At 40.0% G+C, this 102,715-nt stretch overlaps 3 protein-coding genes and 1 long non-coding RNA gene across 26 annotated transcripts; 2 read left to right on the top strand and 2 right to left on the bottom strand.

Moving 5' to 3' along the window:
- Positions 1-9,379: 9,379 nt before the first annotated feature.
- Positions 9,380-30,964, top strand: SMU1 (SMU1 DNA replication regulator and spliceosomal factor). The gene is made up of 12 exons (XM_025432905.3): positions 9,380-9,544; positions 13,782-13,992; positions 15,951-16,103; positions 17,336-17,446; positions 19,641-19,769; positions 21,408-21,527; positions 23,040-23,156; positions 24,087-24,214; positions 24,695-24,821; positions 26,792-26,959; positions 29,244-29,396; positions 30,468-30,964. Exons 1-12 carry the CDS (start codon positions 9,519-9,521, stop codon positions 30,564-30,566), a joined length of 1,542 nt encoding a protein of 513 aa, XP_025288690.1. The 5' UTR covers positions 9,380-9,518; the 3' UTR covers positions 30,567-30,964.
- On the bottom strand, positions 13,208-29,247 carry LOC112650188 (uncharacterized). The gene is made up of 2 exons (XR_003130017.3): positions 28,550-29,247; positions 13,208-21,510 (listed from the first exon to the last, which is right to left on the bottom strand). It is a non-coding gene; the product is annotated as an uncharacterized LOC112650188 (long non-coding RNA).
- Positions 30,965-36,517: 5,553 nt separating the features above from the next.
- Positions 36,518-48,792, bottom strand: DNAJA1 (DnaJ heat shock protein family (Hsp40) member A1). 4 transcript variants are annotated; one of them, XM_025432907.3, is made up of 9 exons: positions 48,635-48,792; positions 47,355-47,496; positions 47,040-47,217; positions 45,091-45,195; positions 43,988-44,215; positions 41,888-42,002; positions 40,518-40,633; positions 40,167-40,267; positions 36,518-37,744 (listed from the first exon to the last, which is right to left on the bottom strand). In XM_025432907.3, the coding sequence occupies exons 2-9, from the start codon at positions 47,484-47,486 to the stop codon at positions 37,526-37,528; spliced, it is 1,194 nt and encodes a 397-aa protein (XP_025288692.1). In that variant the 5' UTR covers positions 47,487-47,496; positions 48,635-48,792; the 3' UTR covers positions 36,518-37,525. The 4 variants fall into 4 exon arrangements, with proteins under 4 accessions (XP_025288692.1, XP_025288693.1, XP_048947805.1 ...); XM_025432908.3 differs by lacking the exon at positions 48,635-48,792 and adding an exon at positions 48,450-48,597; XM_049091848.1 differs by lacking the exon at positions 48,635-48,792 and adding an exon at positions 48,172-48,267.
- Positions 48,793-48,956: 164 nt separating this feature from the next.
- APTX (aprataxin) lies at positions 48,957-102,349 on the top strand. Of its 20 annotated transcripts, none has more exons than XM_049091852.1 (12): positions 72,494-72,600; positions 72,733-72,807; positions 73,893-74,093; positions 74,841-74,928; positions 80,922-80,971; positions 81,063-81,199; positions 81,895-81,941; positions 82,183-82,485; positions 83,123-83,182; positions 83,982-84,208; positions 90,649-90,752; positions 91,511-102,349. In XM_049091852.1, the coding sequence occupies exons 6-12, from the start codon at positions 81,067-81,069 to the stop codon at positions 91,663-91,665; spliced, it is 1,029 nt and encodes a 342-aa protein (XP_048947809.1). In that variant the 5' UTR covers positions 72,494-72,600; positions 72,733-72,807; positions 73,893-74,093; positions 74,841-74,928; positions 80,922-80,971; positions 81,063-81,066; the 3' UTR covers positions 91,666-102,349. The 20 variants fall into 20 exon arrangements, with proteins under 20 accessions (XP_025288700.1, XP_035553003.1, XP_025288708.1 ...); XM_035697106.2 differs by having other exon boundaries at positions 72,496-72,600; positions 80,922-80,963; XM_025432915.3 differs by lacking the exons at positions 72,494-72,600; positions 72,733-72,807; positions 73,893-74,093; positions 74,841-74,928 and adding exons at positions 48,957-49,602; positions 51,175-51,292; positions 59,812-59,897 and having other exon boundaries at positions 80,922-80,963.
- The last annotated feature ends 366 nt before the right edge of the window (positions 102,350-102,715 follow it).

The raw sequence follows: 102,715 nt of genomic DNA, 5'->3' as shown, positions 1-102,715 counted from the left end.
ACTTAGGAGAGGCTTCAGGTTTCTGTCTTTTTTCTAAGAATGGGGGATGTGATACGTGGGTACCACATTGGCCAAAATCAACAGGAAAAACAATCCCCGGGGGGAAAACCCACTCCCTTAAGTCACAGTGGTGTGCTGTATGTATCTGTCAAAGTTTACGTGTCTGTTACATGATTATATGTGTCTCTGTATATATATTTCATATCTGTATGTGTGTGTCCCTGCATTCTGGGCTATGCGCCTATCTGTGTTGTATGCTGAGAGGGAGAAGAGGGGAAGATCTATATCATGCCCTGTACCTGTGAATTAGTGTAGCCTGCCTGTACTTTATACCTATATCTACATGTATGTCTGTATCATATTTCTGGGTATATCTGATATTTGTTGGTATGTATTCTAAGCCTATATGTTTGCATGTATTTAGCCCCCAAATTCCATGACTTCTTCCCCTCAAACATTTCTCGACTCCTTCACTTCAGCTACTCCTTCTTGTGGCCATTTCTTGAATCTTGTGATCAGTGAGAAGGGCTCTACCTCAGAAGTCTCAAGATCCAATGTTTCAGATTCTGCTCTACCTTCTTCTCCAGTTCTCTTATGCTTTGACCTTCACCCTATATGTTTTTTACATCATTACACTCCAGCCTTTCATGGCTCCCCTTCTTCTTCAGCCTTGGCTTCCAGATGCATCGCTTCCACTGCTCTCTCCTCAGACCCTCAGTATCCTAACCTCCCACTTTTATCTCACCTAGCTAATCCCTGGGAATGCAGTTGAGCCTTACTGGAAAAAAATCATATACAGTTGAGTGGGTGAGTTTACCTAAATAAAATTTATCACCTGTAACCACAGTTGGGGATTTCTCTACCTGATACAAATGGTCTTTCTTCTCCTATTTACAGCTATTTCTTTCTCCAGTTGCAGCCTTTGCCCCACTGCAAGTGCTTCAGTTGATCGGTGCACAAAGGCTTTGCCTCCTACCACCCCATAGGATTAAAAACAACAACAACAACAAAAAAACCCAAAAAGCAAAAAACCCCCAAACCCTGAGGTTAATGGGCGTAAACTTCCCCCATTTCCTGCCTGCTCCCCCCCACCAAACTTGTCTTCAGCTGCACCCACTCTCATCTCCTCTCTCTATATCTTGGTGTCCTTCTTACATCCAAGGCTAGATCCATCCAAAAGAACCCATCTCAGTTCTCTTTTGTCAGTACTCTTTTATTTACTTACTTCTTAAGTAGGCTTCACGCTCAGCATGGAGCCCAACATGGGGCTTGAACTCACAACCCTGAGACTGACACCTGAGCTGAGATCAAGACCTGAGCCGAGATCAAGAATTGGATGCTTAACTAACCCAGCCACCCAAGTGCTCCTGTTAGTATCTTTTAATCAAAAGTGACAGATTCCCAATCCAACCAGCTTAAGGAGACAAAAAGGGATCTTTTATCAGCTCACACAACTGGGATGCCTCAAGTGGTATTCATTTTAAAAATGGCTATATCCAGGAGCTCAGGTCATACCATCTGGATAATGTCATGACTCTGTGCCTCAGTTTCTTTCCTCATCTGTAAAATAGGATATTAACAGTCCTTATGGCATAGAATTTCGTGAGGAAAAAAAAGCCATCAGAAACCCAGAGAGCACTATTGGTGGCTATCATCTCTTTCTCTATGCAGAGGTTTCGTTTTCTTTTTTTTTTCTCTGCAGCCTTCCTTTATCACCCGTCTTGCAGGAGAAAGTAAGCACCTGCAGCTCCTCAGTGGATCAGGTTGGTTGGAACTAGAGTATTTAGATCCTAAATCTTAATACCCGGGAGGGAAAATCCTATCAGCTTACTTTGGGTTAGGGTGCACCACTGGGCCACTCAGGTGTAGTGAGGAGAGAGATACCTGGTAAAATGTGACTACAGCAGGTCCACCTCTGAGGGTTATTGGAGCACCTCAGAAAAAAAGGATTATGGGTTGGCAAGATATCCCAAAAGGTGTCCACTGCATTTGGAGAATGGGGAATCTTGGTCTGCTTTATGAGTAGGAATAATATGGGGAATGAAGCTAGAACCTTCCCTTTGATGTAAAGAAAAGCCAAGCATTCTGGGTGTATAAGTTTAGTCCTTATTCTATTCCCTGGAGTCCCTGGAGGTTGAAGGAAAGTAGTCTGAGTAAGGAGATCAGAGGTGATATTTACAAAAAAGGACAACAGTGGGAAGTCCCTGTGGGGAAGTACATGAAGCTGCTGGGGCTCGTCCTGGTCTGGCCCTGTTGATTCTATTTGCACAGATACTAGATCAAAGAGTGCTAAAAGAAGCCTCTGGAAACCACAAGTGCTAACAAGTCAAAGTGTGGGGAAATGGGCTCTCCAACCCTGGCCTCCCATCCAAGCCCCCAGGCTTGTGGGAAGAATCTTTTCTGTATAAATAAAGGAGGTGCTGGCCACACCCCCCATTATGGCATTGGGTCACAGAAGCTCACTTGGCCAGCAGTGACACAGACAGGGATTCCAAAGGTCAAGAGAAAGTGGAGGATTAGGGATCCCTGGGTGGCGCAGCGGTTTGGCACCTGCCTTTGGCCCAGGGCGCGATCCTGGAGACCCGGGATCGAATCCCACATCAGGCTCCCGGTGCATGGAGCCTGCTTCTCCCTCTGCCTATGTCTCTGCCTCTCTCTCTTTCTCTCTCTGTGACTATCATAAATAAATTAAAAAAAATAAAAATAAAATAAAAAAAAAAAGAAAGTGGAGGATTATGGGAAACCACAAATTCACGTGACCGGATACAATGAACAGGCACAGGAACAGGTACAAACCCATAAGTGAGAGCAGCATTGCATCAAAGAGGAGAGGAGTCCCTCCTTCCAAAACTAATCAGTTTTAGACTTCATTTTGACTTTCAGTATTTCTTTCTTTCTTTCTTTCTTTCTTTCTTTCTTTCTTTCTTTCTTTCTTCTTTCTTTCTTCTTTCTTTTCTTTCTTTCTTTCTTTCTTTCTTTCTTTCTTTCTTTCTTTCTTTCTTTCTTTTTCTTTCTTTCTTTTTTTCTTTTCTTTCTTTTCTTTTCTTTTCTTTCTTTCTTCTTTTTTCTTTCGAGAAAGAGAGCGAGGGCATGAATAGGGTGAGGGACAGAGGGAGAAGGAGAGACTCTCGAGCACATTCCTTGCTGAGCACAGAGCCCAATGCAGGACTTGATCTCATGACACTGAGATCACGACCTGAGCCAAAATCAAGAGTGGATGCTTAACTGACTGAGCCACCCAGGTGCCCTCAGTATTAATTTTCTTATGGTGTTAAGAAACATAAATAAAAGAAGGGCTTTTACTTCATAATATATCATAAAAATTAGAGTAAACTCTTATTCAGTGTTACTATGTGCCAAGCAATGTTCTAAGTATTTTTTATATATTAACTCATTTAATTTTCATAACCTTTGAGGTAGGTACTATCATTATCCTTATTTTACAGATCAAGAGACAAGGCAGAGAGAAGTAACTGGCCTAAAGTCACACAGCTGGTAAGTGGCAGAGCTGGGATTCCAACCTGGGTGACCTTGGCTGTTAACCACTTTCATCACTGCGGGTCTCACTCTAATGGTGTGCATTGCTTAGGTTCTTTGGAAGCAAGGAGCTTCCCACAAGCTACTTCAAGGAAAGGAGGAGTTATTCAAGGATATAAGAAAGGCTAAAAGAAAAAGAGAAGAGGGGCGCCTGGGTGGCTCAGTCAGTTAAGTGTCTGCTTTTGGCTCAGGTCAAATCCTGGGCCCGGGATGGAGCCCTGTGTCGGGCACCCTGCTCAGTGGGGAGCCTGCTCCTCCTTCCCCCTGCTTGTGTTTTCTCTCTCTCTCAAGTAAGTAAAATCTTTAAAAACAGGAGAAAGAGATGGAAGAGCTTGGAAATCTAAATGTAGGCACAATGGTGCAGGCCTTTAGGAGTCTGGAAATGGAGCTTCTCTAGGGCTCAGAAGTTACTCCAGCATACTCATCAGCAAGGTAGAGTTCAAGGTTCGCCACTCTAGAGTCCCTTTATTACTACCCACGCAACATACGTCACCTGTCTGCTCCAGGCTTACTGTATGTACTCCCTGGCTTTCCTTCCCTCAGCTAGATACCTTTTTGCTTCCTCAGCTAAAGCTGCCTTATACTTCTGTCTTACTCATCTCATGGCTCCCCCTTCCTTAGAACTTTCCAGCTGATCTCTCTACATTTTCAAGGTCATAATTCTTTTTTTAAAAAAAGATTTTATGTATATATTTATTTTTAAAGATTTTACTTATTTGAGAGAGAGAGAGAGAGAGAGAGAGAGAGAGCGCAGGGAGAGGGGCAGGCAGAGGGAGAGGGAGAAGCAGGTTCCCCATGGAGCAGGGAACCTGACTCGGGGCTAGATCCCAGGACCCTGAGATCATGAACGAGCTGACAGCAGCCACTTAACCAAGTGAGCCACCCAGGCGCCCCTCAAGGTCATAATTCTGAGACAGAGAGAAAAACTGACTGGCTCAACTAATCTTTTTGAGTCAGTTCAAATCATAGGATGCCAGTCAGCTTATGGTTTGTCTGCTTTTGGGTATGGTATCTACCTCTGGTTGTCTATGGTTGCCCTTTTAGATGGTGTTGTGGGTGAGGCTGTTTCCTTAGAAGGTGCCTCCATGATAGGCATGTGTAGCTCAAGTCCTATGGAAGCATCATGTCATCAGGCTAGAACTATTCTCTGTGTCCCAAGGCAGTCCTATTTCCTTGCCCTCCTGGGAAGGCATCTTCCTCCCTCTGTTTCTGTCTAGTCCTATAAGCCTTGACTTGGCTGGTCCACTGGGGACAGCACCTGCAGCCACTGAATTGGACACTGGTCAAAGAAGGAAGTGACAGGACAGACGTCAGCATAAGTGAGTTCTCACTCACGGTGAGATCTGGGTGGAGCCCTTTGGTTCCTCCTCTCCACTTTGTTGTCTGTGTGATGAAACTCTTCAGTGCCTCTTACCAGCCTCACAGACCAGACCACGCAGAGAGGGTTTGCTGTTTACCCCACTAGCCCCATCTCTTCCTCCTTGCTGGAAGATCTGTGATTGCATTTGGATGCTCAGGAAAGCAGTCTCTTTGTAGCCCCAGGGGGCACATGTGCATGTTCAGGCCAAACATGGTAATTCCATTCCCCTTGCCAGTAATGGCTTCAACTTGACAATGGACACATACATACTGCCACCTTGGCCACTGTATCAGCTGAAGGCGGAGGGACCTCTGGAAAAGATTTTTGTCCCTCATAAAAATTAATCCATGTGGAGAAACTGCTCTTTTGACTCTAGGGCCAGGGTCACAGTGCAATCTGTGAAAGGAACATCCTTGCTCTTTGGGAGTTACAGAAAAACACATTGTGTTCCAAGTTGGAACAGGTGGATTTCAGTCAAATGGGTATTAAAAAAAAAAAGAAAGTTCTTCATCAGGGATGATAGAGATTCCTGCTCTGGAGAAGGAGGTGGGAATTAAAGAGAAGGTTGAGTTAGAAGATCTAGTAAGTCATGAGCTGCTTCAAACAGGTAGAATTGTGTGATAATTTTTCTCTAGACTTTGCCTTAATATCATGTTAGATGAAACTGATCTAGTTTATTAGGAAGGGCCAAATTTTGCCCCATTTTGGCAAATATTGACTCTGCCTTCTACTTCGCTTGCTCAATGGTCTGAAGATCTCTCCTATACCTCGCCTCCTTAATAATGAGTTTGATAATCTGGAGATCCAGAAGCTTTTTTGTGGTCAGCCTGCCCTCTGCTGGATTAAGGAGATAGACTGTATAAGCATGGACTTCTGGGAAAGGCCTGCTTTCTGGAAAGGGGACATGATCAGTAGATTAGATTTCCCTTGGGGTCACTGTAGGCCATTTGTTCACAAGAAATCAGGTTTAGGAGGCTGTAACCTAGTCCCTGAGTGGAGGGTGGGAAGCTTCCTGATGAATACTACTGCCTGGTTTAGAGGTTAGAAGTTGTATTGTTGGGTTTCTTTGTCCATATGCAGATAAAGAGATGTAAGACACCTCATTTGTCTAGTGTGAAGAACAAAATTTGATAGAAATTGGTCTTTTAGTAACCACTAAAGTTTATCGTCTTGCTAATAAGGGATCAGCAAGATGACAAAAGCTTATGCTTTGGGAACGAAAAGGATATGGAAATTGATTGGTTATATAGTTGGGATACAGAAGACTTATATAAGCAGCTAGTTTAGTGGGAAAAAACCTTCCGAACTAGATAAGGATTGCAGTTTAGGACATGGTAACAAAAATGTTATATTTAAATCTGTTATTACAGAGGAAACATGAATGAGGAGAATGTGTGATGCCAGCGATACTGGCTGTTAATCAGAGATTAAAAATCCAACACATCTAAGAAGTAAAGGATGAGGCTGCTAACTGTGATAAAATTTCACTTCTCAGGAATGGTGTCTGTTTGTCATGGGTATATAAACCACAGACGTGGCCACAAATAAGTTCTGACTTAAAAAAGACCATTTGACAATATGGAATTTTTTTTTTTTTAAAGCAGTAAGTGGTGCAGATAAAAGATAGAATAGTTTATGTGTGCCTTCCCACATCTCATTGTCTCTTTTAGTTTAGAAGCAATTTTTATTTCTCTGAAATTAGAAGTATCATAGACTGAATTTTTCCATATAATTTTGGAGATAACTGATATTTGTGCCTTTTAAGTACTATAATTTCTTGAAATTCAAAAAAATTTTGTACATGCTTATGAAAAATCATTTTAATGATACAAAAAAGAAGAGAATAAAATATTAGTTCAAATCCTGTCACCTAGATGATGTTAGGTGAATATCACTTCAAAGAGCCTTGACATATATACAATTAGAGATTAGATAGATACATAGGTTGAACAGGCTCACAACACTTTTTCTGAAAATAGCTTAGATATGTTTTAGATTTTAGAATTTTTTATGTTTTAGAAATATAGTATAGTTTATATGCTTATAATATCTCCCAGCAGGATCTAGGCAGTACTCCATAATTAAATGTTAACATTTCTGCATATGAATATTCACACTAAGAGATGTTTTAAAAACTGCAAATAGCCTTACTTAAATTCAGGACAGACTGTGCTGCCAACTTACAAAATACCTTTAATTTTCACAGCTTTTTAGATTTCAGAATTTTAGGTAAGGAATTGTAGACCTGTGCTTTCATAAAATAGGATAATATAATACATGTTTTTTTTTTTTTTTTTTTAGAGAAAAAGCCCAACCAATTTAGTGTACCTGTAACTGACTGAATAAAAAGAAACTAAAATGAAACCAAAGAAATTGCCTCACTTTACATAAATGTCTTTTTCACAATAAGTATTATTTTCTTTTTTCTTTTTAGTATTTTCTAAAATATCTTTCTTATGTTAAAGAGAGTAAGAAAAATAAGAGATTGGAAATAGTATGTTGGAATTTTTAAAAAAGATTTTATTTATTTATTTGACAGAGAGAGACAGAGCACAAGCATGGGGAATGGCAGAAGGAAAGGGAGAAGGAGGCTCCCCACTGAGCAGGGAGCCCTACATGGGGCTTACTCCCAGGACCCTAGGTTCATGAAACCAGCCGAAGGCAGACACTTAACCAACTGAGCCACCCAGGTGCCCCTATGTTGGAATTTTTTGTGATGGAGATTTTCCCTATATGTTCTCAAGTACTATTAGGCTCAAGGCCCTTCAAATATTTGGTAATTCCCTTTGTTATCCTGAAATGCTTATACAATATAATCTATTCATAGAAGTAATGAAAAAAATAAATATAATGCCTAATATATACAAAAACATTGTTGTAAAATATGTTAATTATGTATTTCAGTATTTAAATCCTTGGGCCTAAAGATTCAATAGGAGTCACAAGAAGAGAAGCCATTCCATTTAAAATGAGAGCAGAGGGATCCCTGGGTGGCACAGCGGTTTAGCGCCGGTCTTTGGCCCAGGGCGCGATCCTGGAGACCGGGGATCGAATCCCACGTCGGGCTCCCTGCATGGAGCCTGCTTCTCCCTCTGCTTGTGTCTCTGCCTCTCTCTCTCTCTCTGTGTGACTATCATAAATAAATAAAAAAAAAAATTAAAAAAAAATAAAATGAGAGCAGAGGTGTAGTGGACACTAGAATAAAATGTGTGGTTAAAATAATTATAGAGAAGACTTATTTGTACAAGTGAGAGAGGGAAGTAGCCTTAATTGAAGCAAAAATAACATGATAAGTAGTAGGTGAAGAAAATGAGTATGCTATTGTTGAAAATGGGCAGACTCTTCAAGGAAGACATTGTAATAATCTCCTAAGTTGTGTCATGGGATGGGATATCGAAAGAATCTCAGAAATCACACACCTATCTAGCTATCTCACCCCGGGCTGGAGCAAACATTAGCATTCTAAGACTTTTGTGATCTTGGAGGCCATGTCCTTGAAGAGTTGATGGCAAAGAGAAAGATTTGAAAAAGAGAAGTGATATTTAAGAGGCAAGAGAGTTGGGGATCCCTGGGTGGCGCAGCGGTTTGGCGCCTGCCTTTGGCCCAGGGTGCGATCCTGGAGACCCGGGATCGAGTCCTGTGTCGGGCCCCTGGCGTGGGGCCCGCTTGTGTCTCTGCCTCTCTCTTTCTATCATGAATAGATGAATAAATTAAAACAAAAAAAGAGGCGAGAGAGAAACTGTGCAGACCTTTTGGAGACAGTATCAGATAAGATTGTGAAAGCCAGGAAATTCCAAATAAATCATTTCAATATGTAATTTTCGCAACATAGATTTCTTACCATTTTGCTGCAAATATTTTAAGAATTCGTACATAATGGCAATACTTTAAAAACTAGCCTTTACGAAATTCATTGACATCCCTACCTTTCATTTGTCCCTATTAACTTCGTAATGTATGAAGTCTATAAAAAGCAGTCTCAAACCTCCCTTTGAACATTTCCATTTGGTTTGTTTTTCTAATAACCTTACCTTTGCAGTGAAACTCTTCTCAACTAAATACTTAGCTGGAAATGCTAGAAGCTACTTTAGCTCTTTTCCGGGAAGTGGGTCTGCAAATCCCATCTACGTCTCAAACTTTTCGTAATTAGACCGATTAAACTGTCTCGGCTGCAGAGTCTTATTATTCTCTTAAATCTTTCTATTTCTTCTCAATTGACTCTTCCTGCAAATGTCGGCTAGGGTTCCAGTGGTTTCGAATGTATTAATCTCGCAGTCAGGTATGGTAAATCCAACCCTATCTTTAAACCTAGCAATTAATTGAATTAAATGAAGGCAACATTTCCAAACCAGCGCTCCTAAGCAGTTTAGCCACGGGGAGGACCGGGAAGAAGGCTGTCCCCGGAGCGGGCGGGGCAGGCGCGCAGACTCAGATCGCGAACGGCCGCTCGAGGCTCCGCCCCTCACGCACTCCACGCCCCTCGGTCGTACACGCCGTCTCCGGAGCGCACGTCGGACGTCGAGCGGAAGTGACGTAAGGCGGCCGCCGGAGGTGTAGTCGGTGCGCTGCGCGGCTGGGCCTCGGAGTGGACTGGTTGGTACCCCCGTGAGAAGATATCGCTATGTCCATCGAAATCGAGTCCTCGGAGTGAGTGCTGCGGCGCGGAAGTTCGCACAGCGCGGGGGGCGGGGAGGTGAAGGGTGTGGGGTGGAAGAGGCTCGGGGGAGGCGTCGGAGAGCCTCGGGAGTGGAGGGGCATTCCCTTGCCCTCAAAGAAACATCTTGGATCTGGCTACCTCGGAGGCGGGTCCTCTAGAAAGTAGCGGGCGAGAAGCCCAAAACCCCATGGGAGACTGCACGGGGCTAGAGGGAAGGATAGGGCTTGAAGAGTTGAGTTCTAGCCATCGCCGACTCCTGGCGTGTTCTGTGACGGGTCAAGTTGCCCATCCATTCTGGACTCCAGCCTAATTAATTACCTGCGCAGGAGAGCTTGGGTTCTAAGCTGCCTTCTCTCCCAGCTCTCACTTAAACAGTGTGGCTCGTTTCCTCGGTGCTTAGCCCCTTTGCTTTCCTTTGCCCAGCACTTACCCAGTATTGTCACTGCCTTTCTGCCCACCCTACTGGCCGGTGTAGGCGCCCAGGAGCTCCTTTTGTTTATGGTCCCAGTGCTTAGCACTCCGTAGAGGCTCAGTTACTGCCTTTGGAATGAATGAACAATTAGCTGTTTTATCACGCTCTATCTGGCGCTGAATTTTGATTGGGCAGTGAGTTCTCTGTAGCTACAAAGGAGAAACAATTTAAAGATTGGGCCAGAAGAGTGATCGACTTGGAGGGGAGGCCGACTAATGAGTGACTGAAGAAGGTCCTTAGTGAACCCTTTCAGTACTCCACCCTCTACCTTGCCCTTGCCAACATTTAATAATTGAACCAGGAGACATAACATTTATGTCCTGAATGTAAAAAAGGGAGAGGACTTGTCCTGGAGACCTGCCACAAGGGAAAGAGAGGTTTATTCATCCAACAAATATTGAAGTCTACTATGACCCGGAGGATGTAATGAACAAAACAGAAATCCTTGCTTTTATAGGCCAATGTGGATTGGAGAGGGCTGACAACAGACAAAAACAGTAAGTAGAAGATGAGACTTAACAGTTGGTAGTAAGTGTTGAGAAAAATAAAGCAAAGGAGTAATAGTGCTGTCAACTAAGACAGAGTCAGGGCAGGAGTTGGAAAGGATTCCATGCTTTGGGGTCTAATAGCAGACACCAACCAGTCTCCCATCCTTGGGCTGTTGCATGGGTTGTTTGTTTAAGACTTTATTTTTAAGGGGCACCTGGGTGATTCAGTGGTTAAGTGTCTGCCTTCAGCTCAGGTTGTCATCCCAGTGTCCTGGGATTGAGTCCCTCATCAGGCTCCCCATAGGGAGCCTACTTCTCCCTCTGCCTGTGTCTCCGCCTCTCTGTGTGTGTGTGTCTCATGAATAAATAAAATCTTTAAAGAAAAAGATTTTATTTTTTTATTTTTAATTTTTTAAAAGATTTTATTTATTTATTCATGAGAGACACACACAGAGAGAGGCGGAGACACAGGCAGAGGGAGAAGCAGGCTCCATGCAAGGAGCCTGATGTGGGACTGGAGCCCGATGTGGGACTCCATCCCAGGACTCCAGGATCACGCCCTGGGCTGAAGGCAGGTGCTAAATTACTGAGCCACCCAGGGATCCCCAAAAGATTTTATTTTTAAGCAATTGCTACACGCAATTTGGTGCTTGAACCCACAACCCTGAGATCAAGAGCTACACACTATACTGACTGAACCAGCCAGGCGCCCCTGCAATGTTTTTATTATCAATAGTATCTACTGTTTACGGAGTATTTTCTCTGCTAGTCATGCCATAAACAGTATAGTCATCCTTTTCTTCAACCCTACAGAGTAGGTATTTTTCTTAACAGATGTGGAAACAGGCACAGAGATGTTAATGGACTTGCCCAAGGTCACAGTAAGTGCAACTCTGATTCAAATCCCAGCCAATCTCCAAAGCTTTTAGGTCTTTATGTATTACAGTTGACCCCTAAGGATCATGGGTTTGGTCTCCCTATCTGAGGATTTTTTTTATAGTGTACTGTAAGTGTATGTTCTCTTCCTTATGATTTTCTTTCTTCTAGCTTACTTTATTGTTAGGATGCAATATATAGTACACATAACATACAGAATATATGTTAATTGACTGTTTATGTTATCAGTAAGGCTTCTAGTCAACAGCAGGCTTTTAACATTTAAGCTTTAGGGGAATCAAAAGTTAAACGCAGATTTTTGACTGTAGGGGGAGGTCAGTGCCCCTAACCTACGTTGTTCAAGAGTCAACTGTATATTGTGTTTGAAGAAAGTAAATTTGATTTGAGGTGTGTCAAATGTGAGACCTTTACAGGGACAGTGTCTTTTTGGAGAGTGCAAATAGAAGTATGCTAAGAAAGACAGTAATTACTAGAATAGCAGGGATCTAAGGCTGAGTATCTTTTAAAGGGACCATGAGAGAAAAGACTGCATGCAAGTAGCAGTAAAGTTTCCTTCTGCAGGAGTTTTTAAGAAGAGAGTGTTTGCTTTCCTGTCTGGGATGTGCTCAAGAGCCATGTTGTCAGTTCGAGCCTTCAATTCTCCATTTATCTCTGTTACTTGGTCAAATCTTCATCTGTAAGATGGACATTATAGTAATACCTAGCTCATAGCATTGTTTTCAGGAATAAATGAATCAATATGCCTAAATACTTAAGACAGTACCCAATATAGTAAATGCATAATAAATAATAAACTTTGTTTATTGTTTTATGTTTATTATTTCTCCCTGATAGAGGGAATTTTTTTTTTTTTTTTTCCTGATAGAGGGAATTGACTAAATTCCAATCTGCCCTTCCAACCAGGGCAGCCTGACCCTCTATACTCCTGCTGTTCGTAGCAATACAGTATGAGGGGCACCTGGGTGGCTCAATGGGTTAAGCGTTTAACTGTTGATTTCGGCTCAGGTCATGATCTCAGGGTTGTGAGATCAAGCCCCACGTTAGGCTCTGCACTGAGTGTGAGCCTACTTAAGATTTTCTCTTTCCCTCTCCTCTGCCCCTCCCCCCAAAAAGAAAAAAAAGAAATACAGTGTGAGCCACATACGTACTTTTTTTTTTTTTTAATATTTTTTTTCAATTTTTATTTATTTATGATAGTCACAGAGAGAGAGAGAGAGGCAGAGACACAGGCAGAGGGAGAAGCAGGCTCCATGCACCGGGAGCCCGACGTGGGATTCGATCCCGGGTCTCCAGGATCGCGCTCTGGGCCAAAGGCAGGCGCCAAACCGCTGCGCCACCCAGGGATCCCATACGTACTTTTAAAGAAGGAAAACAGTGTATTATAGCATTGTACAGTGAAGTTTTATAGTCTATATGAACAGATTTTTCACTAGATTCCTTATTAAGCCCAAGATCAAGAAGTTTTAACTATAAATAACTATATTTAACTATAAATCACTTAAAAGTTTTCTGTTACATGTTGAAAGTAGTTGCTTCTTTTCTCCATATTTGGAAATCATCTGGCTTCTCTCTTCCTTGGGAAAGTGAATCCACAATGTTTTTATTTCACTTGTCCTGAAAATCTGGTAATAAAGGCAGTGGGCCGGTGTTGCTTTGTTTTGGTTTTATACATGGTATAGTTCTACTTATTCAACAAATCCCTATTAAGAAAATCTCAATTCATATTTTTTGATTGTCATTTAAAAAAAATAGACCAAATCATCCTATAAGCATTTCAAGTATATTGTGTCAATAACTGTAGTAGGTTTAAATATTTCACACAAGTGAACAACAATGGGAGTACCTGAATGGCTCAAGTCGGTTAAGCTCAAGTCATGATCTCAGGGTCGAGCCCTGCATCAATTCTCCCTTCCCTCTCCCTCTGCCCCTTCCCACACATTCATGCTTGCTCTCCATCTAAAATAAACCAATCTTTTAAAAAGTGTTCAGCAATATAATCATACAAATTGAAAAAGAAACTTGGCATAATAAAAAGATCTTGGGACTTGGAAGTAGGAGAGTCACCTTGATACCAGCTCCCTTTCTAGATGACTGTAACACACTGGGCAAATTATATCCCCTTTTTGAACTCCAGTTCTTGAATTTTGAGATGGAAGTAGGACTGGATGATCCTCAAAAGTCTCTTGTAACTTGAGATTCTGTGATTTCTGGAAAGTTTACTTAACGTGATAAAGAAATGGAAAGCAAATAGTGAAAGGAGGATGGCCGAATAAAATATGAATAAGAATAAGCTGTGGTGGGCGGCTTTATTTTGTGGACTTTTTGGTGAGTGAGGATTCCTGAGCTAGATGACTTGCTTTCTTTTTTCAGTGTGATCCGTCTCATCATGCAGTATCTGAAGGAGAACAGTTTACATCGGGCATTAGCCACCTTACAGGAAGAGACTACTGTGTCTCTGAATACCGTGGACAGCATTGAGAGTTTTGTAGCTGACATTAATAGTGGCCATTGGGATACTGTTTTACAGGCTATACAGTCTCTGAAATTGCCAGATAAAACCCTCATCGATCTCTATGAACAGGTAAGAGTGGAGGTGATGCTGGTTTATTGGTTTATTGTGGGCCACCTCACTGGGAAGCATCAGTGAACATTCCTTGAATGCTCTGGGGGATTGTAATAGCCCTGAAAACTTATACTGTCAAGGCTTGAGTGCTACTTTTATCTTTTTTTCCTCTTTTTTTTTTTTGAAAAGCCAAGATTTTCCCAAGTTAAAATTATTTTTTAAGTGATCATTAAACAAACTGTTCTGGGACGCCTAGGTGGCTCAGTGGTCGAGCGTCTGCCTTTGGCTCAGGATCTGATCCTGGGCTCCTGGGATGGAATCCCACATCAGGCTCCCAGTAGGCAGCCTGCTTCTCCCTCTGTCTATGTCTCTGCCTCTCTCTCTGTCTCTCTCATGAATAAATAAATAAAATCTCTAAACAAAAACAAAACAAATTGTTCTGAAACCAGTTAGTGTATTACAATTCAGTTCCAGCACTAACCACCCAGAGTTAGTGTGGACCTTGCAAGCTAAAGGCTCAGTCCTCCACAAGGTAGCCTTTACTTCAGATGCAGGCTGCCCTTTTTGCAGGTCTCAGGCCACACATACTTCTGACCAAGTGGCTGCATATCTGAGGTTGCCCATGACCCTTTCAGAATGTATAATTCACTGGAATGAAACACAGAATTCAGCAAAGTGCTATATTTGTGATTACAGTGTTATTATCAAGAATACAAATCAGAACTAGTCAAATGAAGGGACATATAAAGGTGAAGTTTAGGAGGGTCCTGAGTCCAGAGCTTCTAATGCTCTGATTCCCTATGGAATCAGAGCATCTCTCTCACCTGGCTTATTAATGTGTTTACCAACCAGGAAGCTCCATTGGGGTTTTTATTGGGGTTTCTTTCAGTCTCCCGCTCTACCACTCCTTGGAGGTTAGGGTGGCTCAAAACCTCAACCTTCTAATAGGATTGGTCTTTCTGGCAACCAGCCTTTTCCATGAGCTGTCTTCATAGCACAAACTCAGATGTGATGCAAGGCTCATTAATAATGAATATATTCCTATCATTAGGGAAATTCCAAGGTTTTTAGAAGCTCCTTGCCAGGAAACCAGGACAGAAATCATACAAATTCGTTATTATACACTTGTATGATAACAGAATGGGCTTGCTAGAAATAGGAATATAGTGTTGTTTGAAATAAAAATAGGATAGTTGGTCTGTTTATTTACAATCCACATGAGTTCAGTAATTCCCCAAAGAAAATTTTGGGGGGAATCCCTGGGTGGCGCAGCGGTTTGGCGCCTGCCTTTGGCCCAGGGCGCGATCCTGGAGACCCGGGATCGAATCCCACGTCGGGCTCCCGGTGCATGGAGCCTGCTTCTCCCTCTGCCTGTGTCTCTGCCTCCCTCCCTCTCTCTCTCTCTCTCTCTCTCACTGTGTGCCTATCATAAATAAATAAAAAAAATTAAAAAAAAAAAAAAAGAAAATTTTGTTAACTGGAGAAAGGTTTCTCTGGAGCCCATGGAAATATTCTCATCTTTAATTTTCTTGGGTTTTGTATTCTAAACAGGGAGCCTGAGGTGAGAGGAGATGGGTAGATAAAAATGAAGAACAGAAGTTGAAAGATTGAATTTACCAGGGCACTGGGGTGGCTCAGTCGGTTAAGTGTCTGACTTTAGCTCAGGTCATAATCTCAGTGTCATGAGATCAAATTCTGCATCAGGTTCTGCTGCTCAGCAGGGAGTCTGCTTCTCCCTCTTCCTCTCCCTTCCCCGCCACTTGCTCTCTTTCTCTTTCAAATAAGATCTTAAAAAAAAAAATTGAAGTTACCATTTATAATTGCTTTATTTGTCCACCTGAAAATGCTAGGGAAAAGAGGAAGGAGCATTTCCTAATATTGGAAATCATGTTTGGAGGCCATTTCTGAATCAGAAATTGTACTGAAAGAGTACTAAGAGAATGCATTGAAACAGACATTTTCTTTCAATTATCCAGGTTGTTCTAGAATTGATAGAGTTGCGTGAATTGGGGGCCGCCAGGTCACTCCTGAGACAGACTGACCCCATGATCATGTTAAAACAAACACAGCCAGAACGGTATATTCATTTGGAGAACCTCTTGGCCAGGTCTTATTTTGATCCTCGTGAGGTATGACAAGAAACTTGTTAACTTTAAAAACATGCAATAATGTAATCTGCTTTTTACCATTTTATTGGATACTGTTTGTGACTTTGCTTTAATTTTTGAGAATGTTACTTTACTGTTTATGTATGTTGATTGAAATTTACATATGCAGGGATGCCTGGGTGGCTCAAGGGTTGAGGTTTGCCTTCAGCTCAGGGCGTGGTCCTGGATCCTGGAGTTCCAGGATGGAGTCCCACGTTGGGTTCCCTGCATGGAGCCTGCTTCTCCCCCCATGTCTCTGGCTCTCTATCTCTCTGTGTCTCTCATGAATTAAAAAAAAAAAAAATAATAATAAAAAAACTTAAAAAAAAAAGAAATTTATATATGCTAAAGAGAATAATCTTGTTCAGTATTCTTGAGTTTTTGAAGGTCTTCCTTTCCTTGCACACCACATTTTAGAGGGTTGTATGTTGATTACTAAAGAAACAAAAAAATTTACTCTGATGTAATTTCCATTTTAGCCCAAGTACTTATTTGACCCTGAAGTGCTCATATATCCTGACTACTCATATATTTAGTGTGCATTTGTGTCCCTTGGCCCTGCAAGTGCAGTTTTCTCCCAACTTTCTTAGTTCTTATAAAGCTCCTGCTTTTGTCTCAGCTTACTGGTAGAGTGTGGTGACTTAATAATCTTTTCTTCTTTCCAAATCTTATTATATGTATAGTTTCATTATTTCTCACCCAGCCCTTTATTAGTCTAAATAGGAGGGAAAATAATTTAATAGGTCCTAGGTAATGATGGAAAGTTAAGGTAAACTCACAGAAACCGTGAGGCTAAAGGAAAGAAATTTAGATTACCATGACAGGATTCAAGTTAGAGGTGGTGAAGAACTTCTGGGCTGGGAGTCATTGGGCCCAAATAAATTACCAAAGAATTACTAAAAGAATCATTATTTCTGCAGATTTTTCAAAAAACTAGAGAAACAACTCTGGCTTTGATGTGGTTTACTTGGACCCTTTCAGAAATAACAGTATGGATTGGCTGACCTCAGTTCTTTCCCAGCTCTTTGAAATGCAAGTGGGGAGAGTTGGGAAGTTGTTTTAATGGATTAATATGACTAATCCCTTTTTTAGCCAGGTATTTCTTTTTATGTTTTTAAAAAATGTTTCTGCTTGATGATTATTGTTGTATTTAAATAGGCACACTCATACCCTGTAGCTGTTTCTTAGAAATGATGCTATTCCTTCTTTTTCAGGCATACCCAGATGGAAGTAGCAAAGAGAAGAGAAGAGCAGCTATTGCCCAGGCCTTAGCTGGGGAAGTCAGTGTGGTGCCTCCATCTCGTCTCATGGCATTGCTGGGGCAGGTAATTAAAGTCTGTGGAACTGAAATTACCCTGCACTCCTGGTACTGTTTCCTGTATATAAACTATGTACAGGCTAAATAAATCAGACATCTTTAGAGTTGGGAATACCTGTAGAGCTGCTTGTACCAACACCTGTGGCATGCCGCCCTCATCTTTCCTGGGAGAAGCAGTATAGATTAGTGGTTAGTAACATAAGCTCTAGAATTAGTTAGAATTATGATCACCATAGAATATATTATTCCATCTGGGATGGCTTGAGGGTATTGTTGATCATTTTGCCAGGACACTGTCACGGCAAATTGGAAGAAATGTTTACTGTTTTTAGAAGCCAAGATCTCTCACTTACCAACTGATGTGGTCTTTGGCACATTACCTAACTTTGCTGGACTTCTTAATTTTTTATTTTTTTAAAGATTTTATTTATTTATTCATGAGAGACACAGAGAGGCAGAGACATAGAGGGAGAAGCAGGCTTCCCATGGGGAGCCTGTTGTGGGACTTATCTCAGGACCCTGGGATCATGACCTGAGCCAAAGGTAGATGCTCAACCACTCAGCCACCCAAGTGCCCTGAACTTTTTTTTTTTTTTTAAGTTATTTCCACACCCAGTGTGGGGCTCAGACTCCTGACCTTGAAATCAAAAGTCACATGCTCCACTGACTCAGTCAGCCATGTGCTTCCCTAACTTTTCTGATCCCATTTACTCATAGTGATATAGTTGGGATTGAATGAGAAAACACATTTAAAGCATTTCCTGAATTGTCTGGCGCTTTTTTTTTTCAGTTAAAAAAATTTTTTTTTTTTTTGGCCTGGCACCTTGTAAATCCTAAGTAAATGATAGCTGCTGATGGTGTGTGTGTGTGTGTGTGTGTGTGTGTGTTTTAAATAGTACTAGTAGTATTACTAGCATTGTTAACTGAAAACTAGAGTAATAGATTTTTATAAATAGCACAGGGTACAAATGATTAATAGAGATATAAATAGCCTCTTTGCAGTAAATCTGGGGCACTTACTTTAGAATGAGGGGAAAAGCTCAGATCAGATTCACCTCATTTTATACAGCATAATTTCAGATGGATTGAAAGTTACGTCAGAAAGTAGACAAACCAGAAATAATGTATCAAACCTTTTGATAAGGAAGGACTTCCTGTAATTAGGGAGTAAGCACCAAAGGAAAGATCAACAAATTTAATCACTTAAAAGTTTAACTAAAGAAACCTATTAAGCTATAATCAAAAATAGGCAGATTGGAAAAGCATTCTTTTTGGCAATCATAAATAACAAATACCTGATCACATTAAAAGCTCACAGATTGATAGGAAAAATAAGAAAAATACAATAGATAGATAAGTGCGCAGAGAACATAAATAAAGAGTAAACAGAAGAGGAAATAAATTGGGAATCGGACTAAGATTTGGCAAATGATCTAGCCTAGGACCATCAGTCTCCAAAATCCATGATTTTTCCATTCCCCAAATGTAGTCATAAAGAGTGTTGAATTTGAAACCTTTTGAGAAAACCGTTTGGCAATATATATCAAGAACCTTAACCATTCTTAATTCTTTTTTGGATTCAATAATCCTTCTAGGGATCTATTCTAAGTGAGTATTACCCTCTAAATAGAAAAAGCCTTATGTTCAGAAGTATTTGTTGTGGCATAATTTAGCCATGTGGAAAATTGGTCACAGTGTGACTGTCCATTAATATATTAATTAAACTGTTAAATATTTACCAGGTAGGGTATATTTTACAGTCAGTGAAATGATAGTTATGTTATTGCATGATTTGATGATAGGTGAAAATAGAATATAAAATTTTATATAGAGGATAGTTATAGGTATGTTAATTAATAAACATGCTAGAAGGTATACATAAAATGGTAACTAACAGTGGCTGTATTTGGCTGTTGGAACTATGGGAGATTTTTGTTTTCCACATTTTGTTTATAATAAAAGTCAAACCTATAAAAAAAATAGATATGGAAACATGGACCTGTTGGCTCTCAGAGTTCCCTTCCACCCTGAGATCAGATCAGCCTGTGTTCCTGAGATACAGAGAGTCGCACAGAGTATGTTGTTTTTGGATGGTCAAAGATGTTTGGATGTTAACCTGATCCTTTTGGGCTTGGCTTTGAGCAGTTAGGTCCAGATCTTAAAAGCACCAAGTAGATCACTGGACATTTCTTTTCTCATAGGCACTGAAGTGGCAGCAGCACCAGGGGTTGCTTCCTCCTGGCATGACCATAGATTTGTTCCGAGGCAAAGCAGCTGTCAAAGATGTGGAAGAAGAAAAGTTTCCTACACAACTGAGCAGGCATATTAAGGTAGGATCCTTAGATGCTCAGCCATTTGGTAATCATTTGTCAAGGACTCTATGTGCTTGCTCAACCACGCCATGTGCCAGGATGGGAGAACTCATTCTCCAGCTCTGACAACATTCAGGGTTGCCGCTGGGGTCCTCTTGGGGTCTGGCAGTGGCACACTTCAGATGCTTATCCAAGTGAACATAAATTTGGCAGCTGGCCCATCATGTGTCCTTGTACTTCTCCCAGAAGGCCCTCCTTTAGAAGAATGGTTAGCTCTTTGGTTAAGCCTGGAGCTAAGTATGAACTTTCTGTGTATTTGTCCTGTTCAACATAGGTGTTTTTTGCCTGCTACATGTCCAGCAAAGTACCAGGCTTGTGTGGTGTTTGAGAAAAATAATTTTATCATTTCATGGCTGGTTCTTGTTTGTTCGTTTATTTCTTTTTAAATTGTTTTAATCTGAGACTTTTTTAGGAAAAAGCACAATCAAGTAATTGCTTTAGTTCCCAGAATTACAAACATATTTGCTACTTCAGCATCTTCTTTATATTAGTTTCTCTCTGGGTTTGTGCTCTTACTGAATATATGGATTTTGAAATATTTCATATTCTTCAAATCTTGGACTTTGGCTTAGAGCTTTGAATTTATCTTTTCTGGATTATATGTTTTGATTCACATGTAAAGATATTTCTGAGTGGCACTATTGTTTACCTAACTGAAGCCTTGAGACAAATAGAAATGCATTATAATTAGGCTGCCAGGCTAAGATTTTTTTCTTTTTTTTCTTTTAAGATTTTTATTTATTTATTTGAGAGAGGGAGAGTGCAAGAGAGCAGAAGATGGAGGAAGTAGGAACAGAGAGGGAGCAGTGGACCCCCCCTTCACCCCCCCAAGCAGGGAGCCTGACTCAGGGCTCAACCCCAGGACCACAGAGATCATGACCTGAGCTGAAAGCAGACACTTGACTGACTGAGCCACCCAGGCGCCCCAAGATTTTGTTTTATAAACACTTCCTTTTCTGGCATTTAAAGTGAAATTCATAGTACAGCTTTTCTCCGTTCTCATTTGTCTAACGTTCTGTGGTTTTCATCTGTTATTGGGAACATCACTGCTGGTAAATGCTCAGGATACCTCTCCTAGGCAAATATTCTGTCGCCTTGAATTAGTTCCAGAGTTAGTCAGCCACACATTATCACTTGATTAAATAAAGGTCATGAAAAGAAACAGAATGGAAAATTTGTTTACAAAATAGTATAGGAAAACATACATTTATTTTGAAAAAATGAATTTTTTTCCTCTAGATGTAAAACATATTGAGTGTGAAAGTCATACTAATAGTGGCTGCCTCAAGTAAAAACTTATTATTTTATAGGATTATTTGTTCCAAGTCCTGTGCTAAAGTAGTTCTTTCACATTACTTTGGGAATACCAACTTCACATTAAAAACCCTAGTTTCAACTGAGAGCCCAGACCTAAAACTGGTCAGAGAAAATATATCCATTGTCTCTGTTTCTAGATACAGAAATACTTCTCAATATTCTGTAATAAAGGCTTGCTGTGACCTTTACTAGGGCAGGATTTCTCAAAAGGTTAAAATGGAAATTGATTTAAGGTCAGTAGATAAAAATGCATCTGTTTCATTGTTTCATTTGAAACAGTTTGGTCAGAAATCACATGTGGAGTGTGCTCGATTTTCTCCAGATGGTCAGTATTTGGTCACTGGGTCTGTTGATGGATTCATTGAAGTCTGGAACTTTACAACTGGAAAAATCAGAAAGGTAAAGTATTTAAAATATATCAACTTTTCTAGTAGAGTTATCTATTTTTTGTTTTTAAATATAAAAACAAAATATAAATTTACAATATAAATTTATTTTTTAAATGAGTAATATATACATCTGATAGAACAGTTTTTTGAAAGAGAATATTTATTTGAGAGCGTGAGGGAGAGCTCGAACATGAGAAAGGGAAGGGGCAGAGGGAGACAGAGAGAGAGAAGCAGTCTTCCCACTGAACGCAGAGCCAGGGGCAGGGCTCCATCCCAGGACCTGAGATCTTGACTTGAGCTGAAGTCAGATACTTACCTGACTGAGCCACCCAAGTGCCTCATCTGATACAACATTTTGTAAAATAGAAAAGTTACTCATTAAAAGAGTCTTGCCTCCCCTACTCTTGTCCCTCAGTTGGTTAATTCTGTTCCTTGGTCCCACCAGGGTTATCAGTTGCTTATGTAACCTTCTGGAATTTCTAGGCATATATAAGCAATTACTTACTATTTCTAATCTAATGTAATTGTGATACTAATTGTGTGTTTCTCTCATTATAAATGAAATTGATTATCTTTTTATATGTGAAAAGCCACCAATAATTCCTGTTTTGTGAAGTCTTCATATCCTTTACCTATTTTTCTTTTGGATTCGTATTTTTAGGAACAGTTTGAGGAAATCAGTATTTGTATATGTATTGCAAATATTTTTCAATTTTGATTGTTGTCTTTTGACTTTGCTCATCATTTTGTTTTATAGAGTTAAATTTTTTTGTATAATTACCTTTATCCATCTTTTTCTTCAACTTCTATTGCTTTCATGTTTCATTTTATGTTTACTTTTTGATTCATTGGAATTTGTTTAGAAGGATGAAGTTGGTGTAGATTCAACTTAATTTTTTTCCTAAATAGGTATTTATTGACTATCCACTGATTTAAAATACAGTCTTTGTCATAGAAATACTAACTTCTACTCCATGGGTAGTGAATTCATGAGTGGTTTTCATTTTCTACTACATATATTTCCTTATAGTTTGCTTTTTTTTTTTTTTAAACCATGACCCTTAGGAAAAAATAAAGGTACTCTGTTTTGAACAATAAGGAATGATAAAAGAAACATCACAATTAAGTAGATTAGTCAATACATAGTTTTAGGAAAAAGGAGGTAACAATTTGGAAAAAGACATTGGTTTTTCACATCATATCCCTAAAATAAATTCAGATACATAAAAAACTTACAATGTGAAGTTGTAGGGGAATTTTGCATAGAAAAAAGATCAGGAACCAAAAGATTAGAGTGTTAGATCAGAATTGTTTACAATATTAATAATCATTAATACAATAATACTATAATTATTCTCAGCACTATCAGTTCATTAGGAACACATGTTCATGTCACTAGTATTTGCCTTCGATATTTAGAGTAGGCACAGTCCATTATTCTGCTTGTAGTGAGTTTGTAGAGATCTGGTGTAACTGGGAGTTTTGTGTTATTTTGGTAACTGCCTATCTTTGTTTCCTTTAGGATCTTAAATACCAGGCCCAGGATAACTTTATGATGATGGATGATGCTGTTCTCTGCATGTGTTTTAGCAGAGATACAGAAATGTTAGCAACTGGGGCTCAAGATGGAAAAATCAAGGTATTTATTAGTGGCAAAAACTTTTATATGTAGACATTTTGAGACTTCTGCAGTGGGGTAGTGTTCTACATGTGATAGCTTAATAACAGCTATTCTTTGTTGAACATCCACTTTATGCTAATTTACTGTTTCTTGTTTAATTCTAATAACTCTGCCTAGGGAGGTCCAATAATCAGTTTAAGGTCACACAGTTGTAAGTGATAGATTGGGACTTCAACTCAGATCTGCTCATCATGCCCTTTCTGTTTTCTACCCTGGCTCACCTTCTTTTTTTTTTTTTTTAATTTATTTTTTATTGGTGTTCAATTTACTAACATACAGAATAACCCCCAGTGCCCGTCACCCATTCACTCCCACCCCCCTGCCCTTCTCCCCTTCTACCACCCCTAGTTCGTTTCCCAGAGTTAGCAGTCTTTACGTTCTGTCTCCCTTTCTGATATTTCCCACACATTTCTTCTCCCTTCCCTTCTATTCCCTTTCACTATTATTTATATTCCCCAAATGAATGAGAACATATAATGTTTGTCCTTCTCCGACTGACTTACTTCACTCAGCGTAATACCCTCCAGTGGCTCACCTTCTCTGATGTGTTTTACTTTGAGTTTTTTTAGGGAATGGAAGAGTCTGCAGTTGATTACCTGTGGTTTGTATTTAATTGCTGGTAAAACACCCTGCGCTAGATAAAATATAGAAATGGTCTCTGCTAAGTGAACTTCGAGTCTAAATTTTTGTTTTAATAATTTATAAGGAAAGAGGTTTTAAGTTTCAGAGGGTTCCGTTATTGCACTACGTGAAGCAGCCATAGCCAGCTGTTAGCATGCATTTTTAATACTGTTTTAGTGCATCATTGAGCACTGCATCTTGCTTGGTTGGTCCTGCAGGCTACAGTGGGACACTATTTACAAGTTTTTATTATTTTTTTTAATAAAGGTATGGAAGATTCAGAGTGGACAATGTTTAAGGAGATTTGAAAGGGCTCACAGTAAAGGTGTCACCTGTCTAAGCTTTTCTAAGGATAGCAGTCAGATCCTTAGTGCCTCTTTTGACCAGACAATTAGGTAAGTAAGAGTCCCCAAACTCCCTCACTTGGGTTTGCTGTGATGAAGCACTCGAGGGAGATACTAATGATTCCTTATGCTTTAACCAAGATGGTGTTATATGGAGAGTATGTGGAGACCTCATTATTTTGTTCATTTGAGTCCACCCAGAAGAGAGACTAGAAAGGGATTATAGCAGTGCCTCATGTTTCTCAAAGTGCGATATTTTTGGACCGGCCTGCATTAAAAGCACCATGGAGGACACATTACAATATAGCCAAGCCTAGAAGTCTGTCTCTGAGCAGAAGCCTATGGGCCAAGCTTTTGGTTTGGTTTTGTTTGACTTAATGAAAATTATACTGCGTATGTAATTGCATAGTCCTCTTTCTTCACCTGATATTATAATTTGAACTTCTGTAATTCATTGAAAGTATATTCAACATTTGGTCCCAGTTGTAGTCTATAGAATATTAACTGTTCGTTTTCTTTTGTTTGTGATAGAATTCACGGGTTAAAATCTGGGAAAACACTGAAGGAATTTCGTGGCCATTCCTCCTTTGTTAATGAAGCAACTTTTACACAAGATGGACATTATATTATTAGTGCATCCTCTGATGGCACTGTAAAGGTTAAGTATTTGATACTGGTTTATTTTGGGGTTTCTATTTTTTGTCCTTTGAAGAATTTTCAGTGGTGATAATGGTGATGATTGTGGTGGAGTAAACTTCTTTATTAGCTGTTTTAGCTGTAAATGAGGGGAGTCTGAGACATAATAATAACTCTCTGGTGAATCCTTATTGAAAGGTGTTGGATTTCACACTTACATAATCAGAACAGACTTTATCACCTGTAGGAAAAGAGGAAGGGTGTAGAGGCCTATACTTGTCTTCCCCTCATTTATAGTGGTTAAATTCTGTCTTGATATAGATATGTTTCACCCACAATAGTCAAGTTTACAAAGGGCTTAGTGGCCAGATAAATAGATCTCTTTTTTGTTGTATAGTCTCACCCCACCCTTGACCCCCCACATTTAGGGGCCTTTTGAACAGCATTTAGAGAGGGGTAGGAGAGGTGTAGAGTAGAACTAAGCCCTCTCTCAGATACTCACTGTTCTCAGCTATCGGGGAGAGTATCAGATCTTTAGCATCTTAAGAGATTTAGTTATTTTAATAGCAGGCCTCATTTCCTAGAAGAGATGAGAAATCCAAATAGAAAATGGCTGGAGATCTTTGAGATCTCCATTTATATTCTGGACCTGCTTTTAAATTGCCTTATGTAAGTGTGTAGTTGTGGCAGAAGCCGTAAGCATTTTAACACAAATGCCTAAAAGACTACCGTCTGATATTGCTTGTTCTCACTTGGGAATTGAACCAGGAACCTGAGGTAGGAGAGTCTTTCTCAGGATGGATGGGGAGATCCACAGTGCTCTTAGTACTTTAGTCATGGGATTTGCCCTTTGTGCTTTGTATATGTGTCTTACAACCTGTAAAATGCCAATAGGAGGTGGCTTGTCTGTCTTGCTTAGTTTTGTGGTTTTTCCTTTAGTTCTTCTTCAGCAAGTCAGGTATAACGTCTCATAGACTTTTTGGACGGAAAATGCTGGGTGCCTTAGAACTCTTCATCACTGAAAAGTTCATTTTTCTACTAGGCAGTTGGGCTTTAGAGAGGAGATTTGGGCAGATGAGAACAGTATTTATTAGGAAATAAATACTGGGGCATTAGTGAGGCAGTTATTTCCTCCTGTTACAGATATTCAACATCCATTTCGTAAGAAGCTCGGTTGAAAGCACAAAGGAAACAACAGTCTATGCCTTTGAGGCTTTTGTGTGTGTGTGTGTGTGTGTGTGTGTGTGTGTGTAGTATATTTATTTATATATATATATATATAAAGTGAATGGTGTCCAGACAGTGTCATCCATGCAAGATTTGGTCCATTCCTTCTTTAAGCACATCTCTGATTTCAGTTAATTGTGAAGTCTGATTTAACCCTATCAGTTCATAACAGCCCAGAAGGGCAAGGTGAAAAGCATTAGGGAGATTTTGGGCTGGGAGAGGTAATACATGTGGCCAAGAGTGACTTCATAGATCCCTTTGTATGTATCGACACTGTGGCTTCTGTACAGTGGTTCAAGCTGTACATTGGAATCATTTGTGGAGCTTTTTAAAAATGGACATGCCTATGCCCCCTCTCAGAGCTATCAAATCAGAATCTCAGGATAGAGTCCCAAGCATATAATTCTAAAAAAGCCTATATATTATTTTGATGTCCAGATAAGGGTGGCTTTCTGGTTGACCGTAGCAGTGTTGATACATAGCAAATTTTAAAGATACATAGCTCATTAGGAAAATTTTGAAAGAGATCATAGATTTTAAAAGGTTTTATTATATAGCTTTGTGACTTGTTGATACTAATTAATCAGCAACCATGCTGAGTGCTTACTTTGTATATGCAAAGCTAGGTATTTGATACGACTAATGAAGCTTTTTTTCTGAGTCAGTGTTATTCATTTTTAGTTATCAAATGTTCATTTTTTAAACCCAAAACTTTGAAATTCTTATACCCCAAAAATGTTTATGCCTTAAATTTTTGTGTCATAGATCTGGAATATGAAGACCACAGAATGTTCAAATACCTTTAAATCCCTGGGCAGCACTGCAGGGACAGATATCACTGTCAACAGTGTGATCCTGCTTCCTAAAAACCCAGAGCACTTTGTGGTGTGCAACAGATCAAATACCGTGGTCATCATGAACATGCAGGGGCAGGTGAGTGCTCAGAAAGTGCGTTTGCACAGATCTTGCAGGCCATTCCTAAATTATGTCTTTGTTCTGGCCCTTCCCGTAACCAAATATGGATTCATCACTCCAAAAACCTTATGTAGTTGACCCTTGAACAATATAGGGGTTAAGGGCATTGATGCCCTGCACAGTAATCTGCATATTACTTTTGACTCCTCCTAAAACTTAACAGCCTACTGTTGACAAACAGCCTACTGTTGACTAGAAGCCTTACTGATAACATAAACAATTAACATGTATTTTGTATGTGTATTATATACTGTATTTTTTTTAAGATTTTATTTATTTATTCATGAGAGACACAGAGGGGGCAGAGACATACGCAGAGGGAGAAACAGGCTCCCTGTGGGGAGCCTGATGCAGGACTTGATCCCAAGACCCTGAGATCATGCCCTGAGCCAAAGGCAGATGCTTAACCGCTGAGCCATCCAGGCATCCCTATATATTGTATTCTTACAATAAAGTAAGCTTAGAGAAAAGGTAAATAAGAAAAACATAAGGGGGGCACCTGGGTAGCTCAGTCGGTTAAGTGTCTGCCTTTAGCTCAGGTCATGATCCTGGGATCAAGTCAAAGATTTATTTGTCAGAGAGAAAGCATGAGCAGGGGGAGGGGCAGAGGGGGAGAGAGAAGCAGGCTCCCCACTGAGCAGGGAGCCTGATGCAGGACCCTGGGATCAAGACCTGAGCCAAAGGCAGATGCTTAATCAACTGAGACACCCAAGCATCCCCATACTGTTTCTAAAAATCTGTGGGTTGCTGGATCAGTCAGAAGAGCATGTGACTTTCTTGGGGTTGTGAGTTTGAGTCCCATGCTGGGTGTAGAGATTATTTAAAAAAAAGTATTAAATTAAAAAATCTGTGTGTAAGTGGACATGTGCAGTTCAGACCTGTGTTGTAGGTAACAAACCCTGAGTTAAGGGAGCTATGGTATGTGGATTACTAACTTAGGACATCTCCTAGTTACCACACCATCTAAGAGGAGAACTCTCATAGAAGGGCAACAGTGTCTTCGTGATGTATATTTGTAGTCAGGATGCCTGCATGGTTCCCAAGAAACCTCACTTTTGTAGCACCAGGGACATTAGGAGTGTCAAGGGAATGTGTTGCGGTGCTACTAAAATGTTGGCTTGAGCCCTTGGGGATCCTGCTGAGCATGGAGAAGTGCCAGGACCTTGTGTCTGGAACCATCTCCATTCCGTTAGTCCTTATCACTGATAAATTTGTAGTTTAGAACCAATGGTCGAGGGGCACCTAGCTGGCTTGGCTAGAAGAGCAATGTGATTCTTGATCTCAGGGTGTAGAGATTAAATAGACAGACTGACTGAACTAAGTAAACTGACGGACAAAAAGAGCCCACGGTTGAGCTGGCTGCTCTATTCTGTCCACTGGGCCCCTGCACAACAGCTGTAGTTGCCTACTTCATAGTTTTCTGCTGGTACAGGATGAAGAGTCCCTGTGTGCACACCCTTTCCCTGATAACATCTTATAGAACCATTGTACAGTTATCAAGAACCAGGAAATTGACATTGATACAATACTATTAATTCAAATACTAACCTTATGTGGATTTCACTAATCTTTACAACATTTTGAGGCAACAAGTTCTATGAAATTTTCTCCGACGTATAAATTTTTGTAACTGCTACCACAATCAGGATACAGAACTGTTTCACTATCCCCAAGGGAGCTCCCTCATGCTACACCTTTATAGGCAAACCTTCTCCCCAACCCTAGCAACCTTTGATCTGCTTTCCATTATTTTGTCATTTTGAGAATGGTGTAAAAATGGAATCATATGGTATGTAACTTTTTGAGATTGGTTTCTCTCAGCTTGATTTATGATGATGTGGTGTGTAAAATAGAACAAGTAAGGTCTTGGAGACAGTTCCATCTTGCATGAGGAAAGCATCATTCTGTTAGAGGAAACAGTGGAGTATTAGCCCACAAAGCATTGAGAACCGGTAGTATATCGATTTAGAATTTGGGTGGTAATGAATTTGCTTCAGGGTAAAATGATTTGAGTAAAAAAGGATTGGTAAGTTGGGATATATGATTAAGTTTAGATAGCTTATCCATTGAATATTTCACAGGCAAGAGGATTTCAGTAGTGAGTGTAATTGGTGATCTAATTCTAAATGTCAATAAACCAAAATGCAAAATAACAATGTAAAGATGTTAAGACTGCTGCTTTAGAATCGGTCTAATCCAGATGTTTTTTTTTTTTTGCCTCGGGTATTATGGTACGATCTAGATTGTCAGAAGCTTCAGCTCTGGTAAGAGAGAAGGTGGTGATTTCGTTTGCTGTGCCCTATCTCCCCGTGGTGAATGGATCTACTGCGTAGGGGAGGACTTTGTGCTCTACTGTTTTAGCACAGTCACTGGCAAACTGGAGAGAACCTTGACAGTGAGTATTACAGATTTGAGGCCATCTAAAGAAATTTCATTCATACTTGTGTCTTTCTGAACGCTGAGGTAAACCGTCTCCAGACTGCTGTGTGAACCTTCATATAGAAAATATAAAATGATATCATCAAATAAAATAAAGGGCCCATAAATAATGGTATGGAATTACCTCCTCTCAGGAAAAGTGATCCTTCAGTGAGCAGCTCAGCCTTAAGTGACTAGGAGGGTATAGGTAAGGCAGAGAATAAGAAAGGGAACATGCCTGTCCAGCTAGTTAGATTAGCTATACCCCCCCAAAAAGCCACAAATACAGCTTATTTCTTGCTGTGCCACAATGTGATAGGAGATGGTCTTCCTCCATCTTCTAGTTGTGTCATTTGGAATATGTGGCCTCTAAGATTTCAGGAGGAGATAAACTAGCTGAGGGCTATACTAGATGTTTTTGAGACTCACATCTGGAAGTGGCTTATATTACTTTGTTCCTCATTCTTTTTTAGTTAGAATTCAGTCACATGTCTGACTGAATGCAAGGAGGGAAAGGGAAAACATAGTTTTCTGTGGCCCAGGAAGAAGTGAGAATGTAAACATATAAAAAATTGCATACATGCCCATGTTAGAAAATCATCTCTTGGTCTCAGCTGGTTCTTGAGGTAGTTTTGGTGCACCTGCCCTATCAGAACTCCATACAGATCTCAGAGGAGCCTAGCTGAGGGATCTAGAAAATACAAGTTCACTAAGCTGATGATATTCTTTAGTCTTATTAGCCTCTGTCTTGGCCTAGAATTTACAAAACTTACGAACTTTACAAAAATGATGGTAAACAGGATCAGCTGTAATGTGAAAGTGATTTGGGACAAAGCATTATTCACACATTGTAAAAAACAGTACAGAAAATGTGAACCAGCAGTGTGATAGCCTCACTTTTTATTTAGCCCTCTTCGAGGTTCCTTTAAAGTTTGATTTCTTTGGTGAGAAGTGGAAGCTTCATTCCTCCTTCCCACAGCTCTGGAGGCTTCTTCAGTGTGATTTATATAGATCTATATCCTCTAACCCAGTGCTTTACTTTTCCCAGGTTCACGAGAAGGATGTGATTGGTATTGCACATCACCCTCATCAAAACCTGATTGCTACCTACAGTGAAGATGGACTCCTAAAACTCTGGAAACCCTAATTTCCACTTTTCTTTTAAAACTTGCTTGAGAGCATGTACTTAAGTGAAGGCATATTCATGTATTGCTTTTTTTTTTTTTTTTTAAGCTACCTTTTTCTAAGCAACTGAGTTAGGCACAAGAATAATTTTGTGGAAATTCATGTTCAAGTAGCAGTTACCCTTTTTTATATATTTTTAAGGTATTCATTTATCTGTTTCTAATTGGGGCACTTAATGTAGTCTTCTACCTGAAGGGTGAAACACTGCTGTTTCTAGAAAAAAACTGTACTTTGATTTGAAATGGTGATTTAAAAAGTACCTCCTGCAGTAAAACCGGTGAATAAGTAGTAATTATCCCACATTCAGTAGCTCTCTGCTGTTCTGTTTTTTAGATATTAATAAACTTTACACCTTTTGGAGGCTTTGTTTTTAAATGTAAATAAGTGCTCTTCTAGTTAATGTATTTTACTTAGGATCAGGTGAAGAGGGTAGGGCATCCATTCCTGTCTAGAACGCTAGATTGAATGTAAAAAGGTCAGGGGTTGCATAGAATCTCATTTTACTGTCCTCACCATCCACTCACTCTTCTTAGCTGTGCCTTCCTTCCTGTGTGTTCTGGCTCCAGACACTATCCTCTCCATTTTCTGGGTTGAACTAGCGGCAGGATCCATCATGAGGATTCAGTTTTGGCATCTCAGAGTTTGGCATTGAAAATGTGCTACTGTTCTGAAGGAAATTTGAAAAGGACCTGGGATTTAGGGAAGTCTTTTTTTGCTCTATGCATCCTTACCAGTTAAAAAGGTAAAAGCCAACAAAATTCTTCAGTACTTTGCACATGGGTGTCTTTTGTTTCAACCGAAGACATATTCATTGATACATGTTGGTGATGTCGATGTTGAAGGTGCTGTGCAGGGATCATTTCAAGAAAAGTGAGACCTTTTGTGCCTCTTTTTAATTTTAGCATTTATTAGGTACAAACTAACGGGGAAAGTTTTTAAAAAGTTTGTTATAATTTACTTTGATTGAAATAATAGCCTGATCCTTTGCCTGGCACAATAATGTTCAGTATTGGTGGACTTAAGCCTTGGCAGCACTAAGAAACCACTCTTTCCCAATCATACTCCCAAACATTTTTTCCTTTTGCCATGAAACCCGCAACTTTCTTGGGGAGCCTGTGTGGCTCAGTTGAGCATCTGACTCTTGATTTCAGCGCAGGTCATGATCTCAAGGTCGTGGGTTTGAGCCCCATGTCAGGTTCTGTGTTGAACATGGATACGGATTTAGATTCCCTCTCCCTCTGCCCCCCCCCCTGCTCATGCAGACCCATGCCCCCCTCTCCCCTCCCCACCCTCTAAAATAAAACCTGCAGCTTTTTGAAAGAATGTCGTTTTCTGCCATTTGAGAGCTGAATATAGCCATGAATCCATAAATTCATATGAATGAATCTCCCATCCCAGTGAAACAGTTTTCACATAAAGGTGGAAAGAAGAAACGGCTCATTCTAAAATTCCTTAGGAAAGTTAAAGAAATTGCAACAGGTAGTTGAGCAGTACTGCTAAAATAAAGTAGGCCAAAATGGAGTCTCTTGTGCTAAGCCCCACATCAGCAAACCCCAGCTGCAGTTTCAGCCTGTCCCAGCACTGTAACCTGTAACCAGTGATGTTACCTAACTCAGCATTTAGGAGGTAGTCTGCCTGATAGGCCCCGACTGTCCCCCAAAGGAAGGTAACCTTGCCTGAAACAAACCACTCTGTTGGGAGAGTTCCTTCTCCCACTCCCTTTAAGTCTATAAAAGCCTTTCATTATGTGCAGCTCTTCAGAGCTCCTTTCTGTTAGATGGGATGTTGCTGGATTCACTAACCGTTGAATAAAGTGAATTTTTCAGTTGAATTTTAACAGTATTTCCTTTGTGCTCACAATGAACAAGAACCTAAGCAAATGTTCATTTATTCCTTTTAGGAATTTTTATCAAACATCTGTTTCTGTACCTAGTGCTAAGGATGGCTTAAAAATGTTACTGTCATAGAATAGCAAAGAAATTCAAGTTAAATGGAGTACTTAAGGGGCACCTGGGTGGCTCAGTAGGTTAAGCATCTGCCTTTGGCTCAGGTCATGATCTCAGGGCCCTACGATCGGATCAGACCCAAGTCAAGCTCCCTGCTTGGAGGAGAGTCTGCTGCTACCTCTCCGCTGCTTATGCGCTCTCAGATAAATCTTAAAAAACAAGAAAACAGTATTTAAGACTAGGATGAAAAAAATCTTGGGAGTTATTATTTTGGCCTTAATTAGCCCTTCTGAGTTAGGGAAGCCTTCCTGGAGGGTTGACCATAAAAAGACAGCTTGGTGGTCCACGTTAGCAGGAGCCTTTCCAGTCTCTGCAGTGTAGTCTAGCAACAAGGCATTGCTGGACAAATGGTAGTTGTCTTGGGAGACCAGGTGAAGAGGCCTGGATTGGGAGCCATCGAGTAGGTATTTTTTAATAATAATTGCTTGTGTAGCAAACACAGTTTAAAACAAATGAATCTTGTGCCTTTCCCAGGTAACCCCTTGTGCAATGGTCTACAACTTTTGTTACAAACCTTACGAGTATGTGCACTTACTCTACACCTAGCTCTTATGGGGGCGGGAGCCCGGGATTGAGGCCAAGGGGAGAGAAGAGCCAACCAGGCTCCTTGACTCCATGAACCAGCACCACAGTCCAGCAGCTGAGGGCCTCGGGCCCTCTAGGCAGACAGTGGGGTCTCTGTACCTTGCCCCAGGTCCGGTTTTGTGAAATTGAGCAGTGCTGGAACTGGCCTGCATCCTCGGTTAGGGAGCCCTTTACCTTCACCTTCACCTGCTGGAGCCAATAGTCAGGGGCTGGGCTGCTTTTCACTTTATGAAGAGATGGCAGAGATCACGTTATTGGCCTCTGACCAGTATAAGCAGGAGAGGTTAAGCAAAGGACAGCTGGATGCCAATAACCAATGGCATACAGTAGTCCCTCCTCATCTGTGGTTTCAGTTACAAGCAATCATGGGCTGGAAGCAGATGATCCTCCTCCTGACCTAGTATCAGAAAATCGACAGTAGCCTAACACCTTGTCACGAAGTTTCATCATTCACCTCACTGCGTCTCCTCATGTGGTCATTTTAGCTCACAACGGGGAGTACAGTGCAGCAAGATAGTTTGAGACCACATTCACAACTTTCACTACAGTATATTCTATTTTATTATTGCTGCTAATCTCTTACTATGCCAAGTTTACAAACTAAACGTTATCCTAGGTAGGCGTTTGTATAGCTACAAATGCATATAGGGCTCAGGACCGTCCTGTTTCAGGTATCCACTGGGGTGTCTTGGAATGTATTCCCTGCAAATAGCAGGAGAGGAGAGATGGACAGCTGTACTCTTCTGACAGCAAGTTGTCAGGTTCCTAGGGAGGTAACTGCAGCCACCTACAGATCTAACTGGTATTTCTTTCCACTTACAACTTAAAGTACATGGCAGTAAAATGAACTCGGAAAGGCTAAGGACATTTGTCTTATTCCCCAATCATCAAATTAGTGCCTGAGGGTATTTCAGGGAAACCTTTTTTCTTTCTAAAGCTTGAGTACAGTTCAAGGTCTTCACCAGTTGTTTTTCAACTTGTAGTACTAGAACTAAGAGCATTTACTGAGACCTTGCTTTCTATGTGAGCAGCCTCATTTACTTTTCAGAACTACTCTGAGGTACCACCTATTATGGTTTCCATACCTTGCTCATGGAGCATACACTGAAAACCAAGTGTAATTCCAAAGCTTTGGAATTTATTCTTTGAATCTAGCTGCTGTCAGCTTCTCTTTAGATTTGGGAAAAGGCGAAGAATTCACGGGTTATTTGTCCACATTCCAACTTCTTTACCTAAAGTAGCCACAGGCAGTGAGAGTAAAAGAGCAATGAATTATAAAAATTGGGATTCCATTTTTTGCTGTTACATTTCCCTTGGGCCAGAGCAGTAGTTCTAGGTTCTAGGTGTCACCTGGTAAACGAAAGACTAATTCTCAGGTTCTGTTCCTGACAACTGGAATCAGCAACTGTGGCAGTCAGTGGGGCTCAGCAACTTTGCTCAAATTTGAGAACCAGCAGACAACTTCTCCACCTACAAAGTAGGTGTTTTGATTGTTTCATAGATTAGAGATAAAATGATGAAGATCCAGGACTTCAGAAACCCTTCAAAGAACACCTTTATATTACACTAGCTGGTTAGCCCTTTCACTTGTATTTTTAGACCTTCTACACTTCACAGCAATTCTCTTGGCAGTGCTATTACTAGTAGTTAACCTCACTGTCCCCAGGTTGGTAGTGTTGAACCCTGGCTGTTCATAACCATTTTGATGTTCCAGCTACACACACCCAGCTCAATTACATCAAAATCCCTGGGGGTGGGGTGACCAGGTGACTCAAATGTTTTAAAACTTCCCAGGTAACTGTAAGTGTAGGCAACGCTGAAAACCAGTACCATATGCAGGGAAGATCTGATGCTAACTTCACACTCAATAAATCTACCACCGTGTTCCAGGAGCATCCTCGTGGGACATTCTTGTTCCAAGTATGAATGGATGAGGGAAGCATCAGAGAAAGCATTAGTGTTGGGACCAGGAACTACACTTGTGTTGATGCGTATGTATTTCCGTGGCAGACTTGGTCAGAGTTCTTGAGAGATGACCTTGGTCAAAATTCTCAGAGGTAGTCTTTAGACTACAAACTTACTGTTTCTGCCTATCAGACTGTTAACCATTTCCTTTTAGTGATTTCTACTTTTTGGATCTTTATGTAACATGTAAAATAAAACGTACTTCACCATTTTTAACTGTATAGCCCAGCAGCATTAAGTAACACTCAGGACCTTGTGCAACCATCACTGTACCTAAAACTTTCTCATCACCACAATTAAGCCCTAACTCTCCATTCCTCTCTTCCCCCTAGCCCCTGGTTAAGTGGTCTCTAGGAATTCGTCCAGCATATTTAAGTATGTATATATTTGTATGCATACGATAATTTGTCCTAATGTGTCTGTCACCTGTACATGCACCATCACATTTTGTCTATTAGTTGGACATGGCTTTCTTTGTTCCTTCTTTGGCTGTGAATGCTGCAAACAACATGGGCAGCAAGTATCTTATTAGCCAAGGAGGGAACTACCAGTTCTATAGTCATTGTTTGGCTTTCTGAGAAACTGCCTAACTTTCTGTATAGAAACACTCATTTTACATTCTCACTAATAAGGTAGAGTTCCAACCTCTCCACATTCTCACCTGTTTTCATTCTGGACTAGTAGGTGTGAAGTGGGATCTCACTGGTTTTGATTTATACTCTTGTGACCGATGTCAAAAACCTTTTTTTTTTTTTTAATGTTAAATATATTATACTACAGGTTTTTAATTTAAAACGTCTTGTCACAGACATTATTTTGAATTCCTTTTTTTTTTTTGCTTTGCTTTTGAATACTTTGTTTTGCCTTCCTGAGCATGTAGCACATACCCAAATGTGAGCTTAACTGTGTGGTACAAACAAAAGAAAGACAGTCTAAGAATAAAGGTTGTCAATTAGGAATGTCACAATGACGAACACTTAAGGTGTGGGAACCACTCTCTTCATAGAGTAAGTTTTAGTGTCTCCTTTTTAACTCAGGTGTGCTCTATGAGGGGAATTTATGACCTGGGCCCCTTAAAGTTGGAAATATTTAAGCTTTCTGATAACAGCAAAACCAGAATAAACAGGCAAAACTCTCACATTCTTACTCCAGTATTTGCTGAGTTTTAAAAACCCCTTTTGGCTCATTACCCTCACCCACTTTCACTCCCCACACTTGTTAACATTTAACTGTAGTTCAACAGCATTTTGTTACCCATTTAACTAGTTAAATGAGAAATCACCTATTCTACCTTAGTGAAAAACCAGTGCTTTTAATCTACGGGGGGGGAAAAAAAAGCCTGTAGTGACACATTGGAAATGCTTTGTAATCAGTATATTAAGGAGACATTCATACATTTCAATTGCTTAATTCTGATTCCAGATTTAAGCTTGTGAACATGACTTTTAAACATACAATTAAAGCTATTCATCATAATTTGCTATACTACCAACATGAAATTACAGTTACTTCGGAGCATAAGTTAAATGGTTTAAAGTAAGCCTGTCACATACCTAGAAGACACCTTCCTGTCTCATACATGCAAATTAACTTCTCCACATAAATGTCTCTTCACTCTAAGTTACCCTGGCTCCTGAAGTCACTACTCTGAAGTTTATCATGGTCCAAAGAGAAGGAAAAAAAGTGTAACCAGGACTGATATATATATATATATATATATATATAATATTAAAAAAAAAAGATGGCACAGAAGGGAATGCAATTCTACAAGTGCAAGCCCTCAAGCAGCAGCATATGATAAACCACTTCTTTAGAGAGGTATCCTTTCTATCACTGATACCACAGGCCAAATTACATAGCATGCCATCTTCAAATAACAGTTGAGGCAATAAAATGCAGAGGCATCACAATGAATCCTACTTAACGTAACTACAGACCAACACTTCTCTACAAATTAATAAATTCTTTGTCTGATTGCCAATTAAATACAAGTTTTAACTTCATAGCTTTAACAATTAAGGGTCATACACTGAAGTCAATACATACACCTAGCATTTCAGTCTGAACTGTTTCATATACATAGAGCTGCAATCAATTACAAGGTATGGCCTAACAAACGCTAGGGGAGATTTTTTTTAAAGTAGTTTTTACAGTATTAAACTTATCTTGCACACTGAAGTCATCATACATACAGGGCAAAGTCAGAGCTTTTATATTTGAGTTTATTCTTCATTTAACTTTTAAAACACTACTATAGTTGAATATTAAAACAAAAACAATAGCAAGTAGTGAGCTATGATTATAGTCCTTCACTCATCCACTACTGCATATAAAATGCCAGCAGCAGTGTTATTCACCGGCCCCATTAAGAAGTCTGACACTGAACACCACCCCTAGGATGATGTTCATCATCCTCATATGCTTCCCCATTGTAATGGCGCCGTCTCTCCTGATTGGGATCAAAGTCCACAAGTTCTACCTGGTCCATTTCATCAGTCTCTTCTACTTCCTTCCTCTCAGGTAGGAGTTTTTCCAGCAAAGAAAGTTTATCAGGAGAGAGAAAGCCATTCTCGGGGAAGTTTACCTGTAAAAAGAAATCTCTACTGTAAGTTCAGTTTGATATACTTCATCATTAGCTTCTTAGAGACGTTATCATTGACCCATTTTCTCCCCAGAAAAAAATGGAATGACTATCTGCCAATCCTAAGTTAGAACACGTGTTCTAAAAGGCACAGCATCTATCTAGCTGAACAGAATTTAAAGCATTAAAAAAATAATTATCGAAAAATTGCACTGTGATGATCACCGTTCTATTCAGCACATGAGAACCCATCCTGAAACACATACTAATTCCTTTTAACAGGTACTTTTTTAAAAGCCGTTTTTCCTCTGAAAAACATTGTTAAAATGTCTATGCTAACCCTAAAGCAATCTATACATTCAATGCACTCCCTATCAAAATACCATCAACTTATAATCCTAAAATTTGTGTGGAACCGGAGAAGATCCCAAATAACCAAAGGAACGCTGGGGGGAAAAAAAACAAAAACAACCCAAACTGGTGGCATCACAATCCCATATTTCAAGCTGTAATCATCAAGACAACATGGTACTGTCACAAAAACACACACACAGATGAATAGAACATAACAGAGAACCCAGAAGTGAACCCTCAATTCTATCGTCAATACTAATCTTCAAGCAAGAAAGATTATCCAACGAAGGTAAAAAGACGGTTTCTTCAACAAATGGTGTTAGGAAAATTGGGCAGCCACATGCAGAAGGATGAAACTAGACCATTTCCTCACACCATACACAAAAATAGACTCAAAATGGATGAAAGACCTAAATGTGAGATAGGAATCCATCAAAATCCTAGAGGAGAACACAGGCAGCAACCTCTGTGACCCTGGCCAAACAGCAACTTGTTACTAGACAGGTCTCCAAAGGCAAGGACAACAAAGGCAAAAATGAACTGTTGGGACTTCAGTAAGATAAAAAGCTTTTGCACAGCGAATGGAATAGTAGACACAACCAAAAGACAACAAAATGGGAGAAGATATTTGTAAATGACATCAGATAAAGAACTAGTATCCAAAACCTATAAAGACCTTACAGACTCAACATCCAATGAATAATCCAATCAAGAAATGGGCAGAGACATGAACATTTTTTCCAAAAGACATACAAATTGCCAACACATGAAAAAATGTTCCACGTATCACTCAGCATCACGGAAATACAAATCAAAGCTACAGTAAGATACCACTTCACACGAGTCAGAATGGCTAAAATTAACAAGTCAGGAAATGACAAGATGTTGGGGAGGATGCAGAGAAAGGGGAACCCCTTTACACTGTTGGTGGGAATGCAAGCTGGTGCAGCCACTCTGGAAAACAGTATGGAGGTTCCTCAAGAAGTTGAAAATAGAATTACCTTCTGACCCAGCAATTGCACTACCAGGGATCTACCCTAAAGATACAAACGTACTGATCTGAACGGGCACCTGCACCACAATGTTTATAGAAGACGACAGACAAATGGATAAATATAATGTGATGTGTATAAATACACACACAAATGGAATACTACTTTGCCATCAAAAAACCACAAAATCTTGCCATTTGCAACAATGGGGATGGAACTACAGAACAGTATGCTAAGTGAAATAACTCAATCAGAGAAAGACAGTCCTATGATCTCTCACCTGTGGAATTTAAGAAACAAAACAGGATCATAGGGGAAGAGAGGAAAAAATAAACCAACGAAACCAGAGAGGGAGACAAACCATGAAAGACTCTTAATCAAAAAAAAAAAAAAAAAAAAAAAAAAGACTCTTAATCATAGGAAACAGAGTTGCTGGAGGAACGGGAGTAATTGGGCGATGGACACTAGGGAGGGCACGTGATATAATGAGCACTGGGTATTACATAGGACTGATGAGTCACTGATCTCTACCTCTAAAACCAGTAATGCATATGTTGACTTCAATTAAAAAAAAAAAAAAAGGCTATTTTTCCTCAAAAAGGCAGTCCTTCTTTGCCCAAAAATGGTTTTTAAAACAAAACTCCCCATTTCTTTAAAACGATAAAAAAAATACGTATTTTTTTTTTTTTACATAAAGGATTTTGAACTATATGGTCACAAGTACAGTTATCAAAAATGTACACAGTTCACTTGGTATCTCCCAAAAATGTTTTTAATGAAAACTATTTATGGGTCAAAGGCAAATATAAGATCAAAACAAAAGGGCTGAAGGTTGCTTTACGAATTCACCCTATTAGCAAACCAAGCAGGGTAGTATTTTGCCAAAAAGCCACAGTAGTTATTTTAAGTGCTTCTGAACTTTAAGATCCCAATTATAGCCTTATATTAGCTCAATTTATTTCTTCCTGGACAAGAGACACTATCAATTTCATGTACTTTACCATTTGGAAATGTAATTGTCATATTTTAATAAGCTAATCATTCTCCAACATCCCCAGAGTACTTTATTTATAGCTTACCTTAAATTCGATGATTAGGCGACCCTTCTCATATGGTCTACGATAAATTGGCATGCCTTCATTTAGCACACACTTGATATCCCCATGCTTGACAATCTGACCTAAAAACATGGAAGTCAAATTTTTCCTTCAAGAGTCACATTTTATGAGGCTTTTATAAAGTACAGAGGAATGTGCTAGCTCACTGACAGGTAATAAATTTATGTGAAGCAATCCCATTACCATTTTAGGGGCTTCCAAAAAGACCCAATATTTTACAATTTCAGCTCAGCTTACAATACCGATAAATAACTGACCAAGTAAAATATCAGTTTTCTCAGTGCCTTTACCACACTCATCTAAGTATCATACCTGGATGAGAGGTGATGACGATGGTTCGGTTGTCAAGAGTAGATATTGGCTTTTGAAAGCCACACAGGGCTTCAACCAGCTGTATATCCATACACATGAAGAGATCTTCTCCTCGTCTATATCAATGTAAATATGACATACACTTAAATTTTTCAAATCACCAATTATTGGAAGTACCATATCATGATGGCAATTGTTTTCTTAACAAGCAAGGGTATAAATAAGGGTCTCTTTCACTAAGATGTCCTTTCTTTCCCTATTCTCGAAACAGCCAAGATCTAGAAACACCAAATACACGGACCCTGCCAGCTATTTCTTGGACAAGACTTTAGAATCCTTCCACACATTGTAGGCAGCTTCTACTATTTATCATCCCTGAACTGTCTCATCCCACTCCCTCTTTGTGCTTAAACTTTCTTTTCCAGGGGATCCCTGGGTGGCTCAGCGGTTTAGCGCCTGCCTTTGGCCCAGGGCGCAATCCTGGAGTCCCGGGATCGAGTCCCACATTGAGCTCCAGGCATGGAGCTTGCTTCTCCCTCCTCCTGTGTCTCTGCCCCTCTCTCTCTCTTATAATAAATCTTAAAAAAAAAAAAAAACAAAAAAAACAAAACAAAACAAAAACACCTTTCCAATTAGTATTAGTAAAACATCCAGGGTACTCTCCAAAAAAACCCTCTTGTTGCTTCACCTCAATTGACAGCATCAAAATCCTGACTTTCACAGCATTTCCCATTGAGACGCTTGTGGGAATGAATGTTCTTTTTCCACTAACAAAAAATCAGTTCCTTCAGATAACATTCCCAACAGATTTACTGGAATCCTACTCTTGTCCAATGCCTTAGTTAGTGGACATTATTTAACAAATTGTTAATCATTCTTGTGCTTCACTTTAAGTTCATTGTGAACAGTATTATTTCAGAGCTACAGAAGACTCATACTAATTTAGTTTTCTACAAAGACAGTGCTAGTCACTTGTTTACAGTTAAAAACAACCCAATGTATCACAAACTCAGGATTGAAAGAGGCAAAAGTTTTAGGTTATTTCAAGTTAACTGCTTAAACAAACACGGTTTTGGGATGTGTTCCCTAAGCCATTCATTTATATTCATACAAAACATCTGTAGTAAAAACATCCTTCAAATTCCAGATTGGGTAATGATTTCCTTAAGTTTAGACAAAACCCAAAATCTGATCCTTTTTGCTTTAGCTTATTGAAACAGTGCTTAACTTTTGAAAAAAGACATCATCATATATAACTCAACTCTCCTGCTGCTCTTCAGGCTGTTTCCAAGTAATGTCTTGAAAGTAATGAAAAGCTCATTTAAAAAATATGCAAGACTTCAGGTTGAGTAGTTGATAAAAGTTCTTACCGAGTAAAAACAGCATGGTCCTTCTGATCTAAAACAATGATAATATCTCCTGGTTCCAGTCCTGGTTCTTGGTCTCCCTCACCATGGAATGTTATCTTCTGGCCATCTTTCATGCCTAAAAACAAAAGATTTTATACTCTTGTTTAACATCCTACTAAAGTCCAAATCTCAATCTGTTAAATACTGGTGTCTATCTGTTTATGAATCTGGGGGGGGGGGGGGGAAGCCATGTCTTTGTTTATGCTAAACATACTGAAATGACTAAGACAGACTAGTAACGTGGGCAATTTTCTTAATGAATAAGGTGATCACAGTAGTGAACACAAACTCTAGATGCGAAAAGATGAGGCTCCAAATTTCAGAGCTATTTACTACTAGTTGGATTACCCTGGGGAAGCAAGTTGCATAACCTTCCAAAATACCAACTTTCCTAGAGATCTACCTCAACAGGGCTGTCTTGAAGATTAAATAATTTAAAAGGCCCACACTGCCACCAAAATAGCTGACTGGCAAACATTATAACCATAATTCTTATTTTAATTTCATTACTTACTTATGTCCTTATCTCCTGAACCAATGATCATTGAGGTGACCTCCACAGGTGCAACTTTGTTTTACTCACTGTGGAAAATATTAAACTTCTATATGTAGCCAATACTACAACAAATTCCTAAATACTCATCAAACTAGATCTAGCAGCTATCAACTCCTAATAGTTCATGTATTATACCTCCACCCACATTCCCCTCCCCCAGCAACATATTTTGAAGCAAAATCCCAATCTTACAAATACCTCAGTGTGTACCTCTGAAAAACTAAGAACTTAAACCACAATACCAGTATTATACACTGACAAAATCATTTGTGAAGCCAAGTAACTATCTTGATAGAGCGGTGAAGCAATTAAACTCAACTAGGTTTTGCTGGTTTTCCCACTATCATAAAGACCATGGGTAAATACAGCAAAATGGCTTCACTTGCCACTAATGCCCTCCCCAAAATACATACTGTTAGTAGGAAGACGAGGTCTTAGTAGAGCAAAATAAGTATCAAAATTCTACTAAACATGAGTCAATGAGGGAGTCATGAATCACATGTAAGAATACTGCAGGGCCTTAGAGTAAATGTATGTAGTTAATATGTAACATTCATATTATCAACAGTTCCACCAGTATGCATAGTGGAAATTAAATTCATTAAATTTTCATGTAAATTAATGAAAGTCCAAAGAACATTACCACATATTCATAATCTAAGTTCTTACATATCAGTTAAGAAATAAAACATGTTCATGAACTTAAGAGAAATTAAGGAAGTATTTTATTGAGACCCCCTGAATTCTTTGCCTAACCCCATTCCCCCATGCTTAATAAATAGGCATATTCCAGGGTGCCTGGCTAGCTGAGTCTGGAGCATGTGACTCTTCATCTAAGGGTTCTAACTTCAAGCCCCAAGTTGGGTGTAGAGATTACTTAAAAATAAAACAAAATCGGGATCCCTCGGTGGCGCAGCGGTTTGGCGCCTGCCTTTGGCACAGGGCGCGATCCTGGAGACCTGGGATCGAATCCCACATCGGGCTCCCAGTGCATGGAGCCTGCTTCTCCCTCTGCCTATGTCTCTGCCCCCCTCTCTCTCTCTCTCTGTGACTATCATAAATAAAGTTAAAAAAAAATAAAAAAAAAAATAAAACAAAATCTTCAAAACAGAAAGGTAAGCATATCCCTTAATCTAGCAGTCCCCAAGGAAATTAATAATGTGTGAATACCAATTAAAAAAAAAAAGTAAGAAAATAAAAAAGTAGACCAAAAAAAAAAAAAAAAAGACAATGTAATGATTTAATAGAAAAGAATTAAGTGTGAAACACCAATCATTTGCTGATGTCAGTGTTATATTAAGTGAGGAGATCCCTGAAGAATTCCCTATAAATATACGAAGGCTTGGGATGAAAAAGCATTTGCTTTGTGGCTAAGAGTTATCTCTGGGTGATAAAATCATACATAAAGCCTACTAAGGATAATTTTTAGTTAACTATAAAATACAGTATTAATAAACTTGCCACAGCACTCAGGAATTCAAAATGACAAAGTGCCTCAGACTCACCTTTGTCAATATGCACCTCTAGAATCTTCTTCTCTCGAACGATCTTCCTTCCGTTGCAGCTTTTACATCTATCTTTAGGACTGATCCGTTCCCCATGGCCCTGGCACTCCATGCACACAGATTGAATTTGCTGAACCATTCCAGGTCCTATCTGATGAATTCTTATTTGCATTCCAGTACCTCGGCAATTGGGACAACATTCGACTGCTCCTTTCTTACCACCTCGGCCTGAACAGTTTAAAAACAAATGTTTAAATTGAGTATCAGATAGAATAACAAAATTTTTAAATGAATTCTCAAACATTACATTTAGTTTCCAAGATCTGATGGATGCTGCCCTAAAAGTCTACAATTCAGCCTTTTTAGATTTGATAAAATATAGTTACCATCAGCTTCACTTATCTACTGACATTTGACTGTGGTCTTCCCAAAAAGCACCATTTCAGAATTTTGTTTTAAAAATTGTGCTCCCAAAGCACTATTTTTAGTGCTACTTTATCTGTTAAGATGGAAACATTTAAAAATTTATTCTTTAGATAATAACCTACTTCTGAACAGCTTATTAAAAAGATCAGGTTCTGGGGTCCCTGGGTGGCGCAGCGGTTTGGCGCCTGCCTTTGGCCCAGGGCGCGATCCTGGAGACCCGGGATCGAATCCCACATCGGGCTCCCGGTGCATGGAGCCTGCTTCTCCCTCTGCCTGTGTCTCTGCGCCTCTCTCTCTCTCTCTCTCTGTGACTATCATAAATAAATAAAAATTAAAAAAAAAAAAATAAAAAGATCAGGTTCTTAGCTAAGAATTAAACAGTTAAGTGTCTAAAAAAGAGGACACTTAAAACCGTCTTACAGGTTCTGAACCATTAGAATAAGTTTGAGAGAACAGGGAAGTGTTCACCTCTGAATTGGATTGATCCCAAAGACATCAAATTAGATTGATCCCAACTGCATTTAAAAACACATGAAAAAGAGTGGTATGTTGCTAATATTTCTCAAGGTGGTAGGTTCAGATTTTCTTCCTACTTGTATTAGGTAGTGTGTTGTCAGTTTTATGTATCTGCAAGAGCTTCAGTTTCATTTTCAGTTATAGGTGTTAAAAGACCATACCTTCACATTTATCGCAAATCACATTCTTTTGCAGAGCTAGTTTTCTTGTTGCGCCATTATAGAGATCTTCTAAGGTTACTGAGAGCTGATGTACAACATTTTTACCTAAAACAAAACACTGCTCATTAAAAATCTGAGATGCTATTTATATGTACGTTAATCCCACTTTAAAAAGAGAATGAAAATATGTATTTCACAGGATACACCTGTTGAGCACCTATTACACAAGATGGTCACACTATCACCTGATCCTCAAATTGAAATGTAATTTCAGATGAGGAAAATTGGGTGGACAGTATCTTGCCTAAGGACGCATTTGTGGCTACCTTACAAACTACAGCAGTCAAAAACCTCAACTGCAAAATCACTTGGGAAAACCAATGTTAAATATCAAGTTTCACAATAAATTAATCCAAACTGCATCCCTAATATATTCTTTGAATCTTTCACTTCAGTATGGTAATGACGTAGCCAATCACTTCATCCACAAACTCTTCATCACTAAGTTCCAAGTAAGCAAGATTGGCCAGGGAAGCAGATATATTTATCCAGTCTCCATAGAAGACTATCAATTCCCACTTTTCTAAAGAGTAGCACACTTACTTTTAGGGCAGCAGTACTTAAAAACTGTATTTCTCATACCATGCTGTCCAACAGACCTTCCTGCGGTGAAAGGTCTTACATCTGTGATATCGAACACGGTAGCTGCTAATCACATGTGGCTATTTAGAATGTAAATGAGGCTACCACAGAAAAAGGAATGTTTTGAATTAATCTAAATTTAAATGTGGCCAATGGCTACAAAGGAGTGCCGTATCTCATTTTAAAATGTGAAGTGGAACTGGGGGTTATTCTGTATGTTAGTAAATTGAACACCAATAAAAAATAAATTAAAATAAATAAATAAATAAAATGTGAAGTGGAAGGTGGAGATTGCATAAGGATACAAAGGCTACAGAAATGAGGTCATCTGCCAATGGTTAATAAGTTCCTAGTTACTGATTCTTCCAGAGACTTGTATCCACCACAAAACAGTACTGCCTCATGCCCAAGTGAAAAAAGCTCCCTCACTAGTAGCTGGACATGTCTAACGAATACTTTCAGTTTGCAAAGAAGAGTGTGACTCCAGTAACTACATCCTTTTGTTCGTAGCTCCACCTTTGGTCCTATAAAATATAGTCCCATGAAAAAAAATAAAATATATTCCCATGTAGTTGATTCTAGCATACTGGAAACTGCCCCTCTTACTTTAGCTTTATAGATTTGAGAATATGGGAAAGAAAACAAAACTCCTTTAGTGTGATTACATATGCTCCATTATCACACCAAAAAACCCACCTTTCATTAATCAAGGTCAAAGTTTGCCAGTCAGTTCCTTAATTACCCGCCCCTAAAAACCGCTTGTTTTTCTGTGGGACAAATCACCCAACCTTAGAACAATGAACTTTGACTGCAAATTGTTCTAAGATAAATTCTGTAACTACATTTCTATTAAACGTTAAAGGCACATATTCTATTAATAAAGCTGAAACAAAATTAAACACCATAAGCTATTTAGAGGCAATAAACTTGGGCTCCATTCCTCACTCTACTAATGCCTTGCTATATATAACCTTGAAAAAATTTAATTTCTGGCTCTGGGGGGAAGGGATCAAATAAGATCTCTAAAAAGGGTTTGCAAAGTATGCCCCTATACTCTATTCCTTCAATTAACGATTGATAACCTTCCTGAAATCATACATATAAGAGCTTTACAAGTATTCTCTTTAGGGTAGGATTGGCTTAGCTACATCAATCTCAGTTTAAAAAACTACATCATAAATCAAAGTGGCAGTTTTAGTTTGCAACATTATACCAACATGTAAACGTTTCAAATAGAGGATTTCTCAAGAATTTGCTTTCACCACGGGCTACTTTAATTTGCTCCATGTGGACCAGATTATTCTTACCTCTCCGTTCTCTCTGCATCCTGCCTCCTCCTCCAAAAAACATATCAAAGATGTCCATGGGGGAGCCAAAACCACCACCAGCTCCACCTTCTTTAATTGCCTGTTCTCCTCCTTTGTCATATAATTCCCTTTTCTTTGCATCAGAGAGCACTTCATAAGCTTGAGAAATCTGTTTAAACTGTTTGAAAGAAATTTCACTTTAAAAGGGTTGCAAGGTAGGCAGCGTATTACACATACTCGTCAGATTGTTCTAAGTACTATACACCTGACAAAGAATCACACAGCTACATTTAAAAGTATGACTACATCACTTGCCTTCTCTCCTTCATTTGGATTCTTATCAGGGTGGTACTTCAAGGCCAGTTTTCTGTAAGCCTTTTTCAATTCCTCCTGGGTGGCATTGGGTTTGACCCCCAAAACATCATAGTAAGTGGTTTCTTTCACCATTTTCTACAGCCTAAAATGAAATACAGTTTTAACTTTCACTTGTAAATTTTTAATAGTTAAAATCAGAGTTAAGGCAAAGAAATCTGTTCTTTCCCAAATCTGGTAAAAAAACAAAAAACAAAAAAACCAAAAAAAAACAAAAACCACCTTCCCTAAACTTCACACAAGGTAACAATCCCTTTGGTAACTCAGCCATAGATTCTAATGAACTAAGTATTAGCTAATAATTATCGGGGACTAATTCAAAGGCCTTCCTACAGCAGCTGGGTCCCCCCTCCTCCTTCACGGGAAAGCTCCATACTAACGCCACTATTATCTGGATTCTTCCGGTTTCTCTTTCCAGTACTGACAGCCGTAATCAAAAAGAGCACCAATAGGATCAGCTTATTGGTTATTAGAGTATCATTGTCTTTGGCAAATCTGATAAGCCCTACACTCCCTAAATAAAAAACATTTGGGCACGGGGAAGGAGGAAAGGGAGCGGTTTATGAAACTGATTAAGAGCACAAGAAAGCAAGTTCCCCTCCCCCTCCGAAGGATGTTTCTCAATCACAGAACTTCTAGCATCTCCACTTTGACCATCGAATCCCTCTCGCCCCCACAAGCCAGCGTAGCTTCCACGTCGTTTAAAGGTTTTTTTCCCCCGTAACCTAGGCGCAGACCGTTAAGGTTTTCTTCCTCCCACCTTGACCGAAGAGGTGGGAGAACCCCAGCCAGCCCTCAACAAAGGGAAGGAGGAGAGACCGGAGAAGCGGCCGCAGCCTCCGCCCCGCTCCCCCCGCAGCCCCTCGCCCCTGGCTCTTCCCGCGCGTGCGCGCAGGGTCGCCCACCGCCAGCAAGCTGAGGCGGAGGGGACGCGGGGGCGCGCACGGGGCGGGTGCAAAGCCGCAAGCCGCAAGTCCTTGGGGACCTCAGGCTAAACAGTGTGGAGAACGCTTCAGGAAACGCCTCGGGCCCACTCACCGCGTGCCGGAGCCCGGCTGCCGCGGCACACCAGCCCTCCCAAACTGAGAATCGTGGATGCAGGAACCGACAACCCTCCCGCCCACGCGGAGCCAACCGCCTCCCACCGCGGCTCCATCCGGCTTCCCCGCGCCAACAATGGCGCCGGCCTTGGGAGGAGGGGGAGCGCGAGGGCCGAAACTCACCGGTGAGAGGGCCGAAGCCGGTGTGGGGGAGCGGGAAGGGGCGCGTTGCTGGGCGCAGCTCGGGCAGCCGCCGCTCCTCCGCGTCTCACCGAGCGTTCTGGAAAGTTCCGCCCGGCGCGCCGCAGCCGTCGCCTTTTGTAGCCGAGTCCAGGCGCGTCACTCCACGGAAGTCCCGCCCCTTTCGCCGCTGCCACCGCCCCGCGGTTACCTCGGCAACGGCGCGGGGGCGCTCGGGCTGGGAGGAGCTGTGCCGAAGGGCCTTGTGGGGGTGGGCTCAAACCTGGGTTCCCAGCGCTCGTGGAACTTTCTGGAGTTCCTTCCTCCGCCCCGCGGGGCCCGGGAGTGCGGAAGTCTCTGGCGGGAGCGGGGATTGCTAAGGAGCTGTGCGGTCCTGGGCCAACTACGAATTCCCAAGTTCGCGGGCCGCTGCCGCCTGTGAGGACAATGAGGGCTCGGGAATCGAGCCCCGTGCAGGAGCTGAGGTGGGAGCAGGAGCCTCTCAGAACAAAGCCCTGCCCGGACCTCCTTTCTGCCGGCTCCTCTTTTGCGTCTTCGGGCGTCTGTCATTGGCTCGGTTCCTCAGCCCTGAGATTCTCGAAACCCGCCGAGGAAGAAGTGCAGAACAAAGGTGCTTGGGCCTGCTCTGGACAACCTCACAGTCCTTGGATTTTTTTCTTTTTCACGTGAAGTCCATGGCCTTGTAATCCACCAAATTGCAAGTGGAAGAGCTGTGTGCAAGTCCAGGCGTCTGTGTATGTTATTTGCCTTGGTCTTGACTGTGTCTTACATACACATGGAGTACAGGGAAATGTTTGGAGTGCATTGGTGCAAACCGAGAGCCTTGGAGCCCTGGCCTGGCATTCACCCTGTTGGCTAGTGAGGGGCACCAAGAGTGGCTAACGAATCATTTTGTTTGAGCTAAATTTTAGGCTACACCACTCTGTGAACTTGGATTCACAGTCCGCAAAGTGAGTCCTTGTACTTTCAAATGTTGAAATGGGAGCCATAATGGAAAATGGAATCTGTTACATTCAAGAATATCAAACAGGAGTGTGTGTCTACCACCAAGAAAGCTGGAGATGCAAAGTAGAGAAACCTGTGTTCACATCACTTAGATTTTAGTGGGGAACCATATATGTCAATGAGCTTAAGGGAACCATAAAATACAGGTCAACAGGGGAGACAAGTGTATCAAATCTGATGGAATAGGGAAAGGAAAGTCGTTGAGCTGAGTTTTTTTTTTTTTAAGATGTCACTTAGAAATTTGATTAGCATATAGTGTATTATTAGTTTCAGAAGTAGAGTCCAGTGATTCATCGGTTGTACAGAACATTCGGTGCTTGTTTCATCATGTGCACTCCTTGATGCCCATCCCCCCACCTTCCACCCCTCCAACAACCCTCAATTTGTTTCCTATGGTTAAGAGTCTCTTATGGTTTATCTTCCTCTCTAATTATGGCTTATTTTATTTTTCCCTTTTTCCTCTATGCTCCTCTGCTTTGTTTCTTAAATTCCATATATGAACGAAACCATAAAACTGTGTTTCTCTGATTGACATTTTACTTGGCATAATACCCTCTTAGCTCCATCCACATCATTGCAAATGGCATTTTTGATGGCTGAGTAGCAGTCCATTGTATATGTATGCCACATCTTTTTCCATTCATCTGTTGATGAAATCTGGGCTCTTTCCATAGTTTAGCTATTGAGAAATAGCCGTTGCTGTTATATAAACATGGGGGTGCAGGTGCCCCTTTGGATCACTACATTTGTATCTTTGGGTGTATACTTAGTAGTGCAATTGGTAGGTCCTAAGGTGGCTCCATTTTTAACTTTCTGAGGAACTGCCATTGAGCTGAGTTTTAAAGGGAGAAAAATATTCACTGCAAAAGAGAAAGCAAAAGAGAAGGCTAATGAAAGAATGTGATACTTCTAGGGAATTGTAAGTAATTAGATATTACCATAGCTAAGGGAGTGGGTGGCAGTAGGCTAGGCTTCAGAGCTAGTTGGGGAACAACCTTGGGTATAGCTTGCTAAACTCAGTATTTTGAATTTTAACCATTGAGGCATTCTGATGTGTACCTTTTCAACCTCCCCTCTTTTTTTTTTTTTTTTTTTTTTAAAGATTTTATTTATTCATGAGAGAGAGGCAGAGACATAGGCAGAGAAATGCAGGAGCCTGATGTGGGACTCCATCCCAGGACTCCAAGACCATGCTCTGGGCGGAAGGGAGGCACTAAACCGCTGAGCCATCCAGGGATTCCCAGCCTCACCTCTTTTATTTAAACTGTGCACCCAGTCACACTAAGCTATCTGCAGTTTTCCCAAATGTACTTGTCCACTTCTCTGCTTTCGCTTTGACAAAGAGGCACATAGAGGCACATAATCTTTACAATATTAGATACTACCTTCTCAACTTATTGCCTCTGGTATAAACTTTGTTTCTTTAACCAATACTTATTTAAAGTCTAATACTGCCAGGTAGAGCACTGGGGTTGGGTAATATAAAAATCACTGAAATCATGTTCTCTGCCTTCAAGGATCTCACCACACAAAAAAGGATAAGTTGTGTTGTAAATGCTAATAAAGGAAGAGTATTGAGATGCTGAGTAGTGGAACCTTGCACCATCCAGATGAGTATCTCAGACCAAGAGTCCAGTAAGTATAAAAAATGTGAACAATCAATAGAGAACAATAAAAAATTACAAGTTCATGTGTTTTGAAGCATAGTTCTAAAATTCCGACCTCACCATTTTATAAACCTATAAACAAACCTGCATTGGTTAATCTAACATCAGTTAAGCATGTAGAATAAGTAGAATATATCAAAGAACTTCAGCTGAGAGTTTCCACAATAAACGTTATGTCCAGTATTTCTTTTTTTAAAATAATTTTTACCATAATTTTTAAAAAAGATTTATTTATTTATTCATGAGAGACAGAGAGAGAGAGAGAGAGGCAGAGACACAGGCAGAGGGAGAAGCAGGCTCCATGCAGGGAGCCCGACATGGGACTCAATCCTGGGACTCCAGGATCACACCCTGGGCTAAAGGCAGTGTTAAACCCCTGAGCCACCCGGGCTGCCCTTACGTCTAGTATTTCTTAAATATTACTGTATTTAGTGTTTCCTTTTGCTTCAGGAATCCCATCGAAATTCCCAAAATTTTGAGAAAGATGGAAGTCAGAATAAAGGTATGAAATGTAATATTTAAAATCCTTTTAAAACCTGCAAGCTGGAGCACCTGGGTGGCTCAGTGGGTTAAGCATCTGTCTTTGGCTCAGGTCATGATGCCAGATTCCTGGGATGGAGTCCTGCCTTGGGCTCCCTGCTCAGTGGTGAGTCTGCTTCTTCCCTCTCCCTTTGCCCCTTCCCCCTGCTTGTATGGGCTCACTCATGCTCTCTCTCTCAATAAATAAATAAAATCTTAGCCCCCTCCAAAACCTTGCAAGCTAAGTGAACTTCATTCTTTATTAAGAATACAATAAAGGGTGTAAAAGTTGGTTTTAAAAAAGGAAAACTATGTGCTTATTTGCTTGTATGTGTACAGAATATTTCTCAAGGGTATCCAACAACTTGAAATACGATTGCCTTAGGAGAGAGGAAGGTGCTGGGGAGAGGAGATATTTCAGAAAACACTATTTTGTAATTTTGGAATATTTAGGCTATTTGAATGTAGTACTTATTTAAAAAGTTAAATTTAGGGATCCCTGGGTGGCGCAGCGGTTTGGCGACTGCCTTTGGCCCAGGGCACAATCCTGGAAACCCAGGATCGAATCCTACATCGGGCTCCCGGTGCATGGAGCCTGCTTCTCCCGCTGCCTATGTCTCTGCCTCTCTCTCTCTCTCTCTCTCTCTCTCTCTGTGACTATCATAAATAAATAAAAATTAAAAACAATAAAAAATAAATAAATAAAAAGTTAAACTTAACAAAGTATAAAACACTTTCTTCCCACTTCAGGCTTTGAACTAGTAATTTTTCACCCCAACAGCAGAATTAGCCTTAAAAAACATTACATATGTTCTAATATTTTTCTCTCATAGAAACCTAATGATGCTAAAAAATGTCCTTTTTGTTTTAATGATTTTATTTATTTATTCATGAGAGACAGAGAAAGAGAGAGAGAGAGGCAGAGACACAGGCAGAAAGAAAAGCAGGCTCCATGCAGGGAGCCTGATGTGGGTCTCGATCCCAGGATTCCAGGATCATGCCCTGGGCTGAAAGCAGGCGCTAAACCACTGAGCCACCCAGGCATCCCTAAAAATATGTCTTGATGAATATTCTAGCTTTTCAGTTAGAGAACTCAGTACCTTTAAGCAGTGTTATTTATATAAAATACAAAAAGATTAGCAATAATTTAGCATGTGATTTTTTTTTTGTTAAGTGGAATCATATACATGCTGTTTGAAACATCTTTTTTTTTAAACTTCTCTCTTTCAATTTTGTCATCTTACCGTATTAGAATAAATAAATCTACCTTATTATTTTTAATAGCTTCATAATGTATAGTATGCAGGCATTATAATTTATTTGACCATTCCTGTATTGATGAACATTTTGGCAATTTCCAGTGTTTTACAAACAATGCTGCAGAGAATTTCTCAAATACAGCTATAGACACTCATGCCAGTGTTTCTGTAACGTGAACATCTAGAATTGAAGTTGTTGGGTCAATGTAAATGCAGGTTTAAAATTGTAGTAAGTAAGTACTCTTCCCTTTTTTGACTTTTGTGTTTCTTTTCTTCTCTCTTCATTTCCCCTCTTTATTATGCTTAGGCAGCTTTCACCAATCCAGCATTATAAATGTATTCTCCCGGGTTTTCTTCTAGTTGTTTCATCATTCCATTTTTTACATTTAAATCTTTATTCCCCTAGAACTGATTTTGGTGTAAATGCTGAGGATTATTTGTAAGTAATTGAGTTTTATTTTTCTTCAAATGGTGAACCAGTTTTTCTGTTTTAATACTGTTTTTCCTGACTAATATGAAATGCTATTTTTCTTATATACTGAATTTACATTAAAATGCATTTTAAAAATTATTTTTCAAAGATTTTATTTATTTGAGAGAGAGAGAGAACACGGACATGAGCAGGGGAAGGCAGAGGGAGAGGGAGAAGCAGACTCCCAGCTGAGCAGGGAACCTGACGCTCCCAGGACCCTGGGATTATGACCTGAGCAGAAGGCAGACACTTAACTGACTGAGCCACCCAGGCACCTCTTACGATGCATTTTAATGTCTTGGGAGGCCTAGGTCCCCTCAGTGTTCCTCCTTTTTACAGTTTTTCCTGGCATTTTCTAGTTTGTTTATCTTTCCAGATGAATTTAAGAATACTTCTGACCAATTAACCCTAAATCCTGATGTGATTTGGATTGTGATTACAATTACAGTGCTTTTATATGTCAGTTGGTTTGGGGAGAATTAACATGTCTATCAGGTTGACTCTTCCTATCCGTGAACAAGGTATATTATGCATACAGCTACATATTCCCTTTATTGTGTTTTATAGTTGCTGTTTTTTTTTTTTCTTAGAATTTATTTATTTATTCATGAGAGACACAGGGAGAGAGAGAGAGAGGCAGAGACACACCATGCAGGGAGCCGGATGCAGGACTCCATCCCAGGACTCCAGGATCACGCCCTAGGCGCTAAACTGCTGAGCCACCCAGGGATCCCCTATAGTCGCTCTTTTTTAAAGGCTAGGTCCCGATCATTTCTTCTTGAGGTTGTTACTAAACATTGTCTTTTTGTTATCATGAGTGGTCTTTTGTCTTACCATTTATTTTATTTCAGTGGTATGCTTCATAACTTTTCATAACCATGTGACCATATTACAAGTGTCCAAGGAGGTAGCTGGATGGCTAGAGGCATGACAGAAACCAAGTCATTGGGGCTTGAGCACTATGCTAGTAGTTTGAATTTTATCTTGAAAAAATATTGAGAGGATGGTGACATAACCTCTAAGAGCGGACTTTTTTTCTGAGTACCTATCAGGCACTGGGCTAAACTTTCTACAAGTATTGTCATATATTAATCCTCACAGCAACTCTTTTTTATAGATTATTTGATCATACTTACATTTTATTTATTTTTTATTTTTTTTATTAAAAATTTTTTTAAAAATTTATTTATGATAGTCACACAGAGAGAGAGAGAGGCAGAAACATAGGCAGAGGGAGAAGCAGGCTCTATGCACCGGGAGCCCAACGTGGGATTCGATCCCGGGTCTCCAGGATCGCGCCCTGGGTCAAAGGCAGGCGCTAAACTGCTGCGCCACCCAGGGATCCCCATACTTACATTTTAGAGCAATCGTTTGGTGCTAATGTGAAAGATGGATTCTTAGGAAGCTTTTATTGTGAGAGAGAAGATTACAAGTGGTGAGGCCTAAATAATAGAAATGGAGAGGGAGAGAAATAGAAACATAGAGGTGGAATCTGCAGCTCATTGTGACTAGCTGCAGAGGTGAGGGAGAAGGAATCATGGCTGACCTCCGGCGTAACGGCCTGAGCAACAGGATGATGCTGAGGCCCTTCCTGGGATAGCGAGCCTAGAAAGAGGAGGACAAGAGGGCTGTGGTGGGGCAGAATTGGAGAGGGTAAAGATGAATCCAGTTTTGGGTGTGCAGAATTACCATTATACTTTTTTCTTTAGATTAAAAAGAGAAAATTTTTATTGGAAAGTACAAAATGGAAAGTAAATTGTACCTGAAATACTGTTTCTTATGCTTGTATAAATTAAATTTCTTGAAATGTTTAGTTTTTAATTGACTGTGGGGCCTAATGAGGCTGGAATTTTTTTTTTTTTTGAGTGTCACCAATTTGCTTTTCTTCTTCTCTGTAGAACTATATATGGTGTAGTCTTCTTTATGAGCTCCTCTCCCTTGCAACCACTCACCATTCCAATTGCTATTTTTTATTTTTTAAATTTTTAAAAATTTTTTTATTTATTCATTTGAGACAGAAAGAATGAGCAAAAGCATGAGCAGGGAGGAGGGTCAGAGGGAGAGGGAGAAGCAGACTCCCCCTTGAGCAGGGAGCCTGACTTGGGGCTTGATCCCAGGACCCCAGAATCATGACCAGATGATGCTTAACTGAGCCACCCAGGTGCCCCTAGTTGTTATTTTTTAAATACATTTTTTATTTTAGAATAGTTTCAGACTAGAAAAGTTGCAAGGATAGTATAGAGCATTCCTTTGTATCTAGCATCCAATTTTCCCTATTGTCAGCATGTTAACATAACAAGAGTTACAACTAATCAACGATCAACGAATACTGATACATTATTAGTAACTAAAGCTCACTATTTATTTGAATGTCCTTAGTTTGTACTTGGTGTCTCTCTTCTGTTCCAGGACCCCAGCCAGGATACCACACATTATTTTTGGTCATAGTGGTCCTTAGACTCCTCTTAAATGTTACAATGTCTCAGATTTTTTAAATTTACTTTTCTTACTTTTGATAACCTTGACAGTTTTAAGGGGCACTGGCCAGATATTTTGTAGACTCTTTTTCATTTTGAGTTTGTCTAATGTTTTTCTCATGGTAAGACTGGGTTTATAATGTCAAAATCCAAACTGTACACTGAATTTAAAAAAGCAGAGAGATGAGTTTATTGCAAGGCTTTCTACCTGCAAGCTGGAGAACTCAGGGCAACTGGAGAAATGAGTTTCAAGTCTAAGGGATTTTTCATGGGGTAAATGTGGAAGGTTTTTTTTTTTTGTTTTGTTTTTTTGTTTTTTTGTTTGTTTGTTTGTTTTTTTCAGATAATTGGTTTCCTAGTGGTCTTCTTTCTTGTTTGGATTAGGGTAGCTGAGTCAGGGGAATGAGGAATTCCAGAGATGGCATGAATTGACTTGGCCTTTGGGAATTGGCTGATGTACTTGCTGATTTCTGAGAAGAACTGTAAATTCCTCTAAGATTAGGTTAAGTGTCCTTTAGATGCCTGTACTGACCATCTCCATTTTGTCTCTGACATAAGTGATTCCATTTTAGTTTGGTTCTACAATGGGTTCGGGGGAGTAAGACCACAATGTTAGTGCTTAGTTCCGTCATATCATATCCAAGGTACATACTATGAACATGACTTATCCCTATTGATGTTTACCTGATCTCACCTGGTGAGGTAGCATTTGTTAGGTTTTTCCCTTATAAAGTTTCTCCTCACCTCAGTCCCCTCTTCTTTTCCATAATGTAAGGAAGTCTTAATCGTCTTGATGTCATTGGCATAAAGGCATGGTCTTGCATAGAGTAGACATTCAGTAAGTGTTGAACTGAACTGGGTCTCTATTATTTTGTGAGTCTCAGAAAAGTCCTGCCAGATAATTTTCTTTATTTAATCAATAAGAAAGTAAAAAATTGAGAATTCAAGTAATTTGCCCAAAGTTACACAGTAAGTAGTCAGATTTGGTATTTCAACTCATTCTTTCTGAATGCAAAGCCTGTCATCTTTCCCTATACCACTCTGGCTTCACGGAGGGTTGTGTTTACTTTGGCCATTTTCCCTAAGTAATTGTAATGGAAAAGTATCCATAGATAATGTGGGTTAGCTCTTTGGTTATATGGAAATTTAATTTTTCATTAATTCATCTTTTCAATTTAAAGTCATACTTCAGACCTCTCAGCCTCAAATTAGGGAGACCTCTGTGCCATGTTTGCTTGATCTGATTCTAATGGAATATCTTCTTTTTAATTCCCTACAGAGTTGTGGAGGGTGGGTTGCAGCAGGGCCTTACTGGGAAAGTGGGTACTAATTAGGATGCTATTACAATAGTATAAAATTGGCTACATAATTTGTGAGTCTCAGTGCAAAATGAAAACATAGGGCCCCTTATTAAAAGATTATTAATAATTTTAAGACAGTGATAGCAAAGGCTCCAAGCATGGAGCCTCTCTAAATGTGAGACTGTGTGTGACTCCACCGGTCACACACCTGTGAACCTGGCTGGGCAATAGTAGAACTGGTAGCCAATATTAAAGCAGTGGAAGTAAGAATGAGAAGAGAGGGTAGTAACACAAGACATTACAGAGGTAAACTTGTAGGAATAGATTGATGGTCAGATATGATAGGTGAGTGGGCAGATAAAATATGGAATGTAAGGTTTCTGATGGATGATGCCATTTACAGACACAGGACATCAGGTGACCTGATTTACTCTGAGGGGAAAATGGTAAGTTCAGTTTTAAACATATTAACATCTACATGTAGTCAGGAACCACTTGGATATACAAGTATCCATAGAAAAAGAGCTGGAGGATAATACTCCAATTTGATAGTACTGCTTACTTATCTCTGAGACTTTAACTTTTTGAAGAAAGCATTCAAGTATTTCTTTTATAATTGAGAAATAATATTTTTTATTAATGAAAATTACAAAATATTATTGTGTTTGTAAGAGAAAAATCAATCTGAAAGTAAAAGTATGTAGAAGTTTGTAGTAAAAAGAAAGGTACTTATGGGATGCCTGGGTGGCTCAGTGGTTGAGTGTCTACCTTTGGCTCAGGTCTTGATCCTTGGGTTCCAGGATCAAGTCCCACGTCGGGTCCCACATCAAGTCCCACATCAGGCTCCTTGTGGGGAGCCTGCTTCTACCCCTGCCTGTCTCTGCCTCTCTCTGTGTGTCTCTCATGAATAAATAAATAAAATCTTAAAAAAAGAAAGGTACTTATGATAGAAATAGACTTGTAGCCATGTATTCTCTGTTGCCAATACCACAGTGCCGGGTTCAAAATAGGCTCTTATTTTACTGTCTTAACTTTTTGTTGAGCATCCACAATTTATTGGTTGCTCTACAGAGTGTATAATTTTGAAAACATGTTTAAAATTTTTAAAAATAGAAGTTTACATTAGATTTTATTTTTACATCCTATTTCTATGTTTTTTTATAACTGGCATGTGATATTTTATATTTTAGTAGTATATTTTACAACTCTCCTTTCTTTTTACAACTTGTGTACTTTTTCTTGGGGGAGGTGACAGGGCAATAGGGACAGCCTGAAGTTGAAAGTCAGGTTTAAGTTCTGGCTCTGCATCTGACTGGCTATGTGATCTCAGGAAAATTACTGAGCCTCTCTGAGCATAGTTTCCTTATTGGTAAAGTGGAGATGAAATTAACTATGCTGGAGATGTGATAGTTAATTAAGACGATAACAGAAAGTTCTTTGTAAATTCTAGATTTTATAAATCCATACCTTTAGTTTTATACCCAGGCCAATGAGCCTCCCATCTCCTTCTCAGATTCATCTCCCAGTAGTCTACCTCCTCAAAGCTGATTTCTCATCATTACCTGAACATGCCTTATTCTTTTCTGCCTTTTTTTGCTCTAATTCATTTATTTAATCAACAAATGTTTATTGAGCACCTTATCTTCCTCAAGGCTTTGTTTAAATGTCACCTTCTCAATGAGCCCTATAGGGTCTACCCTATTAAAAATTGCAATCTGCTATTCCTCCTCAGCATTCCAATTCCTTCTCTGCTCTACTTTTTCTTTTTTTCCATTGCACTGATGATATAACATATTTATTGTCTCTTCTCTCTCTACCTCTGTTCCAATTGAACTAAAATTTCACTTGGGCAGGAATCTTTGTTTTATGATATATCCCAGGCATCTAGAACATTGACGGGCACAGGGTAGGTACTCAATAAATATTTACTGGATGAATACATGAATATGCATTGTGCTCCCTTTAAAGTGCCAGGCCTTAGGGTGACAAGTATTAAGGAGGGCACTTGATGGAATGAGCACTGGGTGTTATACTATATGTTGGCAAATTGAATTTAAATTTTAAAAATGCAAAAAAGAAAAAGAAAAAAAATAAAGTGCCAGGCTGTGTAGGTAACTGAAAGAGGTCATGAAGTCTATTTTACCTTCTCTTTTTCTTTTTATTATGTGAAGGACAATGATTGTAATTTTTCACACTGTTGAAGAATGAAAGGATGCGAACATGTCTTTTCTGTCTTTTTATTTGTAAATTGTGGAATGCCTCATCCATGTGATCCTGACTTATTTCTCTTTTGAGGTCCTCTGTATGCAGTTGGTCAATATGAGTTTTTATATTGATAGAACTCTTTTTAAAGAAAAAAAAAAGAGCTCAATCAGTGTATTTAAAAATAATCTGTTGATCCAGCACACTTAAAACAATGTGTCAGCAACTATTCTTTTTCTCACCCTGTTCTCACATAGGCAGCCACACAACCCAGGGAAAGTCCAAGGCTGGGGGTCTACCTGCAAAATAGAATGAAGAATTAAGGAAGAATACTGCTGCACAGGTATGCAACTGAACTAAATGATTCTTAGTATCTGCTCCAAACTGAGACACTTGATCTGGATCATTTTAGTTTCTAAAGCTTGCTTGTTCTCCTTAATTTGAATAATTCAGTTATATATATATAGATATCTATATCTATATCTATATCTATCTATATCTATATCTATATGTCTATCTATCTTGTCGGTAAATATTTTAATTCTTTACCTCACTTTGAAATCAAGTATTTTCCAATTTTATTTTGATATTCCATTTGAATTTCCTTCTCTGCACATAAATTCTGATGTAGATATGAATTATTTGTGCCCCTGACCTTTTTGTCAGAAAAAAATTGATGAAAGGAAACTTGTGGAAGTAGCCTCAATTTGTTGTAAACAGTTTATGTGGTGTCCCATGAACTTATGAGATGATATAAAAATCTACTCTGCGAGATTTTTTTTTTTTTTAGTATCTTTTACTTGGCAGCAATTTAATTTTGTTTAATGCTTGTCACTATGAATAAATTCTATAACATCCTTAACAAAGCAAAGAACAAACAAAAGATACAACCCAAGAAATGAGCCTTTTGCAAGGTCTTCTCTAATGCCCTTAACAGAATTATAAGCCCTCTGTGTTCCCACATCATGCTGTGGACACACCTCTAACATAGCATATATATGAATGTGTATAGTATATTATAAACTTTGATGGTGATGTTTCTTCCAGAAGGGTTCATAGTCATTTCTAAGGATACAAAAATAACCCAAAAAACAAACAAAAAAATCACACACACACACGCACACCTCAAGATGCCATAAATTAAAAGTGCAGAGAATGAAGAAATAAAAATGTGGGTAGAGACAAAACAGAACCAGGGACAAAGCTAATAATGCATGTAGGAATGACCTTCACATTTGCTATAGCTGGGCCATGAATTTATCTCTAAGCTGATAGCCTCATTGGTCCCACAGTTCATGGTGTCCATTGATAAAAAAACAAACCCATTATTCTGCAAAAGTAAAACTATTCCCTAAATTGAGATCAGATTGGATTGTTTCCCAGGGATGCTCTTAAGAGAACATTGTGTTGTATCAGAAGCAGTGTCCTTGACAGCATCACTGACAGGGTGGCCATTTCATAAGGATGCCTCTTATAGCTGGATGGCAGCACACCCAAAAAAGATTCAGCAGGTTACACTGAGGCGGGGGGCTGTCTCAGTGATCATAGATAGCATCACAGGTTTTATCTCCCATACCTAGGACAGTTATTGGCATATAGCAGAGAGCAAAAAGTATTTGTTGAGGGAATGTCAAATGGAGAATACCCAGTTTGAAGACTTTCTCTAGAAAGTCCCCTGTAGGGCATTTGGGTGGCTCAACCAGTTAAGCATCTGCCTTCGGCTCAGGTCATGATCTCAGCGTCCTGGGGTCAAGCCCCACTTTGGGCTCTCTGCTCACCTGGAAGCCTGCTTCTTCCTCTCCCTCTGCCTGCTGCTCTTTGCTTGTGTTCTCTCTCTCTCTGTCAAATAAATAAAACCTTAAAAAACCCCTCTAATTTCCAAGACTTAAAATCTTGCTCCCCAACTCTGTACCCCTTTTGTAGTTATCTAACAACACAGCTGTGAAATAATTCTTCTACTCTTGAGTTAAACTGCCACTTCAGTATTTTTTTTAAAAAGATTTTTATTTATTTGAGAGAGAGAGAGAAAGGAAAATGCACAAGCAGGAGAGGGGCAGAGGGAGAGGGAGAGAGGATCTCAAGCAGAGTCCACACTGAGCATGAAGCCTTAACCCAGGGCTTGATCCAAAGACCCTGAGATAATGACCTGAGCTGAAACCAAGAGTCGGACACTTAACTGACTGCACCACCCAAGTGCCCTGCCATTTCACCATTTTAATGTTAAATTTCTTATGTTTTCTCCACATATGAGAGGCCAGAGGCATTTGTCTGTGTGTATACACACTTGCTGGTGGTGGTGGTAGTGGTAGTATTGGGTTAGGAAAGTACTGTACTCATCAAATTGGGAAGTCAGTTTGCAGGTGACCTTGAGAGTGCCACTGGCTTAAATCCAGACTCCCACACCCAGGCTTTCCTTTAGAGGAGAAGTAGGGCTTATGATGATGTCAGGGTGTGCCTTTGCCATCATTTTCTATGTTGAGCTTCAGGAAGATGCAGTGATAGGTTCAGTAGCACAGGCATCAAAAGAGACTCAATGCTGAGATAGCAGCCACTGTCTCACAGCTTTTTATAGCCCTGTAGGGGGAATGGGGTTGACCTGAGTCCACAGGTTGGTGTTTAGTCATTTTACCTGGCAGGGTTGGAGCTTGGGGGTAGGGTGTGGCATAAGGGATATCACCACCTCTCATTCCTGATGTCATTGACATTGTAAAGGTGTTTCAGAGCAAGAACCTGGTCTCTGTGTCCAGCTTTCTATCTACAGAGTCATGGTCATGTCTTAATTATGACAATGTTCTTCATCTTCTGATGTGTCACCTTACCTTATTCTTGTTTCAGCAGCAATGGCACTGCACTGCCAGACTTAGGATAGGAATCTGGGAGAGATAATGTAGTGGCTAAGAATATGGATTCTGGAAACTGACTTCCTTGGTTTGGATCCTGGCCCCCCAATAAGCAAGTTATTTATCCTTTCTGTGTCTCAGTTTCCCCATCTGTAAAAGAGGATAATGATAGTACCTAGCTTATAGGATTATTGTGAAGATTAAATAGTTAATGAGTTAATGTAAAGTACAGGTATCTACAAGTAGTAAACATTATATAAGCATTTGCTAGTAATAATGGTCAAAGAATTACTATCTTATGCAAATACAGGAACTAACAGAGCTAGTAAATCAACATGATATTGACTTACTAAAATGTTGATTGAGTGCATCTTATGTGCTAGGGGCCTTTATAGGTCAATGAGACAGTGTTGACCATGACAAACATAATCCTCCCTTACAGAGGTTGCAGATGAATGAGAGCACAGACATTAAGCTAACAATTACACAAATATGTAAGGCAGTTCTCTTAATGGGGAAAATGAACCTTGACCCAAAGTTCATATATTTCAGTCTTGTTTTTTTTTAATTTTTATTTATTTATGATAGTCACACAGAGAGGGAGAGGCAGAGACACAGGCAGAGGGAGAAGCAGGCTCCATGCACCGGGAGCCCGACATGGGATTCGATCCCGGGTCTCCAGGATTGTGCCCTGGGCCAAAGGCAGGCGCTAAACCACTGCTCCACCCAGGGATCCCTATTTCAGTCTTAAGAATTCCAGCATACAGTGGTGACAGTGTCCCTTTTATATATATATATATATATATATATATATATATATATATTTTTTTTTTTTTTTTTAAAGAAAAGGGTATTCTAATACTGTGGGACAAATTGCCCCCAAAGTGTAACAAGTTATTTATTTGCTCAAAATTCTGCTATCAGGGCAAGGCTTAGCAGGCATAGCTCATCTTTGTTCTATGTGGTGACTGCTGGGATGGTTCAACTAGGGCTAGAAGGTCCTTCCAAGCTGGGCAATTCACATGCTGTCTGTTAGCCAGGAGCTCAGCTGGGATGGTTGGTTAGGACCCCAGTTTTCTTTCACATGATCTCTTTACATGACTAAGCTGGGTTTCTCACAGCATGACAGCTAGGTTCTGAAGAGAAATACCCCAAGAGGATAGGCCACAATGTACAAGCATTTAGCAAGGCTTGTACTTGTTAATGTCTGGCCAAAGCCAGTCCCTTGGCCAAGTCCAGAGTCAGTGTAGGGAGGGACTATAGAAAGGTGAGAAATGAGAATCAATGGGGTCTAGTAAAGTAATAGGTTACCACAGAGAAGCTAAATCTACCTTTTACAAAAAAATATTTTTGTTCTTTTTTCTCTTCAATCACATTTACCGTATCTACTATCTCCAAGATATTGGGAGAAGTCACATAGGTGGAAAGTGACGTCTTTTCTGTATCAAAAGCTCTCTGGAGAGTGGTTAAAAACATTTGTTACAAACATATCATTTATTTTATTTATTTTTTTTACAAACATATCATTTAGAGTTATATTATTCTATGTGTGTAGAAAGAGTAAACTTCATTAAACTGTGTTATTTTGATATGCAGAGATGGAGCTTTGCTGGCAAAATGAGTGACAAGGTAGGAGAGTTTTGTGGTTGTCTGAATAGTGTAAAAGCATAGACATACAAATCTGTTGCCAAGAGGAGCCAAACCATGGTCAGGAAAATGCCACTGGGTGTCCAGTCTGAAGTATAAAAGCAGCTAGGTCAGTATGTGGCAGGAAGGATACCGACAGGCTTGGGAGAATAGAATAGCTTAGGGGTAACTCTGTGAAATGTGAAATTATGCTGGCTGCTTGCTCACTAGTTTGAAAGTCCCTTAAACTGTGGAGCTGTGTCTGGCTTAACTTCTCCATCCTCAACACTTAGCTCTCTGCCTGATACAGAGGAGGCACTCTAAGTGGTGAACGGATACAGACATTAAGGTTTGAAGAAACAGCAGAATTGTAAGCCAGTCCCTCTTTTTAAGATTCTGATGCCATGAAATAAATAGAATGATCCTTTAGAAATATGTCACTTCAATAAAAATTGGTAGTGGCAGAGCTCCAAAAAAAAGGTTACTCCTCTGCTTAAAATCCTTTGATGATTTCCTTTTTCCACCTAGATATCCACATGACTTCTTCTTTTAGGTCTGTGCTCAAAAAAGGCCTTTCATAATATTCAAAATATCCACATCACTTTCTATATTGCTTTTTCCTTATAGCATTTATCTTTACATGACCTATATATTTCTTTATGTTCTGCCCCTCCCCATTAGATTGTTAGCTTTTTTTTTTTTTAAATTTTTTTTCTTTATTTATTTATGATAGTCACACAGAGAGAGAGAGAGAGAGAGGCAGAGACACAGGCAGAGGGAGAAGCAGGCTCCATGCACCGGGAGCCTGACGTGGGACTCGATCCCGGGTCTCCAGAATCGCTCCCTGGGCCAAAGGCAGGCGCCAAACCGCTGCACCACCCAGGGATCCCGATTGTTAGCTTTTTGAAAGCAGGAACTTTTTGTTTAAATTTGGTAGCCATAGTACCTAAAACAATGACAAGTAGGAGGTGCTCAGAAATACTTGTTGAGTGAATGAATAAATGTATCAGCCAATGGAGAGCTAGAACTCCTCTGATCTAGGAATGCATTTGAGTACTGCAACTGGGCCAGGGCTTTGCTCATCCCATATAACCACTGGATTCTTTTTTTTTTTTTTTTTTTAACCACTGGATTCTACAATTGGCATCTTACTCTGCTTGCTCTATCTCATTTTTCTTCATCTCTCTATTCATCTACTTTTTATATACAATTCAGTGAATTGCAGATAACAGTACCTTTTGTCTTTCAATATTTCAGCTTGTGTATCATTAACTAGAGTTCAATATTTGTTTAAAGTTTTTTAGGTAAGTTTACATAGAAAGAAATGCGCAAGTCTTAATTGTACAATTTTGATGAATTTTGACAGACACATGTATCAGTTAACCCAAACCCTTATCAAGATATAGAATATCACTATCACCAAGAAAGTTCTTTCAAATGCCTTTTTCAGTCAATTCCTGGCCCTGTTTTTAGAGAGATAATCAGTGTTATGATTTTTTTCCACTATAGATTTTAGTTTTCCATGTTCTAGAAATTAATATAAATGGTATTAGTATAAATGGTTTTGCATAGGATTCTTTTAATAGCATGGAATAATTTATATTGCTTTCTTGTGACATTTAAATAAACATATGACATACATTTGTTTGTATGTTATCAGTTTTCTCTCCACTAGACTGAAAAGGTGTTTTTATTTTGTTCATTTCTGTATTTCTTATACCTTAAACTGTACCTATCAATATAGCAGGTACTCAATAAATATTTGGTTTTTTTTTAAATTTATTTATGATAGTCACACACACACACAGAGAGAGAGGCAGAGACACAGGCAGAGGGAGAAGCAGGCTCCATGCATCGAGAGCCCAATGTGGGATTCGATCCCGGGTCTCCAGGATCGCGCCCTGGGCCAAAGGCAGGTGCCAAACTGCTGTGCCACCCAGGGATCCCCTCTCAATAAATATTTGTAAGTAAGTGGGGAAAAGAAGTAGGAACATCCATTTCAGTATTGGATAGGAGGGCATTGAAGGGTAAGAAGTTGAGTATTGCTGGTACAAGGCTAGGAGTGAGGAGATGGTGGGAGGGAAGGCAGGACAAGTTAGAACTTCCTGTGACTTTCTCCTTAATATGTTTATAAGACATTTAAGGAGAGACCAGCACAACATCTGTGATTTACACAAATAAGAATTGCTGATTGAAATAAAAATTATAACATGAACCATCAATGATATGAATGTCACTACTTGGGATAATGGTGACTATTCCCTGAACTCTTAGAAATATAGAAACTTGAAGGAGTTAAGCTATGAAATCAACCCATAGTAGGAAGTTAACACAGTCCTAAAAGCAGGAGTTGAAAAACAATAAGGTGTTAAAAAAAAAAAAAAAAAAAAAAAGAAAACCAATAAGGTGTAAATTATAGGTGGTAGATCTTAAAGTAAATTATAGGGTATAGTTTATGGATGCATTAGCATGTTTACACTGTGATGTATAGGATAGAACTTCTCTATTGGTGTGTCAATTATAGATGGGACTACCAAGAATTTGAAAAGATTATGATTAAGGAATTTTAATCAGAAAACATATATTTTGTTTCATCATGAAACCCAATGTCAAAAAGGTAACATTCACAGGGGCACCTGGGTGGCTCATTTGGTTAAGCGTCCAACTCTTGATTTCATCTCAGGTTATGACCTCAGGGTTGTGGGATTGAGCCCCAAGTCCCGCTCTATATTCAGTGTGGAGTCTGCATGAGATTTTCTTTCCCTCTCCCTCTGCCCCTCCCCCTGCTCACACAGACATGCTCTCAAATAAATAAATAAAGTCTTAAGAAAAAGAATAAAAAGGTAATATTTATAGAAACATACTCGTTTCTTATGAAAAATTTTAAAGTATTTACTTTAAATATTTAGCCAAAATCAATACTATTTTTCCAAATACTGTTTTTAATTTTTCTTATCATAGTTAATTATAAAAAAAGGTAATGATTTTTTTCACCAAGTTCCTTGTAATTTTGCCCCAGTGTTTTGTGAATATGATTTAATCTTTGTACTGTAATATTAAAAGTTTGGGGAGGAATAGGAATTATTACCTTATCTACAAAGAGAAATAAAATGATATCAGTAGAAAATAGGAAGAGTTTGTTAGGCTGGATTCCCCCAGAAACAGACACTAGGCAAGGATTTTAGCATGTCATTTAGGAGATGATCCAAAGAGGCCCCAGTAGGGGAGTGGAGAAGAGAGGCTGGGATGGGAAGGAAGCCAATGTGCAGGCTACCACTCAGGGCAACTGGGGCTTAGTGTTGCTAGAGAGCCTCTGGGAGACAGCGTTGCACATACTTCAAAATTGTTTCACCCTAAGATGAGGAAACAAATTTACCCATCCACTTTTTTTTTAATCCATCCACTTCTTTTTTTTTTTTTAAGATTTATTTATTTATTTATGAGAGAGAGAGAGAGAGAGAGAGAGGCGGTGGGGGGAGAGAGGCAGAGACACAGGAGGAGGGAGAAGCAGGCTCCATGCCGGGAGCCTGATGTGGGACCCAATACCAGGACTCCAGGATCGCGCCCTGGGCCAAAGGCAGGCGCTAAACCGCTGAGCCACCCAGGGATCCCTCCATCCACTTCTTTACATCATTTCACAAATGATCCCAGGGGTATAGATCCCCTCACTTCTGGTCTCTATGCACTCAGGAAAGGCTCCTGGGTCCAGAGGAAGCCTGCAGATAGAGTTGTGGGTGCCTGCAGTGAGAAGATTTTGGATATATGAAACATGCAACTAAATTTATAGCTCACTAGGTTTTGTTTCTATCCCCACTAAGTGATCTTTATTATTTGGCATCTCACCTGGGTCTGCCTACAGAGAAGAATATGTCTTGTCCAGTTGATGCTGCCTCCAAAACATCTCTTGAATCAGTCTGTCTTTTTCCTCTTGTCTGGGCTGCTGACATCCTTTGCACTATATCAGCATACTCCTAACTGCTCTCACCTTTTCTGTTCTTGCCCCATGCACCCCACCTCCCACCCCATCCATTCTTCCTCACAGCAGCCATACCATCCAATGAAACAAAAATCAAATAATATTATTCCCCTGGCTAACTCTTCAGAGCTTTTTCATTGAATATAGGACAAGCCCACATAGTTCATAAATGGTTTACTATCTGACCCTTGCTCAGATCTCATCATTTCCTTTCATTGTCCACTCTTCAGCTCCACTGGAGTTCTAGCATGCCTGAAAGAACGTGCTTAAGGCTTGCTGTAGGGCTTTTGTATATTGCTCTTTTTTCAGTGTAGATCATAGATCTGGAATATTCTCCTGTCTTCCCTTGTCTGTGTCCTTTTGAACCTTCTGGGCTTGGTTTATTTCCCTTTCCTCAGACAGGTCTTTTCTGACACCTCTCCCCTTTCCTTCCCAACCTATCCCCCACCAACAAAATAAAACAAAACAAAACAAAAAACAAAAACAAATCCCCCCAAAACTAAAAACAAAATGAAGTTTCCCTCTTCCCAGGATTCTGTACTTTTCTTTCTGAGCAAATCTCTGGACTCTGTAATCTCCCCAGGTTGGTCTTTTGGTTCCAATTGCTGTTCCCTTAGATTAGGATTCTCAAAGTCTCAAAGAAAGAACGGCCTTCAGGGACCAGAGAAGTTATAGATGAGTTGGAGGGAGACAGTGGCAAACGGGAGAGCACATGATAGTCATTCACAATTTTGGCTATTTGTTGCCAGAATTTGCTGGATTTATTGATTTTTTTTCAAGAGACTAAGAATCCCGATTTTCACGTGAGATCTTCTAATTTATAACTGTTGGAATTAAAATATAATTAAAACCCCCTGAGAAGAATAGCCAGAACAATCTTGAAGAAGAGCAAAGTTGAAAGTCTCATAACTCCTGATTTTAGATGTTATTACAAAGCCACAGTAATCAAAACAGGTAGTACTGGTATAAAGACAGACATATAGAGTAATGGAATTGAACAGAGAAGCCAGAAATAAACCCTTACATATATGGTCAAAATGATTTTTAACAAAGATTTCAGGACTGTGCAGTAGGGAAAAGACAATGTTTTCAACAGATGGTGTTAGGAAAACAGAATATCCACAGGCAAAAAGGATGAAGTTGGATGTGTGTTTACCTTACACCATATAAAAAATGACCAAATGGGTCAAAGATCCAAATATAAGATCTAAAACTGAAAAAAAACAAGGGAAAAACTTCCAATGATTTTTTTTTAGATATGATGCCAAAAGCACAGGCAGCAAAAGTATAGATAAATTGAACAACATCAAAATTAAAAATTTCTGTGCATCAAAGGGCACAATCAATGGAGTGAAAAGGCAATCTATAAAATGGGAAAAATATTTGCAAATCATATATGTGACAATGGATTAGTATCTAGAATATAAAAAGAACTTATACAGTGCAACAATAACAAAATAACTTGATTTAAAAATGAGGGACCAAAAAGAATAAAAAAATGGGCAAAGGACTTGAATAGATATTTCTCCAAAGAAGATATATGAATGGCCAACAAACATATGAAAAAGTGTTCAACATTACTAATCATTAGAGAAATGCAAATCAAGGCCACAATGAGATTATTACCTCACACCCACTAGGATGACTGCTATAAAAAAAAAAAAAAAAAAAGCCAAACTAGAAAATAACAAGTGTTACCAAAGATGTGGAGAAATTGGGGGCACCTGGTGGCTCAGTTGGTTGGGCCTCTGCTTTTGGCTCAGGTCATGATCCCGGGTGCCTGGGATCAAGTCCTACATTGTTCTCCCTGCTCAGTGGGGAGTCTGCTTCTTCTTCTGCTCTTCCTCCCTGCTCGTGATCTCTCTCTTTCTCAAATAAATAAATAAAATCTTAAAAAAAAAAAAAGATGTGGAGAAATTGCAACCCTTGTGTTCAAAGCAAAATGGTGCAGCTTCTATGGAAAACACTAGGTGGTTCCTCAAATGTCAAAAATAGAATTAGGGACACCTGCGTGGCTCAGAGGTTGAGCGTCTGCCTTCGGCTCAGGACGTTGATCCTGGAGTTCCGGGATCGAGTTTGGCATCCGGCTCCTGCATGGAGCCTGTTTCTCCTCTCTCTGCCTGTGTCTCTGCCTCTCTCTCTCTCTGTGTCTCTCATGAATAAGTACATAAAATCTTAAAAAAAACACAAAACGAAAAAACCAAAAAATAGAATTATTGTATGACCCACCAATCCCACTTTTGGGTATATATCCAAAAGAATTGAAGGCAGGATCTTGAAGAGATATTTGTACAATCATGTTCATAGCATGATTATTCATTATATTCATATTATTCATAATAGCCATAAGATGGGAGCAATCCAAACATCCATTGACTTGACGGACAAATCAGTTGTAAACAAAGTGTGGTGTATATATGCAGTAGAGTGTTATTTAGCCTTAAAATGGAAGTTTTGACCCATTACAAGTAATGAAACTGGAAGACATTATGCTAAGTGAAATAAGCCAGTCACAGAAAGGCAAACTGCATGGTTTCATTTCACTTATGTGCTGTATCTAGAATGGTCAAATTCATGGAAACTGAAAGTAAATTAGTGGTTATCAAGGCTAGAGGAGGGGGAAATGGAAGTTGTTTAATGCATAGTTTCAGTTTTGCAAGATTAAAAAGTTCTGGAGATGGATTCAGTACACTGTGAATATACTTAACACTATTCAGCTGTATACTTAAAAATGGCTTAGATGTTAACTTTTATGTGTATTTTGCCACAATTATAATTTTTTTGAATTTGAAAAAGGAAAAAAAGGCCCTCAAAAACCTTGATCAGGCCAACAAAACACATCTATCATGCTGTACAGTTTGAAATCTTTGCCTTCTTAACTTGAATCTCTCTTTTTTTTTAAACTTTTTATTTACTTATGATAGTCACACAGAGAGAGAGAGAGAGGCAGAGACATAGGCAGAGGGAGAAGCAGGCTCCATGCACCGGGAGCCCGACGTGGGATTCAAACCCGGGTCTCCAGGATCGCACCCTGGGCCAAAGGCAGGTGCTAAACCACTGCGCCACCCAGGGATCCCCTTAACTTGAATCTCTAACTTGATCATGCATCAGGATAACCTGGTGGGTTTGTTAAATCAGATTGCTGGGCTACACTCCCAGTTTCTGAATCAGGAAGCCTGGGGTGAGGCTTGAGAATTTGCATTTCTAACAAGTCTGTAGGTGTTGTGAGGCTACTGCTACTATTCAAGGATTATACTTTAAGGGCTACAACATAAGATAATACCACAAACAACTCTTTATTAATTTCTGTGTATCTGTGATATGTCTTTTTAGGGTCTGCGAAAGTCTTAAGTGTTTGTCACCCCCCTTGTGCCATTTGTGCCATGTGACCCTGCTTCTGTGGCCAGTAATATGCTATAGGCAAAGGGCTAGTTCTAATAGGTTGGGCATGGAAACTGCCCAGTTTTGCACAATATATAGTAAATAATCAAATTTTGAATGCAAGATACGCTAAGGCAGGGCAGGTAGAAGCAGAGGTTAAGAGAAGCTTAATTCTGAGGGAACTGTCAAGTGACCACAGCTACCCTGGTTTTACCTCCAGCAGTGTGAATCACATTCCACTACCATGAGGGCTGTGTGGCGGCTAAGATGCTTCCTGTGCTCCCCTACTTCCTGGTATGACCCTAATATAAACCTCATCTTTTCTGCTAAAAAGAGGAAGTCTCTTTTCTGTGCTTCTCCCACCCTATTTTGCTAGCTCTGGTATCTCTATCATACCGTTGACCCTGCTTTTCTATCGAAGGAAACAATATTCCACCTTGATCAAGAAATGTGACTCCTTAAGAAGCTCAGTTTTTATTTAGTTTGGGAAAAATTAACAAACTATGCCTTCACCCACAAGATAGGAATTTTTCCAACTGCCAAAATGCCTTCGCATAATTGCAATACGCGACTCTGCGGGAACATCCTGTAATTGCTATAAGAATCGGTAAACCCATCTCAATCCCGCATGGCATCCCGCTGCTTTTCTCCTCCCTAACCGCCTGTCAGCCAGTTCATTTAGTGAGACAGCATTAAAACAATCTTATCAGGTTTCGCTACCGCTAGCCCCTCCAACCCCTTCTCCCAGGGAAAAGAGAGAGTCGGTTGCAGTTTTTAAAGAAGGCAGGAAAACAATGCCACAGCTGGTTCTGTCTGCAGCGGAAAAGATGGCCTTATAAAGGTAGTGAGCTGCTTCTAACAAAGGGAGAATCCCGGCACTGCACAGTTGCCTAGAAACGGCCACAGAGGGGAGAGCTGCCGGAAGTCTCTCCAGGCTCCGAGACCGAGAAGTGGTGCTAGGGAAGAGGCTTGTAGAGGGAGAGAAGCTGTGCTCATCCCCAACGGGAAAATCGCCGGAAACCGCACTAGGTCCTCGGCCCCGCAGGGACCAATAGGGGCTGACGCTTCCGCATCCGGGCATTGGGCGAGACTCTTTCAACCAATCTTTGGGCGGGCACTGGTGACGTCACTCGTTGTGCTCCAGCGTGTGTCGTCATCCCACAGCGCCGGAAGTGGTGCGGCTCTGAACAGTGACTCGGCTTGTCTGTCTCCACAGTCTCGAGGTAAGGCGGTTGTCGGCCTACCTCCTTTGCTGGCCGGGTGGAAAGCGGTGGTTGTGGGCCCTGGGCCGGGGCCATTACTACCCTTGAATGATGTTCCTTGAGTAACGTTTTTAATGGCTTCTTTCCCGTCAGGCTTTGCCCCATCCTCGGGCTGTAGGCGTCTCGCTTTGCTCAAGCTCCCTTGGGCCGTTTTTCGGAGGCCCTCAGGTTGGTCGCCGCGCCACCTCACGTTCGTTCACCCGGCCCCCTCCCCTAGCTTGGTCACAACACAAACAGACAAAAGATTAGAGAATGGGCACTGTTCAGCCCAAGCAGGCGGCTCAGGTTGTCAGGAAGGACATTGTTTCCTCCAGAAACGCTCCCTGAAAGGAACTTGAGGGGCGTTCACATCCTCCTCAACAGGCCTAATGGGAGGGCCAGAAGAAGCAAGCTTTTCCTCACGCAGCCGGTGTTGGTTCAATAGAGCAGAGGTATAATTTCCATATGGAATTAATGCCCAGGTTTAGAGCCTTTAGGGAATCTAACTTATATTGGGAATCATTAGAATACTTGAGGCAGGACTGGACACGTGAGGAGACAACACAGATTTGTGTCCTTCCACCTTAGTTGCACAGTCAGTGCTGTGGGATGATCTTACTACTTGTCCTTAGCTCTTGTCTTCAGCGTTAACCAGCGATAATAGTGTCAAACTCTTACTTTTTGCTAGACACTGAAAGTGCGTACTTCCTCATTGAGTCTTGTGACAACCATGTGTTGTAGAGCAATTTTTAAAATAAGATTATTTATGTATTTATTCATGAGAGACACAGAGAGGCAGAGACATAGGCTGAGGGAGAAGCAGGTTCCCTATGGGGAGCCGGATATGGGACTCCCATCCCAGGACCCTGGGATCACAACCTGAGCTGAAGGCAGCCCCTCAACCGCTGAGCCACCCAGGTGCCCCTAGAGAGCAATTCTTAATGTTGTTTTACAGCTAAAGAAATAAAGGCGTAGGTTAAATAACTGGCATCAAGTCACACAGTGGTGGATAGGTAATGGAGCCACAATTTGAACTCAAGCAGTTGCACTTAAGAAGCCTGGATGTTATCCACTTTGTTACGATGATTTTTTTCAACTGTTCATTAAGCTCTCAAACCCCTCCCTCTTACCTACTATTTTATGGAGAAAACATCTTTTCTGTCGTGTCTATGGCCTTGTCTGTATAAACACTGTCACACTTCTCAGATCCCTAGTCACCTGTCTCTCAACCCCCCAAACTAGAAAGAAAGATGACTTTTTTTTTTTTATTTAAGATTTTATTTATTTATTGGTGAAAGACACACAAGAGAGAGGCAGAGGGAGAAGCAGACTCCCTGCGAGGAGCCAGATGTGGGAATCGATCCTAGGACCCTGGATCAGGCCCTGAGCCGAAGGCAGATGCTCAAACATTGAGCCACCCAGGTGCCCTGAAAGGAAGACTTCTTAGTGATCCACCTTCCTTTAGCTGTCATCCGGTAATCCTATTCCCCTTCTTATCCATCTATTTTATACTATTTTAAAGAGTATTCTAAATTCTGTCTCCATTTCCTCACCTTTCCTTCCTTTCTGCTGTCTAGCTTTCAGACCTATATTCCCCTGAAATTTTAACCTTAAAGTCACAGTAATTGATTATCAAACCAAAGAGACATTTTCCAGTCACTTTTGGATCCCTTTGCTGCTTTTGAAACTCTTACTTCCTGCTGCTTTGCTTTCTAGGACAATACAACTGATTTAACAAACATTTATTATGATACAGAGATGAAGAAGACAGATGCTTTTCTGCAAGGAACTTACATTCTAGCTGTTTCTCCATGTACCTCTCACCAGCCATTTCTCCTGTGGATAGTCTTTTTTTTTCCTCCCCTAAAGTGTTGGGTGTTTCCAAGGCTTGTGACTTTGACCGACTGCTCTTTTCTTTCTGTATACACCGCCTGGGTGAACACATCAACTAGCTTGGTTTTAATTCCCTTCTACATGCTCCCAAATCAAAGTTGTTAGGTTAGACCCTTTTTCTGACTTTCACCGTCACCTCTGACCACTCTGCTAGACAGCTCTGCCTTGTACAAGTCCCATAGACAGTTCAAATTCACAGATCTGAAGCAGAACTCCGTGTCTTTCCTGTACTTGCTCTTGTCACATAGATCACTAAGTTCTGATGATTTTGCCCCCTAAATATTTCTCAAATCTATGTTTTCTTTATCCCTACTGTTGTACTACTTTAGGCACCATCATTTTTCACCTGAAATATGATTGCCTTCTGAATGATTTCCTCGCCTCGTGTCCTCTTCCCCACATATCTTCTCAAATGAGGTAATAGAAGTAACACCTAACCTCCTCCCCCAAATGATCTTTGACACAAATCTGTGTCAAAGTCCTGCTTAGTAACATTTAAATGTCTGCTTATTCATTTGATTTTTTTTTTTTTTTTTAGCAAATATTTATTGTTTACTAAATTGAAAAATCCAGTGGAACTTTTCAAGTTTGAGCTTCTCAGCCAGTCACCCAGGGCTCTGCTTATTCTAGACCTGCTTGTGTCTCCATCCTCTTTTTAGTCTCATGTTTTAGGTTGCAGCAACACCGAACTGCTTCTTCCTGTGTACTCTGTAATTTCTTTGTTTATTGCTTTGTTTAAACAATTTCTTTGTTTATTCCCCTTGACTTGAATTGTCTTGTTTCCTTTATCTACTTCCTTCTCACCTAATTGGAATGACCCTTTCACCTAGTTAACCTACTTTATATATAGGACTCATTTTAAGTCTACCTCCTATAGGAAATCTTCCTTGACATCTCCTTTCTCCAAGTCTGAGTTGGGTACTCCAGCCTTGTGCTCCCATGATACTCTGCACAGACCAATCATTATACATACTACATTGGTTATAAGTGTTTTTGTGTTTCTCTCCCCCACAAGACTGAGCCTTTTGAAGGTAGGAATGATACATTACACCTGTATTATATGAATGAGATATATTTTCTTTATTCTTGGTACTAGAATAGCACAAGCCATAGTAGGCATGTAGTAATTTTTTTTAAAGATTTATTTATGATTTTAGAGAGTATGAGGTGGAGGCAGAGGGAGAGAGCATCTCAAGCAGACCCTGTGCTGAGCATGGAACCTGATGGAGGGCTCGATCTCATGACCCTGAGATCACAATTTGAGCCAAAATCAGGAATCAGATGCTTAACTAAGTGTACCACCCAGGCGCTCTGGCATGTAGTAATTTTGAATGAATGATCAAATGAGTGAAGACAAAAGGTGTATAGTATAGTGATTACAACTCTGTTCTTTAGAATTGATTCAGATCCTTTCTCTGGCACACATTGGTTATGTGGCTTGTACATGTTACCTATTTTTTCTTAAGCCTTAAATTTTCTTTTCCTTAGAATGGGAGTTACTGGGAAAATTAAATGCGATGATACAAGTAAGACATTTAACAAGTACCTAGTAGATGGTATGCACTTGGTAAAGGGATGCTAAACACCAGAGGATTCAGAAGTATAACACCAGGCCTAGCCCAGGGTAATGATCTAGAGACCTGAGTTTTCTGTGTGGATGGGCAGTGATGCAGGCTGTTTACAAGGAAACTGTAATTTTATTTGGAGAGTGGACTTATATCCACATTTAATTTTCAGGGAATTTTTAAAAAGATTTTATTTATTTATTTATTTATTTATTTATTTATTTATTTACTTACTTACTTACTTACTTACTTACTTACTTACAGAAAAAGAGACAGGCAGAGGGAGAAGCATGCTTCATGCAGGAGCCCGATGTGGGACTTGATCCCGGGACTCTGGGATCACGCCCTGAGCCGAAGGGAGGCGCTTAACCACTGTCCCAATTTTCAGGGAATTGTGAAGATAAATTGATCACACCCAATAGCATAATGTAGAGAAGAGAAGAGAATTCAGTGAAGACGTCCCTAGAGGAGGTGGGACTTGAAAACTGAGAAGGATTTAGGATTCTAGGAAGGAAGAGAGGGTATAATCCAATGCCAGGAGATCGTATTGAGAATGACTTACTTGGGAGACATGACTCAGTACAACATACCTGAGGATTATATTTGTGTGTAAGAATAAACATGAGCCTGGGGAAAGGGAAGGATGGGGCTATTTCTATGAAAGGAAATAGGAGATGACATAAGTAACCTTTGTGGGATTAGAATATGAGGGTCTTAACCTCAATCCTGGGGAATTAGGGACTGATCAGGGCTGGGTTGGATATCATGGTAGCCATCCGCCACATGTAGCTATTTAAATGTAAGTTAAAATCTGAGAAATTTAGTTCCTCTGTTGCACTAGCTACATTTCAGATGCTTGATTGTCACATGGTGGCTATATTAGACAATGAAGGTTTACAACACTTCCATCATTGCAAAAAATTCTTCTGGATGGCACTGTTCCATGTTACCAGATTGCTGGGCTTGTGTGGTCTGTCAGATTACTTTGGTTCCTTAAGATATAACCAGAATTTTTTCCTGACCAATCCCTACAACTCTGAGATGAAAAGTAGAGAGTTGGAAATTTATTTATCCACAATAGATGGATTTATCCACATAGTTATGAGGATGGGATTGCCCAAAGAGAGGAGCAAAGGACCACATAAAAGGAGCCGGAGCAGGGGAGAGAAGGAAGGGAAGAGAACCTGGATAGGATTATCATCTGGTGATTCACTTGCAAATACATATTGTATTGTTGTATGCCAAGTATTAATTACTGGAGATAAGCAAAAAATGGGCTTGACTTCTGTCAAAGAACTTGCAGTTTATGGAGTTTTATCAGATGTGGACTATAGTAAAGATTCAGGGGCACCCATCATTATGTATTCCCCATATTCTAAAATGCTTCATTCATAGAAACTGGAACCGGAGGCTAAAATGGGTCAAAATGTTGCTTACAGTTAGTTACATAAGCATTGTGCAGTCTCTGCTTTAGTTTCTCAAGAAGTAGTAAATAGGAACATCATAACTTCAGAACTTTGGTAGGAATGAATATGTGAATGGCAGGAGGGGTAGTTCCTATTATCCTGCAACAGCCAGCCATGCTGTCATCTCCCCATCAGATCCCTTCCTGTCCCTGCTCTCAAACTGTGCTCTCTCCAGATTTCTTTTATTACTGTGAGTAGTCAGTCACTACATGACTTACTTCTCAAAGCCTGATGAAGACATACTTCTCAGTCCATTACCTGCACATTCATCAGTTTCTAGCAAGTGCAAACAGATGCTCCTCTGAAAGCAGCATTTAAAAGTGGGACTTGCCTGTAGCACCATCATCATCTGAGGCTGTAGGTTTGGGATTTTATATTTATTTATTTATTTATTTATTTATTCATTCATTCATTCATTCATTCATTCATTCATTCATTGATTCATGAGAGACACAGAGAGAGAGAGAGAGGCAGAGACACAGGCAGAGGGAGAAGCAGGCCCCATGTAGGGAGCCTGACGTGGGACTTGATCCCGGGGCTCCAGGATCACACCCTGGGCCAAAGGCAGGCGCTAAACTGCTGAGCCACCTGGGCTGCCCTGTTTAGGATTTTAGATTTACAGCTCCCTTTCATGCTGTTGCATCCACTCCTTCACAAAGACCTGCTGAACTTTTGGACTTCACTCTGGCCCACGTTGTATTGACAACCTTGTGACTAATCTCCGACTCTAGACCTCTCTGCTCCAGCCTGCCTACACAGAGCTCGTTTCACTTCTCTATGCAGCTCAATAACTTGGCAGTTGTCTCTTGTTGATGTGAAGTCTAAACTTTTCAGCCTAGTGTTCCAACATCTCTGGTATTTTTTGGTGATTCCCTGGGGCAGATCCTCTTGGTCAACCAGCAAGGTCTGCCTTCCACCCCTCACCCATGGCTTATTGCTGAAATCTGTTGTCACTTGTGCCTTTTTTTTTTTTTAAAGTTTATTTAAGCATTCTCCACTCTCAGTGTGGGGCTCGAACTCATGACCTGAAGGTCAAGAGTTGCATGCTCTTCCGACTGAACCAACTGAATACCCTTGTCACTTGTGCTTTAAAAATGGAATATGAGACGCCTTGGTGGCTCAGCCGTTGAGTGCCTGTCTTTGGCCCAGGGCGTGATCCTGGAGTCCTGGGATTGAGTCCCCATCCGGCTCTCTGCAAGGAGCCTGCTTTTCTCTCTGCCTGTGTCTCTGCCTCTCTCTGTGTCTTTCATGAGTAAATAAATAAAATCTTAAAAAAATATAAGAATGGAGTATCCCCTTCCACTTATTTTTTTCCTTATCAGTCCTCTTGGCCTTTTCAGTTGGTTGGTTTCCAAAGCCTTTCCTGACTGATCGAATTTCTGTGACTTTGCATCTCCTCAGCACACATTTATTTGCTCACTCTGCTTTGTGTTATCCTTTCTTTTTTTATTTTATTTATTATTTTTTTTATCCTTTTTGTAAATTAATTTATTTGAGAGAGAGAGAGATAGCACAAGCAAGGGGGAGGGGCAGAAGCAGGCTCCCTGCTGAGCAGGGAGCCCTACAGGGGGCTTGATCCCAGGACTCTGGGATCACGACCTGAATGGAAGGCAGATGCTTAAATGACTGAGCCACCCAGGCACCCCATCATTTTCCTTTCTTTGCAGATGGTAATGAAACTCTGGTTTTTAAAAATCTTGTTCCTTTTCTTTTCCCTTTGGACATAAAGCTTGTGCAGAAGGCCTGATAAGTGCTACCTTGCCTGCAGGGCACGTTTCTCAGAGCATTAGAGGCTTGAGCAATATAGGCTTCTGGAGTTGAGGGAGGCATCCCAAAGACCGTATGTCCCTGCCTATAATTCCCTGCTCTACCTCTCTGGGTAATCTCATGCTCTCTCTTTGCCTCACCTTCTCTGCCATGTTGATGCCTCAAATATATACATTCAGTCCATTACTCTCCCTGAGTTTTCTACCCATAATATCTACCTTGACCTGTGGATCTTCCACAAGCAACTTAATCTGTGTTTCAATCAGAAATCATCCCTTCATCTGCTATTTAACTTCAAATTATGTCATCATGTGTGTTTCTCATTTCGGTTAATGGCTATTACCAAATTAGAAGTCTTGATATAGGTCTCCCTTGACTCCTTTGTCATTTCCCAGATATAGTCAGCAATTAAGTCTGTCTTCACAGTTTCTTCTGGATCTTCTTTCTTTCCATTCCCTTTGCCCTGCCTTTGTTTCGGGTCTTCTCTCTCTCCCAAATTTCTTGTCTCTTTTCCTTCTACTGATACTCTGTGTGGCCATAAAGGTTGTTTTCTTTGCTTTCTCTTTTTTTTTTTTTTTTTTTTTTTAAAGATTTTATTTATTTATTCATGATAGTCACAGAGGAGAGAGAGAGAGAGGCAGAGACACAGGCAGAGGGAGAAGCAGGCTCCATGCACCGGGAGCCCGACGTGGGACTCGATCCCGGGTCTCCAGGATCGCGCCCTAGGCCAAAGGCAGGCGCCAAACCGCTGCGCCACCCAGGGATCCCTGCTTTCTCTTTTTAAAAATTTATTTATTTTGGAGAGAGTGAGCGCGTGGAGGAAGTGGTGAGCAGGGTGGGTGAGTGAGGAGGGGTAGAGGGGGAGCATCTCAAGAACCCAATGCAGAGCTCCATCTCACAGCCCCAAGATCATGACCTGAGCTGAAATCAAGAGTTGAAGCTTAACCGACTGAGCCACTCAGGTGCCCCTAAAGGTTGTTTTAGAAAGAAAACCAATTCCTTCACTATTGTGTGCAGCTTGTGTATTGCACAGAGGTACCACATTCACACTTTAGACACTGGAGGGTTGTATATTTATAATGACAATCTTCTGGTAGGGAGGAGTAAACTATATTGTTCTAATATTGGTATGATATCATGATTAAGGAGGGAAACCTTCTAATACACTTAAAGATGCCTATGGACTGAAGAATATCCTCTATTCTTATGTCCTTAATTCTCTGCCAGGCAAACTTCTCATGCTTTAAAACTCAGCATAAATATCCCTTCCTCATTAAGCTGTTTTTGATATTCCTTACAAGAGTCAGTCATTCCTTTCCCTGGGCTTTGCCGTATCTGGTTAATCCCTTTTTATGGTGTTTATCACATTATATTGTAATAATTGATATATGAGTCTATTTGCCCCAATATACCCTAGGCCCCTCAAGGATAGGGACAATGTTTAATTATTCTTTTATCCTTGGCATGTAGGCTAATGGCCAGCACATAGAGTATATCAATAAGCATAAGTATTTGATTGCTAGCATGTTTTAGGCACAGAGGTAAATACATACATTATCTTATTTAATTCTCACAACAGCCTCATGAGTCCTGTCATCATCATGTTTTACAGGTGAGAAAATTGAGACCTAAGTGAAGTCATCTTGGCCGCAAGGTGAACAGGTGGTAGATGGCATGTGTGGTGGTGCTGGGGTGTGGCCCTGGAAGACTTGTGCTAAGCTTTCCAGTGATTCTCTTTTGATTTTTCTCCCAGAGTAATGATGCGGATGTGCTGGTTGGTGAGACAGGATAACCAGCACCAACGAATCAAACTTCCACATTTGGAAGCAGTCATGGTTGGGCGTGGCCCAGAGACCAAGATCATTGACAAGAAGTGTTCTCGACAGCAAGGTAATTGGTCATAGCAATGTGCAGATTACTGTGTTTTGTTCCTCAGGATAATGATAACCAAAGATGCACATTTCCTGGATGCTATTGGTAGAAACTTTCTGTCTGCCATAAACAAAACTCAGGAACTGAGCTCTTTTAGCTAATATCAGGGCCTCATTCACCCCTGATTCTACCCTCTGGAAGTAGCTAATGTTGGGAATAGGCAAGTTCCATCCTGTTACATACAGAGTGGTGGGCATGAATCCTGAACCCTGCTTTGCCCAGGGAGATTCCTCATTGAGCAGTGAGACAGTTGAATTCTGGGGTCTCCAGCCTGAAACCATGTCTGAGAAGTGATGGGATGGTTTCCTCTTTTACATAATACCTTACACAGAAGGGGTTATTTTTATGACAATGGCATCTAGCTCTTGATTGGAGCCCGATGTGGGATTTGATCCCAGGACTCTGGGATCACGCCCTGAGACGAAGGCAGACGCTCAACAGCTGAGCCACTCAGGCGTCCCTCTGTTGGACATTTTATGGAAGGATTTTGAGCCCAGCCACCTGCATAACAGGTGATTTTGCTCATAGGCCTTTGAGGAAACCCCTGTCAAGTTGCCTCCTGAAGTGAGGCTTCATTGTCCTGTAGGTAGAAATATGAGCAAGTGCTTGGCTCTTTGTGGCATTTAGATTTAACTTTTTAAAATCTCTTTCAGTACAGTTGAAAGCAGAATGTAACAAAGGATATGTCAAGGTAAAGCAGGTACGTGTGTTTGTAATTTGGATTTCCATTTTATACTTGATGATTTTCTTATGCTGTTGATTTTAGAGTATTTTCTTCTATAGCCAATAAAAGCTTCTCTGTCATGTGTGGAAGTGATGGGGTAATATGAGTGAACATTAAGCATGGTGCCTAGCATGCTATAAATGGTTAACATAGCAGTGGCTATGCTGCTAATGGAATTATTGCTTATCATTGTAATTATTTTCTGATTATTCTATAGGTAGGGGTCAATCCCACCAGCATTGACTCAGTCATAATTGGGAAGGACCAAGAGGCGAAGCTGCAGCCTGGCCAGGTTCTCCACATGGTGAATGAACTTTATCCATATATTGTAGAATTTGAGGAAGAGGCAGAGAGCCCTGGCCTGGAAACACACAGGAAGAGAAAGAGGTCAGGCAACAGTGATTCTATAGAAAGGGATGCTGCCCAGGAAGCTGAGTCCAGCACAGGACTGGAACCTGGGAGTGACTCTAGCCAATGCTCTGTGCCCCTAAAGAAGGGGAAGGATGCACCTACCAAAAAGGTGAGGGTGGTGTGCTTGATAGATGATGTGGGGATTAAATGAGATATAAGGACTGCTTGATTGTTTTGTACACTATAAAGCCCAGATATGTGTAAAGGGTTATTAACCATGATGAGGATTATTAACCATGATGAAAGAGTCATTTGTTTGTGTCACTAATCACTTGGGTGAATGTCCCTTCATGTACTTTTCTCTTGAATTCCTGAGGTAAGCCACTTGAAGGTAGGGAGATAATGGTGGTATACTTAACATTCAGCTGCTAAAATAGGTCAGTCATATGTTTATCTGTAGAAGGTTAGCATTGGAACACTGTTCATAGACATGAGATTTGAGTACTGATGTCAAAGTGGAAATGTAGTTAGGCTGTAGATGGAGTGGGAAAGCACGAAGAAAATGCAGTTCACACTGGCATTTCCAGCCTTCCCCTAGACACACAGCTCTGAATCCTGTATAGGAAGAAAGTAAAGCCAGCTTAGATTAATTATAAAGGCAAACGACTGAGTAAAGGAGATATAGCTTAATTCTTAAAAACTAATCTTAATCCTAAGTTTGGTTGGGCTTTGCTGATGTACAATATTAACTAATGCCAAATACAGCTATTGATATTTACAATTTACTTTGCCCCTTTTTGTTTCAGGAATCATTGGGCCACTGGAGTCAAGGCTTGAAAATTTCTATGCAGGATCCCAAAATGCAGGTCAGAATAAAATTTTGGCATTGAAATAAACTTCATATTTTAAGTGACTTTTCCACAGAGGTCATAACGGCAAATGAAAACAAAGGAGATCAGTCCTTCTGAATGAGGTTTATTAGACTGTTTTGTGAGAACAAGTGGCTTTTCCCATTGTCAGTAAGTTAGCAACTGGAATTCTTTGGAGAAGCTAAAGTTCTTCAAATGAATATCCTCTCTTCCTGTTCCTCCTGAACTGGGTGCTATTAAGGGAGATTGTGTTAACCTTACTGGAGTTTCTTTCAAGGGAGTGTCAGGTAATGTACTGTGACTGTAGTTAACTGGGCTGCCTTGAGATTAATAGTTTGGTGTCAGTCTGGGAGGATTCTTTGAGTTCTTAAATTACATCCTGGGTGACAAGGGGTCAGATCTGATAGGGCTCTTGGAATACATTGTGTCACATGGCCTACTGGATTAGGATGAGAAGGGTGCATTTGAACTAATGCTTGCACGGATGTTACATCATATCCTTAGGAATTATTTTGTACTGTGCATTTTCTGTGTATTTTTTGTAGTGTGGTGGTTGCAAACACAGACTCTGGAGTCAACTAGACCTGGTTTGGAATCCTAGACTTCCCACTTAGTTAACTGTGTGACTGTGAAAGACACTCACCAGGTCTCAGCTCCCATTTGACAAAATTGGAATACTGAAATCTTTTACATAAAATTGTATTGGGAATTAAGTGAGTTAGTGAATATTATAGCACCTGGTATTCAGAAGATGTGTGGTGGATATCTGTTTCCTTCTCTTGTGCCCCTCTGCCAGGTTTACAAAGATGAGCAGGTGGTGGTGATTAAGGATAAATACCCCAAGGCTCGTTACCACTGGCTGGTCTTACCATGGGCTTCCGTTTCCAGTCTGAAGGCTGTGACCGGGGAACACCTTGAGCTCCTCAAACACATGCACACTGTGGGGGAAAAGATGATTGCAGATTTTGCTGGGTCCAGCAAACTCCGCTTCCGATTGGGTTACCATGCCATTCCCAGCATGAGGTAAGTGTTGTGTCTAGTCCTAGTGCATTCTGGTTCTGGCTAGGTGGACAGATGGATTCCGCCTGGGTGTGCTGATAGAGTCCCAAGGCCCAGAGGAGTAGGGTGGGATGTTTCCAAGGATGTGGGCTGAAACTTCCACCCTTCTGCCTGATTTGACATATGATTTTTTTCCCCCTATTTTTTGTTCCTGTGACTTTTACTAGATTTTTCAGAAGCATCTATAAACCCCTAGATGACTAAGGACCATTGCCCTGAAGGAGACTGACTTTTGTCATGACAATTCAGTAGATCTAAGATTTAAAGTAAAATGAGAAGGATGCCTGGTGGCTCAGTGGTTGAGCATCTGCCTTTGGCTTGGGGCCTGATTCCAGGGTCCCAAGATCGAGTCCCACTTTGGGTTCCCTGCATGGAGCCTGCTTCTCCCTCTGCCTGTATCTCTGCCTCTCCCTCTGTCTCTCATGAATAAATAAATAAAATCTTTAAAAAAAATAAACAAAATAAAATGAGATAAAAATGTAGAGCCTGTTTGCATTAGGCTCATACCCAGAAGGATTCAGAAAGGAATAATTGAGTCTTTTTAAACAATGCAAGCAAGGCAAACCTCCATAGTTTTTTGAACTAAGCAACAAGATAAGCAGACTAATTGGATTTCAGAATTTTTTTTAAATTTATATTTGTTCATTTGTTTTTTTTTGGTGATAAGATATGCATAACAAAATTTACCATTTTAATTTTTTTATTCTTTATTCTTTTTTTTCTTAAGATTTTATTATTTTTTCATGAGAGACACAGAGAGAGGCAGAGACATAGACAGGGAGAAGCAGACTTGTCATAAGGAGCCTGATTGGGACTCAATCCCCAGGTCTGGGATCACACCCTGAGCCAAAGGCAGACACTCAACCGCTAAGCCACCCACCCATTCCCCATTTTTAAATATATAGTTCATTGGTGTGAAGTTCGTTTACTTTGTTGTGCAACTGTCACTGTCATTTGCTTCTAGAACCTTTTTCATCTTCCCAAGGTATCTCCCATTCCCCCCATACTCCTTGGCAATTACCATTCTACTTTCTGTTTCTATAAATTTGACTACCTAGGTGCTTTATATAAGTGGAATCATAGAGTATCTGGTTTTTTTTGACTAGCTTATTTCATTTAGGATAATGTCTTCAAGGCTCGACTATGTTGTAGCATGTGTCACAATTTCTTTTGGTTATTTTTCTTTTTAACTACCCAGCGTTCTTCACATTTCACTCAGGTAATTATGACTTGTATTACGGGCCATTTGAACCAAATGACATTTTTGTGCCACTTTTTTTCCCCCATCAGTCCTCTTTCTTTTAAATTGAGACATAAGTTACATACAACAAAAGCATAATATTTATAGTTTGGTCCATTTTGACAAACATATATGCCATATAACTATCACTCTGTTTAAGATACAGAACATTTCTGTCATATCCCAGAAAGTTCTCTTTGCTTCTTTTTCAATTAACCCTCCTCTCAGCCTTCAAGTGTTGTTCTGATTTCTTTCTGCTAGGTTAGTTTTGCCTGTTCTAGAACTTCATATAAGTGGAATCGTACAATGTGTATTCTTCTGTCTGACCTTTTTTGTCAGCGCTATGATTTTGATATTTGTGTATATTGTGTATATCATGCACATCTTTTTTTTTTGCTCTTCAATAAGTACCTAGAAGTGAAGTTGCTAGGTCATAAGGTAGATGTATGTTGGACCTCATTTAAAAAAAAATGCATTTGACCCTTGAACAACATAGATTTGGATTGTGCAGGTCCACCTATATGCAAATTTTTTTGATATAGTAAAACACTATAAATATATTTTCTTTTCATTGTGATTTTCTTAACATTTTCTTCTATTTTACTTTATTATAAGATTTCAGTATATAATAAATATAACATACAAGAACATGTTGATGGACTATATCTGTGAGACTTCTGGTCAATAGTAGGATATTAGTAAAGTTTTGGGGGAGTCAAAAATTATACTTTTGTGTTTTTGATAGTGTAGAAGTCAGTTTAAGGATCAACTGTGTGTGTGTGTGTGTGTGTGTATATATATGTATATAATAAAGATATTATTTATTTATTCATGAGAGACACAGGCAGAAGGAGAAGCAGGCTCCATGCAGGGAGCCTAGTGTGGGACTTGATGCCAGGACTCCAGGATCACGCTGTGGACCGAAGGCAGGCGCCCCCAACCACTGAGCCACCCAGGCGTCCCAACTGTATATATTTTTTATTGTTAAAACTTTATTCAAGAATTTAGGGGAAAAGTCACCCATAATCATAATCCTGTTTCTATAGTGCTGCACAGCCCATGGCTAACAGAACCCTTCACTATGGAATGCTTTTCACATAGTAATCATGATGTCCATACCTTTTTCTTTTTTTTTTTTCAAGATTTATTTATTTATTATTTATGATAGACATAGAGAGAGGCAGAGGCACAGGAGGAGGGAGAAGCAGGCTCCATGCTGGGAGCCCGACGTGGAACTCGATCCTGGGACTCCAGGATCGCGCCCTGGGCCAAAGGCAGGTGCTAAACCACGGAGCCACCCAGGGATCCCCTCCATAGCGTTTTCATAAAATAAATTACTGTTCTAAGAATGTTTATTTATTTATTTATTTAAATTATTTATTTATGATAGTCACAGAGAGAGAGAGAGAGAGAGAGAGGCAGAGACATAGGCAGAGGGAGAAGCAGGCTCCATGCACTGGGAGCCCGACGTGGGATTCGATCCCGGGTCTCCAGGATCGCGCCCTGGGCCAAAGGCAGGCGCCAAACTGCTGCGCCACCCAGGGATCCCCTAAGAATGTTTAAAAAGAGCTGTGGAAGGTGTGGGTGGGAAGCAAAATGAGCAGTAAGTTGCCACTTACATATCCTTTTATTATTTATTTATTAAAAATATTTTATTTATTTATTCATGAGAGAGACACACACACACACATAGAGGCAGAGACACAGTCAAAGGGAGAAGCAGGCCCCATGCAGGGAGCCCGATGTGGGACTCAACCCGGGGACTCTGGGATCATGCCCTGAGCTGAAGGCAGACGCTCAACCGCTGAGCCACCCAGGCATCCCTACATATCCTTCTATGATCACTATAATTTTATTTTTTTTTAAGATTTTTTACTTATTTATTCGTAGAGATGCAGAGAGAGAGAGAGGCAGAGACACAGGCAGAGGGAGAAACAGGCTCCATGCAGAGAGCCTGACGTGGGACTCCATCCAGGGTCTCCAGGATCACGCCCTGGGCTGCAGGCGGCGCTAAACCGCTGTGCCACCAGGGCTGCCCGATCACTATAATTTTAAATAAACACTATGGAAAGGAAAAGGTAACACATTTTTTTCCTTGTAAAAGTAATATATTTTCCATTGAGAAAATATTAAAAAAGTATGAAGCAGAACAAAGATTTTTCCATAATATCACCACTAATTAAACTCTAGATCTTACTTAAATTTTGCCTTTTTTAAAAAATGTTTTCTGTTCCAGGATCTAATCCAGGATACTGCATTGAATTTATTTGTTGTCTCTCCTTAGTTTCCCCTAACTTGTGAAACTTCCTCCTCCTCTCCTAGTTTTTATGACCTTGACACTTTTGATAAATACTGGTTGGTTTTATAGGATGTCTCTTATTTTGGTCATCTGTAGGCTTTGATGTAACACAATGTTTCAGAGAAATTACTGACCAGAAAAGACATATCATACCTCTAGAAAGAAAAAGCATAGTGTATTTTCAATTCCCAATGTGTACCTTCTATATTTTTTCCCTAAGTAAAAACAAGACTCTACTGATTTCAGTTGGCTGTTGTGGTTTTAAAGTATGAGCTATAGACTGTGTTTTTCTTTTTTCTTTTTTTTAAGCACAATTTTTATTTTTATTTATTTTTTATTTTTTATTTATGATAGTCACACAGAGAGAGAGAGAGAGAGAGAGAGGCAGAGACATAGGCAGAGGGAGAAGCAGGCTCCATGTGCCAGGAGCCCGACGTGGGATTCGATCCCGGGTCTCCAGGATCACGCCCTCGGGCCAAAGGCAGGCACTAAACCGCTGCGCCGCCCAGGGATCCCTAGACTGTGTTTCTGTACTAATGTGTGGCGCTTATTAAATACTTTTGTACCATAAGTAAATTTGGAAGTACATTGCAAGAGAAAAAATTTTTTTTCAAGATAGATTGAGTTTATGCCTTTTTTTTTTTTTTTTTTGCCCCCAGAATACCACAGAAGTAATGTTGCATCCTTCTCAGTATATCATATTAAGGAGCACATGATGTCAAGATGGCTTATTACTCATACTAACCTTGATCACTTTGTTAGGGTGATGTTTGCTAGGTTTCTGTACTCAGAGTTACTATTTTTCCCTTTGTAATTGATGAATGTTTTGAATAGTTAAGGACTATGTTAGTATCCTGTTTCTCCCCAAACTTTTGCCCAATGACTTTAGCATTTATTGAAGGTCTTGCCTGCAACAGTTATTACTATGATGTTTACCTAATGGTGATTTTGTGTTTCCCTCATCCTCTTTAATTTATTAATTAGAATTCTTCTGTATGGAAGAGTTGCCCTTCTCCCCCAATATGTAGTTAATCAGTTATTTATCAGTGTGGACTCATAGATATTTATTTTATTCTGTAGGTTTTAATTTAGTCTATCACTATTTGTTTTGTTGCTCAAATTGTTCTAGTTTTAGTCCTTGGAAGCTCCTTTAGGCTGGGTCCTATATTATTTGACATTGCCCCAACATTTTTTGAGCACTTTTTTCTGGAACAAAATGTACCAGGCTCATCCTGTATTTTTCTTTTTCTAGCCCTGGAATGAACTTTTAATTTTATTTAGTTCCTTTTATTGGAGAATGATATTTATAAACCAAGACTTGAATGCTAGGTTTCTATATTGAGAGAAGTGGTTGATTCCAGGGTGTCTTTGCTCCTAGGTCCTTTTGGCAGATAGAGCCAGGAAATACATACATGAATCCTAACCCACACAGATACACATACCTCCCTATTTCTTTCTATACCTACTGTGTATAGAAAAACACAAGTTTATAGTAATATCTCTGGCTCCAGTTCAACTGTGCAAGGTTCATTCTTGTCTCCCCCTTTCCGTTATTGTAATTTCTTTCTCCAACAGTGAAAACTCTGGCTCTTACTAGCTTTAATAAATTCACTTACCTGTTTGATCTTAGTATATGCATAAAATAGTTGCAGAATTGCTAACTCTTAACCCTGTGAGAAAGACATTTACTCATAGTATTTATATACAGTTCTTTCCATCTTTACAGTGTCCAAACTACTATTTTCCAAAGTTCATTTCACCAATTATTTTATTCCTGACCCATTTCAGTGTGGTTCCCTTATTCGTTTGTAATACTGTTAGGTTTATTTGGTACTGCCCATATTCCATTTTGGATTCCTGCATATATTGGTTGGTTTTGATGATTTATTGGTGGAATAGGAAATATTAATGATTCTAAGAGTCAGATTCACACAAAAAGTCACAATGGGTTTAGCAAGTCCAAAAAGAGAACTCTTGGTTTTCTGCCCCAAACTTGCTTCCCCATCTCTGTAAGTGGCACCTCCAAACCACATCCAATCCATTAGGAGGTCCTATTGGTTCTATTGCAAAATATATTCCAAACACTACAGCTCTAATCAAAGGCATGATTATTCTGTAGTAGCTTCCTAACTCATCTCTGTATCCATTGTTACCCTTTTTATAGTCCTTTCTCTGAGGGGCAGGCAGAGTGATCTTTTAAAAATGCAAATCAGAGACACTGTAAGCAGAATACAGTGCAGACCGCTTGTCAACCTGTAAGACTCTTTATGGTCTGGCTCCTACCTAGTCTCTGCTCCTCGGCTCCAACCATTCCAGCCATATGTATCACCTTTCTGTTCCTCAGTTGCACCAAGTTCTTTCTCATCCTAGTGTCTTTGCACTTGGCCTCCCCACTCCCCAAAACATTCTTTCTCCAAATTTTTACTTGCCTGACTGCTTTCTCATCTCAAATCACTGCCTGGGAGTGGCCTTCCTTGAATATTCTAGTTAACATGGTAATTTTTACCCACTCTGTGTCCCATTTCCCTGATTTATTTATTTATTTATTTTTCTTAGCAGTGTTAATGATTTGAATTTTCTTCATTTATTTTTTAAAATTTGGCTTTCCTTATTAGAATATAATTTCTAGAAGGAGAGTGGCCTTTCTCATTTTGTTCACTGCTAAATTCCCAATGCTAGAATAATGCATGGCTCTAGTATAGGTACTTAATAGCATTAAATCTTCTTTAGTGAATGGTTGAATGAATTGGATTAAATGGAAACACTAGCAATATTTTCTATACCCATACTTTTACTCTTTGTCATTTTGATTAAGCCATAGTTTTTAATGGATTTAATGGTCATTTTTTTTTCTCTCTCAACTAGCCATGTACACCTTCATGTGATCAGCCAGGATTTTGATTCTCCTTGCCTTAAAAACAAAAAACATTGGAATTCTTTCAATACAGAATACTTCCTAGAATCACAAGGTAAGCAGTGTTCTTTAGTTTTCACATTTATTTCATTTTCTCAGCTATTCTTAATGCTTGATTTAGTTGTTTCCCTAGCTAATAACCTGGCCTCAAAAGCCCATGTACAACTTTGTGTCCCTGTAAGTAGAGACCTATTAGAAGAAACTGGATTCTTTGGATTAAGTAGGATTGCTACTTCTTGGGGGCACATAGAAAGCTGTTATGTCAGAGTCAGAAACACATTCTATCGTAACAACAGGGGAACTTAAAAGCTTATTCTGAGAATTATTGGAGTTGATGGATGTGAAAGTGCTCAACAGTTGTCTCTTTTGCCATCAGCTGAGTAGGAGCTTTGGGGGCTGCCTCATGTCAAGAGTGGTTAATTAATAGGGGAGGGCTTGAGTGTATGTAGAAGGAAGCATTTCTCAGTGTGCATACTGTGGAGCCTCAGTATTGCTGGGGCATTAATTATGGCAGCTACCACTGACCAACTTGGGCTAGCCAGTGGCAAAGCACTGTGGTAATAAGCCTTTGACATAATAACATGGATTGCTTACAGTGTGTCCCAAAGGAATGTAATCATCTCAAAATCAGGTTGCTCAGATTTATAATCTGATCAAGCCCATTTTCCCCACAGTGAGTTTAACCTCAAATTTACTAGCTTTAGGATACCTGGCATATTTTTATTTGGAGTCATATTTGCTTTTCTGAGGGGATGGGTATCTTATATTGGTTTTCCAGAGCAGCTGGGCTCTAAACTTTTTCTTTGCTTGCAGCTGTGATAGAGATGGTACAGCACGCTGGCAGAGTGAGTGTCCGAGATGGGATGCCTGAGCTCTTGAAGCTGCCTCTCCGTTGTCACGAGTGCCAGCAGCTGCTGCCTTCCATTCCTCAGCTGAAAGAGCATCTCAGGAGGCACTGGCCAAAGTGATTCTTTGGAGCCTGAACTTTTGCAGCAGGTGTGGCTGATTGTTTAGAAGGAATTCCTGGCACCTGTTCTGGATTGCTTGTGAACTTTTATTTCTTGAATTAAAACATGCAGCCTTTTTTTTTTTTTTTTTAAAGAAAGTTTCTGTTCCTGAGTGGCTACAATATAGGGTGACTTGAAGTAGTTCAGGAATGGGGAATTTGGGTTTGTCATGAATGTGTTCTCTGGTGATGGTGACTGGGACAGGCCTACCCCTCAGTCTCTAGGATTCATGTCAGGTCTGACTAATGGGGAGCAAAGCTGTGTTCAGACTGACCTTATGCAAGCTATGGAAGCAGAGGGTGGGTTATATATTTCTGTTCCATACATTTAATCCTTCCTCTGCAGAGGCATGTGGTACCCTTCATCAGAGCAACTGGAGACGTCTTGTATTTATTCTGAAGGCACTAATTGACCTTGTTCCCTGATGTTAATCTGTTCTGTAATATTCTTTCTCTTTCCTTTCTTCATGGAGAAACTTAGTTGCTTCTGTCCCTTTCATTCTTTTCTATCCAAAACAACCCCTGCTTCCGTCTTAGGAAATGTGTCTCACTAGTTCTTACTCACTTTGAGCAAACAGGCTATGTGAGGGGGTGGAGAGATGGGGTTTTCTTCTAATATCAGGGTTCCTGGCTGGTAAGGAAATACACAGCCAAAAGTTCATTATGGTTCAGCTGTCAAGTCTTCTTGCTGCTGCTGGGATTTTTTGTCAAAAAACAAAGCTTATTTGTTTGAGCAGCTCTCTTAGGTAATTGAAAACTTTTGAGTTCAGGTGATGGTTACAGATTTTGTTCTGATGCATGCAGAGGTCACTGTTGACTGAAAAGTTGCACAGAACCTCATAGCTTCATTTTGCACACAGAACAAATTTGGATGGCATTGTTGGAGCAAGTCGATTTTTAGATAATGTCAGAACTGAAGGTAAAGAGAAATCTAAAATGTTTTTGATTATGTTGGTGACCTATTTGAGAATATGACTTTTTTTGCTCTTGAGTTAAAAAAAAAAAGAATACTCTTAATAACTTTTTTTTGGGCTATCTGGGTGGCTGCTGGTTAAGCAGCTGCCTTCAGCTCTGGTCTTAATTTCAGGGTCCCCTTGTTAGACTCCCTGTACAGCAGGGAGTCTATCTTTCCCCTCTCCTTCTGCCCCCTTCCTGCTCATGCTGTCTCTCTCAAATAAATAAATGGAATCTTTGACCAAAAAATAATAATTTCTCTCTGGAGAAAACCTCAATCCATAGAGACCACATTTGACCTCAGTCTTTTACAAACAAGATGCTTCAGTGGTTTCTTGGTGAGCATAGATATAGTCATAATTAGCAGTAATTAATGATTACAGCAGGTAACATGCTCAACTCCTGTGTGTCTGGGCATTTTGCTAAATGCTTTGTTCAAATCTCATTTATTTCTCACTGTGTGTAATTCTATGGGGTAGGTACCATTGTTACGATCCTTTAAAGGATAAGAATAAAAAAATTAAAAAGAGGTAAGAATAATCTGTAAAGGTTGCAAGGCTTCAAAGTTGGTCTTGGTTCTGGTGCATCAGTCTCAGTTTCCCTGTTAGTTGAAGAATATAAATGTATTACTAACCAGGAGGAGCCATAGACCCCCTAGGAGCTTTTGGCCTGGGCTGACCAAATGTTCTCCATGGCATTTCAGTGATTTCTCTGAGGACAATCAGTTCCAGTTTAAAGTCCCTTTTCCACATCTGGTGCCTTAAAGGCCCTAGAAACCTTAGAATACTTTCTAAAGGTATAATCCATGGATGCCTGATACCAAAATTGCTAGTTCCTTTTACAACATGTAAACACCTGGTCTCTACCCCAGACTACTGGGGCCTATGAATCTGTATTATAAAGCAAACATTCAGGGGAGGTTTGGGTGGCTCAGTTAGTTAAGTGCCCGACTCTTGATTTTGGCTTGGATTATGATCTCAAGATTGTCAGATTGAGCCCTGAGTTTTGGGCTCTGGGCTGAGCATGGAGCCTGCTTGGGATTCTCTCCTTCCCTCTCCTGCTCCTCCCCTGGCTCAAGCGCCTGCAGGCGTGCTCTCTCTCTCTCGTCTCCTATAAAAAAAAAACATTCAGGATGACTGTTACACATAATAAAATTTGAGAACCACAATATTAAATGAACTCTGGGCTTTTCAAAGCATCTTGCATTTCTGAAACTCTCGGATTACACTGTTTCCTATGAAGATACACACCATCTTCTGGTTGGTTTTCTGGGCTAGTTGCAGGCCTTCTTCCCTTTGCAGGGTCAGTTTTATTTCATAATACAGGGAGACGTTGGGCATTAGATAAGGGAGAATGACTGCTTATAGGGAGTGGCTCTTTGTTTCTACAGGGATTGGAGGGAGACCCTCGGATCCTGTGCTTTTAGGGGCAAGGCCTAGAGCTGATGACTGTCCCTCTTCAATGGCTCACATCCCCTCCTGCTCAGAGGGCAGTCCCAGAGGTGTGGCCTGGGATCTGCAATGAATTCACCTAGTTCCAGAGCATATATATACATATTTTTTTCCCTCTTCTGGGTCCGTGTCTGAAATAACCAGCTACAAATGGTCCTTTTGTGGACCAGACTATAGTTGAGATGGTCACTAAGAGTCCTGGCAGGTTCAGGGTTGTTTCCTGGAGCCTGGCATCCGGTTGTCAATCACATAGACTAGATATGGCTGGCTATCAGAAATTCAGGGCTGATCTCTGTCAGAATTGCCCTAATTGCCTCTCTCTATCCCAGTAATCCCAGTAACTATAACTTGGAGATTTCCACAGAACTCTGAAGATTCTTCCATAGACTAGATTAAGAATAATATGATGAAAGCCATGAAGTTTACTCCCTAGAATAATGTATATATACAAATTTTATGTACCCTTGAAGTGCTTCCATAGACTCCCCAGGGGTCTGTGGACCCCAACTTAAGAACCTCTGCTGTGGAGAAAAAGGTTGTCACCATGCGTCTGGGATTTTGGGAGGTGTCTGGGATCACTATGGAGGACTAGGGGAGAGACCTCATCTCTAGAATGTCCCTGAGATGCTCTCCTTTGATCTCAGTGCTCCTCCCTCAACTCTTTTGGCAAATGCACATCCTGGGGGCTTCTGGCTTCTGAGTTCAGTTAAGCCACCACAATGAGACAGGAATCTTGGAGATAGAGAAATCCTCAGCAGATCTGAGGGATTCAGGAACCCTGGCTGACAGACCATGAACTATCTAAAAGGCAGTGAAGCTACACTACTAAAACCAGTCATCTGCATAAATAGATCAGCTATATTGTGAATGTTTCCCAGGATAGTGGGAGTGGCAATATCTCTTGGATACAATATGTTAATAGTACAAACTGTGCTGGACTCCATAAGTAATCTCTGACTAAGGCAGATATTTCTTAGAGGCCTCAGCCAATGTACTTGAGAATTGCAGAACATTTAGCTAAACTTCAGGTATGGTGCCCAGTGAACCTTTTAAAAATAGGTATTGCAAAAACATTCAATTTCATTTTCCACCTAAACAATGATGCTATATAGTTTAGCATATTGATACTAAACTAGAAATGAGAATATCTGAAAAACTGCAACCAAAGAGAAACTATATTACAGTGTAATATGTGAGATATAATGAAGGGAAATTTGGAAGAGTAAGGTGACCATCTCTACATTTTTTGTTCAGCCAGGCTATTCTGTGATCTTGAATAATAGAATTTTTAGAAGAGCAAATGTGAATAATGACTTCAACAGGCCAGAAAAAGGGTATGAAATATTGACATATACAGACCTCATGCCACTCCCTCTCCCAAGCGGGCTATTGTTACATTATTACTAGAAAAAAATGATTCTTCTTTGCCTATTTATCCCAGATTTATTATTGTGTTATAATTGAGTGGAGTCTTCTCAAGGTACACTGATGTGAAGGAATAGAACAAATGCATATAACTCACATTTGTGACTTCCAAGTTGTATTTCCTCCATTAGGGACTACCTTCTGCCTTAGCCCATCATAGCCAGGCAAGACAGCAGTTTTATTAAAATAAAATGGTCAAATATGAGTGGTTACTTCAACTCTAACCCAGAAGCCAGATTTGTAATTGAGTTCTTTTACTGCTTAAAGAAAAGATAGATAGGATGACAGTGATGAACTGGAACCTGAAACTGAGGAAGTGAATGCTTTATATGAGAGCATGAAGAGTAGAACTTAGTTTATAACAGATCTTAAGTTGGAGCTGGAAAAAGAGCTTTCAAATTCCATTAGACCTCTCTGAACTGGAGTGATTCTTTCTTTCTTTCTTTCTTTCTTTCTTTCTTTCTTTCTTTCTTTCTTTCTTTCTTTCTTTCTTTCTTTCTATCTATCTATCTTTCTATCTATCTATCTAAGCAAACAAACTTTACCATCAAGGAATGGGTTTTGGGTTTTAGAGTCTACTAGTGATTAGTGTTCCGATGCATTATTAGCATTATTTAGACCATTGTTGAATGACTCATCAAATCAGAGGCACACTCAAGTGCCTGAATGTTCCCTTGTCAGCAGCTGCTCTCTATCCATACCTTAGGAAAAGGAATGGCCAGCCAGGCTGTGGAGCCGTGGGAAAGGAGTTTGGAAGTTTAGACCTCTTGGATTCTGGGCCACTCACTACTCAACTCCTTTTGTCTGCTCCATTTTTACAAATTTATTTTGAGATCATCTATTTCAACTTCCTCAGTTTTTAGAAGGCAACTGGGACTTGGGAGATTTAAGGGGCTCATTTAGCAATTAAAACCAGATCTTGGCCTTTATTGCAATCCTCTCCTTGACTCTTCCCAAATCCTCTTAGGTACAATTTTTTTTTTTTTTTTTTTTTAGTTTGTGTAAACTTTGCCCCCAACATGGGGCTCAGACTCATGACCCAAGATCAAGAGTTCCATGCTCTACCCACTAAGCCAGCCAGGCACCATAGATACTGACATTTTATTTGAGAATAAGGATCAGCTGCTCTCCTAAGTCCTACTTGCTTCTGTCCTGCCTCAGGATATTTTTTTTGTGTGTGTAAATGTAGAGTAGAAAAAAAAGTCACCTTAGGTTTATGTTTGGGGCTCAACTCTGTTCCATGTTAGCTGTGTGGCACTGGGATAGTCATTTAGGCCTCTGGCTTCAATTTCATCTGTCAGGTGGAACTAAAATATGTATCTCCCAGGTTGACTGAGGATTAAACAAGCATGAACACAAAAGGACTAGGCACTGGGACAGTCCAGCACTCAATCCTAGTTCTCCACTGCCAAACTCTAACCCCATCTGATCTATAAAGCCTTGGTGAATAGTGGCTCAAACAAGCTATTTTCCCCTCTCAGCCTTGGTTTCTCATATTAAAAACCAGCACCTTGGATTAGATTATATTTAAAATCCCCCCTTGTAAGATTGGAGTCCTCAGTCTTCAGCTGGTCAGCTCCCACTGCTCTGTCCTCAGCCTTTTTTTTTTTTTTTAATTCCTAAGACTGAAATTGGCAGATGAACTTTCTAAAGTGCAAGAAATTCTTTGCACTTGTGCATTAACCTGTAAAGTAAGTTTATTTTTCTTTAAAGATTTTATTTATTTATTTATGAGAGACACAGAGAGAGACAGGCAGAGGCACAGGCAGAGGGAGAAGCAGGCTCCATGCAGGGAGCCCAACGTGGGACTCAATCCCTGGTCTCCAGGGTCACGCCCTGGGCCGAAGGCAGTGCTAAAGCGCTGAGCCACCCAGGCTGCCCTGTAAAGTAAATTTTAAAATAAGTCTTCATTCCCTCATTTTATGCTGATTCTGGACCCACGGGGGTCAGGGGGCGGGCAAAGGGGTTTAAATGATACCATTAGGCTCCCTTTTCATCTCTTAGTTCTGCTTCCGCTTCTCTGTGTTGAATCTTTCCAGGCAGCAGCAAAAAACAGCTTTGTACCTCAGAGTGAGAGCTCAATCCTCTCCACCTCTTACCCCTCCACATTTCTGCCAAAGCACAGAAGGTACCCTGACTTCTTTGCTTAGGCCACATACTGATCTCTAGACTAATCACTGTGTCTCTTAGGTGGATGGCTTATTCTGGCCATCTCAAGTAACAGGACCATGTTGAGGTGAGAGGTGGAGGGCCACACTAGAATTTCATGGAAAAGGGAGGAGCAGTTTGCAAAATAATAGATATTTACCACTCATGTGGACTGCACACATCATTCCCATATGCTGTGAGCTTTTTTGGCTCTACACTGTTGCCATGGGATCTAAGACTGAAAAGGAGGCAAACAATCCTGGACTTACGGAAGCTATAATTTGAAAAGTTGACCCAATCCGTTGCACTCACTACTGACCTGTGTTGTTTGCCTTGATTGTAAGAAAAACTGTATCATATATATATTTTTAAAGATCTTATTTATTAATGAGAGACACAGAGAGTGAGAGGCAGAAACACAGGCAGAGGGAGAAGCAGGCTTCATGCAGAGAGCCTGACGTGGGACTTGATCCCAGGTCTCCAGGTTCACGCCCTGGGCTAAAGGCAGTGCTAAACTGCTGAGCCACCCAGACTACCCTGTATCATATTTTCAAACTGATTAGTTACTGGCTAAGGACCTTTTGCAGAAATTTCCCCAGAAACTATAGGATGTACTCTTAAAATGCTAGTTGGAATTGCCAGGGTCCTAGGACACCTCCATATCGTGGTTTACCAGTAGATTATCAGCCTTTGCTTCTCTTTCTTTGGCTGCATTCTGGAGAAAGGAGGCCAGGGCCAAGGCAGAAAGAGGACTTTGAGGGATCCTTAAAAGCCAGTTGAGCAGCTGGATTCTTATCTACTATGGACAGCAATTCCATTATCACAAATATTCTCTAGGTTACTAAATACTGAGAGAATTGCCCAGTGACTAGAGAACAGAAACTTAGTTTTGCTTTCAAGAACCCAGAAAAGAGAAAATGTTCATAATAGAGTGAGGATAGGAAACCACCTCTGGCTGGTTAGGCATTAGGGAAGAGACCCAAGGTTTTAGAGAAGTCCCAATAGGTACACTTCAGAATTTTCTGCCTGAGAAGCAGCACACTGCAGGCAGGAGCTTTAGCCCATACTCCCGTCTGAGGCTGAGGCCCAGGTAACTGTACAGATGCCCCACCCAACATTATAAGCTGGGGACCCATTTTTTTTCACCAGACTATAAAGTTCTCTAGAAAAGATGCTGCTTTTGGTTCTCTATCAAGTACTCATGTCTACCTAGAACATAATAGGATCCCAATAAAATTTTGTTGAGTGAAATGAAACCTCATGTCATATTTTGAAAGCATAAAGAAAACAGAACTCTTTTCTGTAGCAGCTGAATTTAACTGTCAAGTATGTCTGGTGAGGCTGCATCTTTGGCTTTTAGAAACATATTAATCATCTAATTGCCACTGTTTATGGACAAAGTATTGCATGGATCAGAATTAGTGGAACATAAATATATGTTAATATTTTCTCCTATAATATTCCAGATAATATTTTCCTACATAACATTCCAGATTTTTTCTTTTAAAGATTTTATTTATTTGTTCATGAGAAAGAGAGAGAGAGAGAGAGGCAGAGACACAGGCAGGCTCCGTGAGGGGGCCCGACGCGGAACTCGATCCCGGGTCTCCAGGATCACGCCTTGGGCCAAAGGTGGCGCTAAACCACTGAACCACCTGGGCTGCTCTAACATTCCAGATTTTAATCTTTGCTAGCGGTAATTAGGGCTCCTGGGGTTTTCTGTATCTTTTCAAGGAGAGGTCTGTTTTTTTGGTTACAATCTTTGGCCACCAGATGGCAGCATTTGAATAATAAATTCTTAATCTGTTTCATAATCCAAAATTTAGTTTCACATAATACTTTTGTTTCAGAATCAGTGCTTCAACATAAAATGTATACTGTTTTTTTTTTAAATTTTTTTATTTGTTTATGATAGTCACAGAGAGAGAAAGAGGCAGAGACATAGGCAGAGGGAGAAGCAGGCTCCATGCACTGGGAGCCCAACGTGGGATTCAATCCGGGGTCTCCAGGATCGCGCCCTGGGCCAAAGGCCCGCACCAAACCGCTGCGCCACCCAGAGATCCCTATACTATTTTTTTTAAATAAGATTGATACATGTTTAACTGATGTCTTAATCAAGATAGAAGTTTGAGAGAAAACCAGAGTATAGGTAAGAAAACAAAACATCCATGATTGTTAAGGAGAAGGTGTTTGCCTGGAGGTTAGACTCTAAAATTATTTAGAGGGGGAGTTGAGACCTGAGTCTGAAATTTATCAGATGAGGGTCTTGAGGCATGCCAAATGCATGGTAGGTCTTGAAAATATGATAGCTTGTTTCCTCCCATTTCTTAATTTGACCTCAAGATTAGTAACTCTTCTTCTCATCACAAGTATAACTGGGAGCAGACATTTCTGGGCATATCCTTGAAAAGTAGTGTTATTTTTACATTGACATAGTTATTAAGTCTTTGATGGTTCGATATTAGAGGAAGCACTGTCAAAGCAAGACAAATGATACACAGTAAAGGGATATGTGTACATTTTCAAAAGCTCCTTCTGATATAAGAACCCAGTTTCACTTCTGTCCTCCAGCTCTTCTAAGACTTTTTGTCTTCTAAGCAGTCAGAATAAATGTCCCAGCCTCAACTAGTGCCAGAATATTAGAACTGGAAAGAATTTTACAAACCAGGACTTCTGACGTTTTGAAGGAATCACAGATTCAGAGAATTTGGTGAAAGGTATGTGCCGTCTCTCCAACCATTTCCAACAAATCAATTATTCATGAATTTCCTAGGGCAGAGGTTCTCAACTGGCATAGTGTGTGCATGCATGTGTGTATATATTCCTTAGGCCCTGATTATTTTGAACCATCTAGCAGGGCTTTTTTTCCAAAACACACATAGAAAGTCTCTCAACTACCATGGCAGGGCATCTAAAGCCCTTGGTACTTTGGGCAGACAAATATTTAGTCTCTTGCCCTGAGAATCTGCTAAAACTCTTTAATCTAGTAGCCTCTGATGCCCATGGAGTGGTTTGGGACACAGAAATGATTGTTATAACACCAGTGACAAACTTACATCCTTATTAAACACCAAGAATGTTTATATTCCCAAATTCATGCTTGGATAAAATATACTAAAATGTTAATTAGTGGTTGTCTTTAGATGGTGAGAATGTTGGTAATTTAGATTTTGCTGTATTGTGCAAATTTCTAATTAGCCACAGTGAATATATATTTGGGAATGTAGAAAAAGCATTTTATTTTTTAAATTAATAGATCACAAGGGAATGCAATCAGCATTCAGTTACTTATATTAATAGCTGATAAAGCAAAAACTGGCAGGGCACCTGGGTGGCTCAGATGGTTGAGCTTCTGCCTTTGGCTCAGGTCATGATCCCAGGATACTGAGATCTAGCCCTGCATAGGGCTCTCTGCTCAGTGGAGAGGCTGCTTCTCCCTCTCCCTCTGCCTATCCCCCTGCTCATGTTCTCTCTATCAGTATCTCTCTGTATCAAATGGATAAATAAAATCTTTAAAAACAAACAAAATATGGCCAATAATTTTAACAAGTCAAATCAGTTCTCTAGCCTCGAGAGGCAGAAAGACATCCTGCAAGGCCAAATTCCAAGCCTTCCAGAGAATGACACAAATGAAGGTAATTCAAACTGTGGATCTGATTTCCCTGTTACTAGATCTAGAAAAGTGGATTTTCTTCGTTTTCCCCTAACCTTAATCTCTGTCTCTTTCACAGAGACATCAACTAACATTGTTATCCTAGCAACTTCCTATTTGTATTTACAAATGTCTAGTAGCAGCCACTGAGGTTCCATAATTTCTTTTGAGTGTTTTGTTGATGTGGCATATTATATTAAATTCCGATATTGAGCCATCCTTGAGTTCTGGGAATGAACCCTCTTGGATCCTGAAGGCTACTCTTTCAATGTTGCTTGGACCCCAGGAAATATTTTTGATGGATGGGGTTGGGGAGAGTTCTATAGATAGGTTCATGTGTGAAAGCTCTGTGGCCTGGAACCCAGACTTCTGATAAAGTATCAGGAGAAGAAGGGGAACAAATGGGACCTGAAAATCAGGGGGAGAATGGTTAGGTGTTTGGCTTGCTGGATCAGTTCTCAGGATATATTTTGTGGTAGAGAATTCACATAACAGGGAGGTAATCTACCTTCTACATGATAACCCTACATTATAAAGAGGGAAGGGGGAGAAATATGAAAAAAGATTCATGAGGTAAACATTTGGGGAAGACTTTGAGGCATTTGTGAAGTGGGAGCTTTGGAGTGGTTTGGAAAACTGTGAATGAGAGGAGGGGAATTTGGAGAAGGATTTTTTTCCCCCTGGTTAGGAACTAGATCTCTTTAATGGTTTTTGATAGATGTGAGCAAAGATTATATACTCCTTTTTTTGGGGGGGGGGGGATTTTGATTTCTGTTGTTCTTGATTCCATTTCTCATGTTTTGCATTATGTGTTTCTTCATTACATTTGTTAAATGTTTTGTTATGTTATTAATGTTATTTTTCAGAAAAGTCATTCTTGGATTTGTTACTTCCATGATTCTCTTTATAATTTGTTTGTTTTTGTCTTATTTTTTCTCTTTATTATTTTTTTCTAATTTTTTGAGTCAAATACTGAGTTCATATACATTAATATTAAAACATGTTTTTTCTTTTTATTAATTGCATTTTAAAAATAGCAAAAATATATAAGACTGTGAATTGAATGCTGGGTTGGAGCTGAGACTTATGGAGATGGCCTTGGTTGTTGATAACAAAGAAGTATTTAATCTAATTTCAATACCTGAACCATTAGGTTTCCTTGTGTCTGTCAGAGAAGGCAAAGTTCAAGATGGTAAAGTGGAAATGGCATATTATCCCTAGGATAAGGTTTTGTTTCTTGTATGTTTCACAAATATTTTTTCTTCCTGTTCTCCTAGAAATGAGTAATTATATTAGGGTCTTCTCTCTTTTCTCTTTACCTGCACCATGATCATGAAACAATATTACCCAGGCAAGGATCTGCCATTAGTCCTTTATTTTAT

Source organism: Canis lupus, chromosome 11 (genome assembly GCF_003254725.2).
Source record: "Canis lupus dingo isolate Sandy chromosome 11, ASM325472v2, whole genome shotgun sequence".
Taxonomy (NCBI): Eukaryota; Metazoa; Chordata; class Mammalia; order Carnivora; family Canidae; genus Canis; species Canis lupus.
The sequence above is the reverse complement of the archived record's forward strand: the minus strand, read 5'-3'. Positions and strand labels throughout refer to the sequence as shown.

Excerpts from the sequence above, each read along its gene's own strand:
- DNAJA1 (XM_025432907.3), bottom strand. The coding sequence starts at position 47,486 with ATGGTGAAAGAAACCACTTACTATGATGTTTTGGGGGTCAAACCCAAT. Across the intron at positions 44,216-45,090 it reads GATTTGCGATAAATGTGAAG|GCCGAGGTGGTAAGAAAGGA; the intron begins GTATGGTCTTTT and ends TAAACTGTTCAG. Across the intron at positions 42,003-43,987 it reads AGAGGTGCATATTGACAAAG|GCATGAAAGATGGCCAGAAG; the intron begins GTGAGTCTGAGG and ends TTTTGTTTTTAG.
- APTX (XM_025432910.3), top strand. The coding sequence starts at position 80,893 with ATGAGTCCTGTCATCATCATGTTTTACAG. Across the intron at positions 83,183-83,981 it reads TGCAGGATCCCAAAATGCAG|GTTTACAAAGATGAGCAGGT; the intron begins GTCAGAATAAAA and ends CCCCTCTGCCAG. Across the intron at positions 84,209-90,648 it reads CATGCCATTCCCAGCATGAG|CCATGTACACCTTCATGTGA; the intron begins GTAAGTGTTGTG and ends TCTCTCAACTAG.
- SMU1 (XM_025432905.3), top strand. The coding sequence starts at position 9,519 with ATGTCCATCGAAATCGAGTCCTCGGA. Across the intron at positions 17,447-19,640 it reads TCATGGCATTGCTGGGGCAG|GCACTGAAGTGGCAGCAGCA; the intron begins GTAATTAAAGTC and ends CTTTTCTCATAG. Across the intron at positions 24,215-24,694 it reads TCTTTTGACCAGACAATTAG|AATTCACGGGTTAAAATCTG; the intron begins GTAAGTAAGAGT and ends TGTTTGTGATAG.